This window comes from Selaginella moellendorffii, unplaced genomic scaffold (genome assembly GCF_000143415.4).
Source record: "Selaginella moellendorffii unplaced genomic scaffold, v1.0 SELMOscaffold_31, whole genome shotgun sequence".
Taxonomy (NCBI): Eukaryota; Viridiplantae; Streptophyta; class Lycopodiopsida; order Selaginellales; family Selaginellaceae; genus Selaginella; species Selaginella moellendorffii.
Window position 1 is genome coordinate 536829 of NW_003314292.1, and position 122344 is coordinate 659172.

Consider the following 122344-nt stretch of genomic DNA (forward strand, 5'->3'; position numbering starts at 1 on the left):
AAGATGGGAGTTGTAGTGCCGTTGTTGTCCCACTTGTACGCGGCTTAAGTGTTTGGCAGACTCTGCTCGGACAAGTGGAAGAATGCTAGTCAAATATTGATCCCATGACCTAGCATCCGCAACTCGTGGCAATCGCGAAGGTAAACCCAGCTCCGTTGGTAATATTGGATCATGACCATATAGAAGTTTATATGGTGAAGCACCAACAAAACTCTGCACCCTAGTGACATATGCATACCGAAGAGATGGCAAATAACCATCCCAATCCGAATGTTGAAAGTTCACATATTTCGCAATCATCCCCTTGAACGTCCAAACAAGCCGTTCCACCAAACCGTCTGATTGTGGATGATAAGCACTCATGAAAGTGTGGCGAATCCCCAATCGAGACGTCAAAACATGAAATGCCTCAGCCATAAATGCAGGACCATTATCCGAAAGAATCCGCTCTAGACAAGAATGCTGGAACACCACTCGATTGAGGAGGAAGTATCCAATAGCAGTTGCAGAGGCACTAGCAAGAGCACCAACTTCCACCCAACGAGTCAAATAGTCAAAAGCAATAATAATATACTCATTGCCAGCAGTTGACCGTGGAAAAGTCCCATAAGATCAAATGCCACCAACTCAAATGGACGGGAAACTGCAATTGACTCTAACCGTCTTTCCACAACCTGAGGGAGAGTATTACGAGCTTGGCACCAAACGCAGCTACGCACATACCAGATAATATCACGTCGCATCTCCGGCCAATAGAAAGACCTGCGTAGCTTCTCGATTACACGACAATGTCCCATATGCCCACCTAGAACAGGAGAATCATGGTAGGCATGGAGAAACCGCGGAATAAAGATAGAAGGCACCACTAGCCGTAAATTGTCATCAGGATTTGTCCCCATAAAATAAAGAAGGCCACCTTCAAGACGATATTGAGAATGTAAATGCCGGAAAGGCAAGTCATCAGTAAGTGATGTAGGATTCTCAAATCCATCTCGAAGCCTTTGAATCCATGGCTCAATCTTTTGAGCCTTGCGAACCTCATCAAGCGAAGGTAGATCTTGCTCTACACCTTGTGGACACTGAACGTCAAGTACAGCAACCGCCGACGACACAGAATCCTCGTCTAGAAAATCCACAGATGCTGGAACAACAATCTCGTCAGAAACATGAGAAGAGAATGAAGAAGGAAGAGGAGCTCGAGAAAGGGTATCAGCATTAGCTATAGAACTCCCTGGGCGGTGAACAACATCAAAATCATATATCTGAAGCTTCAAAGCCCACCGAGTAGTACGATCAACCAGGTTCTTCCGCTTTAATAACAAAGTAACAGCAGCATGGTCACCTTCAAGTAACGTCCGAGAACCATGTAGATATGCATGAAGTTTCTCGAAACCCCAAACTGCTGCTAAACATTCCTTCTCTGTCGTGGAGTAGTTCATCTCCGCTGGTTGTAATGTACGGCTTATATATGGCACTGACCAAGCACACTCGAGCTCTCTTGCATTAACACACCTCCAAGACCAATGTCAGAAGCATCCACGCGCAAAATAAAAGGTCAAGTGTAATCAGGATATGCCAAAACTGGAGGAGTTGTCAATAACTTTTTCAGATCCCCAAACGCCCGCTCACAATCCGGAGACCAGATGAAAGATGATGTTGATGACTTCAACAACGCTCGCAATGGTGCAGTGCGATTAGAAAGATGATCCACAAAATGCCCGAGATACTGCACCTTGCCCAAGAAGCGCTACACATCATTCACACTTCGGAGTAGGGAACTTTAGAACAGCCATAAGTTTGTCAAGATCAGCTTGCAAACCCTCACAAGAAATACGGTACCCAAGATAAGTTGAGTCCTTGGATCCAAACACGCACTTCGACCGTTTCAGCTTTAAACCAACGTCACGTAGCCGATCCAACACTTTACAAACATCATGAACGTGCTCCTCCCACGTCCCCTCCGAATGGATCAAGACATCATCAATGAAGTCAGCAGTCACCTCCGGCATATCACAAAGAACCTCGTCCATCATCCATTGAAAAGTTGCTGGAGCATTGTTTAAACCAAATGGCATCACCAAGAACTCATACAAACCAAATGGTGTATGAAAAGCAGTCTTAGGAATATCTTCTTCGGCCATCAGTACTTGCCAGTACCCAGAAGCAAGATCTAACTTGGTGAACCAACGACTTCGCCTTAGACGATCCAAGAGATCAGCAGTGTGAGGAAGAGGGTACATATCCGAGATCGTAACGTTGTTTAACGGACAATAGTCGATGCAGAAATGAATACTCCCATCAGGCTTCGTCACAAGATGAGGTTCACATGCCCAAGGACTTCGCGACTTCCGAATAACACCCTTCTCCAACATCTCCTTGGCATTTGCACGTAAAATCTTGATCTCCTTTGGTGACCGACGACGAACAAGAACCTTGATTGGACGAGCATCCCCAGTTGGAATCGGATGACGTGTAGCAATCTTGGCTCCAGACGATAGGTCAAAGTCAAAGAGATCAGAATACTCCTTCATGAGCCGGTCAACTGCTGCAACACAAAGATCGTCGGAGGGATCGGAAAAGGGAAGAGCAGAACAAGATGGAAACATTGGAGGAAATAGTGGGGGAACAAAAGTAATGGAAGCAGAGGTAGAAGTAGAGGGACGAAGAGGTACAGATGTGAGAGGAATGGATGAAACATAAGGAAGTATGAGACAAGGGGGAGAAGCCTCAAAGTCACACTTGGCATGATTGCGTTGCAACCAATCTATACCAAGAATGAGGTCAAAAGCTTGACTCGGCACCACCCGCAACGACTGCAACTCAAGCTCGAGATCTCCCACATGCACAATTAGGTCTGCCTCATCCCGTGCACATGCATGTGTACGGCCGTTGCCATAAAGAATGAAAACTGGTTCCACCACACAACGCAAGTGTAGACGACAACGTGTGGCAACAGGTCGAGCAATAGAAGATAAACTCGAACCTGTATCAACCAACACGGAGCGAATAATAGGAGACCTCTTGTTATAAAGATGAGCTTGGAAAGTAAATACTGGATGAACTGGTGCTGAGTGAACCCCTTGATGATACTCCCGAAAGAAAGATGGAGGGGTCACTGACTTATTCGCGCAAGGTCCCTCCGTTACTCGTGTGACTCCTCGTTTCCCAGATGCATTTCGGTGTCCAAACCTTCCACTGCAGTAGCACCAACAGGACGTTGTTGATGCCAAGGTCTCCACCCAGGAAATGGAGGTTGCCAATCCGGAAAGCGTCGACAACGCCGATAAGTATGACCAACTTCATCACACGCCCAGCAACGAACATCATGGCCACGACCACGTCCTCGCCCTTGTCCTTGGACTCGAGTAGCAGCAGCATCAACCTCCATTGGAACAGGACCATCACTCATAGAAAGTGGAGTGGAAGGATGTGCAACGAAAAGTGGAAGAGGCGATGTCTCATAACATTGTGCCAAGCGAAGAGCATCGTCAAGGGTGGCAGGAGCAAATGCATGCACAAGGCTGACAAGATCTTGACGAAGTGCTAGCCACAACATTCCTAGCTTGATCCGCTCCGACATATTGGGCTCCGCACGAAGCAAAAAACTTCGGAAACGAAAGCCAAATTGCATCACCGACTCAGATGGCCCTTGGCAAAGACGATGCAATTGTTGGAAGGCATCGTCACAATCGTCGGCATGTCTGAAGGAGCGTTTAAAGACGTCCGGAAGAACACTCCAATCCTCACGAGTGGCCGCACTCAATCCATTGTACCACTGCAACGCTGTCCCTTGGAGACACGTGGGAAACTCACGTAAACGTCGAGCATCATCCCAAGAATAATATGTGGCAATCACCGTGAAGTGATCAAACCAATGGTACACATCATCCCCAGGATTCCCACGAAAGAACTCTGGCCAAACACGAGGATTGGCACCAAGAGCAAGAGGAGTTGGACCACGTGCCGTGAATGCCGCCATCAATTGAGTTTGGTTGTTCAATTGCAAGCGCATAGTATCAAGCAATTGGACCAACTGCTGCTCGAGAGTCAAAGGAGGAGATTGCTGATCTGCCATGGAGACGAATGAAAAAGAAAGAGCAAAAGAAGAGAAATGACAAAAAGCTAGAAGGAAATGGTAGATCTAGACAATGCAAAAAGCTAGATCTAAACCAAAATCTTGAAAGGAAAGAACAAAAAGAAGGAAATGGAAAAGCTAGATCTAGACAATGCAAAAGTTATATCTAAACCAAAATCCTAAATCCAAGCACTCCTCAGGGACAATCAAAGGTGCCCCTCACCTCCACCAATGTGAGTGCTTGGAATATGGAAAGGGAATACAGAAATGTGCATATCAATTAGCCCAAAAACCCTAGCTTATATACAGAAGCGAGTGGTCCCAATTGAAACTAATCTGACGGCTACCAAAATCCCACTATGCTAATATTAATATACGGCATCGTAACCGTACACTTGGCCCTCACAGGTTCTTATATAAAAATTGAAAGGAAATTGATAACCACTAGAGAAGCACTAAAATATTTTTTAATAGCTATATTATCCTATAAAATATTAAAACTCCAATATATAGGCAGATGCAGATTTGGAGTATAATTACTACAATTTATTAATGGCAGTGCACTCTCAATAAATGTCATTGAACATGTTGGTGAAGTGTTGAATAAATAAATTGAAATCCTAAAGAACATGATCACTCTTTTTAAAAAGGGCAAAGAGCCAAAAAAGAATTTTTTAAAATGTGTAAAGAATCAAGTAAAAAAACTTTAATCAAGCCTACACAAAATGTCAGAGTATTGATCAAGTTGCATAGTAATTTTGAAGCCTAACTTAGTTGAGAAAGCCATGAAACTTGAACTATATGCTCTCAAATTTTGTTAGTAGACCAATCTTTATCTTTAAATCAAGAAACCATTGTTAATGCTGAATACTATGCTAGAGTTGCAAATGAAGTGTTATATTAGATTGCTCTACTGCTTTATATGACTTATTTAAAGTATTGAGATGCCTTTGACTAGAGTTGATGAAGAGAATCTAAAGAAGCCATTAATATTAGAGTGTTTAAATTATCAAACACTTGTTATTGAGAGATAACAAAATCACTATAGTGAAATAATAAAGAAAAAAAGATGAATTTATACAAAGTTCTCAAAACCCTACTTTTATATTGTTTTAGAAACTAATCTGGTTCAACCTCTAATTCAAAAACTTAATTTAATTCATTCCATAGTGAATATACTTTTAGTAAATATGAAAAGATGGCAACTACACAAATGTAGCTTTCATGTGAAAACTTATTATTATTGTCCATATTGATGTAGCAATTTCTTTTTTATGAAAGAAATAAAAAATACTTGATAAATTGCTTAATTAGTGGCCGTTAATTACTCCTGGATTAGAAAACCTATAGATAAAAAAAATAATAATTTTATACTAAATAGAAAATCTAGGAATGTAAAATTCTCCCACTTCATTTCATCTTGACCATAATTAATAAAAAGAGCAAGTAGAAATCACTCCACACAATCAATTTCATCTCATAATTTTGAACACTAAGAATAAGTGAAAATTAGTGTAGTAACAGGAGTGTATAAGAAAGCTTATAAACTATATAATTTATAAACACAAGATTAATATTATAAACCAGAGTTGTTAAGCAAGCTTATAAATTCTTAGATATGTGCATAATCTGGTTAGTTTCAGAAAAAGTTGATCCCTGAAATCTTTCTTATAGATATATATTTGTTATAGTTATTTCATTAATTTATATTTTACTTCCAATTATGTAGGAACCAAGCAGGAGATAACGTTCCTCAAGCGAGCTATAGAACACCCACATAAGCGATGTCAAGGTGCTTAACACTGCTCGTGCTGAATCGCCACTCTGTGGTAAAGCCAAGCTTGAATGGACGTACCTCGAAACTCGGGATAGCATGGTCCCGAAGCAGTGGTGAAACGAAAGCAGTCCTCTCAGCCCAAAAGGAACGCCCCAAAACAGTCCGTAAGTGTAGACTAACACTGTGAAAGCTCTGTGCACATCCCGAGCAAATTCTTGTGCGAAAATCAAGGAAGCCACTGCCGCTGTGCCGTAAAGAAAGAGACATTAATCACCTTGGCTATGGAGCTCGTGATCAGAAGCTGTGACGCACAGTGAAAGTCGAGACCCATCGTGCGAGCTTGTTAAACATCCACTTCTCGCTGGTTGCAAGGAAATGGGAAAATCCGAGCGCGCTCGTGGCTAGCACTGCCACCGATCCGACTGGCACTGGATTTTCGACCTCCTCAACTTGGACAGCGGGCTGGAAATTCACATCGAAAGCAACCAAGACGACTGGCATGCTTGCGAGAAACGAGAAACGATGGTCGATGCGATTCCCATCCAGTAAGCGACAGAAAGATCCTGGTCAAAGACGGAGCTGGGGACGATGCTCTCGGGCCATCGAACTCCAAGAAGCAAGCACAAGCAAGAGAGGAACGAAGCTCGTTCTCATTCTCGCTCGCTCTCTCTCTCGTTCGTTTTGTTTTCCTTTTTAGGGATTTCTGTAAAGGAGGATCGCCGGGAGCGCGGGCTGGAGGAAAGGTCTCGGCTTTCGTTTGAATCGCGCTCTATCGAGGCAATGCAGGTGAAATACCAGTGACTGATCGCCGACATCTTCCAATCCAGAAAAGCCTCCTCGCTGTCTCCGGTAAGAGTTTTCCTTTTCTAGTCTTTAGCCCAGACCGTGCCGAGAGCTTCTCCAGCACTCGTTAAGTCTGTCCCCTTGGGCTCTTTGCGTTCTTCAGTTTTTTGGTTGTCCTGTGACGAGTTTCTTACTCGATTTCACGGTTTTTTCCAGATCGGTGCTACCGGGGGGACACTGTGACACTGTCCGGATTCCGGAAGCTCAAGGAGAACAAATCGAGCAGCTCCAATCGCCGCATTGATGTGTAGAACCATTGGCAACGAGTAGCTGGAAAAAAAGCTTACTCTATGGGACGGGTCACAGTCCCAAGGCGAACTTCCTTGTCGTGAGGTAAAAGGCGATGGTCGTCGTGGCTCAAACTTCACACTTTACAAGACTGAAAGAAGAAAGTGAGCAGGAGTAATCCACTCAATCTTACGGCTTCGTATAAATACTGCTGGTCGGTAAAAGAAATCAGCTGAGCACTCCGCCACCCCGTTTGACGAGCCTGGCTCTTATCTCGGCTTTGCTCTCTCTGGTGGAAAAGTCACACTAGTTTCTCTTGTTCTTTTCTTTAGTTCTTCTCACTGTACAAGGTGCTGGCGCGAGGATAAAGCGGAAATGGACACTAGAGTATGAGAAAGCGAACGGGTGCTCACGATCCAAACGTGAGTGAGCTGAACTCACACCTGGAGAAGTTCTTAAAGGCGCTAGCCCTTAAGGAATATTTTGAGCGGCTCCATTTGGCAGGAATGATGCGTGCGATCAAAGCTTGACTTCCCAGGAGCAAAAAAGAAGCGCTCAACCTTTTCTCGCCTCGAGCAGCTAAAGGCCGCCGTGACTTGAGGCTCTACGTTGGTTTCGGCTATCGAATTGCAGGGCTCGAGATTAGTTTTTGATGAGATGCAATTGAGTTCAGTAGAAAAGCTAAGCTTTGTTCCCTGCGACATCGTTCTTCGAGAAAGGCGAATCTAGCGTGGCTACACCTCGTCAGCTGCTAACATCACTATAGCAAAGCAACCACCTCTATGGGACGACAATCCAATATCCACCACCTGAAGATTTGCATGCTGTTGTTTTTGCGTTTGACCTTTCTTCAGCCTCAAAATTCTTTGTTAATAATAATCCTTTTTTCCAAAACCTATATAGACTAAAATGTTAGACTAACAATAGGCTGGGCTAATCTTGTCAAGAAAGGGTTAGCTATAAAATAGGAAAGAGAGAGAAAGAGAAAGGAAAAGCATGACCTTCTTCTGGGGGATAAATTTCACGTTCCTTTTCCCAGGCTGTGTGCCCGAGCATCCACACGACTACGCGTTCATGCTCATGTTCATTGCATGGATTGGAGTTATGCACGAATGGATCGCCCACAATCACTGGATGATCCTTGCTGCCTATTCCACGCCAGGACCAACCACTGGCAAGGATCCAAAGAGAGACTACCCCAAGCACGCTCGCTGGGCGATACCGCTGGCAGTGGCGATGCATGGTGCCTATGTGACCACAAGCTACATGCTCATGATGATGGGAATGTCGTTCAACACGGGGGTCTTCATTACGATCATGGTGGGATTGTGCATTGGATTTTACATCTTCAGGCCCCTGGAATCGTCAAATCCTTTCAGGATTGTGCCTGTGCCAGCATCCTGAATTATTTTCAGAATATTCTAGATTTTGTGTATCAGCTGAAGATAAGATTATAAAAAATAACTTTTTTTAATAATCCTTTTACTATTTAATATTCTATTAATTATAATTAAATTATAAAATAAGCATCTGCATTTATGTATATATTTATGGTAAGTAAGTAAAATTACACTTTATAATTTAGTTAGATTTTGAGTATGTTATAAAACTTAAGAATATATTTAATTTTTGCATAGTTGAGTTTATTACTTCACAAACACAAACACTTCCTATTGTTGTTTGTTCCTTATACCTAACCTTTTCTACCAGCTTTGAATAATCATGTCAATATTTATTGCATTTTAGTCTATATAGGTTTTGGAAAAACGGCTGAAAGCTCGCAAGCTGAATCAGCACAAAAAGTCAAAAGAAAAATCAGGTGTCAAGAAACAACAGCATGCAAATCTTCAGGTGGTGGATCAAAATGATGCTTGGTATTGGATTGTCGTGCCATAGATGAATCGGGCAATGTTTTTTGTCATGTCTGTCTTGCTTTGCTATAGTGATGTTAGCAGCTGAAGAGCTGTAGCCCCTCTTGCGAGAAGAGTGAAAGAAGAGAGAAAGAAAAACAAAAATATTTCCGCCCACATCCTCGCTGCCTAAGTTCATTGCGGGGTTCGGAGTTATCCACGAATGGATTGCCCACATCCTCGCTGCCTATTCCACGCCAGGACCCACCACCGGCAAGGATTTGAAGAGAGACTACCCCAAGCACGCTCGCTGGCGACCCCGATGGCAGTGGGGATGCACGGTGCTTATGTGACCACGACGCTGATGATGGCAATTGCGTTCAACATGGGGGTCTTCATCGCGTCGGATTTTATGCCTTCAGGCCCCTGGATTTGTCAAATCGTTCCAGGATAGTGCCAGCATCCTAGAGGAATGGTGGTTGCATGCTAGGCATCTAAATATTTCTTACTTTAAAAGACATGGATATAATATTAATAGGCATATTACTTTAAGTTTTGTTTAGCCAAAGTAAAGGATGGTCCATATTTGATTTGGAAATCTCAGTTCAACACTCTTGATGTCTTTAGGACGAGCTCTGGGCAGGACATCGAAGTCTTTTCCCGCTGTGATCACTGCCCATGAATCCCTGGAGGAAGAGCGGCATTTTTGGTGTAGCTATCTTTCACTTTTATTTTACCTCAATGGGATTTACAGGCTGACCATGCACACATATTGAAAGTTGAGAAGAAGGATGGATGAATCTGTTGGGCCAGTCATTGCTTTGGTTGTTTCCCATAATGATCCACTCTACAGATCGTACTCATGCTTCAAGTTCATGAAGTCCAAGCTGTCTTAATTTGTCTAGTTTATTCATCGTCCTGGCCTAAAGTAGCAAGGCACCCCAACGTGGTTAAGGTCTATTATGCCAAGGAAGAAAAGCTCCTGGTGTAGACCATGAGATGAGTGTTTGGAGTTGTGCCCCAATGAAACTCAGCCTGTTTGAATTGATGAGCTTCTATCACCTTAATGGTCAACCATAGTCAACACCGGTCAAAATGCATGCTCTTTATATTTAGAGATGCCAGGCATCAATCTCAGTGCCAAGCAAGGACTTTACCATCTAACGATCTGAGCTACATAAATAAAGCCTTTATATTGAACAGAATTATTACAAAATATGAATTATGTTTTATGTTTTTATTTTTGACATATTTTAATTTCAAATATTCTTCAATTATTTAAGTTCACAACAACACACAACAAAAAATTGTGTCCTTAATTATAGAAAAAAATGTGATTGCATGTGGGAGCATTATAATTTACATATGTGTGGATTTATTTCTTTTCTTTCGAGTTACATGCAAAAATATTATGCACACAAACAGTTTTTGTTTGCTATATAAGTAATTAAAATGTGATTGTGTGTATAATATTTTTGTCATAGGATCCATATATACATGGGTATGACACCTCAAACTACCATGCAAGACTAATATCATGTCCACATACAGCATAATATCACTGTAAATCTAGTGAGAGTTTTTGTTTTTTATGTGTGTTATTGAGTGCAAATTTGTGATCTTTTTATTATAATCATTTCTCTCCTCCTTGACATGTCTTCTATTTGCTTTCAATTCCACATGGCTATACCTCATTTTTCGCAGCTTTGAGGTATATTTTAATCATAGTGCACACTAATATAAGTATGGTGTTTCAATAGCTTTTGCAAGTGTTTCTTTGGATGTTTGATGCGTTGAGTGCAATGGTTTTTTGCAAGTGTATCTTGTTGTAACTACAGTAAAGTGTTAGTTTCATTGATTTCTTATATTCTTAATCATACATATATATTTTTGGCATCACAGGACATGTTAATTTGTTGCACTTGGGCTTAATATAGAAAGCACTTTCTATTACCTTCACTAAGAAAAGTTCCTCAAAAATGTAATGATGGCAAACTTAGTCTATAATATCTAAAAGATGTTCAAAATCCAACTAACCATCACATCCATAAGCCCTAACCAAAAGTTTAAACCTTGCAAATGTGTCAAAAAATCTGATGTGGAGTTAACACAAAAATCATATATATAATATTGACATAGATTTTGCTATACATATGTGGCAGACATTAAAATATATTATGCTCATAATATTATTTTGTAAGTCATAATAATTTAAGCACATATATTTTTTTGTATATATATCTTGCAGGCTTGCATGATTTTTTGCCAAGCCACCCATCCTAGATACATCTCCTTTCTTGGGAGGTGTACCTCCCCCCACCAAAACTACCATCACAAATTGCTTTCCATACTTAATCTACTTAAAACATATAAAATATTAATGATAAATGCGTTCAACCAATGTTATATAGATATGAAACCAATTTATGTGTGTTTAAAAATATTTTAAACATATATCTTAAGAAAGCCTAAACTTCCAATGATAATTTAACTTTTTGCAAAGTTTAAAAGAGATATTTTATAGAAATAATTTCCTGTGTGTTTCATACAACAGCGCTTAGTTTGCTTAATAATAGTGTTATTCATATTTATTAATCCAATTAATCAAATGGAAGTTTATGTTCATAATTTATAAATATAAGATTAATCTTATTGAATATCTTAGGTAGTGGATATGCCTAAAATATGTTTGGATATTATTTAAATTATTCTACTATCTAACGGTTGTTATTCATTTAGATTCATCTTGTATTTATAAATTATAAATATGTTAATAATTTATAAACTTTCCTAAATATTTTTATTATATTCTAGATTATTCTACACTAACTATTATGTTATAACAATTGATAATTGACACAAACTTTATTAATGTAGTGCATGTGGTTTGTACCCTTTATCCTATGATGATTTACCATAAGATAACCATGAAGCAAAACCTAAACCCTCCATATGCCACATGTCACATACCACATGCCACATGCCATGTGTCCAAAGGACAATTGTGGAAGCCAAGTTTTAATGCCTTGGGCCACTGAATAAAGGAACGGAGCCAAACTTACAAACATGGAGTCAAAGAGCAATGTAAATTTTGTTGAATACCAAGAGATTACCACCAGGATTCATGTAAATTCTTGCTCTAGGAATGTGCTATTGCTGGTGAAGATTTTTGCTTAAAGAATTAATTATAAAAAGTTTTAGTTACAGTAAGTTTGAAGATGTTTACTTGTCCTTTATACAGAGACATCCTAATAATAACTTGTCTATGTCTAGATATCATTGAAATATATGGAACCTAACACTAGGTGATGGTATATTAAAGATACTAGAATCAATTGACTAAATTTGAATTTGCTATAGTTTTATGTGTGTGTAAGCATGATCAAAGCTCCAATTATTAATAAAAACAAATTAAGCAATAGTATATATTATATATCTATATGTAGCTCATGTTTATCAATTAAATTGATCAAATAGAAATTTATAATTATAAATATAGTTATAATTTATAAACACCAGATTAATCTTATTGAATATCAACCATTAGATGGTAGAATAAACTAGAAAATACAAGAAAGTGTTTAAGAAAGTTTATAAATTATAAATACAAGATTAATTTAAATAAATAACAAAAAATAAATGGTAAAATATCCTGGAATATACAAGCATATTTTAGGTATATTCACTACCACTCCCCCTAAAAGTTTGCTTAACAAAACCAAAAAATCAAGATAATATATGCAGTATTTGATTAAGCAGTAGTATTTTAAAATCTTTTTTTTAAGTACAGCTATATTTTATTAGTACATAATACTATAGAATATAAGATTTGAATTTACTTGTATATAATATATTTTTATAAAATATTTTCTTAGTAATTATTTTCTTTACTGGATCTGGGTGTAACTAAATTATTAATGATTATTTTTAGTCAATATTCTCTTACTTTTGTTTGATAAAATTTTAATATAAATTTATCCCAGTAAACACTAATTTACATGTAACATCTAATTAGTATTAAAAATTCCATTTTTACTTTTTCCTGTTCTAAATATGTTAATATTTCCAAATAATACTTTGTATCTAATATTTTTATTAATAATTACTTATTCTTACTTATATATTCATATTATCAAATTCACAAGAATCAAAGGCCTTGGCGAATTTGCAACTATAGAGGCAATGTAGGTCAATCCAGCGATGCAAGAGGGCTGGAAACAACGAGCGCCTAGAGAGACCTCGGCCTCCGGTAAGATTTTTCTCGTCTCGAGTTCCATGGAACGTTGGTTTTTCCTATTTGTGTTCGTGTCTAGTTCTTAGCAGTCCCCCAGAGGGGTGTAGAACGAATAAGAATTTTTTCGTCTCTAGTTCTTAGCAATGCCATGGAACTCGGTTTTCCTGTTTGTGCTTGTGTCTAGTTCGTTTAGCACTTGGATTTTCCTGATTGTGTGTGATCCCGTGCCATGAAACTTCGGTTTTTCCTGTTTGTGTGTGAGTTTTTTTTGTGTCTAGTTCTGAGCTGGAACTTGGTTTTTCCTGTCTGTGTGTGATTCTTTTCGCCATGGAAGTTTGTGTGTGATTTTTTTGTGGAACTTCGGTTTTCCTCTTTGTGTGTTGTTTAAACATTTTTGGACATGGGAAAGTGATCCGATTTACTGGCAGGCGATCGTCGTTCCGGAGAAGGAGCTCGCGCTTTTTCTGGGTTTCGCCCCGGCTGCTAGAATTCTTCGTTCCTCCACCAGTTTTTCTAGACGCGGAGTACTACGTTCTCTAATATACACTTCACAGAGCTTTGGCTGAGCTCAAAGGTGAGAGGTTTCCTTTAGTTCTGCTTCATTTCTTTGTTTACTGATCTCACGTTTGGGACTTCTTCCAAGAGCAGGGATTCCTCCACCGGGGCCGAGCTTCAAGGTTGGAGAATGATCTGTCTAGTTTTGGAATCTCACGAGTTCTCTTTCTGGCAGCAGGATGAGATGATAATGGCCAAACACGTAACGTTTATCCGTGAACTTCAAGAATGGATCGCCGCTAGTATTGATATCAAGTTTATGGACGACAAGCTGACCGAAACCAGTGCCTCGGGGCGGTCCAAGAACGTCGTCGGAGCTTCATATCGCTAAGAGGAGGTGCGTGTTCTACGCGAGCTAGCGATTAGGATCATATTCGACAGATGCCTGCGCCAGGAAACTCGAGAAAGACGTCTCAGTTTCGAGTGTTCATGCACTGACGTTCTACTCTCGTTTTCTGGAGGCGATCTATGAGTTTGAAAGATCGACGAACTGGTGGTGATGAGGTTGGATCCAGCATCACGGGGTTTTGTTGAAGAGGAACCAAGAGCGTTGTTGCTTTCAAGTTTTTGTTTAGTATCATCTTCGTGCCAGGAAACTCGAGACATGAAATCCGAGTGACGAGTGTATGGGGAATATGCTTTTCGTTTGAAAAAAACCGCGCTCAAAGTTTTGCCTTATCCAACTCGTGGGTGGGGCCGAATTATTTTTGATATCTATTGACAAATGGGGCCCGACCAAATCAAATTCACTGCAACTAGACAGTGGTCGTAGCAAACAAAAATCTTTGGTCCAATTGATCTCGGCCGTGGATCTTGGAGTAAAGCTAGTTGTATAAGAGCACAAAGAGGGAAACGAGAGAAAACGTGCTCATAGGGATTTCTCCTGGATGACTGACACTACAGGTTCCATTCTTTTTTCTATTTCCTCGAGCGAATGAGAAGATCTCAACAGAGGTTTCTTCTTGCAGAGAGCTTTCTCGCCATGTTCGAGTTCTCGAGTGACTCGTCCGGAGGAATCGCCTGTGATTTCAAAGGTGAGATTCCAAGTTTTGTCTTTGTACCTCAGGTCGATGATCTCTCAGGAGTCACCATGCCAGAACATCACCTAGAAGTCGAAGGTAAGTTCTCTTCAAACCTTCCAAAGTTCCTGGAGCTTTGGAGCAACGTAAGTACCTCGAAATGCAAAGCCATAACTTCACAGAGACTCTGTTTCCTTACCAGACTTCCTGATCCAAGACCAGAGTGGCAATGAAGAGGACGAGGAAGAGAATCTGACGAAGCTGCGAAAGGAGAAGCGGATGCAATCCAACCGCGAGTCGGCCAAGCGCTCGCGCCTCAAGAAGCAAATCCAGCTCGAGGAGACAACGCGGCTCCTCGAGCATCTCCGCCAGCAAAACGGGCTCCTCAGGTACAAGGTAAGCCTGGCTGTGAACGAGTATCGCGAGTTGATGCTGCACAACCGTGAGCTGAGAATGAATGCCCACAACTTAAGCTACAGGCTCCAGTATCTCGGCCTCGCTGCCTCTTCTCTCAGCATCAACACTGCCACTGCTGCCCCTGCTGCTGCTGTTTCTTCTCCTGCTACTGCTTCTACTGCTGCTGCTGCTGCTGCTGCTGCTTCTGCTTGGATTTCAGAAAGAGAGATTTCGAGCAGAGAGTGATTAGAGACTGAACTTTCTTCGCTCTCTACAGGTGGTACCTCTCTTTTAGTCGGTCTCGGATCCATAGAGTCGTGCTCTAAAAGCTTCTTTCCTTTGCTCCTTGCTCCTTGAGGTGGTCGGTCCTAGAACTGCTGTCTGTACCGAGTTCTCTCTCTCAGGTAATGTCAAGCTTATCCGGGTACTCCGGGTCTTTTGCTTTCTTCGTTTTTCTCCGTGTCTCTGTCTGTGAAAAACTTTCAGGAGATGGATCAGTACCAGCAAGTTCAATCGGAAAAAATACCAAGTACCAGAGATACCGGAGAGTTTTATGTTTCTTAAGAAAAATCTTTGTTCATGGTGGAAATGTAGTAACAATGGCCCAGACGTACACGGCCACCACCTAGATGTTAGCTAGTATAAAAGAATCCCCCCAAGTGTTAGAGAGAAAGAGAGAGGAAGAAAAAAAGAGTACAGTATTTTTTCCTTACTTTCCCCAGAGTTGAGATGAAGAAAGAAGTCGTCTTCGTCGTCGTTGTCATCGTTGTTGTTACGTCTGTGCATTGCTCCTGCTCGAAAAGCGTTGGTTGATAATACAAGTAGCGCCAGCTATCTCGACTTGGACGCAGCTCTGTTGGCCTCCTCTCGAGAAGACGGGAAGAGCTCCACATATCTATTCCCCAGTGTCATCTTGTCCTTGTTCATGGCCGCCTTGGAGTCCCCCGGTCCCAAGAAAAACACGTACGCCTCCCCGGTCGCCCGGCCATCCGAGTGAACTACAATCTGCACGCTGTCCTCCTTGAGCCCAAACTCCCGGAAAAACTCCACTATATCCCGCTTGGACGCCGAGAATGGCAGCCCCCGCAGCTTGAGCACCCCCGTGTGCTCGGCCAGATCCTTGTCACACAAGCTGTTCTTCCCGCTGCCACCACCACCACCACCACCACCACCGCCACCGCCACCTCCACCTCCAGCGGCCGAAGAAGCGAGCGTTGCCAAGACATCACCGGACCTGGGATCGTTAACTTCCGTGGCCACGGCACTGTAGTAGTCCTGCTTCTTGCTCCGGAAGACCTCTACGTACCTCCGTCCCATATTCTGCCTGTTCCGCTGGAGAGCAAAGTCGACTTGCATGGGAGCTCCCAGCACCACAAAGGCCTCGCCGGAGAACCTTCCCTGTTTCCGGACGAGCAGCACATCCACCACATCCAGGCCTGCAAAGAATTCGAATACGTCACTCTCTGAGCAGTTAAACGGGAGTCCTCGCAGTCGGACAACTGGGAATGGTCGCGGCTGGCCCAGGAAGGAAAATCCGGGGCCCCCGTACATGAAGCTCGCATGAGCAGCAGTGGCATGAGGCGAGCTTCCAAAGTAAGAGCCTGCAGTGTCTAGCAAGCGCTGCCTCTTTGCTGCTGCAACCTCGTATCCGTCGGCACTTCCCCCGCTCCCCAATAAATTCCTTAAAACAGAGAAAAGCCCACCCCATCGACAGATGCTCAACAAACTTTGAAACTTTTGTTTTTGGGTGTGTGCATAGCTCTAGCTTGTTCTTCCCATCCCACTTAACAAGAAAAATAAAGAAAAAACCTCTCTAGAAACTTTCACACACAAACACTCTTTCTCTCTTCTTTCACAATTCTTTGTGCTGTGAGTTCTTTGTTCTTACTCTTCTTCTCGATTTTTTTTTTTCTCTGTCTCTCGGACTGACTCGCAAGTAGGAAACACTCGTTCCTTCTTAGCTGTGGATTTAGTGTGCCAGACACAGGCCAAGGCAGATGTTTCAGGCAATCCAGGAAGAAATTTCTCTCTTGAAATGCAGGACTGGGACTGGAATGACCTATAGATCCTGATGCATTGCCGCAAGGATTGAGAGAGCTTACCCCCTGGAAAACATCGCTGCGCGCGCCGCGATCCCACCTCTCCCAGCGAATCGCACAACGCTTGCCCTAACCGCAAAACTGCCTCGGCAAACAGTAAAGGGCCTTTTTTGCAACGAAATATATGCTCTTGGGATATTCCCGCTAGAACCCTAATTCTTCGTTTTCTCGTGTCAAAGAAGCGCCCGCGCGGGCTATGGCGGAGCTGGAGGAGGGATCGCAGGAGGAGCGGGTCTTCGGCATTCGCATCGTGAACCTGGATTACTACACGGCGGCGCCGCTGGTGGACATGGACGAGTGCTACTCGCATTTCTTCGGTGAGCTGGGATTTCTTCGTTTTAGCGGTGAGATTTAAGGAGAGATTGCCAGGGAGGAGCGTGATGGAAGTTCCTGTAGTGAGAATCTATGGTTCTACTCTCGCGGGGCAGAAGACTTGCTTGCATCTTCACAAGGTAGTGATGATTTAGAAGCCGAGAAATCACTCGCAATTGTCCAATTTCAGGCTCTCCCATACTTTTATGTTCCTTACGATGACGATCTTCCTCAGAGCTTAGAAGAAGGTACTACGCGAATCTCTTTTCTCCATTTATCTTTTCTCTTTCAGCCATGGCATTTGTCCGGCGTTTAGCGTTGGCTCTCGAGAGAGCTATGAAGGTAACACTCAATTTTACTTGATACATGCCTTAGTATGATCTTTGCACAGATGGCTAGTGCCATTGGAGCCAAGAGACAACACGTACATTCTTGCGACCTCGTTCGAGCGAAAAAGTTTTATGGCTATCATCCATCCGAGGACACATTCATCAAAATAACTTTGTATCCTTGGGACTTTTTATCTCTCTCTCTCTCTCTCTCTCTCTCTCTCTCTCTCTCCTATGAGCTTTTCTTGACTGATCGTAGATACTACCCTCAAGAAGCGAGCCAAATGAGCGCGTTTCTACTGGTAATAAGCTCCAGTGATGTTTCTTTTCTCGTAACACAAACTTTGCAGAGTGGTGGAATTTTAAACCGCAAGTTCCAACCTTACGAAGCTCACATCCCTTACCTGCTGCAATTGAAGGTTAATCAAGGCTGTGATTGTTTCGATAATAATGATGTTTCCAATCTCAGATGGACTACAATCTGGCAGGAATGGGACTCTTAGAAGTCTCGAGTTTGCGCTTTAGATCGCCTTTACCCGACACGCCGAACGAGAGGAAAAGGAAAATATCAGCACTCAACACTCCAGCCGCTGAAAACGATGGCAGCTGGTTTACATCGTCAAGTGATTACGACATTCATGATTTTTGGTTATCTTCGAACATCCCATCGCACCAAGTTTGGTCAGATCTCTCTCAGGATAAAGCGTCGCCTTCCAGATGCAGTACATGCGAGCTAGAAGTTGATGCTACCGTAGAAGGTTTGTTTCTTGACGTTAGCTTGTAAGATCTTATTCTGACATTGACGCTGCTGCAGCGATCCTCAACAAGGATTCACTTTCTTATACGCCTCTGGAGCAAATAGATCCTGGAAGAATGCTCGTGCAGTCTTTGATACCTATCTGGGAGGTGCGAAGAAGCCCGCAAGCTGCTTGCTCTTAGACGGTGTAAGACATCGTTTCAGTCTGCCGTCTTTGTGCATGGCATGTTTCTTCCAGAAATAATCTCGTTCATGTCCCTTGTTTTACAGGGACAGGAGCAAGAGGACTTGACGAGCAGCTTCCTTTCTCCACAGCCGCATAAGCATTTTGCTGTGGAGGCTCTTCATAAAGAAATTTTGAAATCCGTGTGGATGTCTGGAGCAACGCCACAGCCGCAAGATAACGATCTACTTGAAAGCTCACAACCGGCAAATCTGTATCGGTCTCCTTCGGCTGCAAAAGGCTTCTCCCAAGAGGTGAAACCGACGCCAGAGGACAGCCTTCACAATGAAATGGCTCAAAGCACGTCTCAACCCGACCTTTGGAAGGTGCGTTTTTCTTTTCGTCATCCTCGTGTCTAACATCTTTATCAGGCAGCTGACGAGGACGCACTGGAACTTCTCAAATGGATGGTGTCTTCCCAGGACAACAATTCTGAAGGTGATGTGATAGCAGCCAACGAGCAAGATCACGGCGAAATCGACTTATGCAGACTTTTTGAAGGTGATGGGGTAGAAGCAGCACTTCAGAAAACGTTGTCCACGTTTGAGATTATGTCGCAAAGGGAGTGCCAGGATATTGTCGACTGTTTTGAAGAAGACGGAGAAGAAAAAGAGGTCTTAGTAGCTGAAGAAGATACTTCTGGAATCAGAATTCCGCAGTATGATGGAGCAGGGGATGAAGAACCTCCAGCCGACGTGACTGAGACGGGTAAAAGAGTGGGTAACAGGAGTTGGGGACGGCTTCCGATAACTGTCAAAGGATCACCTGCGAAGCCAGGAAAAGAAGAAGTAAGCGTTGCTGTACCTTTACGTCCCTGTGGATCACCTCAGGAGCAGGCAAGAGAATCCAGGTCGGAAACTTCAGTCCGTGATTTGATGAGAATCAAACGTGGGAAGCAGAAAGGTGGCAGACAACAGGAACCAGAAACTGAGAGCGCTGTAAAACCGCAAGGCTTGAGGAAATGCTTGTTAAACCAGTATGGAGCTCTTCCCTTGCAAAGTCACATGACCACTGAGCCTGTTGAAACTTCCGGTGACAACGAAAACTCACAGCCAGCTGCTGCAGTGGAAAAGGATGTAGTCTTGCCGAAGAATGGAGAGCTGGCGATGATTTTTCACCAGCGGCCTCCAAGTAACAATGATATCCTTGCAAGCTTCAAGAGCTACGGCCTGAAGGACGTGGAGTACCCGAATGTATCTTATGGAGGCTCGGAGGATATGGAAAAAAGTGGTATGTTTCTCAGCTTTTGTGCTCTTGATTTTAACGCCTGCTGCTTTACAGCGGCAATATTTGCTGGTGATCCTGCGAGGAGATTTGATATTGATGATACCGTTATCCATCTTTTAACTCCTGCACTGGCGCCTCCATCGAATTCTTCCGTCTGTGAGTGGCTTGCAAAAGAAAAGCTCGCGTTAAACTCTTTGCAAAAGGAACATGTAGCATCGACACTAGAGACACCATCCGGCAGACCAGCGTCTCCAAAGTACAATGAAATGCACGTACTTTCGGACGAGTTTCAAAGCGGTGAGCACTCAAACACGACGTTGGAAGGGAGTGCTGAAGCTAAACGACGGTCTAGAGATTTTTCTCAGATCACAGGCCCGTCCTTGGCGGCTCATCGGCTTACTCCGGCTAGCCAGACTGGTTTTCGTGATCCTGCAGCAGCTGGTGCTGGTCAGCAAGTCACAGTCATGAGCATAGAGGTATAAGCCTTTCTGATTTATTTATTTACGACTTGAAACTCCAATGCGAGAACATTGGCAGGCTCTTGCTGAAACACGCGGTTCCTTGCGACCGGATCCGCATTACGATTCAATCAGCTGCATTGCGATCGTTGTGGCAGATGATACAGAAACAACAAGAGAGACTATCGCTCTTATCCACGATAAAGAGTTACAAGATGGCAAGAGGTTTGTTGTTTGTGTAAGTCCAGCTTGTTACTGATGTTCCTTTTAAACAGGCCTTCGGATGGTCTTTCATGCTCTCCCAATACAAGCTACTTCCCCACTGAAGTAGCTCTTCTGCAGTTTTTTATCGAGTTGGTACGGGCTTACGATCCAGACATCATAATTGGATGGGAGATTCAGAGGCTTTCTTTGGGATTCCTCGCTGAACGGGCTGCTAATCTTGGAGTTGGTCTTTTGGCATCTATCTCTCGTACTCCACCAAGAAGCGGTCACAACAGCTTGAGCAGCACCTTTTTCTCGGATGGTGAGAAGACTGGTGGAATCGCCGAGGCCAACAAAACCATCATCCAAGACGAATGGGGCCGAACTCACGGAAGTGGAATTTACGTTGGTGGCCGGACTGTCTTAAACCTGTGGCGCATCATGCGAGGAGAAGTCAAGCTTAGCAACTACACTGTAGAATGCGTTGGGGAAGAAGTTCTGAAGAGAAAAGTTCCTCGTATTTCCTGGCGAGACCTGACAAAGTGGTTTGCAAGTGGAGCCGGAGGAAACAGGTTTAGATCCGTCGAGTACTTGATCAACCGAACGGCTTTGAACTTACAAATCCTTGATCAGCTCGATATTGTGAGTGCATACTGTATTTCAAGCCTGTGTCTGACATGGTTTTGCAGGTAAATAGAACCGCAGAGTTGGCAAGAGTGTTCGGTATCGACTTCTATTCTGTATTTTCTCGGGGCTCGCAGTACCGTGTTGAATCTATGATGCTGCGCCTTGCACATTCGCAAAATTTCTTGGCTATCTCTCCTTCTAAAGAACAGGTACTTATGATATTGACGAAGTTTCTCCTTACAACTTATTGTATTGTCTTGTAGGTGGCTGCACAACCGGCAATGGAGTGTCTGCCACTTGTATTGGAACCAGAATCGAAACTCTATACGAGCCCGGTTGTAGTGCTCGATTTCCAGTCACTCTATCCCTCCATGATAATTGCCTACAACCTTTGCTTCTCGACGTGTCTGGGTAAATGCATCTCTCTAAACCCGAAAGTTCTCGGGGTTACTAAATTATGGATACCGCCGTCGCTACTACGGAGTCTAGTGGATAAGTTGATCGTCACTCCCAATGGGATCATGTTTGTTCCACCTGAGGTACCGTATCTGTTTCACAATCTTATGCTGATGCTTACACTCGTTGAACCAGATTGCTCCTGGAGTTCTCCCAAGGTTGTTGCTAGAAATACTCTCCACGCGGATAATGGTGAAGGGCAAAATGAAGAAACTGGATGCATCGCAGAGAGTTCTTCACCGAGTCCGTTGAATTATCTTTTTTCTTTCGAATGGAATGACAGTTGGTTCGTTTTTACAGATTTTCAATGCTCGGCAGTTCGCTCTTAAGCTTATAGCAAACGTCACATATGGTTACGCAGCGGCTGGTTTCAGTGGGAGAATGCCATGCGCAGAGCTAGCTGACAGTATAGTTCAACTTGGAAGGCATACTTTAGAGCAAGCAATCAACATGGTGAACAGCAATCCTGCTTGGGGTGCACGGGTTGTTTACGGCGACACCGACAGGCATGTGAACTGAAATGCTTTTTCGTATCTAATAGTGCTTGTTTGCAGTATGTTTGTACTTTTAGAAGGACGCTCGCGAAGCGAGGCCTTTAAGATTGGCCATGAAATAGCTTCCGCTGTCACAGCAGTGCATCCTCATCCAGTGGCCTTGAAGATGGAAAAAGTGTATCATCCTTGCGTTCTTTTGACAAAGAAGCGTTATGTGGGATACAGCTATGAATCTCCCACTCAAGAAACTCCTACTTTCGACGCGAAAGGGATTGAAACAGTGCGACGTGATAGCTGTGCTGCTGTTGCCAAGACAATGGAGAAGTCTCTGAGGCTACTGTTTGAAACAAATGATCTTTCAAAGGTAGTAGTCGCTTTCTTGTTCGGTATTGATGTGCTGCCCTTCCCAACAGGTAAAACAATACCTGCAGCGCCAGTGGCAAAAGATTTTCAGCGGAAGAACGTCAATCCAGGATTTCGTGTTCTCAAAGGAGGTCCGGCTCGGGACTTACAGCACAAAGTCATCAGTGCTGCCTCCAGCGGCCATCGTTGCGTCAAAAGCCATGGCTGTGGATCCCCGTGCCGAGCCATGCTACGGAGAACGCATCCAGTACGTGGTGGTTCATGGCAAGCCCGGTGCACGTCTCGTGGACATGGTGGTGGATCCATACTTGCTCTTGGATGACAGCAAAGGCTTCCGGCTGCACGACACTTACTACATCAACAAGCAGATCTTGCCAGCGCTCCAGAGAGTATTTGGCCTCGTCGGAGTTGATCTTCGAGCATGGCTCTACGATATGTCCCGCGTCTATCAGCTTCCTGCTGCGAAAAGGCCACGCCAAAACTACCACGAATATGGTGATGACGGAGGAGGAAGTGCTCGAAGAGGAAGGATCGACCATTACTACGCATCGCAGCACTGCGCAGTCTGTGGAGATCTCATGACACAGGGACGGCGGCAGCTAACTTGTCAGCGATGCTCGTCGGACAAGCGGCTTATAAGTGTCGTGCTTGGTGGTCGAGCGAGCAGAGTCGAAAGAGAGCTCCAGCACATTCAAGCTGTAAGTTTGTGGTTGTTTTTTCCTGGCTGGAACTGATTTTGTTTTTGGTAGATCTGTCACACTTGTGGAGGAGGAGACTCCAGTGGCGAGGTGCTGTGCGTATCGCTAGATTGTCCGGTGTTCTTCGAGCGCGTCAAAGTGAAGAGAGAGTTTGAGAACAGCACCGCTGTTTTGAACCAGCTGCGTCTGGAATGAAGATAGGTACTTCATGGCTTTTGGTTTGTAATCAAACGAGCACAAAGTTTTTATGAAGGTGTTAATGCTCATTTTGTAACTTAGGAAGTTGTGCACTTATATAAATGCATCTTATGGTTTTCATTTTAATTTTAACTGAGTGAAGTTCTTTGATAATTATTTGGTTAAATCTAGGTTTATAGTTTAAGTTGACGTATCGTTGCAGCCTTGTTGAAGGAAGTAGAACGCTTTTGGGGCGGAGCGAAAGAGTCGGTTCTCAGCTCTCCAATCTTTTACATAGACTGTAGGTTGGAATTTTTTGGCCACGTAGATTGGGGAACGCTATAGCTGCAAAGTTCCATGACTACTTGGACAAGTTAAGGCACTGCCTGACACGGTCCCTTTTAGCATGCCTGAGGCATTCAAAGGTTTGGAAGTTTCAGCTACACAGTTTGTTTTTTTTTCTTGTTTTATGGAATGAGAGTTACGACTGCACTGAAATGGTTCATGCACATCCACCCGAAAGCGAAACCAATCTTCATTTTTTACGAGGCTAGTTGTCTCGAGCAGTGGCCACAGCAGGAGCTCAAAGAGTTTTTGGGATTCTTCGCTTCAGTCACTAAGCAGGATCATCGTGCCCACTTGGTGCTGTCCACCTCGGACGCCTTGTTTATCTCCTGGGCGGTCACTTACTTTCAGGATGGAGACTGGGTTCCATTTGGAATAGGCCCCTTTCGCGAGCGAGATGCTCGCAACTTCTACGACGTTTACTCCAAGTCCGTGGACAATGTTCAGGTGGGCGCTCGAAAAACTGCAGCTGCCGTGAGTGACGATGACTGCAACAAGGTTTTTGCAATCTGTGGAGGATCCCCACACTTGCTACAAGCCTGTGCAAGCGATGCTGTAACGTCTCCACTGGATGCAGTACTTGAGAGTGGCCGATGCAATGGGGTTCGTGGAGAATGTGATTTCTGGAAATGGCTGGGATGGCTCCCTGTATCTGAAGATCATGCAGCACATAGTACGGGATGGTTACGTTGGCTATGATAAGGTGGCAAAGGATGTTTATGGAGTGACTAAGGGAGGGGTGGAGTTGAAAAGGTGTAACACAGAGATCCTTGCCATGCTTGCCAAGAATGTGATACATGTACGCTATGTGCGACCGGGTATCAGATATACTTCCCTGCGAAGCATCACCATTACCAACTTATGCCGAGATCCCCAGTTCATCTTGCTGCAATGAAGGAAGTTATGGAAAGTGTTCAGTGTTCGTACCTCCTGCCGGACACGACGTAGGGAGGAGCTCAAGAATCTGTGATAAGGTCTGTGGAGGATCCCCAACTTGCTTAGAGTCTGCGCTGTGCAGTCCTAGAAGTACCTCAGAGTCATGCAGCACAACGAAAATTTATGATCCAGCGAAATGCACAGCACCTCGCCACTGGAATCTCTTCCTCAAGTGTGCCAGATCTATCATCACACCAAAAATAATCAATTCCAGCCCGAAAAACCACCACAATGAATGTGTTTCACCAAGCTTTGTTATGCTTTTGTAATGTGTTTTTTTTAAAATAGTTTGCCACTATGCTTCTTTGTTCTTCGAGTGAAGAGAGAGTTTGGCTCTTTTGCCGCAATTGGAATGCAGGTACTTCATGGCTTTTGGTTTGTAATATTTCTCATGTGGATGATAACGATAGATAATTACATAGATAGATAGATGGCATGGGACCATACTAAAGTTTTACTACATCTCTCGATGGAACGATAGCCACAGGACGAAAGCTCTTGTGTTTGGTAAGTTTTTAACAAAGGTGGAATAGTTATTTGGTTAAGTTTTTTGTGAAGGTTTAGGGTTTAGGTATGGCGCCCAAGCGGGGAAGAGGAGGCAGGGGAGGAAGAGGCAAGGGCAGGGATGCCGGGCCCAATTACCCATCGCGTCTTCTCAAGGAGATTGGCCTGCCGCTGGATCTGAATGATCGCAAGAGGCGGCATTCTCGCAAATCCGGCAAGCCGGCGGATGAGCCCGATTCGGTTGCCAGCGATTTGTACGAGTACCAAGAGGGTGTGCCGCAGGAGGAGTCCGGGAAGAACAGGCGGTTTGACCAGGTGGACAAGCTGGAGTACGAGCTTCCATCGGATTTCGAGGTGAGAGTTTGTGTTTGTTTTGCTTCTGGAATTGAATGTGGGGTGTTTGCAGGATGAGGAGATCGATGAAGGTGCTGCGTCTGGAGAGGAGAATGTTGGAACTTTGGATGATAAATCACTGGAAGATGACGAGGGAGACGAAGAAGAAGGAGATCAGGAAGAACTCCATGATAGAATGCTCATGGAAGTCACTGGTAAAGCGAACCGACATGGTACGTGCCTTTCTATTCTCTCTCAGCTACGGCTAAAAGACTGTTCTTTGTCTACGTAGCTAAAAAGGTCAAGGAAGATATCAGCTACATGGATGATAAGAATGAAGAAGTGCCAATCACTGTTGAGGATTTGCTGGCTCCACTCCAGGAAAAGCCTGGATTTAATGCGCTCAAGAAACGGGTTCGATCATTGCAAAAGAGTGCGGCTCCGGTGTCGGTACCGCTGCCGAAAAATATTCAGGAGAAGATCGATAGACAAGCTGGCTACGAGAAAACTGTTGAGGACATCAGCAAGTGGCAGCCGATCGTGAAAAGGAATCGTGAAGCCTCTACACTGAAGTTTATTGACAAAGTAAACGTCGCCCTTTCATCAACGACGTCGATGGTCGCTGATTTCAAGCCTTCGACAGCGTTTGAGAAGGAGGTGGCAGCTTTGCTAAAGGAAAACGGTGTGGCCGATCCTTCTCAAATTCAGGCCAAGGAAAGCCTCGAGCTTAACAAGGTACTGGTTGGCTCTTTGATGTTTCCTCTGGTAAATTACTAGCGTTATTTTTGTGCAGCTATCGGTTGATGAAGTCAGGGATCGTCAAGAGAGACTTGCTAAAATGCGTAATCTTTTATTCCGTCACGAGGAGAGAGCCAAGAGAGTAAAAAAGATCAAGTCCAAAACGTTTCGTCGGCTTGCGAGGAAATCGCAGAAGACCAAAGCAGATATGTTGGCGGATGATCCTGACGTACAACTCGAGGAAACTATGAAGCAGGAGTTGAATCGTGCAAGGGTAAAAGTTTTAGTCTCTTGTATCCAGAGTACTTACTAATCCTCCTGTTTTGCAGGAGCGCATGACTTTGAAACACAAAAACACGTCTCGCTGGGCAAAAAGAATTCTAAAGCGTGGCTTGCAGCAACACAATGAGGGAACAAGAGAGGCTATCACAGAGCAGCTCCGTGAGCACGCGTTGTTGACGAGAAAAATTCATTCTGCCAAGTCTGAGAGCAGTAGCAGTGACGAGGACGAGGAAGACGACAGTGATAAGGATGATGAGCCGGGACTTGTGCTCGAAAAGCCTGGATCAAGAGTGCTGGCCAAAGCCAAGGTCGCTACGTTGAAAGCACTGGAAGAAGGAACCAACGACACCGAGCTACCGACTACTGGTATCTTTGCTCTTCCATTCATGGTAAATATTCATGCATTTTAATTCAACTCATCTTTACTTCTACCACTTTCTGTCAGGTCCGTGCGATTGAGAAAAAGAGAAAAGAAGCAGAAGATGAGGCCCGGGCAGTTTTAGAAGAACTCGAATCAGCTAGAGCTGACGATGCTGGTCCTAGCCAGGAAACTGGCCCATTAAAAGGGAAGCTGTCGTTTGGAGGCCACGCGGACAAGGTATCCGCGATGAAAGCTATCGATGAAGAAGATGACATGGTGGAGCGTGGAACTGATAGTGAAAACTCAGAAGATGAATCTCCGTTGATGGGAACGAAGATGCTATTAGTCACGAGGAAGGAGAAAAAGAGAAAATCTGATCCTGTTCCTGTCAATGCCGTTGATATTGAGGATGTTGATCTAGAAGGAATGGTAAGCCGGTATAGCTCCTCTTTCCTTAAAATAAGACTAATGTGTTCATACAGGTTAGTGCTGCCGTGGAGCACACCACGAAAGTTGACGAACCAATCACGATAGCTGGAGACAAGAGCGAGAGGACGAAGAAGAAAAAGAAGAAGAAAAGCAAAAACAAGGAATCGGCGACTAGACTTGAAGATGCGATGGGAGTGGAGGTGACAAAGCATTCGGTTATCAGTGCAAACCCGACAGTATTCGGCACGGACGAAGTTGCGAGGCCAGAAACAAACAGCAAAAGCGTAGCAGACGAAAGTTTTAAGGTGGCGATTGCGGGGCGGCCAAAGGATACGAGTCGCAAGCAGGACAAAAAAACTGTACCAGAGCAGGAAAACAGCGTGGAAGAACAAGAGGAAGATCTCGACTACGACGGTGACGAAGTCATAGTTCCACGTAGTCAAGAGGATCTGATTCGAGAGGCTTTTGCTGGAGACGATGTGGAGGCCGAGTTCCAAGAAGCAAAAGCGGCCGCAGTGGACGAGGAGTGTCCCCAAGAAGAACTCGAGAGAATGGACTTACCAGGCTGGGGGCAGTGGACAGACATCCAGAAGAAGAGAGGTCCTCCACAATGGATGCTAAAGCAACAGGAGGAGGCCAAGCGAAAGAAAGAAGAGGCCGAGAAGCGGAGACTGGATGCAAAGCTCAAGCACGTCATCATCAGCCAGAAGACTGATAAGAAGGTAGGTTTTCTTGTTCTTCCTTTTCTTTGCTCACTTCTCTGTGTAACAGGCTGCAAAGTTCCTGTCGTCGTCGCTGCCATTCCCCTACACATCCAAAGAAGTTTTCGAGAAAACAATGCGGATGCCATTGGGGCGTGATTACAACCCAGCCAAAGGTTTTCAGGACTTGACACGACCATCTGTAAGCTTTGCTTTTCTTACTGTTTCTCGATCTTCCTGTGTTGATTTGATTGTAAACGTGATTACCACGCAGATAATCAAACGAGCGGGAGTGATAATCGATCCAATCGAGTACGAGGACGTCGGCAAGAGAAAACGCAAGCAAGAGAGTATCTCGCACGGAGCACGGGATTCCAGGAAAGCGAAAACGCAAGCAAAGGTTTGATGATCTTTCTAAAGAGGAATCGCAATCTAACAAGCTTTGTTACTCTTCTATCACAGGATGGGCGATAGCGTCTCGAATAACACAAGCAAAGGTTTGACGATCTTTCTCCAGAGGAATCGAGATCTAACAATCTTTGTTAATCTTCTATCGCAGGATAGCAAGCATCTCGAAAAGCTATGGCAACAATTTTTTTGATCGATCGATTCCTTCTTTCGTGGAGGAATTGTTTTGCCTTTGCTGCAAAGCTAGCTTCTTTGGATATCCGGGCATATGCAAATAGCATATGCAAAGCCATTGAGCTTAATGCATGCACGTCATTTTCCAAGACGATGGATTCCTTCATATAATAACGGACAAATGAGAATATCCAGGGAATAAGAGGCTCGTTTTTAAGGGCAGAAGCTTGAGCTATGGCGGCAGGGCAACTCGACCTATTTCTCGCGAGATTGTGAGTGTAGATTCTTCTAGGAAGGGCGAAATCCAGCGCTGTTGTGCTGCATAGGATTGATCCCCGCGACGAGGGTAGGGATTCTTGATCGATCGAGGGCGCGGCGCCATGACTGTGTCGATGCAAGGGCAAGAGGCCGGGAGTATCCAGAGAATGCCGATTGTGGGATCCGGCAAGATCTGGGAGGAGATGCTGGCTCGCGAATTCTCGCATCACAGGCAAGGAATCGCGAGAATCAACAACGGGAGCTTTGGGAGCTGTCCTCGATCGGTCCTGGAGGCGCAGCAGCGGTGGCACAGGCAGTGGCTGGAGCAGCCGGACGAGTTCTACTTCGGCCCCCTGGAGAAGGGATTGCGCGCGTCGCGGGAGGCGATCGCGTCCATCATCCGCGCGCCCGACGTGGAGGAGATCGTCCTGGTGGACAACGTGACCACGGCGGCGGCGATGATCGCCCAGGACATGGCGTGGGGATTCCTGGAGAAGAGATTCCACCCCGGCGACGCCATCCTCATGCTCAACTGCAGCTATGCCGCCGTGAAGAAGTGCTTCGAGGCCTACGCTGTTCGCGCCGGCGCGAGGATCATCGAGGTGGAGCTCGCGCTTCCAATCCTCTCCGCCCGGCAGATCATCGACAGCTTCCAGCGATCGCTGGAGCAGGCCGCCAAGAGCTCCACCACCATCCGGCTGGCGGTGATCGACCACATCACCTCGATGCCATCGGTGGTTCTCCCGGCGCGAGATCTCGTCGCCCTTTGCCGCGACGCTGGAGTGGAGCAGATCTTCGTGGACGGCGCTCACGCGATCGGCAACATCGAGCTGAGCGTGGAGGAGATCGACGCCGACTACTACTCGAGCAATCTCCACAAGTGGCTCTTCGCTCCACACAGCGTCGCGTTCCTCCACGCCAAGGCCAAGCATCTGGAGCGCCTCCACCACCCGGTGGTGTCTCACAACTTCAAGCTGGGGCTCTTCAGCGAGTGTTCTTGGGTGGGGACGAGAGACTACACCTCCCAGCTCGCCGTGACCGCCGCGGTGGAGTTCATCGATGGGAATCTAGGTGGCCTCTCCAGTCTCATCGCTTTCAATCACCGGGGGGCGATGGCGATGGCGGAGATGCTCGCGGCGGCGTGGGGGACGCAGTGTGGGACGTGTGCCGAGCTTGCTTCGTCCATGGCGATGGTGGAGCTCCCGGCGAAGCTGGAAGTGGCGAGCGAGGAGGCGGCGCTGGAGATGAGGACGAGGCTGCGCAGGGAGTTTGGAGTGGAGGTGCCGATTTGCTTCCAGGCGGGGGGATCGCCCAGCGCGAATTCGAAGAGCAAGAGATCCGGGACGGCGTACGCGAGAGTTTCTCACCAGATTTACAACAAGCTCGAGGACTACGCGAGGCTGCGAGACGCTGTGAAATCCTTAGCTCGCTAGATTGCGAAGAATGTTTTGGATCATACGTGGATAAATAATAAACCTTTGCTCCTGTTAAAGCCTCTTAAAGTGGGTTTGTGTTCTAGGGTTTATGAATGGGCCAGGGATGGAGCTCGGAAAATGCGATGGATTTCTGCCGATCGAGAGCTCTAACATCTCAGTGCTGCTCGAGCACTGTGGTGAATCTTTGAGGTGACACTTCATTCATTGAGTTGCTCTCTCTAGTTTCGATTTCTTGCGGCTGATTAACCTCGCAATTTGTAGAATGCAATGCCATGGCGCGATTTCTTTTTCTTGGCGCTGGAGCTCGTCACAGAAGATCCGTGAAATCTGAGGTATATTTCGCTTACACAAAGAATTCCTTTGGCTTTAGATGGACGCTCACACTTTGGTCGCTGTTCGTTGATAGAGGAAGAGTGCGCTGTGATGCGCTTACTTTTGTGCTCCAACTGTGTTAGCTCCAGGCGGACGCTGTCCATCGTTTGGTAAATTTTGGTTTTCAAGCTAAGAATCGCGTCCATTGCTATTCCTTTTTTTGTGCTCGAGATGGACTCGTGTTGTGGCAGATCCTTGAACGATATTGATAGTTTCAGCATCTTTTCGAAACACTTATGAGGGAGCTCCATCCTTTTCTCTCAAGATCACCTGCGATTTTAAGCTCAATATTGGCTTTTTACCCCACATTGCCATGACGATTGGCAATCTTTCTCTTTTCTTGTGTTTCTGATGGAGCTTTTCAGGATATTTCGCGAGGTTTTTCTTTTTGTAGCCTGCTATTGCTGAAAGCCGAAGCTCGAAACGGTTTCTTCTTATAATTTCTAGTTTTGAATCACGTACTAATTGACGATTTTTCTACGACGAATTTCCTTTATGAGTTTCTGGAACTCAAATAGGAGAAGATATAACTGTTCTTCTTTGGAGGTTGATGATTTAATGATATTGCAGCTACATTGTTTTTGGCTTAGCGCAACAGTTTCAGCAGTAGCGAATCAACGAAGGTATATTTTTCGTTCAATGTTGTAACGTATAATTTCATCGGGCATTCAGGCTAGATTGTGAGAAGGCAGTAAACGAGGAAGACGAGTTCAGAAACTTATCAGAACTCCGATAACTCACGTTCGAGGCTCTTTGCTGATCTTTGGGTCTGTAAGCGAAAAAGAAGTTCAGCTCCGATTCCAAAGGTACTTCAAGGAGCTCGGTAACTCCTTCCATCATCTGTATAACCTTGCTCATCGAGGGCCGTAAGTTTGGATCGTCTCGAACACACATCGCCGCAACATTCTTCAATCTTTCCTTTTCGTTCTCTTCTTCAGAGAGGTGAGCAGCGGCACTACCGTTTCTGTTACTAACCAACAAGTAGTCCTTCAGGTAATCGCCTGAGAGGTTCCTGTTCTTGCAGCCTGTTATGATCTCAAGCAGCAGAACCCCGAAGCCGAAAACATCTGTTTTTTCAGTCACCGTTCCTTCCTGAATACACTCTGGTGCAACATAGCCAGGAGTGCCTCTCGTAGTCGTCAGCTGCAACTGGCTTTCCTTCCTGTCCATGAGCTTGGACAATCCGAAGTCTGCTATCTTCGACTGGAAACCATCGTCGAGGAGTACGTTCTCCGGCTTCAGATCCAGGTGGATTATCCTTTCAACACAGTCATCGTGTAAGTAGTTCAATCCTCTCGCTGTGCCTATTGCGATGTTGAATCTAACTTTCCACGAAATATTCCCAGGAATTCTGTCGTCTTCAAATATCCACTGCTCTAGAGAGCCATTCTTCATATACTCGTACACAAGGAGCCTTTTCCTGGGTCCTTGCGCACAGAATCCCAGCAGCTTGACGAGGTTCCAGTGGTGCGTCCTGGCTAGAATTCCAACTTCCGCAAAAAAGTCCTTACTTCTCTGGTTCGACCCTTCGAGCTTCTTCACAGCAACTTCAGTTCCATCGGCAAGTAATCCTTTGAAAACGCTTCCGAATCCTCCATTCCCGAGGCAGTTGCTGAACTTCCCTGTGACTTCTTCAAGCTCCTGGAAACTGAAGCGCCTGGGCATACCCGCCATGAGGGATAGCTGCAAGGTGCTTTCTTCTTCTCCCTCGTCGTCATCATGCTTATTTCTCCTCCGGCAGTGCCATCCGAGACAGACTATCAGCAGGAACATTGTTGGAACAAGTACTCCCAACGTGATGGCCTGGAGTTGCGTCTTGGAAATCTTTCGAGGGCGGGCAACTTTCAGCAGAGCAACGTACTTCCCAGATCGGAGTGACTGCACGTCGCCGTGCGTGAGAAAGCAGCTCCCGTCATCATAAAAGGCCGCCGTGCAGGTGCAGTTCGACTCACAGCGCCCCTGACACGCGTCCACTGATGCTTCAGGAACTGGAGTGGAATAATTTGTGGAGAAGTAATCAGCTCCCTCTCTTCGAACGAATCGATACTCGAGCTGGTCTTCGCATGTCTCTAGTGGATATGGTGGCTGGCAGTCTTCACCTCTTCTTGCAAAGGTATCTGGACAAGTTTCCTCGCATGCGCCTGATGCTGAATTGCAGGTTCTGTATCTTCCACATCCACTTGGAAGAAAGCACTTGAAGAGAGTCGAAAACCTGAAGAAATCTATCCAGTTTGTACCCGTCCAATTCCAGGAGTACAAGACGACATCCCCGTCCGGTTTCAGCTTTATGAAAGTGGAGGCCGTGAGTTTTGACCCATTTATTGGCAACTCCATCACTTGGTCTTTTAAACCTCGACTGGAACATGACAAGGAAAACACCAACCCCAAGTCATCACGCTTCGTTTCAATCTGTGAGAAGTTGGCTCGCAGATCCAGAGACACGTTACCATCGTTTTGCCAGCAGAACACCGCAAACATATCTTCCTCGCTGGTAATATTACCGAAGCTCCAGTATGGTTGCGAGGCGTACAACAGTTGCAGCCTGTTATTCTCTATGACGAGACTATAGAGGCCATCGCTGCTGTCTTCTGAAGTATTCCAACTTACGAGCTTTTGTCCCGGCGTAAGTGCTCGTTGCAACAGCACAGTATCAGAAGGTTCGTCGCTGCTTTGCCAGATGACATTGCTTCAGCTTTCATCCAGGAGCATTATGGCTGCGCGATTGGAAATACAGAGCCACCGGACGCCTCTGTTTGCAGTTTTCGTGGACCATACAACATCATCGTCTTCGATTTTAAGCTCTCCATCTGCGGTAAATTGTAAAGTGGCATTCTCACCTACAAGCCTCGTCTGTCGGGCCTTCCACAGGATGACCGGTTTAGTGAGATCCCAATACTCACTTGGATTGCGGATGGCAATGGGTGCCAGGAAAAACGATTTTGGCGTTTCAGCGTTATAACTCAGCATCCACACCTGGTAACTCATGCCCTGGCTGATATCTATGTTGCTATAATTTGACCATAAACCAGCGTAGCGGCCACTCAAACCGTATGGATCAAGCGGATACAAGGCACCATTTATCTTGGTGGTGAAGTTCGAGTAGCATATTTCTGCTTGAGCAAAACGCAGGATGAAGATCGACGAGACAATGAAGCACAACTTTCCTTTACTAGCCATTATTTTTTCGGCCTCTCAAGCGCTGAATTATTTGAACTCCCAGCCAGCTGTGTCACGCTATTTGGACAAGACCTTGCAAGGTGGACTACGTCAGATTCACTTTTTGACTGACTTGATATTGGAGGAATTTATGGCGTCTGCCGAAAAATGACCGTGGACATGTGGCATTCCTTTATTCATCTGGAAGAATATTTTTCGCGGATATTCTCTGCGTGAAAACGTTGTAGCGGTCACTCGTGTTCTCACACAACTCCTAGACTAATGTCTGTAGTCATTTCCTCGTTTTCGAAGGAGAGACTTGAAAAAACATGGGTCTGATTGAGTGCTCTCCAGGACTTCTAACATTGCTGTCGAATATCAAATTAGAGAATCGTAATACTGTGGATAACACTGTCCCTGGCATTGCACTCTCTGTTTGCTGAGCCAAAATTGTCATCTTAGCTTGAGTTGGCTGATCTATTACCAAATAGGGCCCATCGTACCGTGAAGAACACTTCCTTCCTAGGATGCCTTGCACCACAACTTTGGCCATGACAGAATCTCCAACACCAAAGGGATGATCATTGATTGTTTTCTTGTAGTTCCTTGAATAACGAGCTTGTGCCTGTTCAATGTTTGCTCTTGCTCTTTCTTCCAAGATTGCCCTGTGATTCGAGCTTTCTCCAACATAGTTCTGGGATTCAATACCATCATTGGTTGCGGTGAGATCTAATCCAGGGTGAGCAGGTTTCTTCGCTCTTCTCCTGTAAATCATCTCAAAAGGTGAAAAACCTGTGGACCTGTCTTGTTGTTCTGTAAGCAAAGAGTACTTCCGGCAAAACATTGTCCCACTCCCCTTTCTTGAGCAAAATATTTACTGAGATAATCTTTTCTAGTGTCCTGTTAAAGCGCTCTACCATGCCATTAGTTGAAGGTTTGAATCTTCCTGTCAGGGTGTGCTTCACACCCATTAATGCCTCACTGCAAAACTCCTTTATCCTGTCAGTAAGGATCTGCTCTGGGACTCCATGTCTTAAGATAACATCCTCGTAGATAAATTCCACGGCAGTCTGAGTAGATTTGTCATTTACTGCTCGTGCCTTAACCCACTTAGAGAAGTAGTCCATGCAAACAACAATATATTTGTTCCCATGTCTGGAGGGGAAGTTGAAAGGTTCAACGAAATCAAGTCCCACCCTTGCAAAAGGCCCTCCAATTGGCAGCGGCTGTAATTCTGAGGTTATAGATGACCGCATAAGAGCATTAGAGATCTTGCAAGCTGTAACCCGATCAACATCATTCCTCGTACCAATCCACCAGTAATGCTGCTGTAAATCATCTAGGATCCTGTTCCGTGACAAATGACCCGATAAAGAGGAAACATGGTATCTTAGCACGAGCTCATTGACCTCATCCCGCTGAACTACCAACAGGTATTGATTCACCTCCCTTGAAGCGATGTACATTAGCTTGCCATCTAGCAAACCAAACTTATCTCTTCCTCGATTGAGTTTTCTCCTCACTGACTTGTCAATGCCAGGAACAATCTCTCCTGATTCAGCGAAGGCCAGGCGCAGTTTGTATTCTTCGCGATCCATGGAAGTCCAAAGCAGGGATAACTACTTCAACCGATTAAATAATCAAGTCCAAATAGGGATGCTCACGCCAGAACAGGAATGATAAATATTGCCAATGCGATTAAACATGAGAAATATAGCAAGGAAATTCAACAAATTTGTGAGACGGTCTAGCTGTGAAAGGCTCTGGATAACCCATCTGCATTCGAGTTTTGTGAGCCTCTTTTGTAGACAATTTCATAGTCATATCCCATTAAGTAAATCGAGATGGCCTGAGAGTGATCCTGAGCCTTGAAGAGCCTTGACTCTTAGTGATCAGTTTCGATCTTGACTTGCTATAATAAGCAATGGGATGTTCCGCATTCCCATTCCCAATCTGTGCCAATATTGCCTGACGCATTGCACTGCAAAAGGAAAGCCTTGCTGCACCGGATGATATAGTAAATGGATCAATACATCACCAGGCAACTACAATACCTGCAATCAGGATAAGATAATATAGGCTCCTTGCACAGCTCCCGCTTTAGTTCTTCAAAGGTGTTCTGCTGCTCGGCACCCCAAGCCATCCGCTCCGACTGCTTTAGACAGTGGCAAGGCCCTTTCTACGAATTTGTTGATAAATCTTTGATAATAGCCAGCCAGACCAAGAAAGGCTTTAATCTGCATCGAGGCATTAGAGTTCCAAACACACGAAGGAGAACTCGTGGACCTGCTTCTTTCCCTCAGGAATTTCACTGCTGATATTTTCTCAGGATCCGGAGCAATTCCTTTGCCAAACACCACATGTCCAAGAAACTTAATTTCGCACATGAAGAAGTGACATTTCTTTGGCTTAATCTTCAGACCTGCTGCTTTCAATCTGGAAAATACCTTTCTGAGGTCTGTGATGTGGCTACATACTCCTCGAGAATAGACATTAACACCATCTATATAGACAAGTGACAATTCCCATCTGAGCGTACCAAGGACACAGTCCATAAGTCTTTGAAAAGTAGCAGCATACTTGCATTTGAATGGGTACGATTAATAAAAAATGCCATTTAAAACAAGCATATAATACGGCATTTAAATCGGCATTTAAACACCAAGAATATTTTTTAAAAACCCTAAAGAATATGCTTTCTTTTACTTAGGATTAGGGTTCATGTAAATTCAGGGTTCGCGGGATCTGAAAGCGCTGAGGTAAGTCTGGGATGGGGGGAGGAAGGTAGCCATGCTGGAGCGGGCTCATGTTCTGAAACTGAGGCCGACATCCAAGACAAGCCATGGCATGAGTCTATGGAAGTGTAAGTATTGCTCGAATACTTACACCGGCGCGGCTAAACGAGTTCGCGCTCACCTTGGGGGTGTGGAAGGAAGGAATGTAGAGATTTGTAGCGGTGCCAGCTGCGGGGCAAGTGGTGGGGCTACCAGAGGGCTAGGCGAGGTGAACAGTGGCAGCGTTCCACTTTCCGAGAGCAGCAGTCTTAAATGAAGTGCTGCACCGACACTGGATGGTGACATTCGAAAGATGATGAAGTCTGCAAAGGTTCAATGTCTGGATGATGCCGTGGCCGAGTTCTTCTACGTTGACAATATCCTTTTCAACACCATTTGGAGGCCAAATCTGAGGAAGTTGCTTCAAGCTGCTATCGACTTCGGCCCTAGAGCTCTTGCACAGATGATGGGATATGAGAAGCTACGGAGTACACAGCTGAAGAAGCTTTATGATAGTGTCAATGCTCGACTTGATCCAATCTGTGAGGGGTGGAGAAGATATGGAGTTAGCATCATCACCAATGACTGGTCTGACAACTGTAGCCGATCCTTGATCAACTTCATGGCCTCCAACATCTAGGGTTCGGTTTTCTTGAAGTCTGTAGATTTCGAGGGCAGGACAAAGACGGGAGAGTGGATTTGGGTCGAGCTGAAGAAAGTGATTCAAGAAGTTGGCGAAGAAAACGTTGTTCAGGTGATCACTAACAATGCATCAAACTGTGTGCAAATGGGAGAACTCATGACAGCTGAGTATCCTCACATTCTCCACAGCCGGTGTGTGTGCCATGTCTTGGACCTTCTCTTCGAAGACATCGGGAGCTTGTCGTGGGTAAAACCATTGGTGAAAGGCTGCAACGAGGTGGTAACTTTTATCACCAAAAAACCTCGTGTTCTGGCTTTGTTTCGGAAGCTGAGCAATCGGGATCTCATCAAGCCGGCGAGCACAAGGTTCACTTACATGTTTCTAGTGATGTCTCAGCTCCTGAATCTGACGACCTTGGAGGCATTGAAGGAGATGGTTGTGAGCTCTGAGTGGCGGTGATTGGACGTCACAAAGACAGCCAAAGCCTAGCGCATTCAAACTCGGATCTTAGAAGAGACTCCGAACTCTTCTGGACTAGGTGCCAACACTTGTCGGTGCTGCTTGGACTGCTCCTCAAGGTCTTGAAGCTTGCGGACCGAGAGGGGCCAACTTCCCGTCTCATTTTCGAGGCTATGGACCGGATAAATAAGAAGCTTTCAGAGGCTGTTGAGATTGAGGATCTAGCAAAGTTCCTAAACCGAAGGTGAGTTTCTTGGTGACATTTTCAGACAAGTGTTCGGAGCTTCGCAGATTCCTGAACTAGATGGAGTTGATCTTCACACTTCAACATCGGCGGTACCCCACTCTCGAGTCTCAAATTGGCGCGATTGGGATGTTACTCGAAGGTGCAGCTTTGTCATGGTTTTCTCCTCTCCTGGAGAAGAGCATGAAAGGGTCATGGTTCTGGAGCTGATGGATCTTCAATTGTTCAAAGAAAAGCTCGAAGCATGTTTTGGCGAGACGGATTGGGTTTGGGCTACCACCACAAAAATGAGATGTCTCTCTCAGGGGTCTCGTCTTGCCTCGATCTATACTGCAGAGTTCCAACTCCTTGCCTTGGACACTCAATGGGATGAGCAGGCCCTGATTGATAAATTTTGTTTCGGCCTCAACAACGGTGTTAAGGATTTGTTGCTCACCATGGAGGATCCCACGGACCTGTCGGATGCCATCCACAAAGCTATTCGATGTGACAATCGTCTCTTTGAATGTCATCAGGAAAGTCGCCGCGCCGCCATTTTCCCGTCTCAGACTCAAGAATCCAACCTTGAGTCTTCGGGGCATACTCCTAGACCTACTGCTCCGGTCCCGATGGATATTTTTGGTACTCCCTGACTCATTAGAGGGAAGTTGAGTCCTGCTGAGAAGCAATGTTGAATATCTCATAATCTTTGCCTCTACTGTGCTGATCCAAATCACAAAGTAGCTGTGTGTCCCAAGAAGCCTCCCCGACTGCTCGAGTTCACTCTGCCTCAAAGTCCACCTTTGTTGCAGTCGAGAAACAACCTTGTCCAAACAAAGTAGGAGCTGTCTGTTTGGACTCCCTAAATAAAAATCACTTTTCTTTTTTATCAAGCTCCTCACCACCTTTCATCAAAGCCACCACCAATTCCCACAACTTCCGTGTCCCATGTCTCCTTTCTTTCACCGGACAATGAGGACTCAAGGCTCTGGCACTACTGGACTCAGGTGCAACTTCCTACTTCATGGACACGAACTTTGCTGCCCAACATCACGTTCCTCTTTCTCCTACTATATGGGATCTAAGGGTTGAAGGCATCGGCGAGCATTTTGTGTCTCCATCTTCTGGAATTAGGGAAATGTTGCCCGTTCGAGTACACATCGGGTCCACCGTCACTGATATCGCCTTCAACATCATCAACAGCAAGTCCTCCTCTGTAGTGCTTGGCCTTCCTTGGTGCCAACTATATCAGCCTCAGATCTGTTGGAAGGAATTACAGCTCGTCTCTCCCACATCACCATCTCCCACGGCTTCCCTTGCTGTTCATCAAGTCTGAATCAGGAAAATTTCCCTAAACTCAAATCGGGGTTCTGTTCCTGACTTTACGAAGTTTTCACCCTCTTGTTTTTCCTCTCTTCCATCTTACATTGGATAGTATCCTTGTCTCATCATTCCATTTAGTCGTACGCTTCTATGAAAGAACTTCTTCATGAAGAACCTATTTTCCTTTTTGCTTTGCATGTTTCTCTTATCAATCTTCCTAAGAAGTATCATGATTTTGGGGATGTGTTTGACAAGAAAAAAGCTAATGTATTGCCTGTTCATCAGCCTTATGACTGTCCCATTGATTTACAAGAAGGAGCCTCACCTCCGTGGGGGCCTATGTACAGGTTATCCCCATCCGATCTTAAGGCCCTCAAAGAGTACGTGGATGAGAACCTTGCCTCGGGGTACATTCAGCATTTGCAGTCCCCGGCTGGAGCACCTGTGTTCTTTGTCAAGAAGAAGGATGGGAGTTTGCGGCTAGTCATCGACTACTGAGGTTTGAACAAAGTGATTGTTTGGAACCATTATCCACTACCCCTGATCTCAGACCTGTTGGAACGCCTTGGCGGTGCTCGCTTCTTCACCAAGATCGACCTCCATAGAGCATACAACCTGATTCGGATCCGGCCTGGTGATGAATGGAAGACTATGTTCCGAACCCGCTATGGCCACTTCGAGTACACTATCATGCCATTTGGCTTGACAAATGCTCCAGCAGTTTTCCAACTCATGGCGAATGACGTCTTTCAAGAGTTTCTTGATCAAATGGTGATCGTCTACCTTGATGACATCCTCATCTATTAAAAAACTCAGGAGGAGCACGACGAGCATGTGCGCAAGGTGTTGGTGAAGCTGCAGGAACATATATGTGAAGCTTGAGAAATGTTCTTTCGATCAGGAGTCTGTAGAGTTCCTTGGGTACATTGCCACTCCTGAGGGTATCACAATGGATTCTACCAAAGTCAAGACTATTCTCGAATAGGAGCCTCCATAATCAATGTCTGACATTTAGGTTTTCCTTGGCTTTGTTAACTTTTACCGCAAATTCATTGATCACTACTCTGACATTGTCCTTCCTCTCACGCATCTCACTCGCAAGGATGTTCCCTTGTCTTGGTTTGCTGCTGCCCAGCAAACTTTGACACACTCAAGGCGGCCTTCAGTTCTTCTCCCGTCTTGATCCACGCTAATCCCTCACAACCTTTCTTCATCGAGGCTGATGCCTCCGACTTTGCCATTGGTGCTGTGCTGTCTTAACTCGGAGAGGATCAAAAATTTCATGCGGTTGCCTTCCATTCTCAGAAATTCCAGCCTGCGGAGATCAATTACGAAATCCACGACAAGGAGCTCCTTGCCATCCTGGATTCCTTTGGAGAGTGGCGTCGTTTCTTGGAGGGGGCGGGCCATCAAATAACTGTCTAGATGAATCACAAAAATCTTAAGTACTTTGCCACTTCCTAAGTTTTGAGCCGTCGTCAAGCAAGGTGGACACAATTCCTGAGTCGGTTTGACTTTGTTATCAAGTACAGACCTGGAAAGCTTCAAGGCCTTCCTAATGCTCTTTCAAGGCGCTCCTATCTCAGTCTCAGGCTTGGTAATTTTGCCTTCAATCAACAGGATCAAGTTATCCTCGGTCCTGATCAGCTTCAAGTTATGTCAATTTCCCTGGCCCCTTAGGACTCCTCCTTAATGGATGTGATCAGAAACAATCTTCAATCCAATGACCTCACCAGCGACATTTTCCTCCACCTTCAGGCTGGACACCAAGTGATTCCCAACTACTAGCAATTTGACGAGTTCGAGTTCTTAGATGGCTTGTTGTACCGTGGAGAGCAGCTTTACATTCCTGAAGGTGATGCTCGAAGGTTGGTCTTGATGGCGTGCCATGATAGCCCAACTGCTAGTCACTTTGGCATCGCAAAAATCTATGAGCTGGTTGCACGGGACTTTTGGTGGCCTCACATGGATGACTACATCAAAGCTTTTGTTACCTCATGTGACATTTGCGCCCAGAATAAGGTACCTCGCCAGGTGGATGGCTTCACAAAAATGATGCACTTCTTGCTGTGTACCAAAGAGTTTTCGGGCGAGGACATGGCAAAATTGGTATTCAGGGAAATTTTCCCACTTCATGAGATTCTTGCAGATGTGGTTTCAGATCAGGGACCTCAGTTCATCTCTCATTTCTGGAAATGGTTTTTGCAGCTGCTTGGAGTGAAGGCCAACCTCTCTTCGGCATATCATCCTCAAACTGATGGACAGTCCGAGCGAATGATTCAGACGTCGGAACAATTCTTGAGGTGCTTCATCAACTATCATCAAGATGACTAGTTCAATATCCTTCCCCTTGCTGAGTTCTCCTATAACAACTCTGTTCACTCCTCTCTTCGAGTTTCCCCCTTCTTTGCGAACTCTGGCCGAAATCCCCGATTCAATCTCTCACTTCCTTCTCCATTTGAACCTCCATCGTGCTCAGGAATCTCACAAAACATTTGCCAATGTCCATTGTCAGGATTGTCCCCCTTACAATATCGGGGATAAAGTCTGGCTCCTCAAGTGAAATATCTCCACCACCAAACCATGTCTTAAACTTGATTTCAAATGCTTTAGTCCTTTCTCTATCACTGCCATCATTAACCTTGTCACTTATCACCCTGCACTTCCCTCCTCATATCACATTCACCCCATTTTTCACTCCTTTGTCCTTGAGCCTTATATTCCCAGTCCTATTCCAAATCAGGTCATTCCTCTGCCTCCACCAATGCAGCTCGAGGATGGGTCTGAGTATGAGGTTCAGGACATCCTTGATTCCAAGATCTCACAGTCTAAACTCTACTATCTGGTCGACTAGAAGGGTTATGGACCTGAAGAACGCACTTAGGAACCTACGGACAACCTGATTCATTCTCCTGACCTTGTTCGGGACTTCCACCGCTGCTATCCATCTCGTCCTAATCCTCATTCTTTTTCTCCATCTCCCATCCCTCACCGCCCATCTCATCCTCCTCTTTGTTCTCATTCACGTCCTTGTTCCACTCGTTCTTGAGGAGGGGGTGTTGTTAAGAATCCCTTAATTCTTGCCACATTCCTGACTCTCGTTGGATTGCTGACCTACAGACCACATTCTTGACTCTCGAGACACTTCCCTATTTCTGACTCTCTATTTCCCGTACGATTCCTGAGTCTCGAGCCACATTTTTTATGATGATGTGGCACCTCCTCGACCTCAGCTATATTTAGGCCATCCTCGATCCAAGAGTGGTGGAGCTTCATCAACCTATAATATATATAAGTTAGCCTTGTTCTATTTCTCCACAATCTGAATCAATGCCAATCTAAGGCTTCTTCTTCGTTTCCACTAGTTTTTCTCATTGTCTTTTGCATTTTTCCAGTCTTGATCTTGTTGGGGGTCTTGACAGTAGAAACCACTATTGCAAGTTGGTCCTTTGAGATATCAAGTATAGAAGAATTCCCAGCTTTCATTCTAGGCAGCTCCTCACTCACATTTCTCATTTCTTCCATTAAAAAACCCTCATGAGCCATATTTGCCTCCATAATTTCCACTCAAAAAACCTGCCACACCATTAGCCATGGTGAGACTTGCACATGGGTGTTTCTATCGACATTGCCTTCCAGCAATGCCCTTGGCATCCTCATTGAAAGTCTCTAATGCCACAGAAGTCTCTCATTGACTCTACTTTGCTCAAATTAGCAACCACTTGTGTTGCTCAATTTAGCATCATCAAGCTTCTTGCATGGTCTGAGAATGAAGGACAGCCACACACTGCTCATGGGAGCATTTAGCAATGTGGCTACCCCTCATCTCCACCAAAACTAGGATCCATTCTCATGTGCTCACAACAACAAAGCCTCAAAGAAAACACACCTTTCCAATCAACACCCTGCACGCTCAGACTCTACTCCCCACCTCCGAGGAATCAATCTCTTGCCCCCAACCTTGAAAGAACCCACCCTCAAGATGTCCTGCCACATCAGCCTGTTTGCCACACCAGCTGTTCGATTTTGGACTCCACACCCTGCTCAGTGACAACCAGTCCTCGCCTTAAAAATGACCTAATAAAAGGATGAGCAGATATGTACTATGCATAATAGGCATGTATGGATGACCATAAAAAGCATTCATCCAATGTACATAATAGCAACATAATTATGGCAGGCCAATCAAATGTTGCCACCCGGCAAATGCAATATCATGCTGTACACAGCACCAGTTTACAAATAACATGCCATAGAATTCCCAATGTCTTGGAAGTTCATAACGCTGTTCATCCTCGATATTTGCATCACAGTAGAAGCAGATGAGGTCTGTCTGCAACTGCCACGGTCCCCAGAGCTGGAAAAGTTCATCCACGTTCTTCCAACCCCACTGAAGATATACTTGAGCCCACGCTACAAAGTTACCATTGGAGCTTACAAAATCACCCAGGTATGCGTTCTTTCTCCACTTGATTTCCAGACTCTTCCAAAACTTTCTTTTCTTTTCTTTTTGACGCAGAAACTGCACAGAGACTTGCCACCAACAACACTGAATGCATTCGGCATGAGCGAGTATACAGCTTCATATCAGGTCCAACTTTGAGAGCCCAAAAGAGACAAACATCCTTTGTCCCATGGGAAAGATCGTGTACTTTTTCTTCCAGTCAACTATACGATTCTAGGGGTGGGTCCGTGCTACGGCTACATTCCAGTGGTCACTCATCTCCATGGACAAGAGAGCTGGTCGGACGGGCATCCAGAAGCCTGGTTTACATCAGTTGGCGAGCGGGACCTGGATTACGTGACGCAAAACTACGTCTATCCCAGCTTTCAGCGCCACTCGCTCCTGTGGTATCACGACCACACTTACGGCATGACCCGGCTCAACATGGCTGCTGGCTTAGTCGGACTTTACGTGATAGAGTCGCCATGGGAAGATCCATCCTGGGTCCCGAAAAACTACGTGCTTCTGGTGATCCAAGACAAGCAGTTCTTCAGTGATGGCTCCATAAACTATCCCAATGTTGGGAGCAATCCGGCAGTTCATTCGCAGTGGTGTCCAGACTACTTTGGTGATACCATTCTGGTGAACGGGAAGATGTGGCCTTACATCGAAGTCTGGCCGGTGGTCGTGAGGTTCTGGGTGCTGCTTGTGGCAAACTCGAGATTCTTCATCCTCAACTTGAACGACACGAGCTTGAGCTTCATCAAGATTGGCACGGACAAAGGATACCTGGCGACTCCAATACGGCAGAAGAAGCTCAGGCCCTCTCCTTCCGAGCTAGTCGATATCTGAAGCCCGGGGAGAGAGTTTTCTTCTACGGCTCTATTCCCGAGTGGAAGCGTCACTGAGCAAGAAGTTCTCCTGTTCAAAGTAATGCAGACCAATGCTACCATCAACAAAGGATCCCACTCACTCCAAGCGAGCTGGCCGAGTTGCCGACGCTATTGATCATCAAAAGCGTTGCTTCCAGGCAGGGGGATCGCCCAGCGCGAATTCGAAGAGCAAGAGATCCGGGACGGCGTACGGGAGAGTTTCTCACCAGATTTACAACAAGCTCGAGGACTACGCGAGGCTGGCTAGCTAGAGTGTTTTGGATCATACGTGGCTAAATAATAAAACTTTGCTAGAGTCGAACGCGGGACCTGTTAAGGCCTCTTAAAGTGGGTTTGTGTTCTAGGGTTTCTGAATGGAGAGCTTTTAACATCGCATTTCCGTGGAGATCGGCGCAATGCTGCATTGATCGATTTTGGTGGATCTTTGAGGTGATGTTTCATTCATTGAGTTTGCTTTCTTGCGGCTGAGTAACCTCGCAATTTTTAGAATGCGATGCCATGACGCGATTTCTTTTTCTTGGTGCTGGAGCTCGTCACAGAAGATCCGTGAAATCTGAGGTATATTTCGCCTAGACAAAGAATTCCTTTGGCTTTAGATGGACGCTCACACTTTGGTATAGATGAAGAGTGCGCTATGATGCGCTTGCTTTTGTGCTCCAACTGTGTTAGCTCCAGGGAGACGCTGTCCATCGTTCGGTAAATTTTGGTTTTCAAGCTAAGAATCACGTCCATTGCTATTCCTTTTTTTGTGCTCTAGATGGGATCGTGTTGTGGCAAATCCTTGAACGATATTGATAGTTTCAGCAGCTTTTCAAAACTCTTATGAGGGAGCTTTATCCTTTTCGATCACCTGCGATTTTAAGCTCAATATTGCCTTTTTACCACACATTGCCATGGCGATTGCCAATGTTTCTCTTTTCATGTGGTCCTGATGGAGGTGTATCGTTCTTTCAGGATATTTCGGGAGGTTCCTCTTTTCGTAACCTGCTATTGCTGAAAGCCGAAGCTCGAAACGGTTTCTTCTCATAATTTCTAGTTTTGAGTCACGTACTAACTGACGATTTTTCTATTGACTTCGACGACGAATTTCCTTTATGAGTTGAAGAGATAACTGTTCTTCTTTGCAGGTTGATGTGTTTCAACACGATTTAATGAGATTGCGGCTACATTGTTTTTGTCTAGCTCAACACTTCAGCAGTAGCGAATCAACGAAGGTCTATTTTTCGTTCAATGTTGTAACGTATAATTTCATCGGGCATTCAGGCTAGATTGTGAGAAGGCTGCAAACGACGGAGATGAGTTCAGCAACTTATCAGAACTCCTATAAGTCACGTTCAAGGCTGCGGTTCTGCTAAGCTGGTCTTTGGGTCTGTAAGCGAAAAAGAAATTCAGCTCCGATTCCAAAGGTACTTGAAGCAGCTCGGTAACTCCTTCCATCATCTGTATAACCTTGCTCATCGAGGGCCGTAAGTTTGGATCGTCTCGAACACACAACGCCGCAACATTCTTCAATCTTTCCTTTTCGTTCTCTTCTTCAGAGAGGTGAGCACCGGCACTACCGTTTCTGTTACTAACTAACAAGTAGTCCTTCAGGTAATCGCCTGAGAGGTTCCTGTTCTTGCAGCCTGTTATGATCTCGAGCAGCAGAACCCCGAAGCCGAAAACATCTGTTTTTTCAGTCACCGTTCCTTCCTGAATACACTCCGGTGCAACGTAGCCAGGGGTGCCTCTCGTAATCGTCAGCTGCAACTGGCTTTCCTTCCTGTTCATGAGCTTGGACAATCCGAAGTCTGCTATCTTCGGCTGGAAACCATCGTCGAGGAGTACGTTCTCCGGCTTCAGATCCAGGTGGATTATCCTTTCAACACAGTCATCGTGTAAGTAGCTCAATCCTCTTGCTGTTCCTATTGCGATGTTGAATCTAACTTTCCACGAAATATTCCCAGGAATTCTGTCGTCTTCAAATATCCACCGTTCTAGAGAGCCATTCTTCATATACTCGTACACAAGGAGCCTTTTCCGGGGCCCTTGCGCACAGAATCCCAGCAGCTTGACGAGGTTCCAGTGGTGCGTCCTGGCTAGGATTCCAACTTCCGCAAAAAAATCCTTACTTCTCTGGTTCGAGCCTTCGAGCTTCTTTACAGCAACTTCAGTTCCATCGGCAAGTAATCCTTTGAAAACGCTTCCGAATCCTCCATTCCCGAGGCAGTTACTGAACTTCCCTGTTACTTCTTCAAGCTCCTGGAAACTGAAGCGCCTGGGCATACCCGCCATGAGGGATAGCTGCAAGGTGCTTTCTTCTTCTCCCTCGTCGTCATCATGCTTATTTCTCCTCCGGCAGTGCCATCCGAGACAGACTATCAGCAGGAACAGTGTTGGAACAAGTACTCCCAACGTGATGGCCTGGAGTTGTTTCTTGGAAACTTTTCGAGGGCGGGCAACTTTCAGCAGAGCAACGTACTTCCCAGATCGGAGTGACTGCACGTCGCCGTGCGTGAGAAAGCAGCTCCCGTCATCATAAAAGGCCGCCGTGCAGGTGCAGTTCGACTCACAGCGCCCCTGACACGCCTCCACTGATGCTTCAGGAACTGGAGTGGAATAATTTGTGGAGAAGTAATCAGCTCCCTCTCTTCGAACGAATCGATACTCGAGCTGGTCTTCGCATGTCTCTAGTGGATATGGTGGCTGGCAGTCTTCACCTCTTCTTGCAAAGGTATCTGGACAAGTTTCCTCGCATGCGCCTGATGCTGAATTGCAGGTTCTGTATCTTCCACATCCACTTGGAAGAAAGCACTTGAAGAGAGTCGAAAACCTGAAGAAATCTATCCAGTTTGTACCCGTCCAATTCCAGGAGTACAAGACGACATCCCCGTCCGGTTTCAGCTTTATGAAAGTGGAGGCCGTGAGTTGTGACCCATCTATTGGCAACTCCATCACTTGGTCTCTTAAATCTCGACTGGAACATGACCAGGAAAACACCAACCCCAAGTCATCACGCTTCGTTTCAATCTGTGAGAAGTTGGCGCGCAGATCCAGAGACACGATACCATCGTTTTGCCAGCAAAACACCGCAAACATATCTTCGTCGCTGGTAATATTACCGAAGCTCCAGTATGGCTCCGAGGCGTACAACAGTTTCAGTCTGTTTTTCTCCATGACGAGACTATAGAGGCCATCGCTGCTGTCTTCTGAAGTATTCCAACTTACGAGCTTATCTCCCGGCTTAACTGCTCGTTGCAGCAGCACAGTATCCGAAGGTTCGTCGCTGCTTTCCCAGATTACATTCATTCTGCTTTTATCCAGGAGCATTACAGTTGCGCGATTGGAGATGGCGAGCCATCGGACCCCTCTGTTTGCAGTTTTGGAGGACCAGACAACGTCGCCGCTTTCTTCAAGCTTCAGCTCTCCATCTACGGTAAATTGTAAAGTGGCATTCTCACCTACAAGCCTCGTCTGTCGGGCCTTCCACAGGATGACCGGTCTTGTTAGATCCCAAAACTCCCTTGGATTGCGGATGGCAATGAGTGCCAGGAAAAACGATTTTGGCGTTTCAGCGTTATAACTCAGCATCCACACCTGGTAACTCATGTCCTGGCTGATATCTATGTCGCTATAATTTGACCATAAACCAGCGTAGCGGCCACTCAAACCGTATGGATCAAGCGGATACAAAGGACCATCTATTTTGGTGGTGAAATTCCTGTAATACAGTGCCGCTTGAGCAGAGCGAAGGATGAAAATCGACGAGACGAGGAAGTACAGCTCTCTGCTAGCCATGGCTTGCGTTGCTGGGGAGCGCGCTCACATACTCGGGAGTTCCAGCGACTCGAAGCATTAGCTTTGAAGAAGTCTTTCCGCAAGTACGTATGACTATAGTTATTTATTCGTTCGCGTTTACACAGCTGATAAGGAATAGTCTGTGCCGCTGTTCATCGTTGAGTTTTAGTAATGCCAGGAAATTGTCTCGTCGGGACTGTTTCAACGCTAATTGCTATTCAATGCGGCACTGCAATGTGACCATGTGCGAGGTATTGTTTAGTAATGGTTTGCGGAGTCTAACAGCGACTTTTCATTTTTCTTGGCAAGAAACACTGCGCGACGCTGCGACGTAGGGAACGAAGAACACGATTCTGAACCACCAAACCCAAAACTCCTAGAAGCATTGTGATCGGCATCGATTCTCTTGTTGAACAATGACGAAATACTTCCTCCGAAGGTGTATTTTTACTTCTTTGACAAAGAATGGACCTCAACAAATTTTGTGATTTTCAGAGGCAATACTATACCTACGTTTAAATTATGCTCCGGTTTAACTATCGACCACTATGTTGTGAGAAAATTGCAAATGACGTCGATGACATCGATGAATCCAGCAACTTATCAAAACTTCTATGCGAGACGTCCGAGGCTGAGCTCCTGCTCAAGTGCTCTTTGGATCTGTAAGCAAGAAAGAAATTCAGCTGTGATCGCGAGGGCATTTGAGGCAGCTCAGTAACTCCCAGTATCATTTGTACCACGTAGCTCATCGAGGGCCGTAAATCTGGATCGTCTTGGACGCACAAGGCTGCAACGTTCTTCAATCTTTCTCTTTTCTTCTCGTCTTGATGGAGGTGAGCAGCAGCACTGTCGTTCTGTCCATTGACTAACAAGAAGTCCTTCAGGTAATCACTTGAGAGGTTCCTGTTCTTGCAACCTGTTAACATCTCGAGCAGCAGTACCCCGTAGCCGAAAACGTCGGTTTTCTCAGTCACCGTTCCTTCCTGAACACACTCGGGTGCGACGTATCCAGGGGTGCCTCTTGCAATTGTCAGTTGTAGCTGGCTTTCCTTCCTGTCCATGAGCTTGGACAATCCGAAGTCGGCTATCTTCGGCTGGAAACCATCGTCGACGAGCACATTCTCCGGCTTCAGGTCCAGGTGGATGATCCTCTCAGCGCAGTCGTCATGTAAGTAACTCAATCCTCTTGCTGTGCCCAAGGCAATGTTGTATCTAACGTCCCTTGTAAAACTGCCAGGCTTTCTATCGTCTTCAAATATCCATCGCTCCAGGGACCCGTTCTTCATATATTCGTACACAAGGAGCCTTTTCCTGGGACCTTGGGCACAGAATCCCAGCAGCTTGACGAGGTTCCAGTGGTGCGTCCTGGCTAGGATTCCAACTTCGGCGAAAAAGTCTTTGCTCCTCTGGTTGGAGCCTTCGAGTTTCTTCACAGCGACTTCAGTTCCATCGGTAAGTTTTCCTTTGAACACGCTTCCATATCCTCCGCTTCCCAGTCTATCACTGAAGTTCCCTGTGACTTGCTGGAGCTCCTGGTAACTAAAACGCCTCGGCATGCCAGCCATGAGAGAGAGCTGCAAGGTGCTTTCTTCTTCTCCCTCGTCGTCATCTTCCTTGTTCCTCCGGCAGCGCCATCCGAGGCTTACTATCAGTAGGACGACTGTTGGAATAAGTACTCCCAAGGTGATGGCCTGGACGTGCTTCCTGGAATTCTTTCGTGGCTGTGCAACTTTCAATAACGCAACGTATTTTCCAGTTCGAAGTGATTGCACGTCTCCATGAGCGAGAAAGCAGCTCCGGTCACTATAAAAGGCAGCCGTGCAGTTGCAATTCGACTCACACAGCCCTTGACAATCTTCTTCCGATGCAACATTGAGTGGATCAGTATAATTTGTGGAGAAGTAATCAGTTCCCTCCTTCCGAACGAATCGATACTCGAGGTCCTCTGCACACGTCTGAAGTTTACTCAATGGCTCGCAATCTCGACCTGTCCTGGTAAAGCTCTCGGGACAAGTTTCCTCGCATGCACCTGACACTGGATTACAGGTTCTATACTTCCCGCATGCACTTGGAAGGAAGCAGTTGAAGAGACTGGAAAAGCTGAGATAAGTCACCCAGCTGCTACCCGTCCAATTCCAGGAGTACAGGTCCACATCTCCATCTGGTGTGAGCCTTATGAAAGTGGAGGACGTCAACTGTGACCCGTTTACGTTCAACGGCATCACTTGGTCTCTTAAACCTCGACTAGAACATGACCAGGAAAACACTAAGCCCAAGTCATCACGCTCCGTTTCAATCTGTGAGAAGTTGGCTCGCAGATCCAGAGACACGTTACCATCGTTTTGCCAGCAAAACACCGCAAACATGTTTTCCTCGCTGCCAATATTACCGAAGCTCCAGTACGGTTGCGAGGCGTACAACAGTTGCAGCCTGCTTTTCTCCATGACGAGACTATAGAGGCCATCGCTGCTGTCTTCTGAAGTATTGAAACTTACGAGCTTTTGTCCCGGCGTAAGTGCTCGTTGCAACAGCACAGTGTCAGAAGGTTCGTCGCTGCTTTGCCAGATGACATTGCTTCCGCTTTCATCCAGGAGCATTATGGTTGCGCGATTGGACATACAGAGCCACCGGACGCCTCTGTTTGCAGTTTTCGTGGACCATACGACATCACCGTCTTCTTCGACTTTAAGCTCTCCATCTGTGGTAAATTGTAGAGTGGCATTCTCACCTACAAGCCTCGTCTGTCGGGCCTTCCACAGGATGACCGGTCTTGTGAGCTCCCAGCTAGTTGGATTGCGGATGGCAACGAGGGCCAGGAAAAACGATCGTGGTGTGTCAGCGTTATAACTCAGCATCCACACCTCGTAACTAATATACCGGCTGATCTGTGTGTCGCTATAGTTGGACCATAAACCAGCGTAGCGGCCACTCAAGCCGTGTGGATCAAGCGGAAACAAGAAGGAATCATTTATTTTGCTGGTGAAATTCCTGTGGTATTGTTCTGCTTGAGCAAAACGCAGGATGAAGATCGACGAGACAATGAAGCACAACTTTCCTTTGCTAGCCATTATTTTTTCGGCCTCTCAAGCGCTGAATTATTTGAACTCCCGGCGAGCTGTGTCACGCTCTTTGGACAAGACTTTGCAAGTACGTATGGACTACGCCAGGTTCACTTCTTTGACTGACTTTATTTAAGTTCGGCAAGTGTTGCAAGCAGGTTGGAGGAGTTCCCAATGTCTTGGAAGTTCGTAACGCTGTTCATCCTCGAGATTTTAGTCGCAGTAGAAGCGGATGAGGTCTGTCTGCAACTGTCACCGTCCCCGGAGCTGGAAAAGTTCGTCGACGTTCTTCCAACGCCACCGAAGATATACTTGAGCCCACGCTACAGAGTTACCATTGGAGCTTACAAAATCACCCAGGTATGCGTTCTTTCTCCACTTGATTTCCAGACTCTTCCAAGACTCGTTTTTTTTTGTTGACGCAGAAACTGCACAGAGACTTGCCACCAACAACACTGTATGCATTCGGCACGAGCGAGTATACAGCTTCATATCCGGGTCCAACTTTGATAGCCCAAAAGAGACAAACATCCTTTGTCCGATGGGAAAATCACATTCCAGATCGTGAACACTTTCTTCCAGTCGACTATACGATCCTAGGGGCGGGTCCGCGCTACGGCTACATTCCCGTGGTCCCTCATCTCCATGGACAAGAGGGCTCGAGCTGGTCCGACGGGCATCCAGAAGCCTGGTTTACATCAGTTGGCGAGCGGGGCCCCGGTTACGTGACGCAAAACTACGTCTATCCAAACTTTCAGCGCCACTCACTCCTGTGGTATCACGACCACACTTACGGCATGACCCGGCTCAACATGGCTGCTGGCTTGGTCGGACTTTACGTGATAGAGTCACCGTGGGAAGATCCATCCTGGGTCCCGAGAAACTACGTGCTTCTGGTGATCCAAGACAAGCAGTTCTTCAGCGACGGCTCCATAAACTATCCCAGTGTCGGGAGCAATCCGGCAGTTCATCCGCAGTGGTGTCCGGACTACTTTGGTGATACCATTCTGGTGAACGGGAAGGTGTGGCCTTACATCGAAGTCTGGCCGGTGGTGGTGAGGTTCCGGGTGCTGCTTGCGGCAAACTCGAGATTCTTCATCCTCAACTTGAACGACACGAGCTTGAGCTTCATCAAGATTGGCACGGACGGGGGATACCTGGCGACTCCGATACGGCAGAAGAAGCTCAGGCTCTCTCCTTCCGAGCGAGTCGACATTCTTATCGACTTTCGCGGAGTGAAGCCCGGGGAGAGAGTTCTCTTGTACAACAACGCGCCGGCTCCATTCCCGAGTGGAAGCGTCACCGAGCAAGAGGTTCTCCTGTTCAAAGTAATCAACTGGCAGACCAACGCTACCATCGACGAAGACGACGACGGGATCCCGCAAGCACTCACTCCAAGCGGGCTGGCCGAGTTGCCGACGCTATCGATCATCAAAGCCACGGCCGGAGTAGATCTCTCGTACGTCGACTGGGCGTCAACTTACAACCGGCCTTTCGTCCACCGTGTAAGCCTCGACTCTGGAAACACGCTCACGGGACTCTTCCTCCAGGACAGGCTCTCTTTCACGCGTCCGGCCACCGAGCAAGTCCTGCTCTACACAAACGAGGTGTGGTGCATGATCAACACTATGACAGCATCCCATCCGATCCACATCCATCTCATCAACTTTCTCGTGCTCGAGCAGCAGGGATTCGACACCGGGCGATTCGCTGCCGGGTCGTGCTCGTTCGAATACGACTACCCGGACTCGAGGAGCTGCTACACGGGCGAGGCACAGGGAGCCGATGTGGATCAAGTCGGGTGGAAGGACACGGCCGTCATCCAGCCCGCCACCGTCACCCGGTTCTTCCTGGCGTTCAAGCCCAGCATCTCGTACAGGTTCCCGCTGGATCCAACGACGTTTCCGCACTTTGTGTGGCACTGCCACATTCTCGAGCACGAGGATAACGAGATGATGAGGCCGCTGGTGGTGTCCAGCACGAATGCTCTCTACACCAACAAGTCCTTCCCTCGTTACTTTCCCAGGGACGAAAGCTACAACGTAGGGCTCGCCACCGGGAACTCGATCCATCCACACGACAGGTGCTCACACTCTTGGCATTGTTTTTTTTTCATCACTGCAATCCCTCTTTTTCTTTCGCAGGAAACACGTCTACGTAAAGCTCGTCACCAACGGGTCCATCCATCTTTACTAAAACTACACGCAACAATAGGTGTTCTAGTCACAATTCCATTCCATCCATCTAGAACGCCGAAACTTTACCGATAGCAGAACAAGAACAACTAGTAACACAAGCTTTACACAAACACGTATCATTTATGTATCAATAAGTTCTAACTATATTTTGATCACAGCTCCTTGTGCTCCTCCCTACGTCGTGTCCGGTAGGAGGTATGAACACTGAACGCGTTCCATAACCTCTTTCATTGCAGAAAAATGAACTGCAAAAGCTGATAATGGTGGTGCTTTGCATGAAGGGATGGAAGATCATCATACGTGATCCCTGGTCGCACATAGTGCACGTGAATCACATTCTTGGCAAGCATGGCAAGGATCTCACTCTTGCACCTCTTGCATCCTCCCCTCCCTTTGTCATGATCTTGATACATAGAGCCGTCCCAGCCATCTCTAGAGATCCCATTCTCCACACATCAGCCACAAAGTCCTCAAGTACTGCATCGAGTTGATATTGGACAAGTCAGCATTGGAGAAATTCGTTGCGCTCAAGAAAGATAGTGTCCAGCGGCCTCTTTCTACTAAGGATACAAAGCACTAGCACTTACCGGTGTAGTATTCTCTTCCTGAGAAGAGCAGCCCGCATTTGATAAGAACGAATTGACTCCAATATCCCTTCTCTTCGTCACTCAGTCCCTAAACAGTCGCAACTTTCAAAACATTAAAGTAGAAGTTTTATTATTATTATTATTATATGTAGTTAAAAATGCCATAGTAAAGTATATATCCACAATCTTAGTATATTTGCATATCTATCTTCCTCCAGTGAATATTTCCATGGATTTTGGCAGGGAACTTCCGTCCTCCTCGAGTTGGATGGCCTCTCTCAGCTGGATCACGACAGTGCTCATGTTAGGCCTCCCGTGGGGAGAACGTTCCACACATTTTCTTGCCACCTCCAAAACTTTCAGTGCTGCTTTCTCTCCATAGTCGGATAACTTGGGATCGACTACTGTTCGTAGGTTGCCTTTCTCAAGTTCCTTGCATGCCTGGGAGGAAGCAAAGAACAGATGTTTATAACTAAGCTCTCTTAATAGTTTACCCATTCCGAAAGAACAATTTGTTCCTCAAGAAGTGTGAAATTGAGGGGCTCACGTCCGCAAACAATCTCAAATAGTACCACTCCAAAGCTGTATACGTCTGATTTCTCTGTGAGCCTGCTATAGGAATGGTACCTGAAAAACCATTAAATTCAGTAAGATATCATGCTTATTGAGAAAAAAACTTTTGCTCACTCTGGATCAAGATATCCTGGAGTTCCTTTGATGCCAGTTGAAACATGAGATGCTTTGTTACTGTCATAAAACTTGGAGAGACCGAAGTCACTGACTTTTGCAACCATATCAAAACTTAATAGTATATTGCTTGTTTTGACGTCTCGATGGATTATGTGTAGATTGCAAGATGTGTGCAAATACTCCAAGCCTATGAGAGAGAGTTATATCATATCAATTCAGAGATTTAGCTTACCTTGAGCAGCATCTAGAGCTATTCCAAGCCGAGTTTTCCAGCTTAGAGTTGGATATCTTTTACCTTCTGACATTACACTAAAGGAGGACGTTTCAACACAAAAAATTCTTACCACCATACAAGTGCTCCCTCAACGCTCCATTCGACAAGAACTCGTAGACCAGTATGAGCTTGGACTTTTGAGTACAGTAACCAAGAAAGGGCACTAAGTTCTTGTGGTGTACAACTGATAAAATATCAATCTATCAAGGAAAATTAGATAGATTTGTACCTGTTGATGATCAAACTCACCTCAGTTTGAAATTCTTGATATCCTTGCTTTGAGTTACTGGATAAAACCTTGACTGCAACTTCAACACCATTTGAAAGGCAGCCATAGTACACGGGTCCAAAACTTCCTTCACCAATGACTTTCTTGAAGTTGCTTGTGGCCTCAATCACATCCTTGTAAGCAATCATTTTAGTGCTAGAGTTTGGAGATTTTAGAGACAAGCCTGAATGGAACAAGATGCCATTAGAAAAATGAGTTACCCACAAGGCTACCTTTTGGAACTTACTTGGATTCCTGTTCTGTACTGTGATGGATTTTGAAGTTTTTCTACGGGAAAAGAAACAAACCACAAGTCCAGCTCCAAGTAACAATAAGGCTGCACATGGTACCACTACTTCAAATATAAGTGTTGTATGTTTCTTCTCACACAAGCTAAAAGTAGCGCTGAAAAAACATATAGGTAATAAACAATTCAATGGCAATAGAGAAAAACCGACTTGTAAGAGAAGTGTACATGTGCTGGTGGTAGGCAATCCAAACTGTTGTTCTCTAATGACCTGCAAAAAAATGAGTAAACCTCTATCATCTAGCATACTGAATGGTGGTACTCACAAAACCGTGAGGTTTTTCAAGGAGCTAAAATCTGGAACACGCCCTGTCAATGCATTATTATCCAGATAGCTGAAGACATAAAGATCATCAGAACGAAAAATTACGTCAAAAGACCCATACATACATTTTTGTTAGATGAGATAGCTTTGTGATGGACAGTGATATGGTTCCTTTGAGTCCACTGCTAGACAAGTTCCTGTCATGCACAGATGTTAATGTGATCACGCTAGAAATGCGTCCACTTATTACAGCTCTATAATTCTTGCTGGGATTTGAGCTACATCGCAAGTAATCCATTTCCAGGTGTAAGCATCAGGCAAGCAAGGGTCTCCTGACCATTCAGTCATGTGAAAATCTTTCATCACATCAAGTATAGCTGCCACTGCATTGTTTATGACAATGTTAACGAGATCACAATTATTTAAATTTATATGCTTTACCATCGTTGGTTTCCGTCCCTGGGAGGAGACCTCCTTTGTACTCCCACAGCTCAGCAGCATTGAGAATCGGACCAAGCGTAGAGTTCACCGTGGGCACAAACAAGAAGTTTGTTGGTTCAGAAAGTTCCACTCGAGAGTTGTAATACATCTGCAATGACGTTAGAGGAGCCTGTACAGACTTCTCAACGTTGATGGTTGCCAAAAGCTGGGGAGATTCAAGCAAGCTTGTGTTAAAACGGACTTGGAACTCCCTCGTGTTGTTCACCAGGGCGGCAAACTCAGCAAAGTAAAAGCTAACGTAGAATTCAGTCGGCGTTGTGGGAAGCCGTGGGAACTGGAAAACCATCGTGGAATGGGAGGTGATGGCGGAACTCATCACGGCTGTGGGAGGCTTGTCAAATGTTTTTCCCACCGAAACATTTGAGGTAGTATTAATCTGTTGGTATCCTCCCATGATGTCTGGGAAATTTTTATCAGCTAACCATAATCGATCATAGTCATCAGAAGGGTACCTGTTTGATACGAGTCAAAAAGAACTTTTACCTTCTGAAGAATTTCTTACCAAATGTAATTATTTATAGCTGCTCCAAAATTGATCCTTCTCCAAGTGATCAAAAGCTCACTAGAATTGAAAGAACTTATTCTCATACCGGGATCCAGCCTTCTGAGCTCGATTGCGGAGATGAAGGGGATATTTGCCGGTGAATTTGAGCGGGTTCCAAAGCATAGATCCAGGGTCGAGCTTTTGGCTTTAATCACAAACTCGTGAGAGTTTCTTATGGTTAAATCCATGCTGAAGTTTGCCACATCGTTTGCATCAATTATGATGTTGAACTGTGTGTAAGTTGATTCCATCCCATCATAGTTTCCGTAGTAGAACCATGGCCTCACGATGTAGCTATCGTTTACCACCACTGGCAGAGCATAGCAGTGCTTCCGAGAGGTGTCGTTAAAGAAGCGAAGACGCTGCAAAACTAAACCTGTCCCATTTTTTTCCGAACTTGAAATGGAGGCTTTAATTCCAGTGGTGATATACTTGTCATCCGGCGTCCATTCGATACCATTTTCATCCCTGTGAGTGTCATAAGCTCCACAGTCAAGGCTCAGAAATCCTGCAAAAACAATCTTCAGATTGACCCTTATGCAATACTACTGACCTGGTTGGGCTGAGACGTAAATCTTTGCAAGGAAGCCAACTGTGAGAAGGAGAAGGAGATAATCTGTCGACCACATTTCCTTAGACAAGAAGATATCACAAACCGCTCAATTCTTTCAGCTAGACCTCTCAAATAGCTGAAGTTCCAGAGCAAGAACGTATGAACTACGCTAGCTTGACACCTGCTTACAAAGCTAATGGAGTGATAACCCTGTATGATAGCAACTTTACTTTGCAACTTTGATTTTTCCCTTGTCCGATGGGAAAAATCTGATTCAAAGTCGACTATACGATCCAGAGATCCAGTCTTTAACACGTGTTTCAAACTACATCCACAATCACGGCAAAACCCAATATTGCTTGAAACATATCATCGTCGTTGTTATCGATCAAGGAACTGTGTGATCAATGGGGGTGTAGAAGAATCGCTCACACCCAAAAGAATTTCTCGTACGTCGTATCTATCACGACTGCGTCGCCGTGCCACTGCCACCAATGCCGTGCCTTTCCATCACTCTCCGCGCGGCAAGAGCCGCCGCCTCGCTGGCTCGCAGCCCTCCCGCGGCCATGAGCGCAGTAAACTCGCGAGTGATCTCCTCCTGGACTTTGGCTCTCGCGTCCTCCATCTTGGTGGCGGCGGCTTTCTTCCGTCCAGCTCTTCCCTCATCGCCGCGAGAAGCCACCTTAGCCGTCTTGACTGCTCGCGAAGAGCGCATCCTCTGGAGCTCTAGATCTTCGTCTTCGGGTATGGTGGTGGTGAGGCACTCTTCCTTGGCACGTCTGGCCATCGCTACACGCTGTGGCGTCCCCGTCGCCTCTGCTAGTTCAGGCACTTGCGGGACCCCTCCATATCTCAGGGTGGTCTCCATTTGCTGGATCATCGGCTCTAAGAGAATCAAACAGTCAGCGAAGAAAAAGATCCACAAAAGCAAAAACAAAATTGGCACTCACGGAGCAAGTATCCCATGGGAGTGGTGATCACGTCTTGAGGCAGCCGCAAAATGTAGTCCGGGATGTCCACTCCGAGCAGAAACTGCGCCACCTCGTTGCTAAAGTTGTTGCAATTGTGCGACAGGATGCTGTAAGTCTGGACCGTGTAGCGGGGACTGATCTCCCTGAGGTAATCCTCAAACACCTCCTTTGGCACTTGAGTTCTTCCAAGCTCGACCGTGTTCACGGGACGGCCGTAGGGCGTGCGCCCCGGATTGCTGGTCGTGATTCCACCGCTGTAGTAGTACTCGGTGCCATAGACCACCACCGAAGTGTGCCTGTGAAGAAAAACACTTGGAACTATAAGCTTGGAAGTTATTGGGGATCTTTGAGCTAACGAGGGAAATTTGCCCGTGACATACCAGATGCCCTCGATCGCTGCCCCGAGCAGCGAAGTCGAGAGCTGCCGCGCCAGGCCCTGGCTCAGGTCGTAGACGTAGAGAACCACGGAATGCGAGGCCTACAACGCGAGATTTCGGCGATCAGCGCAAGAAAATCCTCGATCGATCGATCGCGGAATCGACATACCTCGCCGTCGGCAGCCATTCCAAAGCACCCCGCGTGAATCGCTCGCGCGCAACGCTTCCTCTCCTCTTCGTTCTTCGCCTTAAACCCTAATCTCACGCGCTTGAAAGCTTCTAGGTCATTCCATGTTGGCGTCTAGAACGTTCGTTAGAATATTCCGTATTTTGGTACCGTTGGTACGGATGGGCAGTCCGTACGGCCCGCGTGCGCTCATGATAGCATCTGCACATGTCAAGTGCCCAGCATATTCGCTTTCTTTGCTGTGGCTTGCAGGGAATCGTTTGATATTTCTTGGCCTTGTTTCGTTATCACACGCTCCATTATACTATTGTAGTTCCTCAAAGGATAAAGATCAGGAATTTACTAATGGAGTTTTTTCTATTTTACTGTGCTTGAATGGGAGAACTTGAGTGAGAATTGTTAAAACTCTTTCTCTTAGATACATGGTTGGCGGGGAACCTTTTATTAATTTGGTAATTAGCGAAATAATCAAGTTAGAGTGTCCAACGAAAATGTTGTTAGGTGGCTATCTACAATATTTATAGTTATACGGTCACTCACATATGAAGCGGTCGATCACCAATGTGAGCTTGTGTGTCTTGGATGATCTTCTCGCAAGCGGCTGTACGTACTGCAGTAGTAGAATAGAGAACGTTGGGCGTAGACATAGCTAAATCGAATGATCGAATGCTCGAAGTCTTGATCTAACGTACATAATCTATATACGTACTTGGAGAGGTGACGTGCGCGTTAACGTCGCTGAAAGATCTATGATAGATTGATCCTGTTCATTTGGCGGAGCCGCCACCTCCAGCGGCACCACCACCAGCAACGCCACCACCGCCACCCCCTCCCCCAATGTTCGGAGTCCAAAAATCGGCACCATTGTCATTGGCAACCTGGAGTGTGCAGGAGATTGGAACCAGGCAAAGCCCTCGGCTCCTCAAATCCTGCCTTGGCTCGTCGTTGTCTCTGGATTTGTTCGATGCATCGGAAGAACTCATCGCCCAAGACGAGGATGATCCTTTCATCGCACCCTCCACCACCTGCAAGTTGTGGTGAAAGCCACACATTAATTAGTATATATTGGAAATTCTATCCCGTATCGATCAACCAGGAATCGATCTATATGCATTGATCAACTTGACAAAAGCATCTTTCTAAATGCTTTAGAAAACCCATGCCGCTACTGACCGCTGCCAAGCAATCGAGACAGGAAAGATGCTGCCATGATTCTAACACACAGCTCGCAGTAGTGAGACAGAAGGGACGAGAAGTAAGAAGAGAACTCTTGCAGCAGAGAATTAGAGTAGTTTGGCAATCTATAGCGTTTGTAAACTTTATCTTTTGATAACGAGGGAAGAAATTTAGAAGAGAGAATAAAAGAGAGAGAGAGCGGGAGAGAGATAAAGCTGCGAAAGAGAAAAGAGTACGAGAGCGACGAGGGCTGATCAATCACTTACATTGGGCCTCCCCGGGACTCCAGCGCCTGCAACTGCGTTCTTCATGTACGGTGTGCTTAGAACCTGGCAGCATGTGAACAAAACAGTTGTACGGTCAGGCCCAGTTTCCAGAGCTTGGGAGCAGCAAGAGAATGCAATCATCCCATCCACCAAAGCTTGGGCTGCTTGATTCGATGCAGCCTCACACAGGCAGACGTCTGGATCATTCACAGGCAGCCCAGCAGGCAGATTTAAGCATTCTTTTCCTCTCTTTTCTATACTTTTTTCTTTCTTTTGTGATTGCTTGTTTGTCTCTCAAGCAGTAAGACAAACAAGCAGTAACACGGTGCCAGGAGATGGAAGATGTATAAACAGGCAGTAAGACACACAGACACACGTGATACAATGATCAAACCCACAGAAGCAAATAGCTGTGATATGCAATGATCCCGGAGGTAAGCTCCTTCACTTGGGGATGTGTTTAAAGTAATCTGGGACATTACCTGGACTTGTTCGTGCAGGAACTTAATGTAGCCTATGGCCTCCAGAAGGACAGAAGCAGTGTCAGTCTGAGAGAAAACACCCATCAGCCTTGAATCCAGCGAAAAAAATCCACAGCCAAGTAAAGAATTTCGAGGGAGTTTTTATCCACACCTTTCCAAATGGAGCCACTAGCTGCTGGAGTGCTGTGATCCGTTCACCCAGTTTCTCCTTCCGCACCTGCAAAACGAATGTGGTGGCCTGTTCATCAAACTCTCAGTTCACAAGGTTTCTTTTGTGGAAAAACAAAAGGTAGCAACTTAAAAAAGAAAAACAAAAGAGAAGATTATGAAAGAGAAAAGCAAAGGAGAACAGAACAGAGAGAAGGAAAGAAATTCACCTTGAAAGGTAAAGTTGGAGCTGCCTGCTGCTGCTGCTGCTCTATCCTTGGCCTCTTGAAGAATGTCTCTGGATGATCGCTGCTGCTGTTTGATCCTCGCTTTGAAACAGGCTCGGACGACAAAACCTCTCGGCTTTCATCCATCTATATCATGTAGAAAACGAACAACAACAACTTAGCAAAGAGATCATCCAGCTAGGTAAAGTTGCACTACTCGAGTTCCGCTTGAACACACAGACAAGCAGCAAGGAAAGGAAAGAGAAAATTAAAGTTCATGCATGATCATATCTATGATTCTCTTCTTTTTCTCCTCTCCTTTTGAAAAATGATCCTTGCAGTGCAGTGATAGAAGTTTCAAGAACAAGAGCAAGAAGAACAAGAAGCCTTGACAAGAAGAGAAGAAAAAAGAAGATAAGTGTCTAAAGTTTTGTGTGGTGGCTTACCAAGTGTTTGCTGGCATGAGAATCTTTGCTGTCATGCGAATGTTGTGAGGTGATTCCCGAGCTGTGCTGGGACATGGAGCAGCTTTGTTCTCTCTGCTGCTGCTGGCCTTTGCTGTTCGAGTACAAAGCTGGCTCGGCTTTCGGGCTCACATAGTTTCCAAAAGACCTCGAACCGGATCCAAACAGGTTTCCACCACGCTTCGAAGTTGAGGGAAGAACTTGCGAGAGCATGGCTGGTAATCTGCTAGAGTGAGCTCCCCATCTGCTAGGGCTGGGCACCTCGCTGCTCATCATGACGTTGTTTGGATTTGGAATCGTCGGTGGTGGTGGAAGCATCGAGTGCTGCTGCTGCTGCTGCTGCTGTTGGGTGATGAGGAACTGTGCATCCATCTCTTGCTTGATCTTGCTCCTGCCTCCAATGAGTTGGGAGCCTCCAAAACCGTCCAGGCTGCTGGTAACTGCTGCTGCTCTCGATGACCAATTGGTGCTCGAATCCATGTTTAAGTGATGGCCCGGCAGCGAGAATTGCTGCTGCTGCTGCTTGATCATCATGTCGTCAATGCTTTCGAATCCAGAAGCAGCGGCCGAGCTCTTGAGAGGACTAAACTCGGGCCACGGCTCTGACACGGCCTTGTTCAAGAGCTTCATGCTGGAGAAGAAGGCCTCGTTGTCAAGGCTAGCTTCCTCATTCCCGGAGCTCCCTCTGTGCAGACACAAACAAAGAGAATTTAGTTCCCCACGATACGTCCGCAAATCACGGCATGGCTAACGTAAGAAAGAAATAGCAAGAGATTTCGTACATGAGAATGGAGCCCCATGAAGCTGGATTGCCGGAAATCTGATCGGGATCCACCAGGGTGGTGTTCATGGTGGAGGTGAAATCGCTGTGCTCGATCGCCATATGGTGGCTGGGGAGCTGCTCGTTCACTTCTGGAGCCGTGGGGAGGCAACCCAATTGTCCCGGCGACCAGTCTCCACCTTCGAGATCCGGCAAGCCTTGGGTGGATCCAGCGGTCTGGTTCCAGTTCACGGCTGGGAGCTGATCATCCTGATCTCGCCCGCTCCACCATGATGAGACTGCCGTGCCGCTGCTCGTGACCGGTGGCGCGGTGGAGCTCAAACTGGACGAAGTTGGAAGCGCGTTCTCTAAGTTGTCACCCATGAAGGAATTAGAAGCAGCACCATTCAAGATCTCGGACCAGCTGCAAGAAGAGAGCACACGATCAGTAAGAATTCTCTCACACGGCAATCGGATAAGACTATGGAACACTGTGCGGTATAGTGTTTCAAGAACTTACACCGAGGAATGGATGGCTTGTGGTGGTGGAGCTTGTATGGATGTGGAACATTCAAGATTGGTGGTGGTGGTGGTGGTGGTGCTGTTCGTCGAGGAGCCTTCGGAATTGAGAGGGCTGTGAGCGACGCTAGCGCAAGCTGTTGCTGCTGATTTCTGCTGTGGATTGCTGGATGCAGATGTGGTGGACGAGAGCAGCAGCTGAGACAGATTGACGGCCGCAATTGCTGATTCTGCTCCTGAAAACGGGAACGCATTCAGCAGCCGGCTATCTGCGTGATGCAACATCGAGGCGGCGGCGCGAGATCTCTCGAGAAACACTACTCCGGAGAAGAAAGAGGAGAGTTATAAGTCTTGCTATCGACTGCATCAACCCTTCCCCTCCTCCTAAGAAAGAAAGAAGAAAACGATTTTTCTTTGTGGCGAGCCGGGGCCACGGGTCTTGACAAGAGGAAGATCTCCAAACGTCTCCCACCAAGGAGAATTGTTAGAATATATAGCGTGGAGATCGAACGGGAATTCCTCCCTGGCGCGTTTAGTAACGACAACACAAGAGATTCTTCATTAGCGCTGGAAGAAGAAGAGTGAGAATTTGTAAAATGCGATTGCCAAACTGGATCCAGCGAGTGATCCCTGCGCTCCACAAATCCAAATAAAATTCTGGGCTTTGACCGGGGCAATCTTTGGAGCGAGACGAACGAGCTCTCTCCCGAGCAACAAAACAAAGAAGAAGAGGAGTCAACCCAGGCCAATGAGTATATATATGTAGTTATAGTTATCCCAGCATGAATGGGCCATGGATGCCCATGCCACGTGTCCGCATCATAGCCGTTGGATCCAGTGACGGGCAGGGGTGACGTCAGCCCCCCTCCCGCATTTCGCGGGGGTCGTCACGGGCAGCTGCCCGTCCGCCATGGCCATGCCACGCGTGCAGCTGTCCGCGTTTTCGAGGGGCCACGCGTGATGGTGCCCGCGGGCAGCATCCTCATGGCCCTGGCCGGTATCGAACCCCCGCCGGACCCCCCGCCCTTGTAAAATATTCCTTTCGCTCTCCCTCCTTTCTTTGGCATTTGATTTTGGAAGCGAAATCTATACGCGACTGGGACAAGAATCTGGCGGTTTTTCATATAGTTTTGTGGTTGGCTCTTTGTGCCTCATACAAATCCTTGTGCCACCCTTCATTACAGCCAGTTTTTCCATCAAGTTCTATCGAATTCTCCCACTTTTTCTAAAGAAGAAGATTTTTTTCTTCGATAGCTACCATGTTACTTAAACATTGCATTGTTTGTGTATGCATTTTTTGGGATCCAGCATTGGGTCCACACACACACACGGAAACTTGTCTAATCAATCCTCTTCGCATCAAGCAATGTGTTTTTAAAGGGGAAATGAAGGCCAAAAGTATGAAATGGAAATAACCTCATGGAGATTTAGTATTCTCCATGTTGGTGGTTTAGGGGGTGAAGAGAATAGGATCATCTCGTACATGGATCTCTTTCTGCCTGGCGAGGACTATGATCCTATAGGATTGATTTATATGGCATCCATGAATCGAATTGATGGATGGACCTCTCTCTCGACTGCTTTTGATGCTTCCATGCCAATTATTATAGAAGCTATCATGTCCCCGCAGCGCATAGGAAGAAATCCCAAGACAAGTTAATCCAACTCTATAGTTTTGTGGGCATAAGTTGACACGTTTTATAGTCAAGATGGCGAAGCCGGGCAACTTTGATATATAGTTTTGAATGAAATTACTATTGGGAGAAAAAGAAGTAAGCATCAGCAAGGAAACTCTCGCCATATGTCGCCCCGGAATCTTTACTCGGCATCGCTTGAATGATGAGGACTCTCTTTTTGAAAAGCTTGGGGTGATGATAATAATCTTTTGTACCACCACCTTTGGCCTTTGGCCACCCGGATTCATTCAACAACTTGGAGCTTAAGAATGAGAAGAGTCGATCTGTAGTTGAAAGCTGGATGGATCCAATAAGTAAATCCATTTGCCCCAATCTCTTGCAGCCAGCAGCAAAGCAGTGATTGTTTTGGTCACAAAAGACGCCTGATGCTTGGGAGCCAAGGTTGCAGCTTTAAATCAGAAAAATCGTTTCAGGAAATCACATTGTCAACCATCAAAGTCAACGCCACCTTTGCAAAAAAGAAATGAAAAACTTAAAGGAGAATGTAAACGCTGGGCATCCGTTGCGTTTGCCGGAGAACGTGACGGACGGGAGGGACCACAGTTTGACCTCTGGCTTGGGGCCCGCTGACGTGTCGTCATATTCCCACGTGGCCTGCCACGTGGGGCCCACGTTCCCGCCGACCTACAGATCACCACGTCACGTCAGCCGTTGACGGGTGACGCCCACTTTACCTTTCTTTATTGGTTGACTACTGGCGGTGTGAAAGGGGAAAGGGGCGGGGGAATTTTACCTACGTGGCACGGCACGCTCCACGTGGGCCCCAGGTCAATAAAGTGACCGACCGACCTGGCATGGGGCCCCATGCGCATGTGGCATGGGCCCCCTTCTTTCTCCCTCCATACCATACAATCATGATGTCCTTGAGAACACTAGATACGACATATACGCTCTCTGCTATACGTACTTTGGGGAGGTATTAGCCTGGTCAAACCAGTCTTTGGTCAACAAACGGTCTCCTTAAGCAGGAAGATCTCGTTTTCTAGGAATTTGCACCAGTCTTGGCTGGTTGTTCCAAGTTTTCCAGAAGAAGAACAGGCCACACACATTTCTAGAGTTTTCTTTTTGCAGACAATCACTTTCGCCAGTACTTACTGGTCCCAATCCATGCCTGATCAGCGAATGAAAGTACTTACTGGTCCCAATCCATGCTTGGTTAGCATATGAAAGTTTTGCCAAATCTTTCACTGCAGAACCATAATCATCGATGATCTAGATCTATCGTGATCCAAAACAGCAAGAAGCTCCTAAACATGCTGAAGAAAGAGAGAGGAATATCCATGTGATAACGAATGTGATCGATGGCAACGACCCTTCTGAGGAAATGTGCCACCTTTCAGCAACATTGTTAAAAGTTGTACCCACATAGACATCACCACGAGCTTCCCTTTGGAGATCGTGTGGAATATTTTCCTCTCCCGCTTTGGTGTGACTCTCTAGGCGAGATGCCGCTCTGCACTGAATCCGTTTAATAGATTGAAATATCCCTGCAAGGGACATGGGGAAGGTCCGTTTCCTCGCTCATCCGAATTCCTCTTCCTCTCCCTCTCAAACTACAGTCTTGATATATCACAACACATGTGTGTGCACAAACATTGAAACACCTATTTGTTAATCTTTTGAACATTCCAAACAGCATAGACAAATCTATACCGAGACAAGACACCACGACGAAGGCCTATTGCAGCGGATACATAGCGAATCATCACAACCTAGCTAGAAAAGCAACTAGAGTCAAACTAGTCAACTAGGAGAACCTCTTCACACCCAAAGAAACGCAAAAGAAATTGCCAAGAACAACAAGAACAAGAAGAATGTTGATAGATCACCTGTTTCCATATGTGCAAGACAAAACTCAGCATTGACTCTCCACTACTGGGCCGTGGACAAGCACATGAAAATTCCAGGAACGCAGCCAAAACTTTGTGACAGTCTATACACTTGGAAAGACTTTTGTGAGTGTATGCGTGTTTAATACCAAAACTTTACACTTCTCCTTTTGCCTGTCCTGACTTGTTTACATTGTCTCCCATCTCTTTGGTTGCTTTCAGTAGAAACTAGTCGTAGGGTTTGCAAGCTTTTAGCCTCATTGGCTCGCTGGCAGCTATTGGAGCTAGAAATGCAAAGATCCCCACGAAGCAGCGACAAATCTGATGAGCTTTGGTCTACGCTGCATACTTTGTAGCGAGAAGGACAATGTATAGAACGACGAAGTCAATATGTACAATGTCTTTTTTGCATCATGCGAGCCATGGGAGCGACCCAGACCCAGATCATTCTCGTTTCCCCCTATAGAGTATGCCACCTTTTCAAGTTACTAAGATTCTAGTATGTACTCGCAGGGAAGGAAAATTTCACGTCTCAATCCAAGAGTAAACAGGAATTCAAGCGGCAAGATCAGATCTTGTGCTGGAAAAAAGTGTTGACGAGAAATTAAGCAAAAGAATCGGATTTTGCTTGAAAGATTTTTTTCTTGTGTTATTGACCCTGAGGTCGTGATGTAATAATCAAACCTGCTTTCCACACGAGAAAATCATTCCACTGTGTATTTTTTGTCTTGCCTTGCATCCAAAGCAAGAAAAACAATCCTAAAAAGTAAAAGGAGAAACTCACCGGGGCCACGAAACCCTTTCCTTTTACCAGTTCCATACCATCACGGTGATTCTCTCTTCTTCTTTACTGGAAAGAAAACATAGTAAAAGCAAAAACCAAAAAAATCGTCTTCTTATAAACAATCCAAAGCATCCCTGAGATTCCTTCCACGGGAATCTCCAAAGAGGAAGAACAATATATCAAAGTCCCGCGGTTTTATCTGTTAGCAATCACAGCCAGCATAAGAAAAAGAACCAAAGAAAGAAAGAGCAAAGTACCTTAGAGCTCGCGGAGATGGTTTCTCTCAATCGGATTTAGTGGCCAGGCGCTTGGTGATGGCGGCAATGTATTTCCCCTGGTGGAACGCTGTCTCCAGCTCCAGCTTTGATGGTTGCCGAGTCCCGTCCCCGGCCAAAGTTCCAGCACCGTATGGAGAGCCGCCTTTCACTTGGACCATCTCAAACATCCCAGCGCCAGAAGTGTAGCCGATCGGCACGAAGATCATACCGTGGTGAGCAAGCTGCGTTATAGCTGTCAACCTGCACGTAAAAAAGAGAAGAGTGAGAGTGAGAGATAAAAACAATCCATGCTTTAGATGCGTGCACGAGAACGAAACGAGAATGCAATACGTACGCTGTAGTTTCTTGACCGCCTCCTTGGGAGCCAGTGCTGTAAAAGATTCCGGCCGGTTTACCGGCGAGTGTTTGGGCACGCCAGAGGCCACCAGTGGCATCCATGAAAGCTTTGAATTGTGCAGCCATCATGCCAAATCGCGTGGGAAAGCCGAATATCAGTCCGTCAGCATCAGCGAGCTGGCCAGGTTGTATGATTGGGACCTCCGACTTTGGAGGTGCTCCCATCTTGCCTAGAACGTCCTCACTTAGTGTTTCTGGCACCTGGAAATTTCGATCGCAAACTCAGTTACATAGTTTTTTTTCGACCAAGCAAGCAAGCTCTTCTCCATCACTCTCTCCCTCTCTTTTATTTTTCAGTTGACAAACAAGCACGAAAATCTGTGGCTTACCTGCCAAAGAGAAGCCTCGACACCTTCCACCGAGTTAGCGCCCTTGGTGATCTCCTGAGCCAGCTTCTCAACATGACCATACATCGAGTAGTACCTGCGCGGCATGGAAAAGAACAAAAACAAAAGTTTGATTCTTCAGTGAGCCAATCAAAAGTAAAACGAGGCATCGCATTGCTAAAGGAAGTCAACCCAGATCTGTGTGGATCTAGGGTACCCGAATGCGAGAAACAGGCAATTTGGGGCCGATCCACACAGTTCCAGGGACAATAAAAGCACAAACAACGCGGGAGCAATGCATCGCTTACAAAGGCAAGAGAGACAGGAAGGCTTACACAATGTAAACTTTGACCGCCATCGCAAACTTGCTCGAAGATGTAAGAAACGCCTCCCAGACCAAATCTCCCCTTCTGCCAGAAATGGACAGTTTAAATACAAGCCCAAATTAACTATAGATATACCGTATGTTCGTACGAAATATCGTGAGACGAGAAGGAAAAGAAAACCACGGCTTTGGTTTGGACCAGGGCTTCGATGGCTACGCCAGCGTTACGTAGAAAAAAGGTAGTTTAACAAGTATCCCACGACTTTGATGTTGAGGCTGTTTCCAAGAAGAGCATATCTGTGCAAGAACCGTAACACAACCAATCTGCAATGAGAACAGCTAAAACGTACCGTTGTTTGATAGATAAGTGATCAGGAAAGTCGAATCCCTTTGGAAAAGAATGGAAATTTGCAACCTGCAACCTCGAGCATCACAAACATATACAGAAAAAGTCGCAAGGAAATACCTCGCGTGGTGTGAAATAGCGTAAGCCAGCAGACTGCAACCATGCCAGGTCACTGAGTTCAGCCGGGTCCTTGCTAAAATACTGCGAGCACGAGAGCCATTGTGTTAGCTCAATCACAGAAAAGAAAAGAAAAGAAATCTTTCCAAAGCTACCTTGTAAAAGGATGGATTTGTGACTAAAATGGAACCAGTGCCTTTGGCATATCGTGCATAGCTCTTTGTAAAGCAGCAACATCTTCCGGAATCGGGTGTAACAATATCTTTGTCGCCACTGTTAAGAACAACTTCACAAAACGATCAACCAGCTGTCAAGGATACCATAAGCTTCTCCCCATCTTGCAATTGTAGTGGACGGGACCATATAGTCTTCCATGCAGTCGGAAGGATTTTCCAGGTACTCGCCGACAGTTTTAGTTTCAACATGGAAGTCCCTGTTGGTGGAAAAATCGAAAGGGCAGGAAACAAGTTGCCCGTTTAAGTCGGAACGTGAAAACTGGAAAGGTTCACGCTTGGCCTGGAGAAATCGCACGGGTAAGTCATGCTCTCTCTCGAACACCAACGTGATTTACCAGGCAGAAGTAACGGGGCCGAGAATATGGAATCCCAAACTGGAGCGGATTGATAATACACTCTTGTATTCTAAAACCGGTGTCTTCGAGCACTTTAATCAGCTGACTTCGTGTATGCGAAGTCTAGGAAAGGAAAAAAAAGCAAGAAAAACAGACACCGGTGAGGGAGAAAGCAATCGCAACTTAATCCCATTACCTCAAATCCAACAACGTTTTCAATAAAAACATGCGCCGGAGGAATCGACAGCGAAGAGATCGTGTCCAAAAGCTTGAGAAAGGACGAAGCTCTAGCGTCGGCAGAATCCTTCTGTAGCCCTGTCCACATTTTCCACATGAAAGGAATAAAGAGCAAAAGAATCGCACACCTTGTCGAGTGTAAGGCTGACACGGCGGAGAGAGCAGCCATGCGTCGGCCTCGTATTTGTCTAGATCGCTGACGGAAAGCCTTTGGATATTTCCCTGGATTCTCAAATCAATCAATCCAAAGCACTGTCCTAGCTAGCACACACCTGATTAGGGCGATGGCCGAAATTCCGCTCGTACACATCGTTGGCGAGCTCGTTTATCTCGAACGCCTCCACGACCGTGGCATCGATCTTGGCCTCCTCGAGTGAGAATCGCTGCAAGAACGAATGCGAGAGTGTGTGGATCCACGAATCTGCGCGATAATCTCTTTACCAGGCCACCAATGCCGCTGTAGAACTCCAAGACGCGCAGTGGCGCTCCCGCCGGCGCCATAAACCCTAAAAGAAACAAAGAAAATAAAAAGATTGTAACGGAAAGCAAAATTGGGCCAGACACAAATCTTTGAATTTTGGCGCGCCCATAAAAACAAAATAGAAAAGCTGAGAATATCCTCGGAGATACGTTAGTTGACGTGTCACCCGGTGATTCGCGCAAATCAACGGCGGGGATGGAAGCTCCCTGGAGGAGAAGAAAACCCTATTATCGGAGAGCTTGACTTCGTCGTCCCTCCGCGATGGCGTAGCGATTCTTGTAAGTAATCTCAATCCGGGAGCACAGGAATTCTCCCCGCGGCCCATCGGCATTGCCAGGATTTTCTCCGGAAGCTCTCGGTTTTATGAGGATTTCCAGCTCCCGGGGATGGAGCAGCCACTTCTCGGCAGCCAGCGCCGACCATTCTCCTTGCACCGGCTAGTGGTGGAAGATGAAGCAGCGGCTCCGGGGGAAGTGGCAATCCCGATCACACCTCTGGCATTCAAGGAGAAGCTGGTCTATGGATCGCTGGAGAGCCCCGCAGGGTTCTATCTCCCCAGGCTTTTCAACGCTTGCGAGGGCCAAGACGAGACAGAGGATTTCTTGAGCCAGGGAGGGTCTCGGCGAGCATATAATCTATACCCAACCGCGGAGGAAAAACAATGGATGCTTTACTCGAGCAAGAACGGGGATGATGAACAGGAGGAGGAGACGCCGATGGAGAGAAGGGGCTCTTCTTTTTTCGGTGGCGGTGACGAAACCACTGGACTGCTTGCTACTCTCTCGGGATTATCCAGCGAGTGCTCCGAGACTTTGGAGAAGCTGCCTGACGCCAAGGAATGCGATCATCCGGGGTTTCCTGTGAAGAGGAAGTACTTGAAAAAATCGCGGACAGCGCCAGCGCTCAACGTAAACTACTCCAAGCGGGACAAGTCGAAGAAGCTCACGAGGCCAAAGCTGGAGAGCGCCACGACCGTGGTGGTGCAAGCTAGCATCGGGCTCATGATCTATCTCGCTATCGGGGTCGCGATCTACGTGTGGAGGACGGACGACTTCTCAGGATCTTCGACGTATCCAGTCATCGACGCGCTCTACTTTTGCATCGTGACGATGTGTACCATCGGCTACGGCGACATCACCCCGACCTCTCCATCGGCGAAGCTCTTCGCGTGCTTCTTCGTGCTCGTTGGTTTCGGCTTCATCGACATACTCCTGAGTGGAATGGTGGCCTACGTTCTCGAGCGGCAAGAACACCTCCTTCTCAGTGCTGTGGAGGGGAGTCACCACGAGACGGCCAAGAACTATGTGGTGAACACGGAGAAGGGGAGGATGAGAATCCGGATGAAAGTCGGCCTAGCGCTCGGGGTCGTGTTCTTCTGCCTCGCGATCGGGACTCTCTTCATGCACTGGATGGAGGAGCTCGGGTGGCTTGACTCGTTCTATCTCTCCACCATGTCCGTGACGACGGTTGGCTACGGGGATCACACGTTCAAGACTTTCAAAGGCAGGCTTTTTGCTGCGGGGTGGTTGCTCGTGAGCACTCTGGCGGTTGCTCGGTCGTTTCTGTTTCTAGCCGAGGCGAGGATCGATAAGAGGAACCGATTGATCGCAAAGTGGGTGCTGCACAGGGAGATGACGGTGGCGGATCTAGTTGCTGCGGACATGGACAACAACGGCTTCGTCACGTAAGCTTTCAAAGTCTTTTTTTTCTCCAGTGATCTTGACTCAAGTATATATGTTTTCTCGTTGCTGCATACAGGAAGTCCGAGTATGTGATATACAAGCTCAAGGAGATGGGGAAGATCAGTGAGAAGGAGATCATGGACGTGTGTAGGCAGTTCAACGTCCTAGACAAGGATTGCTCCGGAAGAATCACGCTCTCTTGTCTGGTCAACGAAGAGAGCACTGTACGATGAGAGACTAGTGCTAGAAGTGAAAGTGTATATAAGAGAGTCAGCATCAAGAGTAAAGGAAAGTCACTCTTGTGTAATTGCCGAGATCATCGCTCTCGATGAAGATCACGGCGAAGATCGCAGCGAAGATCCTGCCTCCTCGAAAGCGGCGTAGGATCCTCCACTGGTCGGCGCTGGGAGTTTGCACGCTCGGCTCTCTCGGAGGCATCGCTCACGAGATCCTCGTCTTTCAGGGGTCCATGCCACTCTAGCCAGTGCTTAGAGAGCGGGGACTGCGGGGCGAGTGTCAAGCATTCCACCGGAGTGATCGTCGCAAGCGATGAGCTCGTTTACCACGCGGTGCGAGTCGGAGACGCTGGTGCTCGGCCTCTACAATTGGAAACTCGTCAGGAGAGTGAGCACCGTGTTTGTCATTGACGGCGTCCGAGGGAGAGAACAGTGATGAGAACTCCATATCCATAGCTCGACCAAGGCCAGCGGATGATCAAGAATCTCCTGAAAGGCTGCGTATGCGAGAACGTACACGTCTCGATCTAGATAGTATCATTCGAGTTTCCAGAAGGTTGTCGCTATCTTGAGCGTCGTAAATTTCTTCTCTCGCTAAAATTCAAAGGGAATAAGAAGACCCTGGTTGGTGCCTAACTTTGTGACAAACTTCCTGCTAAGTTGATAGCGGCCAAATCTCGCCGCGCACCGATCTTCTTTGAAATCATCTAGGGTAGAATATTTTTTTTGAAGGACCGCTTGCTTTCTTTCCGGGTTGGATACGGGGAAGCTCCAAGGAAGCTAGAAAAAGAGAACTTCTAGCCAGAAGTTTTTTTGTAGAAACGAGAGCTTGCCACGTGGCAATCCCATGCATCACATATCCCAATACTAAAGGAAAAGCGTAGTCTGTAATCCTTTATAGGGTTTGAGCAATTCATTTCAGAGTGGAAGGATTGGTGTGAGGGAGCAGGGAGCAAATTTCTGCGTGCTGGAGCTTTTCAATCTTTCATCACGGCTTTGAATCTCAAGTTTCGGAATTCCGTAGGGAGTGTGGATGTTGCCAGGAGTTTCTGCATAGCACGCGTTCTGAGTTCTCCTTCTTTCCACGGTGGTCGCGGGGCCGCTCCTGCTGCAGGAGGGCACCCATCAGATCTTCTGAATTTGGCTGGGGGCGGTGCCGGAGCTCTGTTTTCTCTTGATTGCCTCTAGGCAATCATTTGGCTCTTGCAACCTTGCAAGGCAAAGTTGAGGACAAATTCAATGGAGTCAAAGATGTTGACAATCAGGAGGATTCCAACAATTGTATCCAACTATCAGGAGAGTCTTGAATCCAAGATTGGGTGCGGCAAGAATTGTTTGGGATCTTGTTGCATTCCTGGTGAGAGATTTATTTCCTTATATATATGGTTTTCTCATACTTGTTTATTTTGCTGTAGGAGCTAGACTGCCTCTTTATCTATTTGGAAATCAGGAATTGGATGAACATGGAGAAATTCAATCAAAAGAGTTGGGGCAAAATTCCTTTCTTGATTCAGCAATTCTTGGTCAAGTATGCTTTTTTAAAGATTATTTTTATTTAAGTGAATTTAATGTTTTTATGGTGCTATAATATAGTGGGCAGATAAGCAAGCAGAAGGACTTTTTCGTTATGATGTCACTGCTTGTGATACAAAGGTAATTATTATTTATTTTATAAAGATAATGATATTAATATTATTATAATTATAAAGGTCTTACCAGGAAAATATGGCTTTATAGCTCAATTAAATGAGGGCCGACATTTGAAGAAACGTCCAACTGAATTTCGTGTGGATCAGGTTTTACAACCTTTTGATCATAAGAAATTCAATTTTACAAAGGTCGGTCAAGAGGAAATGTTATTTTGCTTTGAGCAAAGTAACAATGATAAAAGTTATTATCATTCAAAAGCATATATTAGAGGTAGCCCAAATGTGGTGGTGATTAATGTAAGTATTTTTTTTTCTTTCTCTTTATATTCTTGATTTTTAAAATTTTTTGTTATAGGTGAGTCCAATTGAATATGGGCATATATTATTAGTCCCTCGAGTATTGGATTGCATACCACAACATTTAGAGACTGATACATTTCTTTTGGCAATTTATATGGCAGCAGAAGCAAGCAGTCCATTCTTTCGCTTGGGCTATAATAGTTTGGGTGCATTTGCAACAATAAATCATCTCCATTTTCAGGTAATATTATTATATTTTATAATTGTATATTTATTTACTTTATTTTTATAGGCTTATTATTTGGGAAATTGTTTTCCTGTGGAGAAAGCTCCAACCAAATTAATACTTCACCACTATAAAGGTTTTAAAGTATATCAACTAGAAAACTATCCAGTTAAGGGTATTGTTTATGAGGTTGGAGAAAGCAACTTTGAAGAATTAGCATTTTATATTATCAAGGTTTGCAAGGGGCTTCAAGGACGAAACATTCCTTATAATATTCTTATCGCTAATAAAGGATGTCAAATCTTTTTATTTCCACAGGTAAGATTTAGATATTATAGTTTTATCATATCATATTAATTATTATTTTTGTTCAGTGTTATGCTGAGAAACAAGCTCGTGGTGAAGTTGATCTTGAGATTTTAGAAACTCAAGTGAATCCTGCAGTGTGGGAAATAAGTGGTCACATTGTTTTGAAGCGGAAAGAAGATTTTGAGAGGGCCACTGAGGAGTATGCTTGGAGATTACTGGCAGAAGTTTCAGTATCAGAAAAAGTATTTGACGAGATTATTAAACTTGTCTTCTCCTCAGCAGAAGACAAGTTTGATGCTAAACTCTATCACAAGAGTTTAATCTCTACAGATATCACTTATTACACCGTGGGGGAGAATGTCATTATGGTGTAGGAGCTTTTATATAAGCATAATAAAGCTAGTAGTTTAGGAAAAATAGCAATTGTGTAAATAAATAAGCAATTATAATGCTACTCTTAGCTTAGGAAAAAACAATGTGCTCATAATCTCACTGGAACTAAAACATCAAAATCAGTCACCGTCCATTCAGCAAGTTCTTCACTCGAACTAATATATATTTCTGTCCCGATGTCTATCGAAGGCCAGACTCTTCTTGCTGGGAACGATCCTGGGTCCTGTGAAGGCAAAACAACGTCCAGAAAAAAGAAAAACTATAAAAAAAAAAGACAAAAAGAGACTTGCCTGGTAGAAATAGAGCCTACTCGAGAGAGCTCCTGCGTCTAAAGTCCAAGTCCTTGCGTCACCAATCCATCCCTCTCCTTTCCGGCTCGGGTAGCCATTCACCGCCCACTCAGGATGAGGCAAAATCTGGACAAGCTCCTGTGGCTGCGGATTGCTGTAAGGATCGCACACGGAGAACGGATGCTCTGGAAACTCTGCGTTTGTCGGCGAGCAGTAGAGATGATAAGCCGAGTATGGGAAGTTGACGGTGTCATTGCGGTAGACTATGGTGCCGGTCGAAGTTACGTGGTATGGCGGACAGAGATCTAGCCTCGATGGAGTGCACCAGTTCGTCGTCTCTGGATTGATGATCATCTCGCTGTAGCGTGTCACGTCGGTTTTCACGTCACCGTCGCATGGCTGGCCATTGTTCTTCCAGCAGCCACCGATGTCTAGAAGATAGAACAGGCTCTGGGGGCCGCCGCCTTTGGTGACGTTGAGAGTGACAACTACTTTGAAGTTTGGTGATTCGGGAACCTGGAAGGCAAAGCGATTAGCGTAGATAAAATACTCTGAACTTTACCCGTGTCATTATGCCTCGCGTGTCCCATGGATAGCCTCCAGAAAGTCCAGAAGTTGCGTCGGCTCGGAGATAAAGCATCAGCCACGGATAGTTCTTGGATACTTGGAGCCTGTGCTTGAAGATCCAGCTTCCAGACGATATGTTCTTCTCCCACGCCACCGAGAAGAACGACATGCCCGCTGTCACATTCTCGGGGCTCCTGTTCAAGTCGTAGGTGCCGTAAAATCTGCCTTTGAGATCATCCACACAGCCATGGGAACTGCAATTCCGCTGGATGGTGGACTGTTCGTGGACAACAACCGGTTGGTTCATGCAGCCATCACCGAAGCAAGGGAATGCGTTGACAATCTTTTTGAAAGGTCTCGTCAGCTGAGTGTGAACTTGAAGAGAACTTGCTTTCGAAGTCGCCGGACATAGCCCCGAGCTCATGTCGAAGTTGCCATTTTTGAGCATCGAGTTCCAGAAGTACCAGGGATGATGGTTGCTGAAATCGGAGACTTGGCAGAGCGAAGCCAGGAACTTCTCCTTCTCAACAGCGTACAGGTCTGGATTCTGGTAGCTCTTGAATGCCCGGTTTGGAAATATATCTCCTGTCCGTAGCTGGTTGTCATTGTTTGACACGAAACTGTAAGGAGAACAGACACTATCTGCACATGAAAAAAGAAAAAAATTTAGGCGAAACAACTAAAAAAGAAAAGGGTCAGTTAAGAAAACTTACCGGGCTTGCAGACTTTATCAGTGCAATCAGCCCATCGAGGACTGGGCTGTCCTGAACCAATGTTCTCAGCACCATTGCAGAAGTTCCAGCCTTCGAGCAACACTCTGGAGTTTGGGCTTCTCATCCCTGGATCTCCCAAAGCGCTTTCATATCCACCAGTTACTGCCGTTGCTGCTTGAAAAAAAATAGCAGCACCGAGCGCTGCTGCAAATGTAGTCATTGTGGGACGGTAGATGGTTACCTGGAAGGCATCAAATTTCTGCAAAAACCGTGGATGAGTGTTGATGAGAGAGCATAGAAAATGCATGAGCCGTAAGGACGAGAAAGAAGCATGCGTCTGATATGATCCGAGAGTTAGCTTAAATCATACCTTCCAATGAAACCATGTTGGGAAAAAAGTATCTAATACGCCATAGCTAGAGCTGCTTGGTTCGTCACTATTGAACTAAACGGACAGCAACAGAGGCGCAGTTCCTTTTGAATGAAATCGTGGCGGTTTGAGCCCTGGCCATTACTCTGAGAACGGCCAATAATTACTGAAAGAGACTCATCTTTGACTAAACCCTGAGAAAGAATACTAGAAATGCAGTTGCAAATAAATTGCCTGTGGTACCAGTACCTATAGAGATGAAAATCCCCTGGTTGCCAGGCTAACCTTCTCAAAATAAATGTTAAGTCCTTAAGTTTGTTCAAGTCTGCAAAAGACAAAATACAGAACGGAAACAATAAGTCGAGCCGCTTCTGCCATTCTCGTACCTTGTGACATCGAGCAGTCTCCTGTTACTTGAAAAGTAGTAAATTGTTCTTGTCCGTTTTGTTTTCGCTAATCTTCGGAACGAACTTGGGAATCTGTAGCAAGAGTGCTCAGGAGCTAAAACAGATGAACGAGAAACCTTCGAGTACAACCTTCAAGTTTAAGGAAATCTTGGAGCCTGAACCTCAAGTCTGGCACTAGAAAAATAGGACACAAAACGAGAGAAGTTATCAGCCACGAAATAAAATAGCAATCTGTTAGAAACCGGACAAACCTCGAAGCATTACATAGAAGTCTCATCAGGCCTAGTGGCCTTCACCATCAAATTAAGCCCATCGCTCACACTTCGTGTTTGCAAGAGAAAGGGACGCATGACGATTGCCTTCGGATTCTTCCCACAAGCAAAACAGAGTGAAGATCTTGTGACGAGCAACGCAAAAAGATCCAGTACCTTCTGAGTCGATCTAGGTGGTATGAATAGCGAAATAACACCAATCTGTAAAATCACGAAAAAACGCTGGAGCAAAATGGAAGCTGGTTGACAGAAGTAAGTTTCCCTACTAAACAAGGAATGAAGCAGCTCGCAAGAAAAATTGGCTTTTAGTGCCATTGATTGTAACGAAAATCGTTTTACCCATCAAAAGTGGCAGAATACCTATAGAGAAGAAGTGCTCCTGGTCGCCAGGCCCAAGCTTCTCAAAATGAACGTATAAGAAAGCGCCAGATCCTTGAGTTTGTCAAATCTGCAATGGATGGAGTAAGCGGATGTTGCTAAGCTTTTCTTATAATTCTCGCACCTTCCAGACATCGAGGAGTGTCCAGCTCCAAAATCACACTTGAACAGCAATAGATTCTTGTCCGTCTTGTTTTCTCTCAGCTTGGCGACGAACTTTGCAGGCTCCCAGTAGGCAACTCGCGAGTCTGTCGCGAGAGTGTTTACAAAATTGAAGCAACGGAAATCAAGCCACTCACCATGAAGTCCTCCGGTTACAAGAATATCTGGATACTCACGAGGCAAGACCTGTAAGTGAACCCGTTCAGCAGTGGAAAACAAATGTAAAGCTTCATAATCACATTGTCAACTGGGGAGTAGGATTTCATGTACAAATAATCATCCTTTTTACGTGGATCTCCCCATTCCTGGACAGAAAATGATTAGAAAATATAACGCGAAGATCAAATATTCACCTCCCACTCAGCAGTAGTCAAAGGAATCGACGAGTCCAGCATTGTTGTTAGAACATCTACGAAAGGCACCTCCGCGACTGCGCATCTGTACAGATCTGGTCTCATGGTGAGAGCCGCGCCGATGAGAAGACCACCCGCACTTCTCCCCTGAATGCAAAGCTTGTCTTTGGCACAAAACTTGTTTGCAATGAGGTACTCGCCGCAGAAAATGAAGTCCTCGAATGTGTTCATCTTTTTAGTCAGCTTTCCGTCTTCGTACCATTTCCTTCCCAATTCGCCCCCGCCTCGAATGTGAGCGATTGCAAAGGTTACACCACGGTCTATTAGTGACAACCTATTCATTCTGAAATCAGGGTCAATGCAGACCTGTACGAGGACAAAAGAAAAAGTAACAGGGAGTCGGAGGAAAGAGTGAAAAAAGGAATACCTCATAGGAACCATATCCATAAAGCAAAAGTGGATCAGAGCCGTCTAGTTTTGCAAGGTCCTTTCGATAAACCATAGAAATCGGCACCTGCGTGCCATCTTGTGCAGTTGCCCATTTGCGTAGTGTTACATATTTCTCAGGCTGGAAGCCGCCAAGAACCTGAAAAACACACAAAGTTTTAGTAAACGTCAACCAGAATACAATAGCTGGATTACCTCCTGCCTCTTTTTCAGCATCGACTTTCCAGTTTCCATGTCATAGTCATAAACAGAAAAAGGTGTTGACAAGGAGGAATACTGGTACCGTAGAATCGGTGAGTTGAACTGAAATTCCTTTGGCGACAACGCATACGCAGCCTCTGGAAACTTTATCCGTACACCTTGATCCAGGCTAGTGATCGGCTCTCCTGCCGGAGGTAGTTTGAAAACTGTGATGGACTGCAAGGCATTTTCCCGTTCATAGACTACCAGATGATCCCTTGCAGCCTGAACCTCCTCAAGTTTAACACTGCAAGACAATAGTATGAGTCACGAAGATCCGTCAAAGGTCGAACAAACCTCGGTCGGTGAGGGAGTACCAGCGTTGTGGACGAAACGTCATTGACAGGACACACATAAAGCTCGGAGTTGTAAGTATCATCCGTCCTCTTGGTGATAAAGAAGTGCTCTCCTCTATGACTTGCACTCGTATCAACACCTTCAACGCGTGGTGTCAAGTACTTCAACTCCTTCACCGGACTCTTGTTCTCCAGATAGAGAACAAAAGACGTCGTCTTAGTCCCGGAGTGCACAAACGTATACTCTTTGCTTTCCGACGAACCCATGTCCAGAAAGCACGTCTCATCTTCTTCGTGGTAGAGACAAACGTCCTCCGATTGTTCATTTCCAATCTTGTGATACCAAGCCTAGCAAAAGCACAAGTCTCCAATGAGAAAGACAAAGAAGAAAAGCATTTGACAGACCTTGTAAGGGCGATGAATATCATCCTGAGTCACGTAAGCTATCGACTCGTTGTCAATCCATTTGATATCTTCGACAGCACCCTTAAGAACAGGTCCCAGCAGCTGTTTGCTCGCAATGTCCACGACGTAGATGCTAAAAATCTCATCCCCCACAGTGTCTTCGGTGTAAGCCAATCTCGTGTGGTCTGGACTCACCTAAAAGAAACCACGCATATACAAACCAAATAAAAGCTAGAAAAGAAAACTTACTTGGACATCCCCCACAATGTAGAACTTGTGAGAGGCAGCTTTCTCGTTCTCGTCTAGAAGAACTTCCTCCTCTTGAGCATCGTCCATGATCTCGTCAATCGAGCCCGGGCCTTCACCTCCAGGAATTTTCCTCCGGCAGTGGACTTTGTACTGCTTACCTTCCAATTCCTTCTCATAGTAGAAGTAAGGCCCATCTCTCACAGGGACACTCGTATCATCCTCTTTGATTCTCCCTTTCATCTCCGCGAAGATTTCTTCCTCGAACTTCTTCGTGTCTGCGCAAAGAAGAAGATAAGCGCGAGCAATGCAATGTATGAGGCTTGCCTGCCATGACTTGCTCCGTGTACGCATTCTCGGCCTTGAGATGAGCCAGTACCTTTTGATCCGCGCGCTTGTCATCCCTAAGCCAGAAGTAGAAATCCTCCCGAGAATCGCCAAAGAGCTCGAATTCCTGCTTGAGCCGAGGCGCTACCGGTGGAATCATCGCTGCGACACGGCCTGTCGATCCGTCAGCTGCTACGGCGGCGCCTAGCTCCAATCCTCCGCGGCAGCACAGACCAAGGCCGAGATGGAATGCGATCACCTGGCGCCGGCTGGGCGACGCGATCGCCCGCGCGATAGGGTTTCTCCGCGAGACGCTCGAGGCAGAGAATCCAAATGAAGAAAGCACTATACAAGAAGCCATTTTGGCGTCTTTATTATCGTTTTCTTCTATCACGCAAAGACAATCGTCTTTGTTTTGTCTCGACCGTATCGCAAGATGCGCTGCTCGCAGTAGTACTTGATCGCTCGATCCAGGCACTGTCTCTCGAGGCTCTCGGATTTCATGGCGAAGCTTTCCAGTGTGTCACGGTGTGAGACGCGCTCCACCTGTGTTGTTTGATCATCGATTCACCGTCAGTAAATTCGCAAACTCTGGCAAGCAAATCTAGCAACTTGGTGCTCACCATCTGCTCGATTATGGGTCCAGCGTCCAGTTCCTCGCACACAAAGTGCGTTGTGGCACCGATCAGCTTCACTCCAGCTTCGTAAGCCTGCGAGAACAAAGCATAAGTTAGTTAACGAGTGGAAGAATGAAGGAGACTTTTGGTACCTGTCTGTATGGATTGGCGCCCTTGAAAGATGGTAGCAATCCGTGATGGATGTTGATGATGTCCTTGCCATAGCGAGCTATGAAATCACCAGAGAGAATCTGCCTGACAGAAAAGAAAAACTTGATCTCTTCGCTTGGTTGGAAATACCTGCATGTATCGAGCCAAAACCAGGAAATCTGTCCCGGAAACAAGCTCCAATATATCGTCCTCCCTTTTGTTCGTCTTCGTTGTTGGAAGATAGTGATATGGAATGCCGTGACGCTTTAAGAAGCGCCATATATGAGTATCTTCCCCTCGAACATGATTACTGTGGAAAAAACCACGTAAAACACGATAGAGAATCGAATCTCACTCTTACAAGCTTACCTTATCACGCATTCTATTTGCACTGGAAGCATTCCATCCTGCCAGCGATGGAGCAGATTTACCAAGCAGTGATCCTGGAACGCATTGAGTTTTAGAACGTGTTCTTCTATTATAGCACGAAAAAAACGATTGATTTACCTGCAAAGATGCGAAGACGGCGACTTTCATATCCCTGTCCATCCCAGGAACATTGACGACTGATTTCCCTACGAATTGCTTCCCAATCTCTTGGAACGAGTTCTCCATTTCCTCCCGCGTCCACTGCACGGGATTGAAAGAAAACTGACTGGGTGATGGCGGCCACTAGAAAATTTTCCTCCTGCCTATCTCACGAAAGGACAAAAAGAGATTGTTGCTTCTTACCATCGTGAATTGAAAACCGGCTCATCGCGGGAGTCCATGTCCACGAAAATGTCCGTGCTTGTGATATTCGCGCCGTGACCAGAGAGGCAATCCGATATCCTTGCAACAATTCCCACTTGATCCTGGAACAATCGCGTTGAAGATCCTGGAAATACTCGCGATAATCACATACCGGGCACTGCAAGACATGGATTCCATGGTGCGTGAGCTTCGATGTCGACGAATAGAGCCGCCGCTGGTGCCTGGAGCCCAATGCGAGCAGAGATTTCGCCATACTCGACTATGCCGGGAGCATTCTCCCTCTCGGCGCGTGATAAACCCTAGCCGGAGCTCCACACAACGAGCATTCCATGACGCTCGCGTGACAAGCTTTTTAAGGCAAAAACCTCTCTTTACCGTCGGATGCCAATTAGCACACGTGGAACGATCGCGTGCGTTGGATTGCACCATACAAATGGATAAACCAATTCAATCTCATTAGCATAATTTAAACGTCCACCATAGCCAAGCTTGCCAAGCCTTAGGACACTACTCCAGTGTGTTCTTCACGATCGCGGCATTCTCCTCGAGTCATAGAAATCTCTTCCACTGTGCTCCCGCGAGAATTCTCTGTCCCTGGAGAAATCCTGGCCATCATAGGAAGATCTTCCACCACCAAAGTGGTGCTGCTCCCTCTCTCTTTCTCTCGCAGCGTCCCGGCGCTCGTATAGATCTCTATCCCTGCTCCTCGTCTTCTCGGGATAATCTCTATCCCGCGAGAACTCTCGATCCCTGTCCCGGGAGCTCTCTCGCTCCAGCGGCATCCGGCTGCTTCGCTCCCTGTCCATCCTTTCCAATTGATCTCTATCCCTTTTCAAGCTCCCCTCCCGGCCATTCGAAGCGCTTCCTCCCGGGTGGTAGTAGCCACCATGCCCATTCAATCCTTTGCTAGCTCCTGGCAAATCACCTCTTTCCTGCGATGGCGTGCTCTTCTCGGTGCCATGATCGTTGCTGGGTCTCTCTAGCGATGGCGCTCTCTCTTCCTCGATCGTTTGCGTGCTAAGTTTGCTGTAAGTCGAGTCCACAGCCTCGGCAATCTCCTTGCCCAAGTTCTCTTTCGAGAGGATTAGTTCCCATGCTGCCTTGGAAGCTCTGTCAAGAACAGGACCCCTGGAGATGAAAGGTTTTAAATCTCTGCTTCTTCTTCCTATCGGCAAAGATGGAAACGATTCACTTACTCGAGCTCGCGGCGCAGCGCATCGAAGAGCTCCCGCCGCGTTTTGTTGTCCGCCCCGGGGCTGTTGAGACACTGGCTCTTCTCCACCAGCGATTGCGTGTATCGCTTGAGATCTTCCTGGAGAATTTCGATAGCTGAGCACGAAATTTCACGAGAATTTTGCTCTTACATTGCTCTTGAGCTGCGCCGTGACCTTGCCGCGCAGAGCGTCGAATGTGCCGTCGTTCATGAGCGATTCCAGCACCTCCTGGGGCTTGACAACGCGCGCGGCGACGAGAGCGGCACTGGCAGCGGCGGCCGTGGCGGCCGCCTCGTCACCATGGCCGCCGCTCGTCGCGCCTTCCATTCGCGCATAAACCCTAACAGACCCTAAAGGGCAAAAAATATCCAAGAACCCCTAAAACCCCACTTGGAAAGATTTTGTCAAGCAAAATTCTTACATCGCAGTTCTTCCATTCTCACTCCTCTTCCTAAAGGGCAAAAAATATCCAAGAACCCCTAAAACCATTTGCCTTTGAAAACAATCAAACACTTGGAACTAAAAAGATTAGCTTGGAAAAATTTTGTCAAGCAAAATTCTTACACCATCTTCCATTCTCACTGAGAGCCTTCTTCCTCTTCCGGAATTCCACGAAGATAGAGTACATTGTTACACCTGGTAGAAGCAAAACGATCAAACCTCCGAGAGGAGAAAAAAACTTGGAAAAACCTTATCAGCACTTCGCCCAGATTTCCTGCGAACTGCCCATCGATGAACTCTTCCGTATTGCCCAGCTGCGAAGAAAGAAACACGAATTTCAATCCTACCAAAGATAGACCAAAGCTAGAGCAAACCTGCAAATTCATGTAAGAATCGACCGAGATCAAGAACCCTGCCACGCGAAAGACCAGATTTTTTGTGTTAGAAGACAATGAGAAGAAACAGCATTGCGAGTTTACCTTTGTACTCCATGCCCCACTTGAGCTTAACCATGACGGCCTTCCCCGTGAGCTCATTGAGAAACGGCTTGGGATTCACAGGCACGGTCTGCAAGAAATCGAGAAAAACAGAGAATCAGCCGAGATAACGCGCAGCGCCATCGATCGCTTACCGCCATCGCTCACCGAGCTCCTAGGGTTCGCGCCAAACCCAAAACCCTAAAACATCAAAAAGAATGTGTTTTGCTCTCTCTGAGAGTCGAACTCAGGACCTCCCGCTTACTAAACGGGTGCTCTGACCAACTGAGCTAAAAGAGCTTGTTATGCTAATAGAGTTTCTTAAGATAATCTTCTTCCACGTGTCAGGTGTCCAGTTCAGCCCTATAAAGCTGCCCTAACTATTTTCATTTGCCCGGAGGGGGGAAATTCGAATCGCGGCGCGATGCTTTAGATTGGCGGTGCGGCTATGGCGACGACGAGGCAAGTCCTCCAGATTCTCGAGTCGTATCAGAAGGCGCGTATCACATTCTCCCAGACGGTAGCTGAGTTGTCCAACAATGCACAGGTTTGGCGCTCGGATCCATCAAACCCTGATTTGGGGCACCCAGATCACGCGTTTCGCCTTGTGGCTTCTAGAATGTGGAGATTCTTCACACGGCTGGGGTCCTGGAGTTGCTGCGCCCCTTGTTGATCGATTCCATTCCCACAATCCAGCAAACCTCGGCGCTGGGATTGGGAAGGCTCGCCAATTGGAGCGAAGACATGGCGGAGGAGGTTGTGTCGCATCATCTCCTGGTTCAGCTTGTCTTCTCCCTGAAGTAAGTTTTCTTTTCAATTTTTTTCTTCTCTTGCCGAGTTTTCTAAGTTTTTCAAGCGTGATCTTCTTTTCTTCTTATCCTTCTTGGCAAATTTTTTTCCTAAAAACTAAGAAGTTTTTTTTTCTTGCGCCAGCTTGTCTTGTCCTTGAAGTAAGTTTTTTCCTCGGTTTCTTCTCAGTCTTCTACTTCGCTTGCTGAGTTTTCTAGCTGCTTGAGCTTCTTTTCTTCTTACCAAGAACTAATAAGTGTTTTTCTTTTCTGCTCTTGCCAGGAATCAAAATAGATATAGCAAGAAGGCATCGGCATCTGTGTTACGCTCCGTGGCTAAACACAATGCCGAGCTTGCACAGGCAGTCGTTGAATCCGGTGCCTTGGAGGACTTGGTTTCATGCCTCGAGGAGTTTGATCCTTCGGTGAAGGAAGTTGGAGCTACAGCAGTGGGTAATGTTGCCAAACACAACGTCAAGCTTGCGCGGGCTGTTGTGGATGCCGGTGCCGTTCCGCTCCTTGTTCTTTGTGTCCAGGTGCGATATTCATCTATTTCGCTTCTACATATGCCGTAAAGTTTTCTTCTTCTTTTGTATGCTGTCAGGAGCCGGAACTTATATTAAAACGTGCAGCCTTGGCTGCTCTTGCAGACATCGCAAAGCATGCACCGGAGCTTGCACAGCTCGTGGTTGATGCTGGCACTGTTCCTTTCATTGCTCCTCTCGTTGTACATATTGACGCCAAGATTAAGAGGCAGGTAATTTTCTTCTAAGGCTTTTCTTCATCGCAGCTAATGTCGGGTAAGAACTCTTCTCTTCAGTTTTTAGTCTAAGCGCGTCTCGTCGCTTTGTTTTATCTCTCAGGTTTGCTTGTGCCTGGGCCAAATCGCTAGACACACGGTCGATCTTGCTGAGGTACGATCTTTATCACAGACCAGTTGAGATCTCAACAGCAACCCTGCGGTTTCTTACAGGTTTTACTTGCAGCGGAGCTGTTCCCAAAGCTGTTTTTGTGTCTAAAAGATATAGATCACCAAGTAAGACGGCAAGCGGCCATTCTCGTGAGAGAAGTTGCCAAGCACACACCGCAAATGGCACAGTTCATCGTCTCCACTGGTGGTGTTGCAGCACTAGTGGATAACTGTGCCGAATGTTTAGGCAATGATCGCTTACCAGGTACAAGCTTTGTTCTCGCAATTTTGAAGGCTTGTTGTCCGTATACACTAAAGTTTTTCTTCGTTTATGCGCAGCTATCATGGCTTTGGGATATATCGCGGCTTTTGACGAGTCTTTGTCTACAACCATCATCCAGTCCAACGGGGTAAAGCCACTGGTAGACGCTCTCACCAACGAGCAGGAAGATCACATCCAAAGTGCCAGTGCGTGGTCACTCGGACAAGTCGGAAGGCACAGTCCGGTTCACTCGCTCGCCGTTGCTGAAGCCGGAGTTCTTCCCCAGCTGGTCACCCGACTTTTGGCCGAGACAAGCAGCGAAGATCTTCGTAGCAAGTGCAAGAGAGCTCTGAAGGCGATCATAGAGCACCTGACTCACATCCCGGCTTTAGATTCTCTTCTCCAGGTAACACTGTTTGAAAAACTATTTCCTCTCAGCTTATTGTTCTTGAGCTCTCTCTCCAGGGGCCACCGTTGCCAATCGAGACATTGAAGTACGTGATAGCGCAGCTCGCTAAGGTTCTTCCAAACGATCCCGAGGGAAGAACGAAGTTTGTCACGTCGGGTGGCCTCGAGAAGCTGCTCCAGATGAATTTCGGGCCGGATCCAGAGATAAAGAGCCTAGTGGACGGCGTGAATGCGAGCTATCCCAAAGAAGTTGTCCAGTACTACGATCCGGGCTACGAGGAGATCCTTCTACAAAAGCTCACAGGGGCCAAACCAGGGAAATAAAGAAACCATTTATCTTCGTTTCATCTCATCTGTCAATAGACAAAAGAACGAACTTTGCAAACATCCTTTGAGCTACAAGACTTTTGCAAAGAGAAACTTACTAGTGTTCGATCGATTCTCAAGCAACAACTTTGAGGGTCACTCCGGTTGAGCCAAATCCTCCAGCTCCCCTGACGGTGAGATCCAGGTCCTCGACTTCCAGGACGGGAGGAGTGACAATCTTCTCCAGTATGAGCTGAGCAATCCGATCCCCGGCTTTGATCGAAAACTCCGTGTCAGAGTGATTGAAAAGGATGACACCGAGTGGTCCGCGATAGTCGGCGTCTATAACACCAGCGCCCACGTCGATCGAGTGCTTCCATGCCAGTCCAGAGCGTGGAGCTGCGAAAGAAAAAAAGCTTTAGCCTTGATCTCTCTTTTCATGAAGAGGAGAGGATTTGCTCACCAATGCGGCCATAAGTTCCTTCCGGAAGTGCCACCGAGAGATCGGTTTGAATAAGCGCCTTGCCTCTGGCAGGAACAACGCTATCATACGCACTGCCGCCCCCAAAATCGAAGCTTTAGAACGCGAGAATGAACGCCAGAGCTGCCCAAACCTGGAGAGATCGTAGCCGGCGGCGAGCGCTGAGCCTCTGGACGGCAAAATGGCGCACGCCGAGAGCTTCTTGACAAGAAGAGACATCCCGCCGCCCACACCAAGCCCTAGGAGGAGCTCGAATTCGCGCCAAAATCTAAAATCTAGGGCTCACAAGTCTGAGCTGGCAGCCGCGTGTACCCTAATTAAACACGTCGGCGCGCGCCCTATCCCATATGCAATGGCGCAAAGTGGTGCCGGGGTTTGAGTATATAAAGAGAGGGCTGGGACAGCACAATCCATACCTTTCTCGGCCTTTTGGCTAAGATCAAGTGTAGTATCTGTTCTTATCAGTTTAATAGCTGATATGGGACCACGTGTCCCAACGCTATTAACCTAATTTTTTGTGGGAGGAGGGCCACCGGTAGCTTGCTACCCGGCCTTCCACGTGTCGCTTTGGCCTTACACTACAGCCTTAGCCTGGCACAACCCAACCCCCAAATTTAAACCAAGAAGCATTGATAGAATTGATTTTCTAGGGTTTTGTTTGTCTCAAGCTAATTTTTTGCCTTTAATTGAGGAAGGGGCTGTTCTTCCATTGGATACTCTATCCTGAGAGCAGCAGCAGAGGACACGAGCAAAAGTTTGTGGTGGCTGCCCATGGCTGTCTCGCCAAGCCCCGACTTGGACTCTGTGTCCTTATGACGATGCTACTATCCTTCTGAAGGTGGACGTTTTAGACAAGGCTTTTCGCAAGAGCTTTGGCTGGAAGTTCCACTTATTTCCACGTCTTGGAATGCAAATATTCTGGATTCTTCTATACAAACATTTTCTGCAAATTCAGGATTTGATCATGTGGATATCAAGGAGAGCACTCCATGCCGGATGGAATGCACTATCATCACTACACTATTCTCATCCAGGCTCATGCGTACACCCCACCTTATCCAAATATAAGTAATTTAGTTGATATTAATGTTCTTCAAATGTGGCTAATATTTTTGCAATTCTAATTAAAACCACAGATAAGAGGGTTTAATAAAACTTTTTCCAACAAAAATACAACAGATAGTTGATCAAATAAACAACAAATAGGTGGTTATTATATATATATATATATATATATATATATATATATATATATATATATATATATATTATATGCGTATACTAGCACAAGTTGCCTTGTTGGCAAAGATCATAAAGTAGCCTTGTTTAGTGGGAATGAAATTCAAGGAGTAAGGAGCATTATTTTGATTCTCTCCTAAATGTGTATATTACATTTGCTAAATTTTTGCTAAATTTGTGCTAAATGTTTTTCTTCTTTCACAACACTTAATGGGCACTCAAAGTTGTGCTAAATAGTTATTTGTTGAAACAAAAATATATCAAAATATTTCAATAAGACATGGTTAAAGAAATAATTTTTCAATAGTTATATCGCAAGAAACATTCTAAAGGATATGGTTGTAAGCGACTAAATTTTCCATTCTACTTTAGTTACTTAACCACACCTCCGACCACTTGGAGGAGTCTCATTCACAACCTCCATCAGTCCAATTCAGGACTTGGGACTTGCTAGCCCCAAGAATGGCATCCATGCCACTCCACACTTGCACCTGGTCCAAGTGCTCCACGTGTCCGGTCTTGAGACCGACACCCAAAGGTACCACTGACATCTCGGCCCGTTACGCTAAGGCCATGCCCATTCACCTTTGCTGCACTAGTGGTTCAACACCACTTGCATCACCACCTCGTCTCTCCAAGACTGGGCCATGTGTCCACGAGTGGTCATCCTAGATCCACTCCTTAGCATCCTTAGGATGCCCACAGACCTGGGGAGTTGCCTTCCCCAAAGTCCCTTTGTCAGTTCCTACCAAGTCCCTTTCTGCCCTTGGCCGTGTTTGCCAACACTGCCACTGGATCGAGGCCCACAGGCCCGACCACTAAGTCCCACGGTCCTCTGGGACTTCCTCACCACATGACTGTGTCCTTGGTCACTACCCCAGAGGACTACTCCTCTTCCTTTCCACAGTCTGGGCCTTTGGGACAACATTTCGGAACACCGTGGCCTTACGCGAGCCACCTGGGTACTCTCCCCACCTATCGCCTTTAGGTGCTCTAGCCATGGGCTTAGAGCGAGGTTCTATTGAGCCACGCTTGGTATCCAAGTAGGTAGTGCCACCCACACTTGGACTGGGAGCATCGGCCAGTCGATCTCCCGGGGGAACTAGAGCCGGCTCTTGAACACTTCACCAAGCTACCCCGCTTGTCGGTCCGTATTCACTATAGTCTTGGACTTCCCAGTGGTCAGTTCATCACCCAACACTGGGTCTGGCCTTCCTGGGCCAAACTGGCCTTTCCTGGCCAAACTGGCTCCACTACAGTCCTCCCCCTACTATACTTTTGGAGCTCACCAAACCCCCCAGGGTCTGGGAGACGAACGCTTTGGGCTTTCACCCTCTCAGGCTCCGGACTCGGACTTGGACTCGGACTCGGACTCGGACTCGGACTCGGACTCGGACTCGGACTCGGATTCGGACTCGGACTCGGGCTCGGGCTCGGTCTTGGCCTCGGCCTCGGTCTCGGTCTCGGTCCCGATCTCGGTCTCGGTCTCGGTCTCGGTCCCAGTCTCGGTTCCGGTCTCGGTTTCGACTTCGGACTCCATCTCGGACTCCATCTCGGACTCCATCTTGGGTCCATCTCAGGTCCATCTCGGACTCCATCTCGGACTCCATCTCGGGTCCATCTCGGACTCCATCTCGGACTCCATTTCGGGTCCATCTCGGGTCCACCTCGGACTCCACCTCGGACTCCATCTCGGACTCCATCTCGGGTCCATCTCGGACTCCATCTCGGACTCCATCTCGGACTCCATCTCGGGTCCATCTCGGACTCCATCTCGGACTCCATCTCGAGTCCATCTCGGACACTCCCACGTGTCATGTGTTGGTCCTTTTGGGTCCCTTTTTGGAGCCTTGCCTTTTGCTCGCTTCGTGCTCGTTCCTCGAGCACTTTGTTGGGAGTTCCACTCCCGCTCTTGACTTTTCAAGTCAGAGCTTTTGGTCCAAACGTTTTACGCTCGTTTGGCTCTCGCTTCGGCCACTACCATGTGGCGCCCTTCCGGCTCCACTTTGGGGCCTAGGGATTTTGTGTCTCACAACTCCACCACCCATAGACGAAGTTCGATGTCCTCATCGAACGGTAAACCATTTTGTAAAGTAACACTCGCATGTGTTACCATTTCCATCCTTGGCACCTAGCCAATATTTGTCAATGGTTTGACATTGAAGGCTCACCATGCCTTCTCCACATTCGTTAATGGTTCGACACCAAAGGCTCACCATGCCTTGCCCATCCTCTAAGGAGGATAGTCTCTCCAGCTTAGAGACTCACTTGACCACCTGGGGTGGTTTGCTCCTTTTTTATTGGTTCAGTTCTCGCTAAACCTCTTAGAGACCCTTCTCTAAGTCAATCCCACTACTCCTTCTTGAGTAGTCTCAATTTCCATCTATTGAATGTTTGCACCTTGGAACTTTTACTCTTTTGACTTTTGGAAGTCAATTTCCTAGGTGTCTCCAACACCTTGCATTGCACAGATTGTGCAACTCCACTTCCCTATCCTAGGAAGTTCATTACTTGAGGGCACCATCATCCTCTCTTCTATTTCGTGCCACCTTGGGCACTAAGTTCCATTTATCACACTTTGTGCTAGGGTTGCCCATTGCCCTATCATTTGGCTACCTTACTGCTCCCTCCCTTGGAGCTTCCACTTTCGCCAAATCGGAGCAATTCGGAATCCATCCTTGGAAATACACTTCCTTTCCCGCAATTTGTTAGCGTCCAACACATCAGTGTTCTTCGCCTAACTTTGTCACTTGGATTCCTTCCAGGGATTCCACGGCCCTATCTTGGCCACTCATCTTTTGCTCCTATCCGTTGATTGTTGTACCAAGCAACATCGAATCTCTACCTCCCTCCTTGAGGTATTTTTTTTGATTCCATAGCAAAGGCTCTGCTTTGCCAAGACTAGGGTGTTCGCCCCTAGTAAGTCTCTGTTAGCATCTTCTGCTGTGGGCTCTATCCTCGGCCCAACTTTGTGACCCTCTCATGGGTCTCTTTAGAGACTACTTTCCTTGGACACACTATGCCATCGCAATGACATAGCTCATTTCCCTAAAGTGCTTTTCCCACTTGGTCACCTTGACCAAGCCACACCATCATCAATAGTTCAAATCAACACTTTGAACTAGGAACCTTATTCCTTAACCCAAACAAGGACTTTGTCCTTATTTAGCCACAAGATCACTTAGTGATCTCACCTCGGCACCTTAACAGGTTTGCCAATAGGTACTAGGTCTTCAAGACCTTTAACTTGTTAACTACGACCCCGGGGGCATCCCCCACACTTGGCGGTGCGCCCAAGCCAGCCCTTCCGGCCAAGGGTCCATAGCAACTGAGATTAGGTGTCCCCATCTCACTCACCACGTCTTTGGTGCCACTTGCACCAAAGAGTTCAAGTTAGATATGCCGAGCTTTCACACTAAGCAATCTAACTGTGCATCACGACTCCGAGGCATCCCTCGCTTGGCGGTGTGCCCAAACCAGTCTCCCCACTGAGAGTCCATGACCACCGAAATATGAGTGTCCTCATATTCCAAACCATCACCACGCCCTAGTGATTTGGGACTCGAACCCAAGCACTAGAGGGTCGGGACTCGAACCCAACCTCCGTATATGCATCTACGGACGGCATCACTCTAGATGCCTGGCGTGACTCCCCACGCCGGTGCACCAACCTATTTTTAAAGCGCGCTACAGATCACAGCTTAGGAACCTAGTTCCTCCACACTGCCAAGTCCTCTCACTTGACATGTCTGTGATCATGCATGGACTCCTCCATGCTCGGCCCCATGGCCCACCCTTTTTGAAGTTATCACCTTCAACTAGGGTCTTTGTTCCCCCGACGTGCCAATCTCACTTGGCAAGTCCTCCGACCATTGTAACATGGTTCCTGCATAAGCGTGAAAGTCCTTGACCATCGACTTTCGTTCAAAGCCCTCTCTTTGAACACTCGGGAACTACTTCCCTAACCTTGATAACCTTGCCTCATGGCAAGCTTCAAGACCACGCTTCTGCTGCGCCACTCTGATTTCGCGCGTTCCATGAACCATTTACACTTGGCCTTTCTAGGTACTACGCTACCTAGAATCGTCTTTGGGAACCTTGAAGGAACTCTGTCCCTCAGCTTGCTAAGGCCTCCCCTTTCGCAAGCTTTATAGTTGCCATATAGTCTAACATGGACAATTCCATATTTTAGACTCTCTATGGCATCACGGTTGCTAGCAACAACATCCTCGAGCACCCTCTTGATTCTCCACTCCCAGCTGGCATAACCAACCTTGGTTATGCCCTTTGATTCCTATGGTTCGGTTCTATCCCCTTACTTCTTGCTTTTTGGCTTCACACCTTTCCTTTGGTCATTCTCCTCCAGACCAGGAGGATAGCTTTGCACTTTCTATCATGCCTTAGCAAGTATTCTTAGGGATGAACCTACCCAATAGCCTAGGGAGTGGTTCCTCAATCCGGGTATGCTCACCTTATAATCCAACACACTGGGATTACATTGTTGCTTATGGGCCTTTACATGCCCATCACTAGCCTTGCCAAAATTCCATTTTTGGCTTTGTCCAACTCGGGTAGATAGTCCTCTCCTGTCTCCGCAACCTTGGACATTTGGATAGCACCTTCTATCCATCATTCGCTAGGGACTTAGTCCCTTGGGCTTTATCCATTGCCCTCGCGACATCAAACACCACCTTCTGGTGTTCTAGAGTGTTCAGGTGTCCCAATGATGGCTTTCTTGACAATGAGTATTTCCTTTTATGACATTGACTTACTATATCGCAACATAAGCAACTTATCCCCCGTAAGGGTATATCCGACTTCCCTATACTAGAAGTCTTGGGTAGCTACTTTCTACCCGTTTAACCAGTTATTTTGCACCTCTTGCTTAGTTGCCTCATGGTTGTCAAGTCCTACAACTCATTGATTGGTGCTTGCACACCTCCATCATTATCTGGGTCACCGCACTCCAACTGCATGCTCTGCCGCTTAGGCTATGCCATTCCCATTTCCATTGGGATTCCTTTGGCAAGGGGTTCTCATGAACCCACCAACATAGCCTCAAGGTATCACACCTTGGCACATTTGGTGTCTCCACACTATCGGCTCCACGAGCCTACCTCTATGACATTTCCCCTTCGTGTCTAAGTCTTTGCCAAGACCAACACCGCTCTTTCTCATGCCAACCATCCGTTAGCACTACACCATAGAGGTCACACACAACTTTGTGTCAAAGTTGTTTTCTTCTGGGAACACCTTTCCCATAACTTTAGTATGGCACATTTTGCCATCGATGAGATACTCTCTGTTCTCATCCTTGGATCCTATGATCCCCCCCCATCCTTTGTGGGGTACAACGCACCTCAGTCCAAATGCTTCTATCAGTCCTTTTAGGACCATCCCTTGACTCTACTTGAGTCGTCTAGCAGTTTTGGACTTGGTTAATCCACCAACCCGTAAGGTCCTACTTGTGAGGCACTAGCTCACTGGAATACACTTCTTGCATTCCGGTCCTACTCAAAAGGACTATTTTCACAAGTGTTACTCCGACACTTGATTTTGTTCTCTGGGGGCAACCTTTGCCCCTTAGGACTGCTTGTCCATGTGATGAGAATACCAACTCATCCACTTAATACACCCCCAACTCCTTGGGTTGTTCCAGCATTTATTAGAGGTAGCCCCGGCTACCATTTCAAGGACTTGAGTCCTCTTCCGTATTTGACCTTCCACGGTCATTACCTTTGGTCTCACATTCATGAGCACCAACCTCAACTATATGAGGATAATCTTGTGACTCCTTTATTGTAAAGGAGTCTCTATCTTTCCCGTGATCCTAACTTTAGTTGTTTACCACAACAACCTAAGCCAATTTGCTGAGACAAATGCTCATCCGGATCACATCCTCAACTCAATGAGGAAAACCTTGCACTGTTCCCAAGATCCCAAAGTCGTTCCATTATTGGCCCTTTTCTATCCACCACCTTGTCTACAAGTTCACACATGAACTGTAATGGAGAGCCATGTCTTCCCGACTTGCTACTCCTCAAGAATAGGCCCACTCCTCGGACCTTCCGATGCCAACACTAGTGGGGATATACTTGAGCACCAATAAAAGTCGGACTAAGGAACAGCTCTGATACCAAATTGTAAGCGACTAAATTTTCCATTCTACTTTAGTCACTTAACCACACCTCCGACCACTTGGAGGAGTCTCATTCACAACCTCCATCAGTCCAATTCAGGACTTGGGACTTGCTAGCCCCAAGAATGGCATCCATGCCACTCCACACTTGCACCTGGTCCAAGTGCTCCACGTGTCCGGTCCTGAGACCGACACCCAAAGGTACCACTGACATCTCGGCCCGTTACGCTAAGGCCATGCCCATTCACCTTTGCTGCACTAGTGGTTCAACACCACTTGCATCACCACCTCGTCTCTCCAAGACTGGGCCATGTGTCCACGAGTGGTCATCCTAGATCCACTCCTTAGCATCCTTAGGATGCCCACAGACCTGGGGAGTTGCCTTCCCCAAAGTCCCTTTGTCAGTTCCTACCAAGTCCCTTTCTGCCCTTGGCCGTGTTTGCCAACACTGCCACTGGATCGAGGCCCACAGGCCCGACCACTAAGTCCCACGGTCCTCTGGGACTTCCTCACCACATGACTGTGTCCTTGGTCACTACCCCAGAGGACTGCTCCTCTTCCTTTCCACAGTCTGGGCCTTTGGGACAACATTTCGGAACACCGTGGCCTTACGCGAGCCACCTGGGTACTCTCCCCACCTATCGCCTTTAGGTGCTCTAGCCATGGGCTTAGAGCGAGGTTCTATTGAGCCACGCTTGGTATCCAAGTAGGTAGTGCCACCCACACTTGGACTGGGAGCATCGGCCAGTCGATCTCCCGGGGGAACTAGAGCCGGCTCTTGAACACTTCACCAAGCTACCCCGCTTGTCGGTCCGTATTCACTATAGTCTTGGACTTCCCAGTGGTCAGTTCATCACCCAACACTGGGTCTGGCCTTCCTGGGCCAAACTAGCCTTTCCTGGCCAAACTGGCTCCACTGCAGTCCTCCCCCTACTATACTTTTGGAGCTCACCAAACCCCCCAGGGTCTGGGAGACGAACGCTTTGGGCTTTCACCCTCTCAGGCTCCGGACTCGGACTCGGACTCGGACTCGGACTCGGATTTGGACTCGGACTCGGGCTCGGGCTCGGTCTTGGCCTCGGCCTCGGTCTCGGTCTCGGTCTCGGTCCCAATCTCGGTCTCGGTCTCGGTCTCGGTCCCGGTCTCGGTTCCGGTCTCGGTCTCGACTTCGGACTCCATCTCGGACTCCATCTCGGACTCCATCTCGGACTCCATCTCGGACTCCATCTTGGGTCCATCTCGGGTCCATCTCGGACTCCATCTCAGACTCCATCTCGGGTCCATCTCGGACTCCATCTCGGACTCCATTTCGGGTCCATCTCGGGTCCACCTCGGACTCCACCTCGGACTCCATCTCGGACTCCATCTCGGGTCCATCTCGGACTCCATCTCGGACTCCATCTCGGGTCCATCTCGGACTCCATCTCGGACTCCATCTCGAGTCCATCTCGGACACTCCCACGTGTCATGTGTTGGTCCTTTTGGGTCTCTTTTTGGAGCCTTGCCTTTTGCTCGCTTCGTGCTCGTTCCTCGAGCACTTTGTTGGGAGTTCCACTCCCGCTCTTGACTTTTCAAGTCGGAGCTTTTGGTCCAAACGTTTTACGCTCGTTTGGCTCTCGCTTCGGCCACTACCATGTGGCGCCCTTCCGGCTCCACTTTGGGGCCTAGGGATTTTGTGTCTCACAATGGTAGGCCTTAAAATTTTTATTTTATAAAGATTTGCAAATATTTATATGCCTCAACTTTTTGGGATAATTGAACTTTTATAATTGTTACTATTATTAATTTTGTATAATTGCAAATTTGCACAAGCATCTCCAATAAAAACTAATACTATAATTTATAAGTTTTAGTAGTATCACTCTAAATAACACTAAAAAACATAAGAAATTTAACAATTAATATTTAAAATTGTGAATATAATCAAATTTATGATACAGCTATTTTGTAATAGTTAATTAAGATTTTTTTTATCACAACAAGCTTTTATATTAAATTAGGTTCTGATCCTACTGTTTCTTTAAATTATTAAACAATTTTGCGAGGATAAAAGGATAAGGATAAACAAAATCAAAAAGCATTTGAATCTTTACAAATCCACCTTAAAAATCATTTAAGAAACCTGCTTGTTGCTAGAGATTACAACTGCTATCAAGAACGTGAACACTGGTGAAGCTACTGTCCATCTGCACTAGGCAGCATAAGCAACAGCACTAGCTTGCTCCACGAAGCGTTTATGTCGTGGAGAACAATCGCGAGGAGCAACTCATACATTGTCAATCTCTCCTTTTCGATATATATTCTATGTAGTGGTACACTTTTTGCTGCTAGCAACGCTGTGTCTTTTAAGAGTTAAAATTCAATCGCTGTAAGTAGAGTCAGTGTTTTGTGTGGAGCCCGAGAGAAGGAAAAAAAAAAGATGGAAGAGAAGCTTATCTCGTCAGCGGCCATTCTCCTTCGCATCGCCCTCCGCGCCATTGTCCTTGTGCTGCGAGTGTTGAAGATCGTCCACCTTCTTCCTCTTTGCATGAGGTTCTTCTCCACTGTCTACCGCTGCTGCTGCCAATGATCCTCCTGCTAGCTTCTCCTCGTCGACTAGAATTACATCCGCTGTTGTTGGCTTGTGCTCCTCGTCCTCCGCACTGTCGTCCGTGAGGTCGATCGCGGGGTCTGGCTCCGGGTCTGGATCCGCGTCTAGTTTGATCGGCGAGAGGGGGAGGCCATCGTCGCCACGCAAGAGCTTGTTCATCTTCTGCTGCTCCTCGAGTATCCTTTGCAGGTATTTCCCCTGTGCCTCGATCCGAAGCTGCAAGTGTCTTTGCACCTGTCAAGAAGTAAAAGAACATGTTTTGAGAAAGATCCACAACGACGTCAACCGTTTGATTACCTCGAGCTGTTCATGCAGTCGCTTTTGAACTTCCATTTGCATTCGCAATGCCTCGCTAAGTTGCCTGCCACTGGACGGGGAAAAACAAATATATAGTACTAGACAAGCAAAGAATGGAAAAAACTTTAGGAGAGTACCGTGAATCTGCCTCGAGGTCCCTCCCTTTCTCGAGTTCGCCTGTGACACAGAAGAAAGAAAAAGAACGTAAAGACAAAGCTCTGGCGACAGGACTCGTAGAAGCTTACCATCGCCCAAAGTGTCAGGAAGATACTTGGCGAGCCGAAACTTCTATAGAAACAATCACGTCTCCATCAGAACTGGCAACAACAAATTTAAGATCCTTGCCTGTAAATGACTTTTGATGTGGTAAATTGTGAGTCCTTGAACGCCCATCAGCCCAAGAACACCTTTGGGAGTAGCCTCTGCAAGAAAAAAAAAACAAACAAACAATAGAACATTAGCTCATAGAAGTGAAAGAATCAAAGAAAGAAATGGACTGTGGTCCTAGTACTCACTGTCAGAGCCACCAAGCTGGTTCACGGCTTCCATGAAGCGGTCATGGAGCTCGGGAGTCCATCGGAGCCTCTGCTTGACGGACGCGACGTTGCCGCTGGATGCCGCTGGAGTGCTTGCTACATTGTTTGCTAGTGCCGCTGCTGGCGTTGATGGCACCGCCGCCGCTGGAGGAGGTGTGGAGAAGCAAACCAAATCCCCCGCTGCCGCTGGGCTGCTGGGGACCTGTGGAGCTACCGGCGCTGCCGCCACAACGCTCGACGGCGAGTTCTTGGGTTGCAGCATCATCGACGCGCACGAAATATAGACGATTACCACTCCTACTGCTGATCTAGGACCGCCGGATCACCTAGGCAAGAAGCAATGCTCGAGCAGAACCTGGAAATTTCATCCCTCCCCGCGATTCTTGAGTCAACAGCGAGCTCTCGCGGCGCCGAAGACGATCCAGCCCTCCAACAACCCACGCGCTAGCTCGAGTCCCCCGTCGCGACGAGAAACCCTGGTGTCGAGTCGAGAAAGCGCACGCCATAGCCAAGCGCTTTCAGCAGAATGGAGGAAGGGAAGAAAGAACTCCAGCAAACAAGGGCCCAGGCCTGGGCTACCGAGCCTCAGGCTCGAGCTACGGTATAGCCCCGGCGGGCGTTTAAATTCAGGTCTGCGAAGCCGAGCCTGTTGACGCGGGGAATATTGTAGGCGCACCCAGGGATATGCGAATCGTCGATCACGTCTATGAGAATATTCTCTGCTCCAAAAAAACACCCTTGTGTTTATTATGGGTTCTCCTGTTTAGGGCTCTTGGGAGCTACAGGGATGGAGATTTGCCGGGCTGTGGACGCGAGCTGCGATCGGAGGCTCCAGGCCAAGTACAAGCACGCGATGTTTGTGATCGATCGAACGCTGGCGCTCTACAGGTGCTTCGGCTGATTTTGGAGAGGTTGAGGGGTTTTGAGCTGGGATTTTGGTTTTTCCAGGCCGGATGAGGTCGCATTTAGCTTCAATGGGGGAAAAGACTCTACGGTATGGTGGGATTGTGTGGAATTCGTTTGTATTTTCTAGCGTTAGATTCTTGAGATAGAGATACAAATACCAAAAGAGCTGATAAGAGGTCAATCTTATATCTTTCTCTGTCTGGTTTAGGTTCTTCTTCATCTTTTAAGAGCTGGCTATGCAGCTTTGAAGTCTAAATTGTCACTGCCGGCAGATGCTGAAGATCGGATTCGAACGATTTATTTCGAAGGTCCCGATGCTTTCCCAGAGATTGATTCCTTCACATACGAGACAGCACAAGAGTACGCGATTTTCCTTTATTTTTTTTCTCTTGCTTCTAACTTTGTGTTTAACCTTGCATTTGTTTCCAGATATAACTTAGAGCTTGAAGTTTTAAGGCAAGACTTCAAGTCAGGTTTGGAAGCTCTATTAAAAAACAAGCCTATTAAGGCTATATTCTTAGGCACGAGAATTGGCGATCCGAATGCAGTATGTTTCGTGGTATCTCGACTGATTGATGCAAAACGTTTCGTTTGTTTATTTTGTGTAGGTGGGGCAAGAGCAGTTCTCACCAAGTTCTACTGGCTGGCCGCCGTTCATGCGCGTGAATCCAATCCTAGATTGGTCTTACAGGTACGATTTTTAGACTCACACGAAATGCCACCACTGTTTGTACTTTCCAGAGACGTATGGGCATTTTTACTGGCTTGCAAAGTTCCTTACTGTAAATTATATGATCAAGGGTGAGGGCACTTTCATCGAACGAATCTTCATCTGACTCTGGTTAATATAGTTCGTGGTTATACCAGGTACACATCTATTGGAAGCGTACATGATACCGTTCCGAATGAAGCATTGTATATCGATTCTTCGGTGGAAGAAGATTGCCCTGAGTTAGGATTGTCGAGAAAGAAGGCTTACAAGCCAGCTTATTTATTGCGCGATGGAAGGCTTGAAAGGGCGGGACGGTTGAGAAAGCAACCGAGAAAGGACTATCAGGGCCCGGGTGTTGCAAATGGTGTTGAAAATACGGATACTCAGGCCAACGTTGATACTTTATATGCTGCATCTGTCTTGTCAGTCGGTGATGAGCTCTTGTAAGTTTGTCCTCCTGGAGCTTTGTGCTGGTTTAACTTCAGTATTACAGGAGAGGAGATATGGACGACCAGATGGGTACATTCTTAAGCAAAGAGCTTTTCTCTCTAGGCTGGACTGTTACGCGTCGTGCAGTCGTTCCAAATGATGTAAGTAGTTCCCGTGTTTTAGCATGTAGAGGTGAGCTAAGCTATTTTTCGAGGCAGGTTGACGCAGTTGCCGAGGAAATCGAACAGAGATCAAGTGCGAGCGATATTGTAAGCTCCAATATTTTATTTGTGTACAGGAGTAACATTGAAACTCACAGGTCTTAGTTTGTGGAGGTGTTGGACCTTTGCATTGTGATGTAACCCTGGCCGGCGTGGCAAAAGCTTTTGGAGTTCGATTGGTAAGTTTAGAATGTATACGTGAACTTGATCTTATTTTTAGAAATCAGGCTCCTGATGAAGAGTTTGAAGAGTATCTTCGTCAACTTGTTGGAGACAACTGTGCAGGGGATCAGAATGCGGTAGTGTGGTTTTCTTTTTATTTTTCTGGGTCCCAAAGAATTTTTAAAAGCAGATGGCGAGATTGCCAGAAGGAATCACTGAGCTTTTGCATCACAAACGGCTCTCTATCCCAGTGGTAAATTCTCTTGATTTACGTGCTTCTTTTGTTTTTATCCTTACCATGTACTTCTCAGATAAAATGTCGAAACGTGTTTGTACTGTCGGGTCCAACGATTAGGGACTTCAAGCTACAATACCAGTGCCTTTTGGAGCTGAGCAAAAGCCGCGACTTTCTCGCTACCCAGCACCCCTTTTGCTTGATACGGCTCGAAACACAATTGTCTAAAGTACGTATTTCACAAGCTTTTGTTTCGATCTCCTATGCCCTTTGTTTACAGGTAGAAATAGCGAAGCCTTTCTCCCAATTGGCTGCAGAGTACCCGGATTTGACACTTGGTACGATGGCTGTCTTATTAAACATGTCGATTCATATAATTTACAGGTTGCTACCACCAGCAAGATGACAAAGGCGCTCCTGTCATTAACATCATGGGAAAGGCAAGATTGTGCTCGCAAATTTCTTAGTCCGTACTGAGGTAACTCTGTCTTCCAGAATCCTGTACGCGTCAAAGCGGCAGCCTGTGCATTGCGTGCTCTAGCGCCAAAGCAAGCATTCCCAGCGTGAGGAAAAGCACCAGTGACGACGCATGGAATAAGCTTGTACGGGCAGTAGAAAAACAAAGGTAGCTCCCAGTTTTTCTTTGTCTGCTTACACTAGTGAGCTCTTGTTTATTAGAGACGCGGCCACAAAGCTCTAGCAAAGTGTGCATTACAATCGAAAAAAAGAATTAAGGCTGGGGAAGAGTGCCTGCTACATTAGCAAGTCATGAAGAATGTCACGGAGCTAGTCTCATTAATTCCAAGGTATAATCTTTGCAGCGGAGTTCTCGTCGGGCATTGTCTATTTGATATTTGTTAATGAAGTTTTACCATGCTCTATGGTTGGCTCAATTGTTTAAATCTCTATGGTATAGATTCTATGCACGAGTTCGAATATAACTATTAAAGTAGCGTGTAGGAATGAGCTTCTTCCACGACAGTGGTCTCCACACCACCAATCGAGCCTTGTGGCTCAACTGTGTCTATTTAGCAACAAGAAAGAGCGCCATTTGAATGACCTAAAGGACAGCTATCTCTTTAGGAATATCGTAAAATATCCTCTCTTTCGTACGTTTATGGCATCCGACCGTACTCGCAATGGAATTTCTTTGTTCCCCGCTTTGTGGATGAATTGATAGGGTGAGCTTTTAGCTATGGCGGTGAGGCGCGATAGATAGGCAAAGAGGGCGGGCGCGGCGCTCGGTCGATTCTCACGGATTTTATCCCGGAATGAAGCTCTGGCGGTGTTGACGCCGCGATTTTGCCTCGCCGGAGATGGCATTCGTGCTGACGACGAGTAGCGCGGTCTCGCAGGGCACATTCTTGTCTCTCAGGGTTTTGTGCTCGAGAAGCGTCCTTCCCAGAGGTATGTGTGAGGCAATTTGGTTTCGCAGCGATGGATGATAGATATTTCGAATGCCGCTCCAGGTCGAAGGCGATGGAGGCGCTATTGCTCTCGCATCGAGCACAGCGAGGCAGAGGACGGGATGTTCTCGAAATTTGGCGATTTTCATCCAGCCAGCAGCGCGAACAACAGCGCGAGTAGCATCGGGAAGCTCCAGGTATTCTCCAAAGCTCCCAAGGATCATAGCTCCCGAAAGGTTTCTAGAGAAGAGAATCCCCTGGCGTCTTTTGGCTTGAAGGTTAAGAGGGACAGCCAAGGAAGGAAGATCGACATAGCCAAGTCGCTCTCCAAAATGCTGCCATACATTGTGGTGGCCACTGCTGCCGCGGCGCTCATCCACCCAGCTACATTTGCGTGGTACGTAAGAGAATTTCTCACCGAGAACTTTTGAGATTGATCTAGCTTTCTTCTGTCCATCCAAATCAAGGTTTTATCACTGAGATTGGATATAAACTTTGATGAGCTTTCAGGGTCAGAAAAGAGCACTATGCTCCGGCACTTGGAGGAATCATGCTGTCTATAGGCGTCCAGCTTTCCATATCCGACTTCGCGATTGTTTTGCAGAGGTGAGCTTACAATCCATGCTTTTTTGCACTGAGTAGTTCTTTCTTTTCTTTTTTCGATTCAGGCCTTTGCCTCTATGCATGGGCTACGTGCTTCAATACGTGATGAAGCCAATACTCGGGTTTTTGGTAGTGAGAGGCTTCGGTGTTCCTCCTTCGTTTGCCGCGGGTCTCATTCTCACGGCTTGTGTTGCGGGTGCTCAGCTCTCCAGCTACGCGGCTTACTTAAGTGAAGGCGACATAGCTCTCAGCATCATGCTTACGAGCATCAGCACGATTACTTCTGTGATCGTCACGCCTTTTCTTACGCAGTTCTTGATTGGCTCGGTTGTGCCAGTGGACGTCGTAGCCATGGCGAAATCAATTCTCCAGGTAAACTATGGCCTCGAGATTTCATGTAACTTAAACCCTTTCCTTGTTTCAGGTGGTCTTTCTTCCGGTTCTAACAGGACTTACTCTCAACACTTACGCAAAGCCGCTGGTGGACAGAATACGTCCCGTGATGCCACTGGTCGCCATGGTTTGCACGTCGCTGTGCATTGGAAGCCCTCTGGCTCTCAACCAGTCGAAGATCATATCAATGGAAGGTCTCCAGCTTTTGTTCCCGGTGCTGGTATTCCACGCCCTTGGCTTTGGTCTTGGCTACTTCATCTCGAGACTTCCCTTCTGGAGGTGACTAAAGTTCTTCGCTTCTAGTTCCGTTAATCCTTACTTCGAGTTCCTTTTTGTGCTGTATCTCAGGCAAAATCACAAGGTGTCAAGAACACTGTCACTTTGCACTGGAATGCAAAGCTCGACGCTAGCAATGCTCCTGGCCACCCAGTTTTTGGGCGACACTCAAGCAGTTCCTCCGGCTTGCTCGGTGGTGATAATGGCAGTGATGGGATTGACGCTGGCTACTTGGTGGGGAAAAGAAGAATCAAACAACAAGACGCCATCGTCGTCTTCCTCCAGCGCTCCAGTCTTCGCGTAGCACAAGAAATTTTTACAGGCAGCAGTTTGTAAATATGAGATATTTATCTCGAAGAACTGGAAGTTCTTCTAAATTCCCAACCGTCCACGTGGCAGAGTAACGAACCGCCACGTGGAATAAAACCGCCGTCAGCAGGCATTTATAGATCACCAAGCAAAGAGGGTTTTGTGCCATTCTTTCCGTGGGCTTTTTCGGTTTTCGAGGTAGGGTTCTATCTCTCGATCGCTTCGATCGATCTCCTCCTTGTGCTCTCGCCTTTCGCGCAGGCGCGCTTGCTAGAATGTCTGGATCGGGCGAGAAGGGCTACTCCTACAAGGGCTCTGGGACGAACTCCCAGGGAAATCACTACTGCTCTCGCGATTATGGCGCCTCGGCCCCAAATCCCAACGCTTACCACTATTCCAACCAGAATGGATCCTACTACTACTCCAATCCCAATGGATCGACGTACTACAACAGCGGCAAAGGCAGCGCGACCTACACTCCGCCCGCGAGCAAGAAGTGATCGCATCGCAGTGAAGAAATTTCCTTTCATGTGTGTCTGTGTGTTTCTTTGATTCGCGAGCGCCATCGCGGCTTCTTGTGTTGCTTTCTCTCTTGGAATGCCAGTAAAAGCTTAATCGTGATTATCGTGGTAAATAGGTTTAGTTAACTAAACAAATCCGACCATTTGGGCGGGACATTTTAAAGCCAACGGCTAGTGTATTTGCCCTTTTGCCCTTGTTTCTTTTAGGTTTTGGGAATGGCAGCGATGTTAGATTTCTTGCGTCGAGCGTCCAGAGAGGGCTGTGGCGGCGATCTAGCTGATGACGCTGCTCGCCAGGATCCGATGATCGAAGAAGCGTCCGCGGCAGAGGATTCCAGGGTCGCGGCCAGGGATGACGAAGAAATCACGGTTTTCTCGAGCCCGGTGCGAGATTTCGAGCTGGATTTGGGAGATGGAGAGGAAATTCTTAGCAGTTTCTGCGAGGGGAACGAGCTCTCGTTCAATTACATTCCAGGTATGTTCTTGTTCTTGCGAGAAGCATCGCGAAATACTCTGCCGCCATGCCTATGCCTATTTCCAGACAAGGTCGTGGCCGCGATAAATGCCGGTGGCTCATCGATTCTAGATACATCTTTCGGCATCGATTTCGTGGACGATCGATTTTTCTCTGGTGGAGATGTGCTTAGAACTGCCGAAGATATCGTTGATGCGCAGGAGCCTTCGCTATACCGCACAGCAAGGTATGGGGAGGTTACTTACGCCCTAGATGGACTGGAAAGTGGAGATTACTACGTGGATATCCACTTTGCCGAGATTATTTTCACGAATGGTCCTCCTGGGATGAGGATCTTTGACGTCTACATTCAGGACGAGAAGGTGAGAGTCTTTGGAATTTTTTCATGTTCTTTTCACTTTTTACGTTTGTCCTTCTTGCGTATAGGTTGTCTCGGATCTTGACGTCTATGGACGGGTGGGGTCGAACAGGCCCTTGATTTTGCTAAACGTGCGAGCTGCAGTCAACGGCGGTGTTCTTACTTTGGCATTTCGTGGCGTTGTTGGAAATCCCACCATCAGCGCCATCTGCGTTCACAGAGCTCCTCCTCTTGGTGCGTTTCTTCAATGTAGTAAATAATTTGTTGATTTTTTTGTTTGATCCAGCTAAGCGAACCGGTCGTAAGCCACGACCAATTTACGAGCTTGCGTTGGAAAACTGCCAGAAGCAGAATGCTCGCAGACTCACGTTTTGTGAGCAGGTTCGTAATGCAGCGCTACTTTTTCTCAAACTATTAATGATGGTTTGGATTGCTTCAGATGAGGGATAAAAGTCGAGGAGCAGTTACTGAAAGCGAGCAAAGATTGGAAGAACTCAGAAACGAGTGCCATCAGGCCTGGATTTCTGTTCAAGAATCCAATCGCCAAGCTGAAAAATTACGTGATGAACTTTCCGTGAAGTCTCTTACTGTCGATACACTCGGTACGATTATCTAGATTGAGTTAAGACTTTATGCTTTTTGTTTTGTTATCAGCAAATGCCGTGGAAACTCAGGTGCTGGAGCTAAGAGATTTGAAGGAAAAAGAAATGAACGAAAAGACGAAGTTGAAGCTAGCCGTCAGTGATGCCCAGAGGAAAGTCGAGGTTAGCGTCCATTTCTTTCTCTGTCTTCTGATACTTATTCATTTGTTGATAATCCAGGAACTCAGAATACTCTATAGTCTCCTGTCCAAGGACGCAAGAGATTGTATATGCTCCTTTCCAGATCCCCATGGCATGGTTTCTGCGGTTCAAGCTTTAGGTAAGGCCGAGCGCAGTTGGACTTACTTCAATGCTGAATATATCGTTTTTGTCAGTGAATGAACAGAAGGAGTTAAAGAAAAGACTACTAGACGAGAGTCAAGAACGGAAGTTTTTGTACAACAAGTTGATTGAAATGAAAGGCAAGTTTGCTACATCTGTATAATTGATTTCATGAGTTTTCTTCCAGGGAACGTTAGGGTGTTTTGCAGATGCAGACCGTTGAATGCATCAGAAGCGTCAGCATCGTCGGTGTCACTAGTCGAGTTTGACTCCGCTAGAGAGAATGAACTCGTCATTCGGGCTGGCACCAATCCGAAAAAGCTCTACAAGTTTGATCGAGTGTTCACTCCCGAAGACGATCAACGTGAGTATATGGCAAAGTCTATATTCACAAGCTGATCCTCGTTTCCGTTGTGCAGCTGAAGTGTTTGCAGACACGTCTCCGGTCGTTGTATCTGTCCTGGATGGCTACAACGTGTGCATATTTGCCTACGGACAAACAGGTACTGGCAAAACATTCACGATGGAAGGCATTCCAGGAAACCGAGGTGTCAACTATCGTACATTGGAGGAACTTTTTCGACTATCTACTGTACGCAAAGGAGAGGTCAACTATGAGATAAAAGTTAGTGTTCTAGAAGTTTATAATGAGCAGATCCGAGACTTGTTGACAACACCATCTCAAGCTGGTCTGGCGCCAAAGAGGTAGGCAAAGCTATTATTGCGGCTTGCTAACACATTTTGTTCAGGCTAGAAATTAAGCAAGACGCTGATGGTGGCCATCGTGTTCCTGGCCTCGTCGAGGCTGAGGTACACAGCATGACAGAAGTATGGGAGGTTCTCCAAAGCGGGAGCGCTGCTCGAGCTGTTGGCTCTACAAATGCTAACGAACATAGTAGCCGTTCTCACTGGTTTGTATAACGTCTTGAAGTTTAAATTTTGGTCTCTAATGATGCCGTTGCAGCATGTTGTGCGTGAAAGTAAGAGGCGAGAACATGACTACAGGAGAATGTACTCGCAGCAAGCTTTGGCTTGTCGATCTTGCTGGAAGCGAGAGAGTTGCAAAAAGTGATGTTCAGGGTGATCGCCTGAAAGAAGCTCAGAACATCAACAAGTCGTTATCAGCCCTGGGAGATGTTATTCACGCTCTAACGACGAAAAGTAACCACGTGCCTTACAGGTAATTCAGGTCTAGAGCAACGCAGACATTAATAAGTCGGGCATTGTGCAGGAACTCGAAGTTAACACATCTTCTGCAAGACTCGCTTGGTATGTCTGGCGTTCCCTCTTCAATTGTCCATTCATTCTTTTGTGCAGGAGGAGAATCGAAGACTCTTATGTTCGTACAGATAAGCCCCACCGAGGCTGATGTCGGGGAAACGTTGTGCTCCTTAAATTTTGCTAGCAGAGTACGTGGTGTAGAGATGGGTCCGGCAAAGAAGCAGCTCGATTCCTCGGAGTTTTTCAAGTATAAGCAAATGGTAAAGTATTTCTCTGTGAATCTCAGTCTCCTAAAACCCAGAGCATGCAGGCAGAGAAGGCTAAGCAAGATGTGAAAACCAAGGATGATAGCGTCAGAAGGCTCGAAGACAGCTTACGTACCACCGAAAGTAAACTGAAGGTAAAAGAACAACTGTGTCAGAGCCTAGCTGAAAAGGTCAAGGACCGAGACAAAGTTGCTGCTGAACTGGAGCTCCAGCTAGCCACCGAGAAGAAAGCTCGTCTTGCAGCAGAAGTGGCTCTCAAGGAAAAGCGTCTGAAAGCTGATAGAGAAGGATCGTGGGACAGGGCTGACAGGGCGAATGCGGAAGAAGCTCTTGAAGCTGCGTTTAAAACAGCCGCTAGTTTTCACCCCAAGGAAAATAGTTACAGACAACCGTTACAAGAGCGGGCGCTGGAGAATGAGCTTAAGCCGCTAAGCAAAGACGAGAAAGCTCCCAAAGTCCTTGGTGAAAACCGTGCTCTGCAAAACGAGAACATCGATCCCCAAAATCCAGATGGTCTTACTTCGGTTCTACGCAAGCCTCCACACGCAAGGCTGAAGGTGGTACCTTCGAGATTCAATTCTCCGCCGCTTATGCCAATGCCCCGCCGAACTTCGCTGTGCGGAATCACTCGACGGACGTCCTTGGCTCCTGCTCCAACGAAATTCGTCGTGGAGACTCCATCAACTCAGCTTAAGTCATCGGAGGTGCAAGAGGACATTAAGACAGTGCAGAGTATCGTCCAAGCAGAGAGCCGCACCTTCCAGGTAGAAGATAGCAACGTCCCTTCCGTAGCCTGGAAAGGTATCGACGTTCCTGGAACGCTCACAAGGCTAAGGCAACACAGAAGAGTACACTTCAGCTCGCCGTTAATGCGGTCGAGGGAGAAGCTGATGGCGTTGAAGAAGGAAACGTGCGACAACCTCCCGGAAACAAAGCAGTCCAGTGGTACCAGAATGAGACGAGTAAGTTTGGTGGCCAGGTCCTGGAACAAGCATCCAGGAGGAGCCCAACGAATTCTCAGTGGCAGGAAGGGTTCCATGCACCAGCGTGAAAGGGGCTGGAACAAAGGATAGATAAGAATGGGAGCCGCAGCATACATACACTACGAAGCAGTTGTGCTCTTCATATAGCAAGTAAGCTTACATGTTTCTAATCACGTCATTCGTTTTACATCATTAGTTCTTTCTAGATATGTCAAGGAATAGCTCTAAAGTCCGGCTGAAAGCAAACCAGTGGCGGAACGGCGATCCTAAATGCACTCTCGGGGACATGGCTCCAGACATCAAGCTTCGTGTCATAAGCGAGTCCCCCGAGTTCTGGGTGTCCCTTGAGAGAGGCTCCAATCAGCCGACCGGTGAAGGACGCCTCAAACTGGTAAGCTCTTACAAACGTAGTCTGCTCGACCTTTACAATAAAGTCTTTCAGGAGATTACACGGCATGCACAGCCAGAGCACCCACGGGCTCTTGGTCACCCGCTTGCCTTGGTCGAGCTCCCATACCGCAATGGAGTTCTCATCACTGCCCTCTATCCGGACCCCGGATACCGTCACGTAGCGCCCCCGAAAGTCGACGAGATTGTTGGAGATAGAAACGTCGCGCTCGTCGACTCTAATGGACCCGCAAGGTGGGCTCACTCTCCTGAGGAGTTTCCAATCGTACAGGCTGAGCAGCAGCGTCTCTGAATCGCACGCGTAGTAGACGAGCTCGTCGCTGGCGACGATCACTCCGGTGGAAGGCTTGAAACTCTCCTCGGCCAGCGTCGTGGCCCAGTCCCCGCGCCTGGAGCTGTAAGTATGGATGTAGAACGCATCGAAGATTATAACCGTGTAGCTGCTGTTCCAGGCTTTGGAGCATGGATCCCGCGCCATCGCCATGCCGAGAGGGCTCGAGTCGAGAGTGGAAGGATGCGGCAGCCTCCTGCTGGATCCCGTGAGCAGATTAAAGACGAGGATCTCGTGAGCGAGGCCTCGGAGAGAGCCGACAGTGCAAACCAGGCCTCCCAGCGCCGACCAGTGGAGGATCCTACACCGGGGATTTGGAGGAGCTTTCAAGGATTTGCGAAGCGAGAGCTTGGGCAGGAGGTGATGATTGACGTCGCTGCTGCTGTGATCGTCGTCCAGGGCGATGATCTCGTCGTCGTCCTTGAGCAGCAGTGACCACGATTGATCGCCATTGTTGTGCTGGAGGAGAGCCTGGAGATCGTGATTTGGGAACTTACCACCCACGCAAAGGTAGGAGCTGAGCTTGATCAACTTGGCCATTTGTACAAAAAGGGTGGCAAGAGAGTAAAATTTAGGGCCCAAATTGGAAGTATTTTGGGTTCTAGTATTTTAGGGTTTGTGGTGATATGGACAATAGCAATTGGAAGAGAATATTACAGGAGTTGGCGGTAAGTTTTGATGAAACGAGTGGTTTTTACTGCGCTCTTGTCTTTCAGCAAAATGTTGAGGAGATGCTAGAAGCCGAGAGAGAAATTCTACGGACAATGCGTGAAATGACGAGGCATGAGCAAGAGATAGGAGAGACGATGCAGCAACTCGAGGAGCAAATCACGCAGGCACTGGAGCAAGTCCAGCAGATGATCTGGAAGGAAGATCATCAAGATGTTAATTGATTGAAAATAAACGTGTGAAAGACATGAGAAAACTTGGTAGGATTCTTCGTTTGCTTTCCTCCTTTTTCAATCGCAGACGAGTTCCTTGATCTCCTTCTCGAAGCACTCGAGCTGCGTCCTGATCTTTGGGAGGAACTGGCTCATCTGGGATCGGAGGTGCTCGCGTTCTGGCTCGGGCAGCGTCTCTGGAACTTCGGTGAAGGCTACGTCTATCTGCATCATCCGCTCGGCTCAAAGCTTTGTGCTAAGAGGAAACAAGACATACCCGAAGATCGTCAAGATCACCCAAGCAAGTATCGACCGAGAGTGTCCCTTCCACTTGAAACGGCTCACCGACCTCGATCTTGCCTGCGCAACGTTTTACGTTGGTCTCTTGCAGCTTTCATCTTAAAAGATTAGGATACCGAGAAAGTCCAGCAGAATGTCGAAGCTGTAATCCACTCGTCTTTTCCCTCGTACTGTGAGTATCGCCGCCTGTAAAAGAGAGTGAGCGTTGGAAGAATTCCAAATTCCAGATCTTCGTGCTTACATCACCAGTGCAGCGAGAAACATCGGTCACGTAGGCTGAACCCTCTCCGAAAGTGATGGGCTCCGCAGCAAGTAAAAGCTCCTGATCAAAAGAAAAAGCTCAGACGTTTGTCGTGGGTTTCGTAAGAACCATACCCTTAGCTTCGAGATAGCCCAGTCGTTGAGGTTTCTCTCCTCCCAAGCGTTCTAGAAAGAAAAAAAAAATCGAGTGAGAACACAATGGAAAACCAAAAGAAACACACACACACAAACACACACAAAGGACTCTGAAAGAAATGGAGAAAGAGAGGAAGGGAGAAACAAATGGAAGTAAAGAAGAAACACACACACAAACATACTCTGACAGAAATGGAGAAGGAGAAGGGAGAAAACAATGGAAGTGAAGGAGAAACACAACAAAACCTGGAGTAGCTAGTTGCTCAGACCTTCAAGTAGACTGCGCAAGACAATCCAAGAATGTATCACTCTACAAGAATGCGCATTGTATTTTGCGCACTTACTCGATCGGTCGCCATACACATGGAAGCAAATCTCCGGCTCACGAGCAATGGCGGCATTCTCTGCGAAGAATAAGAAGAAAAAGGCCCCGCTCAGTCTATTGCTGATCGACAACCCACCTGAGAGCAGCTGCTAGGATTCCTGGGTAGCGGGAGGCGCAGGCATCGACTGGAAGCGCCTCGAGGCTCGGCGAGAATGGAGCAGAGCATCCTTCCGCCGAGGAGACGCGCGCCCGTCGCAGCCATTGCCGCTTAAACCCTAAAGCCCTGGAGCAAAATATCTTCTCTTTACCTCCATACATTGCCAAGAACCCTAAAAACAGAGCTATGCTCTGTAGAGGGGAAGGAAACTTGGCGATGGATGATCTTCCCGACAAGCTCCTCGTCTGGATCCTCTCTCTACTCTTTTCCTCGCGCCAATTGTATTCGTGTTCTCTGGTGAGCAGGCGGTGGGCGCATCTGGCAAGGCTGGTCACACATTTCAGGTTGGAATCGTCAATCTCCTCCGACGATGAGCAGCGCCAGGGCCTCGTTTCCTGGTTTGGCAGCAGCAGCAGCAGCAATCTCCGCTCCCTGTCCTTGACTGGTTTCTCACCGCAGCGACGATCTTCCCTCGCCTGGTTCCAGGCGATTGGAAAAACCCTCCACTCCCTCATGATCAGCATCAGTGTGGATGGCTTGTGGTCCAGCATTCTCGCCTGCCACCAGCTGCGATGCCTCCATGCCGGCATTGAAGCGATCTGGCAACAACGGCAGAAACTCCTCTCGCCAATCTCGTCTACTGCGTCATACGCGCAAGCTTGGACGTCGCCACTACGCAGCAGCTCCTCGCACTCTGCCCCTCGCTCGTCTACTTGCCACAGCCTCGACTGCCTGATGCATCGCAAGAGGAGGGGCCCCGGCGGGAGCGTCGCCAACTTTTCTCTCTCCCTCGACATGGCCAAGCTCAGGTGGCTCTTCGTCAATGCCATTATGGCGCCATGCTCAATGAGCTCACACTCGGGGACTCCTATGGCTTTGGGTTGTTTGAGACGAACACTAAATGCTTCTTAATTACATGGCAGTTTCGAATGCTTGGGCTTCCCTCAGGTCTCGCAACACTTGGCTCATCTTGGGTCGCTCGTTTGGGTCTCTTGCCACTGATTTTGCTGCCACATTCGCGAAGATTGCCATGCTTCCAATGCTAAATCGCCCTGCGATGTTTCTATCCACGACTTCGTTGTACGATCCACTCAGGAGATATGGTCTTGCCTGCGAGCACGAAAGAAGTATCAGGGGGAATCGTGAATTGTGCGAAGGGAAAACTTTCATACCCAAGTGATGATGCTGTATTGATCGGCAGGAACGCGGTCACTGAGTGGCTCTCTTCCACAAATGAGCTCCAAAAGCACCACCCCAAAGCTATAAACATCACTCTTTTCGGTAAGCTGGTTTGAGGCATAGTATCTGAAACAGCGAAAGACAACTACTGTGAACCGCTCGAACTTTAAAACAACTCTTTCTTACTCTGGATCGAGATATCCAACCGTGCCTTTTACCAGAGTTGTGACGTGCGTCGCATCAATCCTAGTGACGTGCTTGGAGAGCCCAAAGTCTGCTACCTTGGCATTCATCCCCGAGTCGAGAAGGATATTGGTGCTCTTCACGTCCCTGTGAATGATCTTGGAGTCGCTCCCATTGTGAAGGTAATCCAGTGCTGAAAAGATCATGATTCAAGTTTGGTCAACAAGAGAAACGTAATCAAAGTGTTGAGTCACCTGTCGCAGCACCCACGGCTATCTTTACCCGTGCTTTCCAATCTAATGGAGACTTTGAGCCTGAGAGAAATAACTTTCTTTTAGCACAATGCAGTTTGTTTCGTGCTTACCATAGAGGTGCTCCATTAACGTCCCTCCTCCCATAAACTCGTATACAAGAAGTTGCTTCTTGGACTTTTGGCAGAAGCCTACCAGTTCCACGAGATTTTGATGGTGTACACGAGATAGTAGGCTCACCTGAAAGCCAAAAAACCAGCTTGATCTTGATGGTTTTTGTTTCTTCTAAGAACGAACCTCATTGATAAACGAGTCGGCTCCAAGCTGAGACGCATCTGATCGGACTTTGATGGCGACTTCCTGACCGTTTGCAAGTCTCCCATGATAAACCGGACCAAAGCTTCCTTTACCGAGCTCGGTCTTGAAGCCGTTTGTTGCAGTGCTGAGCTCTCTGTACGAGAACTCTTTGCATCCAATGAGGTCTCTTGAACCCGCCCTTATTTCTAAAGAAGAAATCGTCTTCAGAAACGAAAACATCCGCCAAAATAAATGTACCTCTTTCAAATGATTTTTCCTTGCTCCGGTTTCTTCGTAACAGAAGGAAACCAAGAGCAAGAACCAAAATAGCAGCTATAGCGCTACCAGTAGCGATACCAATAACTTTTTTCGTTTGGCTGTTGCTCTTGAGATCCACAACAATGCCTGTTTCCGGACCTGGGGCCGGAGGCACTGCTGCAGCTTGAGAGCAGTCTGCAGAGCCAAGACAAGGATTTCCGTTAAACCTGCGAAAGAAAACGTTACTTCCTGTCTGACCGGAGAAGAACTTACTGAAGTTTTCCCACGAGCGCAGCTGGAATCTGTCCCGAGAAATTGTTGTTTGCAACATTCCTGTAAGATAAGTAATTATCTTTTCTCTTGTAAAGAAAGTCTGGCTCTCACACTGATTGTAGATTCGGTAAATTCACCAAGGAATCAAGCTCACCACTTAAGCTGTTATTTTGCAAGTTCCTATATGAACACAGTAAACACACTTTAAATCAGCTTTAGAAAAAACGGGACTTACAGCAGCTTTAAGTTCTGTAATGAACGTGAATCCAAAGAGAGTGCTCCGGACAGCTGGTTGTAGCTCAGATCCCTGTCAACTTCAACAGCTTAAACAACAATAGCATAGAGAGAAAATAACGATAAATATCATCTTACAAAGTTTCAAGCGCTGACAAATCCCACTGGTTGACGGGAATAATTCCAGAAAGTTGATTGTTTGAAATGTTTCTGTCCAAAAGGAAATGTATGCGTTGGTAAACCACAAAAATGCTTTTGCATACTCACAGATATGTTAGCCCGGAAAGGTCTCCCACTTGAGGATACAAGGAACCCCTCAATCCCTTGCCAGAAAGATCCCTATGGGGAAAATGAAACCATTGCTCTTATTAACAAAAAGAAAAAGATCAATGTCACTTACAAAAATTCCACTTGAGGAGATTGTACAGATGAGCACTTCACTCCGTTCCATGGGACTGGTAAGCAAGGATCGTGGTCGCCCAGCGTTATCGTGTAATATGAACAAATGGAACTTAGAGATGTGACTGCATGTCGAAATAGTAAGCACTTTTTGCATCAGAAGTTCTGAAAGAAAAGCATACCATCAGCACTCGTTGTCGGAGGAACAATACTAACTGGACGGTAAACTTCCAATGCGTTTATCTCTGGCGAACCAGCAATGCCCTGTAAAGTAATGTTGAGTGTTGATGAACTCTCGGCCGATCGCGAGGTGGTCGAATTCCCAGTAAAGGAATACGAAGTCCCCTGAAAGCTACCGGGGAGAAGAAAGCTTGACTTGCTCGAGTTCCCATTTAGCAGAATGTCGAAGGACGTTTGACTGGTGGTGTTGGTCAGCATTGCAAAGTGTGCGACGATAAAATAGCTTTGCGTCATTTTCCTATCAGCGACAGCGAGAAGGTAGCTGAGAGCATTTCCTGAACCCACTCTAGATGTCTGGAGAATCGATTGGGGTGCTGCTGGTGCACTTGAGTTTATGGAACCATTATAGATTGAAGCTGTTGAGTCTGTAGGAAAATAGTTGGTATCAATATCCCATATGCGATCCTGTTGATCATCTGGATATCTGGCACACGAAAAGCATTTAGATGAGAGGAAGTGCGAGGACATATGCAATGCAAGCTACCTCAGTGTCTTCGTCGTTTCACCACAGTTGATCCTGTAGATCATTTGCAGCATTGCGCCACGGTCTAGTCTCGATGTAGCTGCGTCATAAGCATTTTCTTCGAGCGGCCGAAATTCTAAAGACGAGATAACTGGAACACCACCTTCTGAAGTCGCGAGCAAACAGAAGGCTGTAGCGCCGGCAGTGGAAGAAGTCCACACAAGTTCCTCAATCCAAGGGTCCCTGGACGAAAGGTCCACCGTTGACACCACAGTCTGGTTCATGACAAACTGGAACGAGGGAGGCCTTCTGCGCGTGTCGTAGTTTCCATATCTAAAAGTTGCTCTCGTGAGATGCAAGCCGGCTTGGTGAGCGATGTCGTAGCAATTGAAGTTGCGCGTGGTCTTGGAGAATGGGAAGTATCTCACAGAATTACCTTGGATGCTCGACGTGATGCCTACGTTGTTCACAAAACTCGCATCTGGAATCCAAATAAGCCCAGTGGTTTTATCTGTGAAATTGCTCGACGATCCACATGACAAGCTCAGAAACTCTGGTGCAAAAGAAAGAAAAGAACAGAAAATGAGATGAGTGGCATTTAATTCCGCGAAAAGGATAGAGGGATGTACCTGGCCCTGGAGTCTGCGAAGAAATCTGACGAAGAATAAACGCGATGCAGAGGAGAATTGCCAGACCCTCTTTCATCTTTGTCGCTCGCTATCGACACATTGGAAAATTAAGAGTGAATTGGAGGAGCTCCCCTGTTCGTCTTCTTCTTCTTCTTCTTCTGAATTCTCCTGTTGTTAGTACCTATTGACGCGATCCAGTCCCCAGTAGCTTACCATAATGTAAGCTTCGTGACTTAGTCGTGTTCTTATCGTGGGCATTGGTGTCCGTCCGATTGCCTCCATCCTGGCCGTCGACACGATTTTAGCTTAAACAAAACATTTTAGTTAAGCTTTAATACCTCTCTTTACTTCACTCTCGTGAGAATGAGCTGAATGGCCGCGTTCGCGGAGGAGAACGCGCCATGGAAGCTCTCTTTGAAGGAGAAGCTCTCCAAATTCTCCACGATTCGCATGAGGATGTTGCCAGCATCGAGCTCCTTCTCGATCAGGCAGCGGTAGTAGACAGTGGCGCATCGATCGCTGATCTCGGCGTTGGCGGGCTCCGGGCAGTACTCGTTGTCGAGCCAGGCATGGAGATTCTCCCTCAGCCACTGCGATTCCTGCGAGATTTTCCAAGATTTTCGTCACGATCGATGGATTGATCGATAGCACACACCTCTGCTGCTGCCGACGCCGTCGACCATTCCACCGGTAGCATCAGATCTTCCACGCCCTCTTCTCCTTCTTCTTCTCCTTCCTGGCCGCCTTTCTTGCCCGCATTCTTCTCTCCATCTCGCCTCGAATCGTCCGAGAACGCTCTCGCAATCGTGCCGCGATTCCTCCTGCTGCGATCGATCCTGCATTGCGAAGAGAAGAAGCACCGCGGAGTCTTGGCGCCGATCGGGCGTGCCGCTGGAGGAGCCGCGGATAATCTGGCAATGGACGCCATAGCCATGAGATTTTAGGGTTTATGCGCGGTAGCTATGAGCGAGGCATCCGTGACTCCCAGGTAGGAATTCTCTTTCCTACTATTTCCGATCGCTTCTACTCCGATCTAGGCAGCGCGATGGAGATTCGCCGCGGCATTTCTACATCGCGGTCGATCGGCAAGAATTTAAAATGGTGAAGATAGTCTCTGGCTCTCTCGTTTTACGTGTGTTCTTCGTTTTCCTTTCTAGAGAACTTTCTTCGATTTGCTTGAGCACTTCTGGAAGCGATCGGGAGTTCCTCTAGTAATTTGCTGCAACGCGCGCGACAGCCTCGACGCAGTCTTCGCCGCCGCTGCGTCGTGTCCACACTTCCACGTAAAATTCCTCGTAAGAAAAGCTTTCTTCTTCTTCGTTTCTTGCCAGCTCTTTTCCTTCGAGACTAAACGATTTGTGAGACGCAGCACAGTGATCTATGCGAGCACGAACGAGCGACAACGATCGAAGAGTTCCGGCGTGCCATGGCAGAATGGAGGAAGAGTGAAGTAACGATGGAGGGTGATTCCACCATGCCTCCAAAGCTCTTCCTCCTCCTTGTCACCGACGCTTGCCTGCCGTCCAGCACTTTTGGAGAGCATTCCCTTCTCGCAAGAGCGCTTGTCAACTACGATCTTCCCGTGAAAAAGGCGAGCTTTCTTATGATATCTTCGCATTTCTTTCGTTCTCTCCGGGATTTCATTCTTTGTTTTCGTTTGCTTCTCTAGGAAGCGTACTTGAGGCGTCTCGGTGCTTGTTTGAGCCCCTCCGGAGGGACACAAAGCGTCACAAAGAGTTCTACGAATGAACCGAGCTCCAGTAAGTGGTAGTTCCGTGTTTATCTCTTGTGATAGATTATTGTTCTCTTCTTTCCAGATGGTGTCGTGCTTAACATCGTTGTTGGTGGCGAAGTATCCACACTTCGCAGCATCGAGGAAGGCTGTGTCGTGATCATCAACGAAATGCCAATTAACGTACGTTTCTTCTCTCAACCTTCATCTTTGATCTTCACACTACTGGCTTGCAGATCACAGAGCTGTTGTAACGAGCTCACTGGAAGAAAAACCTTTCACTTCTGCTGCTACCAAACAACTTCTGAAAAAAGATGGGAAATTTATGTGCAGGTATATAGAAAGAAACTTTTGGAATCTATTTCTTCTTCTGTGGTAATCTCTGAACAACCACCTGCAGAAAAAAAAAAAAATGAAAAACAAGAGATCAAATTGCCTTGGCAAGTAATTTACTTTTCTTACCCTGCCAGCATTAGACTTATCTCCAACAATTGTTTGGCAAGCCAGCCTCCAAGTACCAGGCTTCTGAAAGTTTCAAAGTAAGAAATTGTTCAAGTTGTTTGGTTTGATCTTTTACCTGTTTGAGATGCTTCTTTTCAGCACTGGTTGGCTGACTTAGCAGCTCTTGTCCCTCTAAAATCTCCACAATACAAGTTCCACAGCTGCCACCCCCTCCACAGTTCATCAGCTTGCCCTTCAGTAAGAAAAAAAAAAAAAAATATCAAATCTAACACCCTTGACTTTGTTCAGAAACTTACGTACAATCCGTAGAGCTCGAGCTTGTTCTCGCGCATCACATTCCTGAGCACCTTCTCACCGCTCTTGACACTCGTTTTCAACACATCCCCTTTGCCATCGGGCTGCACAGCACACACACACAGAAAAAAACCTTGGAAATTGCTGAAGTTTGGATGCTTTTTTACCCCCAAAAATTCGAGCTCTATCGCTGCTGGCTCGCTGCTTGGCTGCTCACTACCATCTTGTAGATTTGAGAACAATGGCCTGGCTTTCTTCCTTGGAATGAATCGCAAAGGACTTGAAAACTCGCATTGGCATATGGAGAATGCGGGTGAGACAGCCATAGAGAGCAAAAAAGAGAGAATTTATCTGTTGACAGTGGGATTCGAACCCACGCCCTTTCGGACCAGAACCTTAATCTGGCGCCTTAGACCAACTCGGCCATGTCAACCTTTGCTGATAGAGTGTGTAAGTTTAACCCCAAATGCCAAAGCTAAACACAAGTTTTTTAATAATTGAAATTATGTTTAGCCAATGCCAGCGGATTGGATGCGAAGCTCTTCTCTCCCGATCAAAACGACGATGAGAACGCTTGCTAATACCATCCCGGCGTAAGTTTGTGGTTCTCTCCCGCGTTTTCACAGATTTTTGCCTCCAATTCTATCTTGTGCATGGAATTGGAATTGGAACTGGAACTGGAACTGGAGTTTTTCGAGCATGTGCTGTCAATCCGTGCTTGATTTCTTCTGATTTCAGCCCCTGTTTCACGACGGTGGGAAACAATGGAGCTGCTGCAAACAGCAGAGTCACGATTTTAGCTTGTTCTTAAGCATTCCAGGGTACGTCTACTTTCTTCTTCTACTTCTTCTTCCTTCTTCTTTTGTGTTTGTTTTTCTCTTCTTTTCTCTTATTTCTGCTGCGGTCATTTTTTCGTTCGTTGGTTTTGGTCCTTTCATTTTGGAGGTTATATTTTCTCCTTTCTCCATCAGCTGTACGCAAGGAAAGCACACATCAGAGAAACCAAAGCCAGCTCCCAAGCCAAGCAAAACTTTACCCAGGGAGACGCCGGCATGCTTGAGATGCAAACAAGGTTTCTACTGTTCAGATCACGGTAAGCAAACCTTAAACCTTTTGTCATTTGTCTTGCTCATTCGCACGCACGGACGATGGCTTTGATCTTTTTTCTCTCTTTACTTGTCCTTTATGCTCGTAACTTAAGATTAAAATATCTGTTCTTCGCAGGCTCAAAGATATCGCAACTCAACGATTAAAAACCAGCTGCAAAAGAAGCTTCGCAATCATCGGTGCAAGCAGCCCCGGCGGCCCTCCCCAACGTGATTGACTTGGATGCAAAGCGGACGTGCAGGAATAAAGGCTGCGGAAAGGCATTCACCGAGCGAGAGAACCATGAAACTGCTTGCAGTTATCATCCGGATGATAGCTGTTTTTCACGACAGATCGAGAGGAGTAAGCTTCTCTTCAGTTTATCTAGTCTATCCATTCTAAATCCTATGACGTGTTCTTTTTCTAGTTTTTTTCTTGCTAGTGGGCCTGCTGTGATGTTCATGTGAAGGAGTTTGACGAGTTCCTGGAGATCCCGCCGTGCTCGAAAGGCTGGCACAGCAGCCAATAGCTAAAGAAATGAAATGCTCTTGCGGAGGAATGCTTCGCGATGGCTCTGACTTGTACGTAAGTTTTCACTTGTTTTCGTTTCTTTAACGCTTTTCTGTTTTGGTTGATAGGATATTGACACTGCGCGTGAATTGGAACAGGTGTATACGGCGTAAAACAAGCCGTCGTTTAGTCCACTCTTTGTTGTTTCTTTTGCTCACGTTTTACCAAGTCTCGATTATGTTAGGTGGCTTCGGAAAGTGCTGACTTTGAAGTTTCGATTCGAGGGCTTCTTAAACGGAGATCGAGCAGCTTGGATCTGGATCCAAGAATGGCTACGGCTTCTGATATCGCTTTTCCAGGACTACGTTTCAATCCTCTGGCAGAACGACGCGGCTACCAGGTTCTATCAATCAACAATCACTTAAGCGCGAGTGTGGGATCCAGAATTTCTACGAGAAGGCAACAGGATTTGGTTGCTCTGAAGCTCTACTCATCCTTCCCGGCGGAACAAATCTTTCGCTTCTCCTCCGCAAGGCGCTCCAATATCATCGCCAGATCGAGGTAAGCTTTCGAATCTTTCCTCTGCGAAAACAAATTCTCGTGAATTGTAACGAAACAGTAACGATCCATATGGCCCAGTTTCGAAGTCCTTTTTCTCCTCGAATATGTGAGAATTGTCATTTTGTGTGCTCTTTTATTTAACCAATTCTGCAGCTTGGATGTGTTGGCTTTTCTGATAAGACTTCCAGCCCTCATCCTGGGATTTATAAAAAAGGAGCAACAGATTATGGAAATAGTGGAAGGTATTAACGTTGCTTTCTTATTGTTCCATGCTATTGTGCACTACTGCACGGATCAATTAGACGACGCAGCACTAACAGTGAGCGGCATTGCAGAAGGACTAGAGAAAGTGGAAGAAATTATCGAGGACGAGTCGATCCCAGAAGACCGAAGAGAAGAACTCAGGGACAAGGTGAGCACGCTCATTTGCTTTGCTCCAACCTTCCAAGCATTTTAAGTTTCAACTGTTGGAAGCATAGGTAAAAGGCACAACGGACTCTATGCGTTCGGACATCGGCACCGTCATTGACAGCGCTGCGGATCCAACCAAGCCGAAGACAAACGCCGGTGGAGAACCCGACGTCAAGGCCGCAGCCGACGCAACCTCTCGAGCTGCGGAGGAAGCACAGAAGCTCAAAGACGCGGCGACGGAGCTCGAGGAGAAGCACACAGGTAAGCTCTAGCATCTTTCGCATCACTGTGATTGATCGCTGGGGAAAGGAAACGAGAGTCAACCATTTACTAAAGCACGAAAGAGATTCTAACAGGGAGTACCACTAACGCGATGAACAAGTCGCACCACTTTCGAGCAATATCGTCTTCACGCGGCAGAAGCGCCGTCATGCTCGTGCTATTGAGTGCCATGCTTTCGAGTTTGATAGTCTCAAACTGGCCGGCCATCCTCAAGCACGTGTTTGACTTCCTGCTCCACCACGGCATAACAATTTGAATATTCTGACCAAAATTACAGATGGTTTCTCTTACTGGATAGACTAGACGAACTGAAGAGAAGCTTACTCCTCTAGATGACCTAGTGCAGCAAGCAAAGTGCTAGGGACACAAGCTTGCTAGAGAAATCTAGTTATTTCTGGCTGGACAGGTAAATTGTCCTCTCAAGAGGCTGCTATGCTTCTGCAAGAAATAATGTCAAATGTTAAATCCTGCATTAAAAAAAGGATATAATTATATGCATCCCATATGAACTTTTCAATCCCAATATAGGACACTTTTTTTAGCATGAAGCTCTAGATCACCATTTATAACATAATGTGATCCAGCTATTGATGTGGTTCGTGATAAGCTTGCAAACTTTATATTTTGATTTTGTCTCTTGAACATAGATAACAATATATTTTATATCATTAGTATAAATATCAGCATTGTCTTATTGAGACATGGGAAGCTCACATTTTGTTGACTATTTGTAGACTATAGAATTGGGGAGTTAACTTCATGATGATCAACAAAATGCTAATTAATATATGTTTCTTCTCTCAAACTTCTTCTTTAATCTTCACATTACTGACTTACAGATTACAGAGTTGTTCTACCGAGCTCACTAGAAGGAAAACCTTTCACTCCTGCACTACCAAATACAAAGAGAGAACTTTTGAAAAAACATTAGAATTAATAATCAATTAAT

At 46.7% G+C, this 122344-nt stretch overlaps 31 protein-coding genes and 3 non-coding genes across 67 annotated transcripts; 15 read left to right on the top strand and 19 right to left on the bottom strand.

Moving 5' to 3' along the window:
* The first annotated feature begins 14443 nt into the window (after positions 1-14443).
* On the top strand, positions 14444-15223 carry LOC9649127 (bZIP transcription factor 2). Its single transcript, XM_002976470.2, has 4 exons — positions 14444-14465; positions 14531-14596; positions 14645-14680; positions 14784-15223. The coding sequence occupies exons 1-4, from the start codon at positions 14450-14452 to the stop codon at positions 15221-15223; spliced, it is 558 nt and encodes a 185-aa protein (XP_002976516.2). The 5' UTR covers positions 14444-14449.
* Positions 14554-17182, bottom strand: LOC9649128 (heterogeneous nuclear ribonucleoprotein H3). Of its 2 annotated transcripts, XM_002976611.2 has the most exons (4): positions 17080-17182; positions 15511-16658; positions 15262-15446; positions 14554-15182 (listed from the first exon to the last, which is right to left on the bottom strand). In XM_002976611.2, the coding sequence occupies exons 1-2, from the start codon at positions 17091-17093 to the stop codon at positions 15809-15811; spliced, it is 864 nt and encodes a 287-aa protein (XP_002976657.1). In that variant the 5' UTR covers positions 17094-17182; the 3' UTR covers positions 14554-15182; positions 15262-15446; positions 15511-15808. The 2 variants fall into 2 exon arrangements, with proteins under 2 accessions (XP_002976657.1, XP_024537383.1); XM_024681615.1 differs by having other exon boundaries at positions 15262-16658.
* A 72-nt stretch (positions 17183-17254) lies between these two features.
* On the top strand, positions 17255-23488 carry LOC9649395 (DNA polymerase zeta catalytic subunit). The gene is made up of 21 exons (XM_024681609.1): positions 17255-17393; positions 17446-17528; positions 17579-17636; positions 17681-17730; positions 17780-17892; positions 17977-18019; positions 18068-18136; positions 18187-18475; positions 18532-18623; positions 18745-19023; positions 19069-19927; positions 19979-20400; positions 20462-20607; positions 20658-21228; positions 21276-21422; positions 21477-21752; positions 21805-21912; positions 21970-22175; positions 22224-22527; positions 22577-23224; positions 23276-23488. Exons 1-21 carry the CDS (start codon positions 17273-17275, stop codon positions 23417-23419), a joined length of 5028 nt encoding a protein of 1675 aa, XP_024537377.1. The 5' UTR covers positions 17255-17272; the 3' UTR covers positions 23420-23488.
* A 1758-nt stretch (positions 23489-25246) lies between these two features.
* Positions 25247-28802, top strand: LOC112348665 (uncharacterized protein C57A7.06-like). The gene is made up of 11 exons (XM_024681629.1): positions 25247-25540; positions 25593-25752; positions 25812-26254; positions 26313-26531; positions 26587-26928; positions 26985-27329; positions 27383-28051; positions 28101-28232; positions 28305-28430; positions 28493-28527; positions 28590-28802. Exons 1-10 carry the CDS (start codon positions 25256-25258, stop codon positions 28502-28504), a joined length of 2733 nt encoding a protein of 910 aa, XP_024537397.1. The 5' UTR covers positions 25247-25255; the 3' UTR covers positions 28505-28527; positions 28590-28802.
* A 169-nt stretch (positions 28803-28971) lies between these two features.
* Positions 28972-50129, top strand: LOC9649129 (putative L-cysteine desulfhydrase 1). Of its 17 annotated transcripts, none has more exons than XR_002993132.1 (14): positions 44940-45022; positions 45081-45151; positions 45214-45289; positions 45351-45807; positions 45857-46135; positions 46187-46470; positions 46540-47306; positions 47352-47850; positions 47897-48008; positions 48065-48172; positions 48226-48453; positions 48540-48621; positions 48680-49538; positions 49608-50129. XR_002993132.1 is itself a non-coding variant. In XM_024681638.1 (13 exons), the coding sequence occupies exon 1, from the start codon at positions 28993-28995 to the stop codon at positions 30301-30303; it is 1311 nt and encodes a 436-aa protein (XP_024537406.1). In that variant the 5' UTR covers positions 28972-28992; the 3' UTR covers positions 30304-30495; positions 30568-30638; positions 30713-31301; positions 45857-46135; positions 46187-46470; positions 46540-47129; positions 47179-47306; positions 47352-47850; positions 47897-48008; positions 48065-48172; positions 48226-48453; positions 48540-48621; positions 48680-48893. The 17 variants fall into 17 exon arrangements, 15 of the variants coding, with proteins under 15 accessions (XP_024537406.1, XP_024537409.1, XP_024537415.1 ...); XR_002993133.1 differs by having other exon boundaries at positions 45862-46135; XM_024681638.1 differs by lacking the exons at positions 44940-45022; positions 45081-45151; positions 45214-45289; positions 45351-45807; positions 49608-50129 and adding exons at positions 28972-30495; positions 30568-30638; positions 30713-31301 and having other exon boundaries at positions 46540-47129; positions 47179-47306; positions 48680-48893.
* Positions 31336-33855, bottom strand: LOC9649130 (G-type lectin S-receptor-like serine/threonine-protein kinase SD2-5). Its single transcript, XM_002976612.2, has 2 exons — positions 33449-33855; positions 31336-33343 (listed from the first exon to the last, which is right to left on the bottom strand). Exons 1-2 carry the CDS (start codon positions 33853-33855, stop codon positions 31336-31338), a joined length of 2415 nt encoding a protein of 804 aa, XP_002976658.2.
* Positions 50130-50206: 77 nt separating the features above from the next.
* LOC112348602 (epidermis-specific secreted glycoprotein EP1-like) lies at positions 50207-51446 on the bottom strand. Its single transcript, XM_024681442.1, has 2 exons — positions 50324-51446; positions 50207-50225 (listed from the first exon to the last, which is right to left on the bottom strand). The coding sequence occupies exons 1-2, from the start codon at positions 51436-51438 to the stop codon at positions 50207-50209; spliced, it is 1134 nt and encodes a 377-aa protein (XP_024537210.1). The 5' UTR covers positions 51439-51446.
* Positions 51421-53784, top strand: LOC112348667 (spore coat protein A-like). 3 transcript variants are annotated; one of them, XM_024681632.1, is made up of 4 exons: positions 51421-51517; positions 51588-51789; positions 51855-53512; positions 53574-53782. In XM_024681632.1, the coding sequence occupies exons 2-4, from the start codon at positions 51604-51606 to the stop codon at positions 53623-53625; spliced, it is 1896 nt and encodes a 631-aa protein (XP_024537400.1). In that variant the 5' UTR covers positions 51421-51517; positions 51588-51603; the 3' UTR covers positions 53626-53782. The 3 variants fall into 3 exon arrangements, with proteins under 3 accessions (XP_024537400.1, XP_024537398.1, XP_024537399.1); XM_024681630.1 differs by having other exon boundaries at positions 51449-51517; positions 51567-51789; positions 53574-53784; XM_024681631.1 differs by having other exon boundaries at positions 51455-51517; positions 51576-51789.
* A 539-nt stretch (positions 53785-54323) lies between these two features.
* On the bottom strand, positions 54324-57845 carry LOC112348683 (probable LRR receptor-like serine/threonine-protein kinase At1g67720). 2 transcript variants are annotated; one of them, XM_024681688.1, is made up of 14 exons: positions 57617-57845; positions 57022-57571; positions 56460-56971; positions 56269-56401; positions 56144-56215; positions 56020-56088; positions 55905-55964; positions 55694-55851; positions 55428-55630; positions 55249-55378; positions 55137-55199; positions 54902-55091; positions 54709-54841; positions 54324-54655 (listed from the first exon to the last, which is right to left on the bottom strand). In XM_024681688.1, the coding sequence occupies exons 1-14, from the start codon at positions 57690-57692 to the stop codon at positions 54419-54421; spliced, it is 2586 nt and encodes an 861-aa protein (XP_024537456.1). In that variant the 5' UTR covers positions 57693-57845; the 3' UTR covers positions 54324-54418. The 2 variants fall into 2 exon arrangements, with proteins under 2 accessions (XP_024537456.1, XP_024537455.1); XM_024681687.1 differs by having other exon boundaries at positions 55137-55202.
* Positions 57846-57953: 108 nt separating this feature from the next.
* On the bottom strand, positions 57954-59255 carry LOC9649398 (desumoylating isopeptidase 1). The gene is made up of 4 exons (XM_002976615.2): positions 59134-59255; positions 58968-59065; positions 58567-58883; positions 57954-58501 (listed from the first exon to the last, which is right to left on the bottom strand). Exons 1-4 carry the CDS (start codon positions 59149-59151, stop codon positions 58080-58082), a joined length of 855 nt encoding a protein of 284 aa, XP_002976661.2. The 5' UTR covers positions 59152-59255; the 3' UTR covers positions 57954-58079.
* Positions 59256-59577: 322 nt separating this feature from the next.
* Positions 59578-63886, bottom strand: LOC9649399 (transcription factor bHLH68). Of its 3 annotated transcripts, XR_002993141.1 has the most exons (9): positions 63194-63886; positions 62696-63097; positions 61896-62598; positions 61453-61596; positions 61227-61313; positions 61076-61141; positions 60594-60656; positions 59861-60176; positions 59578-59761 (listed from the first exon to the last, which is right to left on the bottom strand). XR_002993141.1 is itself a non-coding variant. In XM_024681691.1 (8 exons), the coding sequence occupies exons 1-8, from the start codon at positions 63475-63477 to the stop codon at positions 59919-59921; spliced, it is 1986 nt and encodes a 661-aa protein (XP_024537459.1). In that variant the 5' UTR covers positions 63478-63886; the 3' UTR covers positions 59578-59918. The 3 variants fall into 3 exon arrangements, 2 of the variants coding, with proteins under 2 accessions (XP_024537459.1, XP_024537458.1); XM_024681691.1 differs by having other exon boundaries at positions 59578-60176; positions 61227-61292; XM_024681690.1 differs by having other exon boundaries at positions 59578-60176.
* Positions 63887-67480: 3594 nt separating this feature from the next.
* LOC9649401 (probable NAD(P)H dehydrogenase (quinone) FQR1-like 1) lies at positions 67481-70603 on the bottom strand. Of its 3 annotated transcripts, XM_024681698.1 has the most exons (11): positions 70540-70603; positions 70371-70481; positions 70227-70320; positions 70058-70176; positions 69862-69984; positions 69611-69806; positions 69446-69552; positions 69294-69374; positions 69178-69242; positions 68964-69124; positions 68843-68912 (listed from the first exon to the last, which is right to left on the bottom strand). In XM_024681698.1, the coding sequence occupies exons 1-10, from the start codon at positions 70597-70599 to the stop codon at positions 69052-69054; spliced, it is 1029 nt and encodes a 342-aa protein (XP_024537466.1). In that variant the 5' UTR covers positions 70600-70603; the 3' UTR covers positions 68843-68912; positions 68964-69051. The 3 variants fall into 3 exon arrangements, with proteins under 3 accessions (XP_024537468.1, XP_024537466.1, XP_024537467.1); XM_024681699.1 differs by lacking the exons at positions 68843-68912; positions 68964-69124; positions 69178-69242 and having other exon boundaries at positions 69292-69374; positions 69446-69563; XM_024681700.1 differs by lacking the exons at positions 69178-69242; positions 69294-69374; positions 69446-69552; ... (4 more) ...; positions 70371-70481; positions 70540-70603 and adding exons at positions 67481-67701; positions 67760-68020; positions 68115-68377; positions 68506-68599 and having other exon boundaries at positions 68838-68912; positions 68964-69079.
* Positions 70604-70803: 200 nt separating this feature from the next.
* LOC9649504 (two-pore potassium channel 5) lies at positions 70804-72618 on the top strand. Its single transcript, XM_002976473.2, has 2 exons — positions 70804-72263; positions 72338-72618. Exons 1-2 carry the CDS (start codon positions 70966-70968, stop codon positions 72492-72494), a joined length of 1455 nt encoding a protein of 484 aa, XP_002976519.2. The 5' UTR covers positions 70804-70965; the 3' UTR covers positions 72495-72618.
* A 598-nt stretch (positions 72619-73216) lies between these two features.
* Positions 73217-75454, top strand: LOC9649131 (GDP-L-galactose phosphorylase 1). Its single transcript, XM_002976474.2, has 7 exons — positions 73217-73854; positions 73913-74025; positions 74091-74150; positions 74207-74443; positions 74502-74687; positions 74739-74990; positions 75047-75454. Exons 1-7 carry the CDS (start codon positions 73737-73739, stop codon positions 75353-75355), a joined length of 1275 nt encoding a protein of 424 aa, XP_002976520.2. The 5' UTR covers positions 73217-73736; the 3' UTR covers positions 75356-75454.
* Positions 75396-78229, bottom strand: LOC9649132. The gene is made up of 9 exons (XM_024681693.1): positions 78150-78229; positions 77973-78089; positions 77851-77895; positions 77701-77793; positions 77315-77639; positions 76945-77203; positions 76227-76873; positions 75665-76180; positions 75396-75597 (listed from the first exon to the last, which is right to left on the bottom strand). Exons 6-9 carry the CDS (start codon positions 77162-77164, stop codon positions 75463-75465), a joined length of 1518 nt encoding a protein of 505 aa, XP_024537461.1. The 5' UTR covers positions 77165-77203; positions 77315-77639; positions 77701-77793; positions 77851-77895; positions 77973-78089; positions 78150-78229; the 3' UTR covers positions 75396-75462.
* Positions 78230-78281: 52 nt separating this feature from the next.
* Positions 78282-81208, bottom strand: LOC9649505 (protease 2). The gene is made up of 11 exons (XM_024681689.1): positions 80848-81208; positions 80524-80798; positions 80275-80469; positions 79871-80217; positions 79529-79820; positions 79314-79472; positions 78887-79252; positions 78773-78838; positions 78671-78719; positions 78496-78619; positions 78282-78441 (listed from the first exon to the last, which is right to left on the bottom strand). Exons 1-11 carry the CDS (start codon positions 81206-81208, stop codon positions 78354-78356), a joined length of 2322 nt encoding a protein of 773 aa, XP_024537457.1. The 3' UTR covers positions 78282-78353.
* LOC9649506 (formyltetrahydrofolate deformylase 2, mitochondrial) lies at positions 81196-82688 on the bottom strand. The gene is made up of 8 exons (XM_002976621.2): positions 82519-82688; positions 82347-82468; positions 82122-82269; positions 81984-82057; positions 81765-81924; positions 81617-81715; positions 81471-81557; positions 81196-81393 (listed from the first exon to the last, which is right to left on the bottom strand). Exons 1-8 carry the CDS (start codon positions 82618-82620, stop codon positions 81238-81240), a joined length of 948 nt encoding a protein of 315 aa, XP_002976667.1. The 5' UTR covers positions 82621-82688; the 3' UTR covers positions 81196-81237.
* Positions 82689-82805: 117 nt separating this feature from the next.
* Positions 82806-83932, bottom strand: LOC9649507 (serine/threonine-protein kinase prpf4B). The gene is made up of 3 exons (XM_002976622.2): positions 83732-83932; positions 83564-83679; positions 82806-83495 (listed from the first exon to the last, which is right to left on the bottom strand). Exons 1-3 carry the CDS (start codon positions 83906-83908, stop codon positions 82892-82894), a joined length of 897 nt encoding a protein of 298 aa, XP_002976668.2. The 5' UTR covers positions 83909-83932; the 3' UTR covers positions 82806-82891.
* Positions 83933-84075: 143 nt separating this feature from the next.
* LOC9649508 (probable small nuclear ribonucleoprotein F) lies at positions 84076-84717 on the bottom strand. Its single transcript, XM_002976623.2, has 5 exons — positions 84654-84717; positions 84502-84589; positions 84397-84434; positions 84272-84336; positions 84076-84217 (listed from the first exon to the last, which is right to left on the bottom strand). Exons 1-5 carry the CDS (start codon positions 84657-84659, stop codon positions 84160-84162), a joined length of 255 nt encoding a protein of 84 aa, XP_002976669.1. The 5' UTR covers positions 84660-84717; the 3' UTR covers positions 84076-84159.
* A 7-nt stretch (positions 84718-84724) lies between these two features.
* TRNAT-AGU lies at positions 84725-84798 on the bottom strand. The gene has a single exon. It is a non-coding gene; the product is annotated as a tRNA-Thr (tRNA).
* A 134-nt stretch (positions 84799-84932) lies between these two features.
* LOC9649509 (sperm-associated antigen 6) lies at positions 84933-87251 on the top strand. The gene is made up of 8 exons (XM_002976475.2): positions 84933-85045; positions 85117-85298; positions 85570-85822; positions 85891-86043; positions 86150-86200; positions 86260-86461; positions 86536-86864; positions 86924-87251. Exons 1-8 carry the CDS (start codon positions 84947-84949, stop codon positions 87188-87190), a joined length of 1536 nt encoding a protein of 511 aa, XP_002976521.1. The 5' UTR covers positions 84933-84946; the 3' UTR covers positions 87191-87251.
* Positions 87188-87925, bottom strand: LOC9649133 (deoxyuridine 5'-triphosphate nucleotidohydrolase). Its single transcript, XM_002976624.2, has 3 exons — positions 87787-87925; positions 87636-87727; positions 87188-87571 (listed from the first exon to the last, which is right to left on the bottom strand). The coding sequence occupies exons 1-3, from the start codon at positions 87870-87872 to the stop codon at positions 87309-87311; spliced, it is 441 nt and encodes a 146-aa protein (XP_002976670.1). The 5' UTR covers positions 87873-87925; the 3' UTR covers positions 87188-87308.
* Positions 87926-88065: 140 nt separating this feature from the next.
* LOC112348685 lies at positions 88066-88258 on the top strand. The gene has a single exon (XR_002993143.1). It is a non-coding gene; the product is annotated as a U2 spliceosomal RNA (small nuclear RNA).
* Positions 88259-97300: 9042 nt separating this feature from the next.
* Positions 97301-99042, bottom strand: LOC9649510 (myb family transcription factor PHL7). 2 transcript variants are annotated; one of them, XM_024681696.1, is made up of 6 exons: positions 98434-99038; positions 98264-98340; positions 98164-98206; positions 98056-98095; positions 97919-97988; positions 97301-97855 (listed from the first exon to the last, which is right to left on the bottom strand). In XM_024681696.1, exons 1-6 carry the CDS (start codon positions 98717-98719, stop codon positions 97472-97474), a joined length of 900 nt encoding a protein of 299 aa, XP_024537464.1. In that variant the 5' UTR covers positions 98720-99038; the 3' UTR covers positions 97301-97471. The 2 variants fall into 2 exon arrangements, with proteins under 2 accessions (XP_024537464.1, XP_024537463.1); XM_024681695.1 differs by having other exon boundaries at positions 97919-98206; positions 98434-99042.
* A 169-nt stretch (positions 99043-99211) lies between these two features.
* On the top strand, positions 99212-102012 carry LOC9649511 (FAD synthase). Of its 2 annotated transcripts, XR_002993142.1 has the most exons (17): positions 99212-99342; positions 99403-99448; positions 99569-99720; positions 99790-99907; positions 99969-100051; positions 100102-100161; positions 100228-100515; positions 100566-100662; positions 100720-100770; positions 100821-100901; positions 100950-101021; positions 101075-101137; positions 101196-101348; positions 101400-101457; positions 101504-101559; positions 101615-101744; positions 101798-102012. XR_002993142.1 is itself a non-coding variant. In XM_002976476.2 (16 exons), exons 1-16 carry the CDS (start codon positions 99242-99244, stop codon positions 101684-101686), a joined length of 1551 nt encoding a protein of 516 aa, XP_002976522.2. In that variant the 5' UTR covers positions 99212-99241; the 3' UTR covers positions 101687-102012. The 2 variants fall into 2 exon arrangements, 1 of the variants encoding a protein (XP_002976522.2); XM_002976476.2 differs by having other exon boundaries at positions 101615-102012.
* Positions 102013-102208: 196 nt separating this feature from the next.
* LOC9649134 (probable sodium/metabolite cotransporter BASS3, chloroplastic) lies at positions 102209-104727 on the top strand. 2 transcript variants are annotated; one of them, XM_002976477.2, is made up of 8 exons: positions 102210-102526; positions 102589-102722; positions 102804-102922; positions 103036-103131; positions 103194-103500; positions 103553-103800; positions 103870-104304; positions 104368-104727. In XM_002976477.2, exons 1-7 carry the CDS (start codon positions 102436-102438, stop codon positions 104099-104101), a joined length of 1227 nt encoding a protein of 408 aa, XP_002976523.2. In that variant the 5' UTR covers positions 102210-102435; the 3' UTR covers positions 104102-104304; positions 104368-104727. The 2 variants fall into 2 exon arrangements, with proteins under 2 accessions (XP_024537462.1, XP_002976523.2); XM_024681694.1 differs by having other exon boundaries at positions 102209-102526; positions 102589-102922.
* Positions 104728-104840: 113 nt separating this feature from the next.
* LOC9649136 (kinesin-like protein KIN-14E) lies at positions 104841-110184 on the top strand. 4 transcript variants are annotated; one of them, XR_002993139.1, is made up of 18 exons: positions 104841-105102; positions 105169-105464; positions 105529-105694; positions 105747-105841; positions 105900-106062; positions 106115-106224; positions 106282-106381; positions 106437-106523; positions 106571-106747; positions 106803-107088; positions 107133-107294; positions 107348-107563; positions 107615-107652; positions 107701-107864; positions 107915-109003; positions 109050-109244; positions 109296-109658; positions 109714-110184. XR_002993139.1 is itself a non-coding variant. In XM_024681685.1 (15 exons), the coding sequence occupies exons 1-15, from the start codon at positions 104844-104846 to the stop codon at positions 108941-108943; spliced, it is 3348 nt and encodes a 1115-aa protein (XP_024537453.1). In that variant the 5' UTR covers positions 104841-104843; the 3' UTR covers positions 108944-109045. The 4 variants fall into 4 exon arrangements, 1 of the variants encoding a protein (XP_024537453.1); XR_002993140.1 differs by having other exon boundaries at positions 109060-109244; positions 109288-109658; XR_002993138.1 differs by having other exon boundaries at positions 109060-109244.
* A 271-nt stretch (positions 110185-110455) lies between these two features.
* Positions 110456-111794, bottom strand: LOC9649512. Its single transcript, XM_002976627.2, has 7 exons — positions 111631-111794; positions 111514-111573; positions 111149-111199; positions 111015-111095; positions 110890-110959; positions 110751-110833; positions 110456-110698 (listed from the first exon to the last, which is right to left on the bottom strand). The coding sequence occupies exons 1-7, from the start codon at positions 111754-111756 to the stop codon at positions 110552-110554; spliced, it is 618 nt and encodes a 205-aa protein (XP_002976673.1). The 5' UTR covers positions 111757-111794; the 3' UTR covers positions 110456-110551.
* A 732-nt stretch (positions 111795-112526) lies between these two features.
* On the bottom strand, positions 112527-116506 carry LOC9649513 (probable LRR receptor-like serine/threonine-protein kinase At5g48740). The gene is made up of 18 exons (XM_024681686.1): positions 116396-116506; positions 116271-116340; positions 116058-116215; positions 115450-115981; positions 114908-115389; positions 114727-114850; positions 114594-114665; positions 114465-114536; positions 114328-114399; positions 114204-114272; positions 114093-114152; positions 113820-114046; positions 113562-113767; positions 113378-113504; positions 113268-113327; positions 113017-113206; positions 112824-112956; positions 112527-112761 (listed from the first exon to the last, which is right to left on the bottom strand). The coding sequence occupies exons 3-18, from the start codon at positions 116131-116133 to the stop codon at positions 112564-112566; spliced, it is 2700 nt and encodes an 899-aa protein (XP_024537454.1). The 5' UTR covers positions 116134-116215; positions 116271-116340; positions 116396-116506; the 3' UTR covers positions 112527-112563.
* A 424-nt stretch (positions 116507-116930) lies between these two features.
* Positions 116931-118168, top strand: LOC9649514 (ATP-dependent RNA helicase eIF4A). The gene is made up of 7 exons (XM_024681701.1): positions 116931-117045; positions 117095-117158; positions 117215-117352; positions 117427-117648; positions 117727-117817; positions 117875-117972; positions 118026-118168. The coding sequence occupies exons 1-7, from the start codon at positions 117020-117022 to the stop codon at positions 118041-118043; spliced, it is 657 nt and encodes a 218-aa protein (XP_024537469.1). The 5' UTR covers positions 116931-117019; the 3' UTR covers positions 118044-118168.
* Positions 117814-118899, bottom strand: LOC9649138 (photosynthetic NDH subunit of subcomplex B 3, chloroplastic). 3 transcript variants are annotated; one of them, XM_024681703.1, is made up of 5 exons: positions 118713-118899; positions 118548-118649; positions 118367-118483; positions 118252-118314; positions 117814-118183 (listed from the first exon to the last, which is right to left on the bottom strand). In XM_024681703.1, the coding sequence occupies exons 1-5, from the start codon at positions 118869-118871 to the stop codon at positions 118148-118150; spliced, it is 477 nt and encodes a 158-aa protein (XP_024537471.1). In that variant the 5' UTR covers positions 118872-118899; the 3' UTR covers positions 117814-118147. The 3 variants fall into 3 exon arrangements, with proteins under 3 accessions (XP_024537471.1, XP_024537470.1, XP_002976675.2); XM_024681702.1 differs by having other exon boundaries at positions 118252-118311; positions 118548-118899; XM_002976629.3 differs by having other exon boundaries at positions 118548-118899.
* On the bottom strand, positions 118898-118978 carry TRNAL-AAG. The gene has a single exon. It is a non-coding gene; the product is annotated as a tRNA-Leu (tRNA).
* On the top strand, positions 118971-120314 carry LOC112348603 (cysteine and histidine-rich domain-containing protein RAR1-like). The gene is made up of 5 exons (XM_024681443.1): positions 118971-118991; positions 119284-119366; positions 119517-119638; positions 119894-119994; positions 120270-120314. Exons 1-5 carry the CDS (start codon positions 118971-118973, stop codon positions 120312-120314), a joined length of 372 nt encoding a protein of 123 aa, XP_024537211.1.
* LOC9649515 lies at positions 119268-121887 on the top strand. 2 transcript variants are annotated; one of them, XM_024681514.1, is made up of 10 exons: positions 119268-119366; positions 119517-119638; positions 119770-119994; positions 120074-120212; positions 120270-120702; positions 120761-120808; positions 120856-120944; positions 121038-121114; positions 121182-121374; positions 121458-121887. In XM_024681514.1, the coding sequence occupies exons 5-10, from the start codon at positions 120470-120472 to the stop codon at positions 121649-121651; spliced, it is 834 nt and encodes a 277-aa protein (XP_024537282.1). In that variant the 5' UTR covers positions 119268-119366; positions 119517-119638; positions 119770-119994; positions 120074-120212; positions 120270-120469; the 3' UTR covers positions 121652-121887. The 2 variants fall into 2 exon arrangements, with proteins under 2 accessions (XP_024537282.1, XP_024537284.1); XM_024681516.1 differs by having other exon boundaries at positions 121470-121887.
* The last annotated feature ends 457 nt before the right edge of the window (positions 121888-122344 follow it).

Excerpts from the sequence above, each read along its gene's own strand:
- LOC9649511 (XM_002976476.2), top strand. The coding sequence starts at position 99,242 with ATGGAGATTTGCCGGGCTGTGGACGCGAGCTGCGATCGGAGGCTCCAG. Across the intron at positions 101,349-101,399 it reads TCGAAACACAATTGTCTAAA|GTAGAAATAGCGAAGCCTTT; the intron begins GTACGTATTTCA and ends CTTTGTTTACAG. Across the intron at positions 101,458-101,503 it reads GTACCCGGATTTGACACTTG|GTTGCTACCACCAGCAAGAT; the intron begins GTACGATGGCTG and ends TATAATTTACAG.
- LOC9649131 (XM_002976474.2), top strand. The coding sequence starts at position 73,737 with ATGGAGTCAAAGATGTTGACAATCAGGAGGATTCCAACAATTGTATCC. Across the intron at positions 73,855-73,912 it reads GGGATCTTGTTGCATTCCTG|GAGCTAGACTGCCTCTTTAT; the intron begins GTGAGAGATTTA and ends ATTTTGCTGTAG. Across the intron at positions 74,151-74,206 it reads TCACTGCTTGTGATACAAAG|GTCTTACCAGGAAAATATGG; the intron begins GTAATTATTATT and ends ATAATTATAAAG.
- LOC9649129 (XM_024681642.1), top strand. The coding sequence starts at position 28,993 with ATGACTGTGTCGATGCAAGGGCAAGAGGCCGGGAGTATCCAGAGAATG.
- LOC9649395 (XM_024681609.1), top strand. The coding sequence starts at position 17,273 with ATGGCGGAGCTGGAGGAGGGATCGCAGGAGGAGCGGGTCTTCGGCATT. Across the intron at positions 18,476-18,531 it reads AGTTGATGCTACCGTAGAAG|CGATCCTCAACAAGGATTCA; the intron begins GTTTGTTTCTTG and ends ACGCTGCTGCAG. Across the intron at positions 22,528-22,576 it reads AAACAAATGATCTTTCAAAG|GTAAAACAATACCTGCAGCG; the intron begins GTAGTAGTCGCT and ends CCTTCCCAACAG.
- LOC9649506 (XM_002976621.2), bottom strand. The coding sequence starts at position 82,620 with ATGGCGAAATCTCTGCTCGCATTGGGCTCCAGGCACCAGCGGCGGCTC. Across the intron at positions 81,558-81,616 it reads GCGCCAATCCATACAGACAG|GCTTACGAAGCTGGAGTGAA; the intron begins GTACCAAAAGTC and ends TTGTTCTCGCAG. Across the intron at positions 81,394-81,470 it reads GACCCATAATCGAGCAGATG|GTGGAGCGCGTCTCACACCG; the intron begins GTGAGCACCAAG and ends CAAACAACACAG.
- LOC9649138 (XM_002976629.3), bottom strand. The coding sequence starts at position 118,871 with ATGGCTGTCTCACCCGCATTCTCCATATGCCAATGCGAGTTTTCAAGT. Across the intron at positions 118,315-118,366 it reads AAAAGAAGCATCTCAAACAG|AAGCCTGGTACTTGGAGGCT; the intron begins GTAAAAGATCAA and ends TGAAACTTTCAG. Across the intron at positions 118,184-118,251 it reads ATAAGTCTAATGCTGGCAGG|GTGGTTGTTCAGAGATTACC; the intron begins GTAAGAAAAGTA and ends TTTTTTCTGCAG.
- LOC9649509 (XM_002976475.2), top strand. The coding sequence starts at position 84,947 with ATGGCGACGACGAGGCAAGTCCTCCAGATTCTCGAGTCGTATCAGAAG. Across the intron at positions 85,046-85,116 it reads AGTTGTCCAACAATGCACAG|AATGTGGAGATTCTTCACAC; the intron begins GTTTGGCGCTCG and ends TGTGGCTTCTAG. Across the intron at positions 86,865-86,923 it reads CTTTAGATTCTCTTCTCCAG|GGGCCACCGTTGCCAATCGA; the intron begins GTAACACTGTTT and ends CTCTCTCTCCAG.
- LOC112348683 (XM_024681687.1), bottom strand. The coding sequence starts at position 57,692 with ATGTGGTCGACAGATTATCTCCTTCTCCTTCTCACAGTTGGCTTCCTT. Across the intron at positions 56,216-56,268 it reads CCAGCAAGAATTATAGAGCT|GAACTTGTCTAGCAGTGGAC; the intron begins GTAATAAGTGGA and ends TGTGCATGACAG. Across the intron at positions 55,092-55,136 it reads AGCTCTAGATGCTGCTCAAG|GCTTGGAGTATTTGCACACA; the intron begins GTAAGCTAAATC and ends TCTCTCTCATAG.
- LOC9649398 (XM_002976615.2), bottom strand. Across the intron at positions 58,884-58,967 it reads GCAGCGATCGAGGGCATCTG|GCACACTTCGGTGGTGGTCT; the intron begins GTATGTCACGGG and ends TTTTCTTCACAG. Across the intron at positions 58,502-58,566 it reads TCCCATGGGATACTTGCTCC|AGCCGATGATCCAGCAAATG; the intron begins GTGAGTGCCAAT and ends TGATTCTCTTAG.
- LOC9649132 (XM_024681693.1), bottom strand. The coding sequence starts at position 77,164 with ATGACTACATTTGCAGCAGCGCTCGGTGCTGCTATTTTTTTTCAAGCA. Across the intron at positions 76,874-76,944 it reads TGATAAAGTCTGCAAGCCCG|ATAGTGTCTGTTCTCCTTAC; the intron begins GTAAGTTTTCTT and ends TTTCATGTGCAG. Across the intron at positions 76,181-76,226 it reads CGCGAGGCATAATGACACGG|GTTCCCGAATCACCAAACTT; the intron begins GTAAAGTTCAGA and ends TTTGCCTTCCAG.
- LOC112348602 (XM_024681442.1), bottom strand. The coding sequence starts at position 51,438 with ATGGCTAGCAAAGGAAAGTTGTGCTTCATTGTCTCGTCGATCTTCATC.
- LOC9649401 (XM_024681698.1), bottom strand. The coding sequence starts at position 70,599 with ATGGCGCCGGCGGGAGCGCCACTGCGCGTCTTGGAGTTCTACAGCGGC. Across the intron at positions 69,807-69,861 it reads GGCCCCGTTACTTCTGCCTG|GCCAAGCGTGAACCTTTCCA; the intron begins GTAAATCACGTT and ends CGATTTCTCCAG. Across the intron at positions 69,375-69,445 it reads CAAATCCATCCTTTTACAAG|TATTTTAGCAAGGACCCGGC; the intron begins GTAGCTTTGGAA and ends TCGTGCTCGCAG.
- LOC9649514 (XM_024681701.1), top strand. The coding sequence starts at position 117,020 with ATGAGCGAGGCATCCGTGACTCCCAG. Across the intron at positions 117,649-117,726 it reads ACGATCTTCCCGTGAAAAAG|GAAGCGTACTTGAGGCGTCT; the intron begins GCGAGCTTTCTT and ends TTGCTTCTCTAG. Across the intron at positions 117,818-117,874 it reads TACGAATGAACCGAGCTCCA|ATGGTGTCGTGCTTAACATC; the intron begins GTAAGTGGTAGT and ends TCTTCTTTCCAG.
- LOC9649399 (XM_024681690.1), bottom strand. The coding sequence starts at position 63,477 with ATGTTGCATCACGCAGATAGCCGGCTGCTGAATGCGTTCCCGTTTTCA. Across the intron at positions 61,597-61,895 it reads CTCATGCCAGCAAACACTTG|ATGGATGAAAGCCGAGAGGT; the intron begins GTAAGCCACCAC and ends TACATGATATAG. Across the intron at positions 61,314-61,452 it reads CTCCAACTTTACCTTTCAAG|GCCACCACATTCGTTTTGCA; the intron begins GTGAATTTCTTT and ends TTTGATGAACAG.
- LOC9649510 (XM_024681695.1), bottom strand. The coding sequence starts at position 98,719 with ATGATGCTGCAACCCAAGAACTCGCCGTCGAGCGTTGTGGCGGCAGCG. Across the intron at positions 98,341-98,433 it reads CCAGCTTGGTGGCTCTGACA|AGGCTACTCCCAAAGGTGTT; the intron begins GTGAGTACTAGG and ends TTTTTCTTGCAG. Across the intron at positions 98,207-98,263 it reads ACATCAAAAGTCATTTACAG|AAGTTTCGGCTCGCCAAGTA; the intron begins GCAAGGATCTTA and ends TTGTTTCTATAG.
- LOC9649127 (XM_002976470.2), top strand. Across the intron at positions 14,597-14,644 it reads AATCGCCTGTGATTTCAAAG|GAGTCACCATGCCAGAACAT; the intron begins GTGAGATTCCAA and ends ATGATCTCTCAG. Across the intron at positions 14,681-14,783 it reads ACATCACCTAGAAGTCGAAG|ACTTCCTGATCCAAGACCAG; the intron begins GTAAGTTCTCTT and ends TTTCCTTACCAG.
- LOC9649508 (XM_002976623.2), bottom strand. Across the intron at positions 84,435-84,501 it reads GTGGGGCATGGAGTACAAAG|GGTTCTTGATCTCGGTCGAT; the intron begins GTAAACTCGCAA and ends TTCGCGTGGCAG. Across the intron at positions 84,218-84,271 it reads CTGGGCGAAGTGCTGATAAG|GTGTAACAATGTACTCTATC; the intron begins GTTTTTCCAAGT and ends TGCTTCTACCAG.
- LOC9649134 (XM_024681694.1), top strand. The coding sequence starts at position 102,436 with ATGGCATTCGTGCTGACGACGAGTAGCGCGGTCTCGCAGGGCACATTC. Across the intron at positions 102,527-102,588 it reads GAGAAGCGTCCTTCCCAGAG|GTCGAAGGCGATGGAGGCGC; the intron begins GTATGTGTGAGG and ends ATGCCGCTCCAG. Across the intron at positions 102,923-103,035 it reads CACCCAGCTACATTTGCGTG|GGTCAGAAAAGAGCACTATG; the intron begins GTACGTAAGAGA and ends ATGAGCTTTCAG.
- LOC112348667 (XM_024681632.1), top strand. The coding sequence starts at position 51,604 with ATGTCTTGGAAGTTCGTAACGCTGTTCATCCTCGAGATTTTAGTCGCA. Across the intron at positions 51,790-51,854 it reads GAGCTTACAAAATCACCCAG|AAACTGCACAGAGACTTGCC; the intron begins GTATGCGTTCTT and ends TTGTTGACGCAG. Across the intron at positions 53,513-53,573 it reads TCGATCCATCCACACGACAG|GAAACACGTCTACGTAAAGC; the intron begins GTGCTCACACTC and ends TTTCTTTCGCAG.
- LOC9649513 (XM_024681686.1), bottom strand. The coding sequence starts at position 116,133 with ATGAAAGAGGGTCTGGCAATTCTCCTCTGCATCGCGTTTATTCTTCGT. Across the intron at positions 114,400-114,464 it reads TTGTCAGCGCTTGAAACTTT|GGATCTGAGCTACAACCAGC; the intron begins GTAAGATGATAT and ends TGAAGTTGACAG. Across the intron at positions 113,328-113,377 it reads GTTAATGGAGCACCTCTATG|GCTCAAAGTCTCCATTAGAT; the intron begins GTAAGCACGAAA and ends TATTTCTCTCAG.
- LOC9649505 (XM_024681689.1), bottom strand. The coding sequence starts at position 81,208 with ATGGCTTCTTGTATAGTGCTTTCTTCATTTGGATTCTCTGCCTCGAGC. Across the intron at positions 80,470-80,523 it reads ACATTGTGGGGGATGTCCAA|GTGAGTCCAGACCACACGAG; the intron begins GTAAGTTTTCTT and ends GGTTTCTTTTAG. Across the intron at positions 78,620-78,670 it reads TGTAACCGGAGGACTTCATG|ACTCGCGAGTTGCCTACTGG; the intron begins GTGAGTGGCTTG and ends CTCTCGCGACAG.
- LOC9649504 (XM_002976473.2), top strand. The coding sequence starts at position 70,966 with ATGGAGCAGCCACTTCTCGGCAGCCAGCGCCGACCATTCTCCTTGCAC. Across the intron at positions 72,264-72,337 it reads GACAACAACGGCTTCGTCAC|GAAGTCCGAGTATGTGATAT; the intron begins GTAAGCTTTCAA and ends TGCTGCATACAG.
- LOC9649130 (XM_002976612.2), bottom strand. The coding sequence starts at position 33,855 with ATGGCTAGTAAAGGAAAGTTGTGCTTCATTGTCTCGTCGATCTTCATC. Across the intron at positions 33,344-33,448 it reads GAAGACGATGATGTTGTATG|CGACGAACCTTCTGATACTG; the intron begins GTCCACGAAAAC and ends CTGGCAAAGCAG.
- LOC9649136 (XM_024681685.1), top strand. The coding sequence starts at position 104,844 with ATGGCAGCGATGTTAGATTTCTTGCGTCGAGCGTCCAGAGAGGGCTGT. Across the intron at positions 105,695-105,746 it reads TCACAGAGCTCCTCCTCTTG|CTAAGCGAACCGGTCGTAAG; the intron begins GTGCGTTTCTTC and ends TGTTTGATCCAG. Across the intron at positions 107,865-107,914 it reads TTTTCAAGTATAAGCAAATG|GCAGAGAAGGCTAAGCAAGA; the intron begins GTAAAGTATTTC and ends CAGAGCATGCAG.
- LOC9649515 (XM_024681514.1), top strand. The coding sequence starts at position 120,470 with ATGGCTACGGCTTCTGATATCGCTTTTCCAGGACTACGTTTCAATCCT. Across the intron at positions 121,115-121,181 it reads GAGAAGAACTCAGGGACAAG|GTAAAAGGCACAACGGACTC; the intron begins GTGAGCACGCTC and ends TTGGAAGCATAG. Across the intron at positions 121,375-121,457 it reads GCTCGAGGAGAAGCACACAG|AGATTCTAACAGGGAGTACC; the intron begins GTAAGCTCTAGC and ends AAAGCACGAAAG.
- LOC9649507 (XM_002976622.2), bottom strand. The coding sequence starts at position 83,908 with ATGGAAGGCGCGACGAGCGGCGGCCATGGTGACGAGGCGGCCGCCACG. Across the intron at positions 83,680-83,731 it reads CGGCGCAGCTCAAGAGCAAT|GAAGATCTCAAGCGATACAC; the intron begins GTAAGAGCAAAA and ends GAAATTCTCCAG. Across the intron at positions 83,496-83,563 it reads GCGCTGCGCCGCGAGCTCGA|GGGTCCTGTTCTTGACAGAG; the intron begins GTAAGTGAATCG and ends TTTCATCTCCAG.
- LOC112348603 (XM_024681443.1), top strand. The coding sequence starts at position 118,971 with ATGTCAACCTTTGCTGATAGA. Across the intron at positions 119,367-119,516 it reads TTGTTCTTAAGCATTCCAGG|CTGTACGCAAGGAAAGCACA; the intron begins GTACGTCTACTT and ends TTTCTCCATCAG. Across the intron at positions 119,995-120,269 it reads TTCACGACAGATCGAGAGGA|GATATTGACACTGCGCGTGA; the intron begins GTAAGCTTCTCT and ends TTTGGTTGATAG.
- LOC9649133 (XM_002976624.2), bottom strand. The coding sequence starts at position 87,872 with ATGTCTCTTCTTGTCAAGAAGCTCTCGGCGTGCGCCATTTTGCCGTCC. Across the intron at positions 87,728-87,786 it reads GCCGGCTACGATCTCTCCAG|TGCGTATGATAGCGTTGTTC; the intron begins GTTTGGGCAGCT and ends TGGGGGCGGCAG. Across the intron at positions 87,572-87,635 it reads AGGAACTTATGGCCGCATTG|CTCCACGCTCTGGACTGGCA; the intron begins GTGAGCAAATCC and ends TTTCTTTCGCAG.
- LOC112348665 (XM_024681629.1), top strand. The coding sequence starts at position 25,256 with ATGGCGCCCAAGCGGGGAAGAGGAGGCAGGGGAGGAAGAGGCAAGGGC. Across the intron at positions 25,541-25,592 it reads AGCTTCCATCGGATTTCGAG|GATGAGGAGATCGATGAAGG; the intron begins GTGAGAGTTTGT and ends GGGTGTTTGCAG. Across the intron at positions 28,233-28,304 it reads AGGACTTGACACGACCATCT|ATAATCAAACGAGCGGGAGT; the intron begins GTAAGCTTTGCT and ends ATTACCACGCAG.
- LOC9649512 (XM_002976627.2), bottom strand. The coding sequence starts at position 111,756 with ATGGCTGCGACGGGCGCGCGTCTCCTCGGCGGAAGGATGCTCTGCTCC. Across the intron at positions 111,096-111,148 it reads GGGCTATCTCGAAGCTAAGG|GAGCTTTTACTTGCTGCGGA; the intron begins GTATGGTTCTTA and ends TCTTTTGATCAG. Across the intron at positions 110,699-110,750 it reads GTGATCTTGACGATCTTCGG|ATAGACGTAGCCTTCACCGA; the intron begins GTATGTCTTGTT and ends CGGATGATGCAG.